The sequence below is a fragment of the Betta splendens genome, chromosome 17, assembly GCF_900634795.4.
Source record: "Betta splendens chromosome 17, fBetSpl5.4, whole genome shotgun sequence".
NCBI lineage: Eukaryota > Metazoa > Chordata > Actinopteri > Anabantiformes > Osphronemidae > Betta > Betta splendens.
Window position 1 is genome coordinate 13884321 of NC_040897.2, and position 139262 is coordinate 14023582.

At 45.1% G+C, this 139262-nt stretch overlaps 9 protein-coding genes and 2 long non-coding RNA genes across 21 annotated transcripts in view; 6 read left to right on the forward strand and 5 right to left on the reverse strand.

Annotated features, from left to right (window-relative positions):
- The first annotated feature begins 10040 nt into the window (after positions 1-10040).
- myo9b (myosin IXb) lies at positions 10041-25532 on the forward strand. 5 transcript variants are annotated; one of them, XM_041068123.2, is made up of 41 exons: positions 10041-10353; positions 10613-11384; positions 13564-13658; positions 13741-13803; positions 13877-13976; positions 14243-14343; positions 15141-15264; positions 15537-15626; positions 15852-15968; positions 16056-16190; positions 16451-16566; positions 16773-16914; positions 17116-17305; positions 17400-17475; positions 17691-17777; positions 17864-17903; positions 18051-18173; positions 18319-18399; positions 18507-18617; positions 18733-18855; positions 18991-19140; positions 19241-19371; positions 19447-19797; positions 19966-20047; positions 20208-20405; positions 20998-21104; positions 21194-21273; positions 21468-21649; positions 21732-21839; positions 21922-22092; positions 22177-22209; positions 22301-22409; positions 22521-22591; positions 22675-22867; positions 23014-23142; positions 23288-23393; positions 23461-23592; positions 23681-23804; positions 24003-24100; positions 24190-24317; positions 24407-25532. In XM_041068123.2, the coding sequence occupies exons 2-41, from the start codon at positions 10614-10616 to the stop codon at positions 24637-24639; spliced, it is 5601 nt and encodes a 1866-aa protein (XP_040924057.1). In that variant the 5' UTR covers positions 10041-10353; position 10613; the 3' UTR covers positions 24640-25532. The 5 variants fall into 5 exon arrangements, with proteins under 5 accessions (XP_040924057.1, XP_055359699.1, XP_055359697.1 ...); XM_055503724.1 differs by having other exon boundaries at positions 19450-19797; XM_055503722.1 differs by having other exon boundaries at positions 10041-10227.
- Positions 25533-25869: 337 nt separating this feature from the next.
- mfsd14a2 (major facilitator superfamily domain containing 14A2) lies at positions 25870-38277 on the forward strand. Its single transcript, XM_029132738.3, has 12 exons — positions 25870-26122; positions 28286-28381; positions 31107-31169; positions 31901-32028; positions 32369-32483; positions 32735-32953; positions 33248-33361; positions 34055-34126; positions 34320-34432; positions 35313-35410; positions 35519-35676; positions 35758-38277. The coding sequence occupies exons 1-12, from the start codon at positions 26039-26041 to the stop codon at positions 35968-35970; spliced, it is 1473 nt and encodes a 490-aa protein (XP_028988571.1). The 5' UTR covers positions 25870-26038; the 3' UTR covers positions 35971-38277.
- A 4511-nt stretch (positions 38278-42788) lies between these two features.
- insra (insulin receptor a) lies at positions 42789-74849 on the forward strand. Its single transcript, XM_029131023.3, has 21 exons — positions 42789-44011; positions 50883-51431; positions 61396-61732; positions 63963-64102; positions 64320-64464; positions 64763-64977; positions 66010-66136; positions 66526-66779; positions 68696-68863; positions 69531-69729; positions 69840-70126; positions 70201-70340; positions 70825-70984; positions 71102-71201; positions 71288-71355; positions 71451-71680; positions 71768-71878; positions 72232-72391; positions 72594-72723; positions 73140-73274; positions 73368-74849. The coding sequence occupies exons 1-21, from the start codon at positions 43906-43908 to the stop codon at positions 73723-73725; spliced, it is 4119 nt and encodes a 1372-aa protein (XP_028986856.1). The 5' UTR covers positions 42789-43905; the 3' UTR covers positions 73726-74849.
- On the reverse strand, positions 72237-76262 carry LOC129603343 (uncharacterized). The gene is made up of 3 exons (XR_008693123.1): positions 76081-76262; positions 73129-75766; positions 72237-72372 (listed from the first exon to the last, which is right to left on the reverse strand). It is a non-coding gene; the product is annotated as an uncharacterized LOC129603343 (long non-coding RNA).
- Positions 75640-86491, forward strand: arhgef18a (rho/rac guanine nucleotide exchange factor (GEF) 18a). 2 transcript variants are annotated; one of them, XM_029131024.3, is made up of 21 exons: positions 75640-75776; positions 78997-79056; positions 79289-79408; positions 79642-79748; positions 79993-80133; positions 80367-80614; positions 80973-81098; positions 81216-81333; positions 81414-81656; positions 82100-82176; positions 82341-82522; positions 82684-82739; positions 82968-83126; positions 83325-83393; positions 83769-83866; positions 83954-84019; positions 84153-84200; positions 84372-84851; positions 84997-85309; positions 85409-85516; positions 85738-86491. In XM_029131024.3, the coding sequence occupies exons 3-21, from the start codon at positions 79344-79346 to the stop codon at positions 85893-85895; spliced, it is 2862 nt and encodes a 953-aa protein (XP_028986857.1). In that variant the 5' UTR covers positions 75640-75776; positions 78997-79056; positions 79289-79343; the 3' UTR covers positions 85896-86491. The 2 variants fall into 2 exon arrangements, with proteins under 2 accessions (XP_028986857.1, XP_028986858.1); XM_029131025.1 differs by lacking the exons at positions 75640-75776; positions 78997-79056 and having other exon boundaries at positions 79632-79748.
- Positions 86492-86658: 167 nt separating this feature from the next.
- Positions 86659-88918, reverse strand: LOC114844769 (uncharacterized). Its single transcript, XM_029132357.2, has 4 exons — positions 88913-88918; positions 88643-88829; positions 87554-88482; positions 86659-87461 (listed from the first exon to the last, which is right to left on the reverse strand). Exons 1-4 carry the CDS (start codon positions 88916-88918, stop codon positions 86913-86915), a joined length of 1671 nt encoding a protein of 556 aa, XP_028988190.1. The 3' UTR covers positions 86659-86912.
- Positions 88919-95849: 6931 nt separating this feature from the next.
- Positions 95850-96241, reverse strand: LOC114844809 (uncharacterized). Its single transcript, XR_005896911.2, has 2 exons — positions 96034-96241; positions 95850-95937 (listed from the first exon to the last, which is right to left on the reverse strand). It is a non-coding gene; the product is annotated as an uncharacterized LOC114844809 (long non-coding RNA).
- Positions 96242-102199: 5958 nt separating this feature from the next.
- sppl2 (signal peptide peptidase-like 2) lies at positions 102200-108890 on the reverse strand. 2 transcript variants are annotated; one of them, XM_055504018.1, is made up of 16 exons: positions 108759-108890; positions 107862-107978; positions 107256-107438; positions 107080-107169; positions 106831-106970; positions 106098-106240; positions 105657-105753; positions 105462-105578; positions 105300-105381; positions 105142-105216; positions 104999-105061; positions 104822-104921; positions 104496-104573; positions 104257-104417; positions 103999-104039; positions 103574-103645 (listed from the first exon to the last, which is right to left on the reverse strand). In XM_055504018.1, exons 1-16 carry the CDS (start codon positions 108804-108806, stop codon positions 103636-103638), a joined length of 1545 nt encoding a protein of 514 aa, XP_055359993.1. In that variant the 5' UTR covers positions 108807-108890; the 3' UTR covers positions 103574-103635. The 2 variants fall into 2 exon arrangements, with proteins under 2 accessions (XP_028988396.1, XP_055359993.1); XM_029132563.3 differs by lacking the exon at positions 103999-104039 and having other exon boundaries at positions 102200-103645.
- An 854-nt stretch (positions 108891-109744) lies between these two features.
- Positions 109745-114899, forward strand: dapk3 (death-associated protein kinase 3). The gene is made up of 9 exons (XM_029132150.3): positions 109745-109874; positions 110615-110716; positions 111520-111880; positions 112154-112283; positions 112439-112487; positions 112573-112599; positions 112699-112851; positions 112930-112975; positions 113089-114899. Exons 2-9 carry the CDS (start codon positions 110655-110657, stop codon positions 113623-113625), a joined length of 1365 nt encoding a protein of 454 aa, XP_028987983.1. The 5' UTR covers positions 109745-109874; positions 110615-110654; the 3' UTR covers positions 113626-114899.
- Positions 114900-115138: 239 nt separating this feature from the next.
- Positions 115139-120593, reverse strand: phc3 (polyhomeotic homolog 3 (Drosophila)). Of its 5 annotated transcripts, none has more exons than XM_055504017.1 (15): positions 120414-120593; positions 119142-119350; positions 118930-119040; positions 118788-118850; positions 118556-118714; positions 118380-118469; positions 118097-118304; positions 117434-118008; positions 117238-117355; positions 116907-117154; positions 116643-116802; positions 116451-116562; positions 116240-116360; positions 115787-115994; positions 115139-115702 (listed from the first exon to the last, which is right to left on the reverse strand). In XM_055504017.1, the coding sequence occupies exons 2-15, from the start codon at positions 119316-119318 to the stop codon at positions 115548-115550; spliced, it is 2505 nt and encodes an 834-aa protein (XP_055359992.1). In that variant the 5' UTR covers positions 119319-119350; positions 120414-120593; the 3' UTR covers positions 115139-115547. The 5 variants fall into 5 exon arrangements, with proteins under 5 accessions (XP_055359992.1, XP_028987981.1, XP_028987979.1 ...); XM_029132148.3 differs by having other exon boundaries at positions 116907-117160; XM_029132146.3 differs by having other exon boundaries at positions 116907-117163; positions 120410-120593.
- Positions 120594-121539: 946 nt separating this feature from the next.
- The window catches only part of prkci (protein kinase C, iota), a 20270-nt gene continuing 2547 nt past the window's right edge, over positions 121540-139262 (forward strand). The window contains exons 1-16 of the mRNA XM_029132855.2: positions 121540-121892; positions 127076-127197; positions 129478-129567; positions 130852-130902; positions 131412-131497; positions 131615-131752; positions 131868-131910; positions 132520-132575; positions 133250-133426; positions 134854-134951; positions 135795-135881; positions 135970-136105; positions 136219-136306; positions 137518-137643; positions 138001-138080; positions 138269-138358. Of these exons, the coding sequence (XP_028988688.1) occupies positions 121810-121892; positions 127076-127197; positions 129478-129567; positions 130852-130902; positions 131412-131497; positions 131615-131752; positions 131868-131910; positions 132520-132575; positions 133250-133426; positions 134854-134951; positions 135795-135881; positions 135970-136105; positions 136219-136306; positions 137518-137643; positions 138001-138080; positions 138269-138358 (1551 nt within the window). The 5' untranslated portion in view covers positions 121540-121809. The remainder of the gene's footprint in view (positions 121893-127075; positions 127198-129477; positions 129568-130851; positions 130903-131411; positions 131498-131614; positions 131753-131867; positions 131911-132519; positions 132576-133249; positions 133427-134853; positions 134952-135794; positions 135882-135969; positions 136106-136218; positions 136307-137517; positions 137644-138000; positions 138081-138268; positions 138359-139262) is intronic.

Genomic DNA, 139262 nt, shown 5'->3' on the forward strand with positions numbered 1-139262 from the left:
GGAAGCACTGGGAATAACAGCAGAGGAGTGTGACGGGGATCCATCGGCCCCAGAGGCTGTGGGTTCAAACACAGCTGGGAACAACCTGTGAGCAGAACCTGCATGATGGAGGTGAGGGCAGCAACAGTGTTCGGCTCCGTTACTACGTCATGTGTAGAAACCAGAGCTGCATTCCAGACAGAGAGGAACACACAGGAGCATCGTTCTTCAAACAGCTGATTCGCTGCCTAATGAAACGGCATTTTTGGCAATATTTCCACCTGAGTCCGACGCGTCGGGATCTCTTCTAAACGTTCTATATGAAACCGCTGCACTCAGCTCCGCATGTCTCATACATATTCATGCTCTCAATCCAGTCTAAAGACAGAAAGTCGATGAGAGGAGACACACAGCACCGCGAGCTGCCGTCTTAAACTCGGCATTTCTCAGCAGGTGTTCCTCAGGCAAATCCTGAGCTACAAAAGCAATATGAAAGGTTGCGGCTGTCACACTGTCTGCGCTCATACATATAGATGGGTGTAGTAAGTTGCCTCAGAAAGTTCCCAGCCGAGACGCTCTTACATCACATTTCTTTGTGCCGACCTGCCCGGCTCTCGCTTCGCTGCACAACTTCGGGGCAACTGTGGAGCAGAGAATAGGAGCCACACTTCACTGCGCGCCGCCCGGTCCTCGCCGGGGTCAAGATGACCTAATTAGCACATATGGATACTTCTAAATGAGTGTATACCCAGTGCTCAGCGTGCTGGTGGGGGTTTGTCACATGGCGTGTGGCCCATTTACCCTCCAGCAAACGCAGGGGCCTAGAAACGGACTGATGCAGACGCCAGCGTGCCACATCGTGCAACTTCCAGGTTTAGACTGATTGGAGCGTTAGCTTGCAAGAGAGAAATCCCATGGTGATGTTTGTGACATCAACACGTCCATATGCACGATTTAACCTCATTAAACACAACAGCACTACAGCAAAAACCTGAGTGCATTTATTAAGTTTCAACATTTTGACGGGTGTGATACCTGCAGAGAACTGAATGTGCAGCTTTGTGGCACATTAGCGTGAAGATCAGCTCATTTGTGGGGATTCGCTGTGAATAGAACTGGACCCGCTCCACATCAAACGACCGACAGGCACAGTTTGCAGCTAGTCGGCGAAAGCAGCGAAGCGTTCAGCAGCCGCAGACGGATTCACCTCAGGGGCCGGCGGAGACGAACAGCTGACTGAATGCTGAGCCTCGCTTCGTGACTCCAGGTGAACGATTTTCATGTGTGTGTGTGTGTGTGTGTGTGTGTGTGTGTGTTTGCTGAATTTTTTCAGGCGACGGCGTCTCAGCTCGCAGCTTGTGTGAAGCTTGAATCTAGGTGCTGCAGGTTTTTTTATTTAATTCCATCAACTTTGCTTCGTCATGACTTGTTGCTGGGTTGATTTGACAGCGATGTGTCATTGGCGTCTGCGTCACATCCACAGATGGCTCCTCTGTAGCTGATGAAGCTCTCCACATGTGCTGACGCTGGCTCACAGGTAATAATTCACTGACCCCATGCTCTTTGTTCTGGGGGGGGTGTGAGTATTTTAAACTCCCAATCACCTACATTATAATTATAACAGAGCACAGTCAAGCTAAAAACAGCTTTTAGCTCCCACCGACCAGCCGTCTGTGCTACAGAGGCGCTTAATTGAAATCTGTAATTGTTTCAGAGTCCTGGGTTTGTTCAGGCGTCGGTGCTGCAGCAGCACAAATCTGCATCTTTTCCTCCGCGCCGCAGTCTCCTGAACAACAGCGACAGGTTTAATAAAGAAAATTGAGCACAGATAATGGCTTCTACCTGTTTTCCTGTTATTTGCCAAGTCTACAAAAAGAATGAGGATCCCAGATATAGTGCCCACTGAGTGGTGTGATGAGTATGAACAGTTCCTGCATCTGTGGATGAGGTCAATCTAATTCCACTCTCAAACGATCTCCTAATATGAGTAAATTATAGCATTTCCTGAGGAGCCGCTGCCTTCGCCAAATTGCAAGTAACATTTTCGTCTAAAAATTAGATTACATGTTACTTTATGTTACTTCACTGTCAGAAAGTAAGTAAGTGGCAAATTAGATGTTAAAAATACCCAGAACTGGCAGCAGAATCACACTGATTCTCCTCCGGTCGCATCTTAAAGGTGAAATAATGTCCAAAAGCCTTTGGAGCAGGATTAAACTCGTCGAGGCGAGACAAAGTGTCCTGCACTTTGAAGCAGCCGCAGTCGGCAGCTATTTTCTCTGCAGTGACAAGAAATAGCGCCGGGCCCACTCTGCATCTCAATCTCACACCCGGCGAGCTCATATCATATATCAGAGCTCAGTGTGTCTATACATGTCCTGCTCTCGCGGAGGACAATGGCTGCGTTGTTCCAGGCAATTATAAAGCGATTTGTATTTGTCGTAGCAACATGAAAACACTGGGACTTATGAGGTGACTTCTGTGGTAGGACAATGTGCATTTTGCTTTAGAATGTGAAAAACTCTCAAAAGGCATTCATCGCATGCAACTGAGAGGCTGGAGACATCGTCCAGGCGGTGCACGAGAGCGCCTGCGTCTCTATGAGGCCTTCAAGGACACCACGAGGGACTCAGCTAAAAAAAGGCCTCGACTCCGAATGACAATGGCAAAGAGCACTAATGGACGGGCTAATGGCGGCGAGCGGCAGCGTTGCCTTGGGACGCGCGGCTGAGACGGCTCGCGGAGCGCTGTTGCCACGGCCGCCAGCAGGAAATGGGAGCGAGATGATTCATTCCGTCCTGCCGGCGTGAGATGTGACAAAGACGCGGCGCTGAAAGCAAATGAAACAGAGCCCGCGTTCACCTGGTTTAGCTTCAGAAGGGAAGGGGTGGTGAGTGGGGGGGGGCGTTTGTCCCTGCATGACGGCGCATGGGACGTAGCACAGCCGCTGAACGGCCTCTGGCTTCATGAGGAAGGTGAAGCCCTGGACCTGCCTGGGTCGATGGACACATGATGGATGCTCTGCTCTGAGCTTCCTATGGAAATTATATTGTTTGTGGAGCCAGTGAATCCATTTTAAATTAAAAAAAACGGGAGAAACGTTGATAAAATAACATTTTATTACTACAAACATCCCAAATAAATAATTCCTGTTCTCTCTTTTTTCTAACAGCCTTCAGCAGCATCAGCGTTGGATTCAGACACAGCCTCCACAGGCTCAGGTTGTCTGTTCAAGGTCGCGCGTTACTTCAAAGTGATCGCTCATGTTTACTCACCACAAACAGCCCCGTCGTTTATTCGCTGCCTTTCACAGCGTTGCATCTTCAAACTTGGTGGAAACTCAACAAAGCCGGGGTTGGTGGTGAAAGAGTGAACTGTGGGAAGAGCTGCCTTTTAACACAAACAGCCCAGCCTCCAGCTTTCGTGCTGCGAGATGAATAGCGATGCACCGAGGGAGAAATCAAAGCTGTGCTCAACTTGGCAGCCGCTCGCCAGCTATTGTGTTTAATTTCACATCCACTATGATAACGTGTGAAGTCGTCCAAGGTAGCGGGTTAATGTCACAATCCTCATCTGCTCCTCAGCCTCAAACAAAAGCATTCGCTTAAAACAACGTAAATGTGGCTCTTGGATGTCTTTTATTGTGAAGAGAATGGAAATATAAAGAGATGGTGACAGTAAATCCTCCTCTGATGTCCTCAATTTACATCTTATCTAAAGGGAAACTTCCAGCAGGGAAAGGCTGTTGCTCTCCAGCAGAGGAGCTTTGTTAAGACGTCCTCAAGAGACTGAAAGCCTGATGGCCAGTGGAGGTGCTGAGAGGTTTCATGCTTCGTAAACAGCCTTTAAATAAAGGCGGCCGGTCCTGCAGGAGCCGGGCTGAACCGCTCCCTGGAGCGGCCAAGTCTGGGCGTGTGGTTTAACGCGCCGTGCTGACACAGAGCTCGGTCTTGGCTCCAGCTCCAGCCTATCTTATTTTCCTAAGTGGTAGTATCTCATTTAGTGCTGCAGCTTCCATATGGTATTGTCTGTGAGACCCGAGGCTGTTCGGCCCAGTAAATCACAGTGAGAGTCCTGAAACAATAGCATTCTGTAATGAGGCAACGCTAAAGCTGAAGGCCATAATCCTGGGGCTCTTATTCTAAAAAACGGCATCTTTATAAACATACATGAAGACTTTAAGAATCTTGATTTTTTTTTTTAAGCAGGAAATAAATTCTGCTGATCGATTTTTAAAGCTCAGTGACAGAAATGATCAACAGACTTGGAGAAGTTGCTCCAGTTGAAGTAGCTGCTGCCAGAAGTTGTAATAAAATAAAGACGGTGAACGAGGTTCAGACGATCTGTGCGATTATTTATTTGCTGTCGAGCCGTTCCGCTTTCACACACTGTAATTAACTCCCCAGCGTTTCCTGTGTGACACCGCTTGAACCAGAGAGACGAGCAGCGACAGCTCGGTCCCGCTCGCCTCGCAGCCGCTGCGTGGGTCAAAGGTCACGCAGTCGTTTGAGCGCATGCGCTCTCCTGCCTGTTGTTTTCTAGCGTTAAAGTCCGCTGATTCCGCTGCGCGTTCGCGATGAGTGAGCCGCTCGCGCCGCAGCTGCTCGCAAAGCAAATAATCCGGCTTGTAGAACATTGTTAAAATGCTCCTTCTACTCCATTTCCTGACCAAGTGGCCGTGAAATTGATTGAAATGATCTCTTGTTCCCCTGAAGTAGGTTGAAATTCCCCTCGCGGCCAGTAGGGGGCAGTCATGGTCCTCGACAGGTGTGCAAGGACGTCCACGGGCCAGGAGAACGCTCCGAGTCAGTCAAACATTAGTTTCCACGGTGCGCTGTCTGCTGTCTGCATCTCAACCCATTTTAAATAATGAATCATAAAAATAATCCCAGTTGCGAGACTCAGCTTTTGTTGACAGAAACAACCTTTTCTGCCACAAACACATTGCTCATCCTCGTCCTTCAGTCTCATTCTTGGCCGCTGAGAAGCGTATTCATGCATTTATCACCTCCACGTTTGATTAATGCAACAGCACCCTCTATAGCGCATCCTCCAAAGCCCTGCAGTGCATCCAGAGAACCTGCACTCTCTCTCTCTCTCATTCTCTCACTCTGTCGCTCTCTCTCTTTCTTTCTCACTCTCTCTCTCCCTCTTACTCTTACTCTCTCTCTCTCTCTCTCCTCTGTCTCTGTCTCTCTCCTACTTTATTCGCTCCCTCTGTAATGTTGGCTTTGCATGCACCGAGGCCTGCAGCCCCGTCATCTCTGTGGCGTATTTAACAATCGCGTCTCCCCCCAGAGCCGCCAGCGCCAGCGCCCTGAAGCCCAGAGCAGGAGACGGGAAACATACAAATCCCTCATTAACCGCGTTCAGTCTGACAGTCAGCGTCAGAGGCTTTTTCAGTGTCTGCTGATTTCTGCAGAATCACCAGGCTTTTATTTATAACTTCAAAAGTTTGACATGATCTTTTAAATCTGGTCTTCTATTATATTAAAGCTCATATATGTTAGTGAGTGTGAGGTAATTCTGTAAAACACAAAGATAATGTGTAGGCGGAGCAGGGAGACGGCTGGAATGCGTCCTCGCGGGGGCTCATTAGATGTTCAGTCATGCCCCCGGTGAAATGTGAAACACAAGAAGACGTGGCACAATTAGCAGCTTAGACGTATGGATCACTGGGGTTGACGCCTCTCCTGGATTAAAGGGTGCGCCGGTCAGAACCACAGATTCTAGTCCCACTGTTCCACAGACCATCATGCAGACGGAGGTTCAAACAATCTGCACGTTTGATAAAAAAAGCATCAGGTTATGATGAAACGTGAGCAGCCCGTCAAAGGCAGCTCACCTTTAAACTCCACGCTGTGCATAAAGGACAGTCGGGCCTCTCAGAGCCAGCGCGCCCATTAGCCCGGGCTAATGGGTCCAGGATTCCCAGCCAGGCGCTGCCCATCACTCCGTACCGGCTCTGGTTTCACACAGGAGCCGCCTCATCTCTTTGAGGTCGGGGCGGCGCCGCTCCAGAACAGCGACCCCTGAGAAGGCGCTCCGTCGCCCTCAGACCAGCGCGTGTGTGTTTAGAAACCAGAAAAGTCCAGTGAAGTCCAGGGAAGAGGACCTCCACCCCAACAACGTCTCTGGGGTTTCACTTTGTTAAAATAGCAAGTCCAACGTGTAGGAAACACCTTTAAATGTTGTGCGTGCTGTGTCAGCTTCCTGTTTCCTCTGAAATGTAAAGTGGATATTGGCTCAATCGCAGGGGGAAATTGTTTTGGGCCGTGCCTGTGATCTTGGGTTTCACGGCTCTGCTTCGCTAAATGGGCCGAGTGCATTAGGGCCGAGAGAGCAGCGGAGTGCTCTTAAAAGCGGGGAAGAGGAAAACAACCGGGCCCAAACGGCGTCCGCGGCTCTGCACGACCGGGACTGACCGGGGCGGTGACGTGGAGCGGCCGCACAGGGTGGGCGGGGGGAGAGGGGGGGGGCTCGGTAGCGCAGGGAGCTCTCCAACGTGTTTCCAAATGCACCTTGGTCATTATCGTTCCTATATCTTGATGTGGAATTGTATTTGCAGCACGGTTGATTTGTTTATGTGTCTCATTTTGAAAGTCAGCAATGACACGAACTTCCAGCTTTTATACAACACTCTTCGCTCGGCGCGTCTCCTCGTTCGCTCTCCTCCACCGTCCGGTGACTCATCGCGCTGGCGCAAACACGCCGCCGGTGTTCGCTACCGGCGGCGTGTGTAAATTCCACACCTGTCCCATCATCCTGCCTCCCTCCCTCCCTCCTTTGTGCCGCCGCTCTTTCACACATGCCCCCCGCTCCCTCCCCCGCGCCCACACGCTCACACACACCGGGCGGCTCGAGGAGCAGAAGGCAAAGCGGCGCTGCCTCGCTGAGAACACGCACCGGAGGAGCGCGAGCGGCGGCGGGGCGGCGGCGGAGCGGCAGCGGAGCGGCGGCCTGTCGTCGAGCCGCAGGTGAGTCTACAGTTCAGGCGCTTTTATGGCCTGAGAGGAGGAACGCTGCTGAGACGCTACTGGAGAGTGTGTTGGAATGACACTGGGTGCTCTCTTCTTCTTCTTCTTCTTCTTCTGTCCTCTTTACATCTTCCTCATCTCTGTGAGGTTTAACGGGATTCACCCTTTCATTAAGGAGGAAGGACAGAAGAAGCTGGGAAAAGTTGAGTGAAGCCATTTTTGCAGGTGAAAGAGGAGATGTTGGTATTCGGCTTATTTAGGCTTAAGATCATCACACTCCTTGGCCACAGGAGGAGGAGGAGGAAGAGGAGGGGGAGGAGGTGTCGCGATGACAAAAGCTGCAGCTGCCTTTTCTTCTCCTGAAGCGCGGTGAAAAATGACATAATGGCAGCGAGCTCAGGTAACGTCACCCAGAAACTTATACCCTTGAAACTAATCTAACTCCTGGGCCGAGTTCCCTGCGTTTGTGCATGAGTGTGAAATCCAAGGGTTTTTGGCTGTTTTCTCGAGAGCAGAGTTTCAAAGGGGAGGATGAAAAGTTGAATTGTCTCGTGAATACCTCCAGAGACGGAACCGGGGAGTGTGACGCTTGCATCAGAATGAGAAAAGACTATGAGGGTGAGAAGTGGACGCACGTGATGAAGGTGGTTCTGTTTCCCATGTGGGACACTTCTCCCTGATGGGCAAAGGTTTGGACCTACAGCAGGTTTGAACATGTGTTATTAACTCTCATTTGACTCCTTTCAAGCTCTGAGCACGCAGCAGGTAACGTAGTAATATACAGTAATGTGTTGCTGCCTCTCCTTCTCTTTTCTTTAAAGAGCTGTTGTTTGCAGGACGACTTGCGGGTTCGGATCCCGCCGCTCCGGGTCGACTTTTCTGAAGATGCAGAACTTAGCTCATTGGCGAGCATTGAACCGAACGAGACTTGTTCACAGTGGCTAAGTTCAGTGTCGGCCTAGAAAGCGCCAGCCGCCCGCACACCTGGAGCCAGAGAGGTGGGACCAGAACCCGGACGGACGGGCCCACCTGGGCCGTGGAGCCGGGAGGAATGCTGAGCATGCCTGGACACACGAGCAGCTGATTTATGGGCCTCCATGAAGGAGGAGAAGGAAGGGCAGCGAAGCGCAGATGCTGCCGTTAGGCTGAGACGTGACCCACGTGCAGTAATGAATCACTTCAACACGCCTTCTCTCAATGTTAGCGATAAGAATCACCCAAACGCATAAAGGTCATGGTTTCAGCCATTACAGTCTCAAATCCGAACCTCTCTTTGCTCTGCAGCTTTTAAAATAGATCCATAACTTCAGTTTTTGTGCTGTCACTCACTCTGACGGCGCGATAATGAGGCGTTTTGGGGGTTGTGCACTCGTGTGCCTACTGAACTGGATTCAGTGTGTCTCTGCAGAACTGGCTCAGTCCAGCAGGAACAAGAGTGGAACCTAATAAGACACCATTAGCGCTAACAAGCCCATCACCGTCATCATCATCATCATCATCATCGCCCCCTGTTAAAATGATACGAGGAGCCACCAGCGTGTTTATCACAGCCCTGCAGCCGCGGCCGTGTTTTACCAGGAGCGATGAATCTGTAGTTTGGACATTAAGCGGTGATGTGCGTCTGTGTGTGTGCGTGTGTGTGCGCGCGTGCGTGCGTGCGTGCGTGTGTGTGTGCGTGCGTGCGTGTGCATGTGTGTCCTCCTGTGTGGGCGACCGTGGCTGCTTCTGCACAGAGCCATTATCAGCAGCAGCTGATTTGTGCTGAGTAACACTTTACGGTGCCTCTCTTCATTCCTCACACCATAATAAGCTGTCAGTGTGTCGGCGAGCCTCCTCACCAAATTGGGACACGCCACCTCAACACCCCTGCAGTCATTACACACCTGAGCGGACAGGAGCTGCACAGCATACGCAAAGCCCGTCTTCATAGGACATGCTATTGATTTTGGATGTGCTCAGATGTTGGAAGAATCGCTTTTCTCTGTGTAGAATCATCATGTGGACGCAATAATTAAATAGCTGCAGACTTGTAGACTTCATACAAAACTTTATTAGTTGGAACACAATGAACATAACCATGGTATCATTTATCATTTGTTGTGCTGATTTCTGCAGTTTCATGCTTAAACCTGAATAATTTACATAATTTATCACGTAAGAGATTGATCTGCACATAAAGGCACAGTTCAACTTTTTCTACTGTTTGTCTTTTTTGAGCACAAACTCAAGTATGAACGAGACTCTGGTGTTTTTTTGCCGCTCTAAGCACTTTGTTGCTGTCTCACAGCGAACAAAGATAAACAAAGATGTTTGTTTGTGCAGGTGAGATGAAAAGCAACCAAACACTGAGACATGCTGCCAATTCAGCACATTGCGGGATAACAAATAAATGTTGTATTGTATCTAACAGCTCAAAAAACCCCAAAATAAAATAAAACATTCCGTGTGAAGACCCAATTATGATAATGTATAGTCAGGTAATGCAAACTCCCCCGTTACAGTACAACATGGTTACAGTTATTTACTGTAAACATGTAAAGGCCTATTTTATACGACTTTATTCTACTGTGTTCTGCACGTTCTGTTCTAAATCCAAAGCATTACACTGTTTCATTGTGTATTTAATGATCTTGGGGCATTGGGCCACATCTGCGTATTAGTGCCTTGATCCAGTTTTTATATTATATGACATGAGACATAGTGTCTTTGTTTTAATGTTTTTTTGTGTCTTCGTAGCTATATTTTTTATAACCGTTCTACTTCACACTGACTCGGTAACGGGTTGAAGTTCAGGCTCGGACGTCTATTGTATCTGCCTGAGTGAGTTGTTGTTAACGCACTAATCGTCCACACGAGGGCGCTCAAATTTCACAGAACAGCAATAACGAGGTCAATAAAAATGTTCAGTTGTGTCGCTTTCTGTTACGTTTTACTATTATTATTATTATTTTTTGTGTAAAAATTAATGTAGCGTTTGTTTGTTTTTTAAGCAGTTTCGTCTTATCTTGGTTAAACGGCTTTCGATCAGAGACCGAGTCTTCTAAGTCTTTATTTATTCCGGGCGCGTGGACGGGTGCGCGTGCAGCGCGCGTGGAGGAATCAAGGAAGTGAAGTCTGGCAAAGTTTTCGTCCGGGACGTCGCGGAGCACGCGCTAAGCGCTAACTCCAGTGCCACACAGTGATTTGACGGGGAGACGCCGACGCCGCGTCGCGTGGGGGTTCGAACCGGGGGCTGGAGCGGTTTCCGGGCGCACCTTGTCGCGTCGCTCAGGTGAATATTCACTTTTGGGGGGGGTTCCTGGAGTTCCTGGCCGCAGCCGCTCTCTCCGCCTCCGCTCCGCGCTGTCAGGAGCCTCTGGGCTTTTCACAGAGGACATGACTCGCTTTTTCTCCACAGGTGAGACCCGCACGGCCCGATGGGCGCTTTTTGGCCCCGTCGTTTGCTCCAGTTTGACATTCGTTGCTCGTGTGGGATTGAGGCTAAAGGAAATACGGGTTGTGGTTGTTACTGTTTTTACGTGTTGACGCTGTGAGTGGAAATAGGGGCATTGGCCGCTGGGACTTCTGATCTTCTATTCATAAGAGTCAGCTGTTTCTACACTTACCTGTGTGAAGGTAGAGCTGGAGCCGTGATCCAGGCTGTTCTCCTGTTCCAGGATGAGCAGCACCAGCGGAGCCCGGGACCCTGAGCAGGATGGACCGGCCTGCGTTGTGCAGATCTACTCCAGGCTCCTGCAGGACGCCTCTGCCAGCTGCCTCCTGCAGATCGGCGCCGCGGACTCGACGCGCACCGTCATCGGCAACGCCGTGTCCGCCATGGGCCTGGAGCCGGGCCGGGCGTACAGCCTGCTGGAGGTCCGGCGGAGCGGCCGGGACGCGAGGCCGCTGGAGGCCCGGGACCGCCCGCTGCAGCGGGTGCTGCTGTGGCCCGCGGAGCTGCAGCGGTGGCACCCGCCGAGCCGCGGCCACTACTTCGTCCTGCATGAGCAGCAGGTCAGCAGCGGAGACGAGGGCGCCCGCGAGCGGGACGACGACCTCTGCGACCTCGCGGCTGTGACCGAGGAGAACGTCCTGCAGGTTCTGCACCGGCGGTTCGACCGCCTCAAAATATACACCTACACCAGAAACATCCTGCTCGCCGTCAACCCCTACAAGTTCCTGCCCGACTACTACAACCCCAAGTACGTGAAGATGTACGAGAACCAGCCGCTGGGCAAACTGAGCCCCCACGTCTTCGCCGTCGCCGAGGCGGCCTATCGCGCCATGCTGAGCCGGCAGGCGGACCAGTGCATCGTCATGTCGGGAGAGAGCGGGTCCGGGAAGACGGAGAGCAGCGGTTTCCTCATCCACTGCCTGACCGCGCTCAGCCAGAAGACCTGCTCCAGTGGGCTGGAGCGGACCGTGCTCGGCGCCGGCCTGGTGCTCGAGGTGGGTCACCGGCAAGCGGACCTTCAGGGTTCCCACACACCGGCTCCACTGTGTTGTGTGCGCGTGCGCGCCTGAAAGCGATCAGAAACGAGCCGTCGCTCCGTGTCCTGGACCAACGGGCCCTCGGTGCCTGTGTGAAGCGGCCGCGATGAAACCATGAGCTCATAATCGTTATCAGCCATAAATGCTAGCTGTTAATCCTGGGAGGAAATGCTGCCCAGCTCTCTGGTTTCAACTCATTCTCAGGGGGAACTGAAAGACCAGTGCGTTCTGTGTTCAGATGAGCCCATGTTGCAGCATGGAAGGGTTGAGTCATGAACTTGGCATAGTTGGCAATAGTTCAGTGTTTGGGATGTTATAGCAAAGATGAATGAAGGTTCAAGCGACTTCAAATATCACACATTTCTAAAATACAGTAGAAACTTTTAAAAGGCTGCAACATTTGCTAAAATTGGATTTGCGCTATAATAATTGCTGAAGCTTCATTTTCGATGAGTTATTCATAGACTCTGGACCCGGCTTAAAAAGTGAACCGCTTCATAAAATCAGCGTTTTTATCCGCTCAGCATTTGGCTCATCTGATGATACTGTAGGATCAGATTTGACTCCGTGGCAGTAAATTAGACACAGTAACAGCTGTAAAGACTCCCACTCGGAACCAACACTTCATGCAGTAAATGGTTTGGAGGATGCTGGTGTCTCTGGATCATCGTCTCTCTGATATAAAAGGCCCATCATGTCCATCTGCTGCCGTTTGAACCAATCCTGACCTTGGATTCATGGCAAAATCATTGTTATACACATGAGACATCTTTAGAAATGCTAATGCGAATGATGTGAGGGGAATTTAGGTCAAATGGTTTTTATAGAAAGACCCAGTGTCAGTTTTCTGGGAAACATTTTACGCATGAGTGTTTTTCCTCTTAAGTGGGAAGTAAAACATTAGCTCGTTTCACTTCTGTCAAATCGCGGGGTTCCCGTCTCCCGTCGGTTTGCGTTGCCGCTCCCAGCGTCTGTGAAACGTCTGTGAAGGTGCCGATCCGTGTGCAAGTACGAGCACGAACGCGCCGACCCAGCCTTTGAGCAAAGCGTGTCGGCGGTCCCGCCTCCTCACGCGCTCCCTGGGGGGCCTCCCCCGCGTCACACAGCGCCCGACCCGCACCCTCCCTCCGTTCAGCCCAACGAGAGGCCTCGGGCCCAACCGGAGCAGCTCTATCTCCATTTACATGGAGCTCAGCCAGGAATCCCTGAGAAGTGGCCTCTCTAGAAACAACCCTGTTTATCTGGGTTTCGCCTTCTCACACCCAGTTTTCTTGTTTACTGGAAAACAAACGCACGACTTCCTTTTCTTTTCTCCTTCCTTGTCTTTAAATGTCTTCCTCAAAGTATGGAGTCTGTTTAAAATGAGAAAGGGGGGGGTCCTCGGAGGGAGGGAGGGTGCCGGCGCCGGGTGTCGAGGCTGGAACGCGCAGGGCGTTGTCTGTGAGGGAGCACCAGAGGGAGAAGAGCAGCAGGAACGCGTTGGAACAGGTTCAGGCAGGTGTGCAGGCGAGCCAGTTCATCACAGGGCCGTAAATCCACAGGCTCGCGCTTTCTTTCACTCCTCTTCTTTTGTTCAGGTGCGTTATTTCAGGAACCCACCCCCCGTTCAATAAAAGGCTCACACCTCATACAAAGTAGTGCCTCTGAGGTGGAGGAGTCTTGGAGTATATTATATTGTGGTCCATGTTTAGTTGGAAGTCATGTGAATGGCCAGATGCATGTTCATGGTGGGGGGAGCAGAGTGCATCATGGGAAACCTTGAAGGAAGGTCCCGCTCCCTGACGCTGGTCTTTCATTGACCCCGGTGAAACTGAAAGGCCGTGTTTGACAGATCCCTCTCTACCGCGTGCATTCCAGCCAGTAACTGTTGCAGCGCCGCTGCCAATGAGCGATAAACACACAGGACCTGCCGCGTGGGCTGAGCGGCGGCTTGTCAAGACACGACCCTCGGTGAAGCGCCCGTGGGAAACGGGCTGATGCGCAGCGATCATTCATTTCCTGCAACGCCTGAATTCTGTCAAAACTGCCGATGGCTCCGTTTGCATTAATCATTGACCATGTTTATGTCGCGTTGGTGCGAGTGCAGTCGAGGGGGACAAGCGTTTATTGAACAGTGGTTTGAACTCCTCTCGACCAGGCCTTCGGCAACGCCAGGACCGCCGAGAACAACAACTCCAGTCGCTTTGGGAGGTTCGTCCAGCTCAACTTCCTGGAGAGCGGCGTCATCAGAGGGTGAAGCCCCATTGTTCCTTGATCGCGTTTAGCTCATATCTTAACACTTGACTGGCATTTATAGCCCGTGTTTCTCCTGCAGGGCGGTTATTGAGAAGTACCTGCTGGAAAAGTGCCGCCTGGTGTCCAAGAATAAGAATGAAAGGTACGCGTTCTCGCATGGCGGCCTGTTTGCGCCGCCTCACCTGTGTAACGCCTCTGTGACCTCTGACCTGCAGGAACTTCCACGTGTTCTACTACCTGCTGGCTGGTGCGTCCATAGACGAGCAGGAGGACTTTCATCTCCTCAGGCCACAGGACTATCTCTACCTCAAGCAGGTACCGCGGATCCCTGCGCTTTCACAGCAGTGAAAGAGTCCAGGAACGGGAGGAAACCTGAGGATGAACAGACCCACTTGTAGGAAATAAACACACGCTTGCTGCTCTCAGGCTCTGAGTGCACCTGCTTTTCCTCGAAGTCACTGACAAGCTCCAGCATGTTCTGTCACATCAATACTGACCAGCTGCCAACAGATTCCACCTCCACGTGCCAGATTAGTTCATTAATGTGTAACCAGCTGTATTAACTCATTCTTCTGTTGCAGAAGGATCTTTGCTTCGACGATGAGGACAAACTGGGCCATGATTACAAACGGCTCCATCAGGCCATGGAGATGGTTGGATTCCTGCCTTCCACCAAGAAACAGTATGTCCTGCTGCAGTAATGACCATCACACACGCTGTACATGTCTCTGACCCAGACCCAGTGGTGGAGTCTGTGCTTGACTGAGTCTCCCGAGTCTAAAACATGCACGGATGTTAATTAGTCGCCCTATGTCTCCATGCGAAAGCCCTCAGACTGACTGACGTCTCAGCTCAAGGACGCATTGAGGAGTAGCCTGAGGCTCACGATGGTCTGACAACAAAGCTGTCTTTGTAGGAGTGTGAGGAAACGCTGAGACCAGCGTTTGTTGTCTCAGCGCCTCACAAAACGTCTGAGTCGCCGCGTTTAGAAACCCAAACTCACCGGCCGCTCGCGTAAGCAAAGTGGCGCGTCTCAGCTCGGAGCGGCGGCGGCGGTAACAGGTCGGAGCTTGTCAAGCGAGGCGGGAGAAAAATGCAGCAAACGCCTGGCAGCTCCCGCAGAACCGTGCTGGTGAATAAAGCCACAGAGAGCAGAGTCAAGAAGCAGGACCTTTAATTGACCACGTCACCGTTTTCACAGCGCTGTTGTGTTTATACAGTGGACGAACCTGACTGTGCTTGACCTGGGTGCACAGTTCACTTGGCTGATACTGAAATGTTACAGGAAACACTGTTACTATCAATGACACACTGTCATCCTCGTCAGTAAGACGTCGTTTCTAACGTCTGTCATCGTGTCCCAAACTCTGGTGAAACGGCTTATTTGGTTCAGTCCAAACCTGTTTTTCTTAAACCTGAGGTGCTCTAGTGTGTTATGACACTACACGCAGTTCTTGCATGTGACTTTGTGCCTTGCAGCATATTTTCCATCCTCTCCTCCATCCTGCTGCTGGGCAACGTGACCTACACGGCGTCAGAGCACAGTCAGGACCTGGAGGTTGGACCTGCAGACGTCCTGTCCACACTGTGTGACCTGCTCAAGGTACGGCCCGGAATGATGGATTCCACTACACAATGACAAAGCCTCACTGGAGTTCATCATCTACAGCAGGACGGCTCAGCTAAACCCTTCCACAAAGACCGCTGAGCTGCTAAAGAAAACACTCATCGCTCGACCTAAAATAACTTTGTATTGTTTCCCATCACACCTGTTTCAACCTGTTCTGTTTGTCAAGTGCACTCATTAGTATTTAATTAGTATTTATATATTACTGTAGTTGAGTTGTTCCAACGTGATTTTTTTTAAATCTGCAGGTGAAACAGGAAAATCTAGTGAAAGCTTTGACTAAGAGGACAACAGTGACCACCAAGGCCACCGTAGTTTCACCGTACACACTCCAGCAGGTACAATGTCCCTCAGGTTTAATCTTTAAACCAGTAAACCCCACATATTGACTGATCCTATCGAGTAGTTTGGGGGAAAAAAATATATAATTTTTGTGTTAAAGTCAAATTGTTGTTTTTAAGTTGTGTAAAATGCATTTGATTGTAATTATTTCTTTTATTTCCCATTGACCTAAATTGCATTTTTTCAGATTTGCTTTTCATTTAATGTTTCTCTGCAAACAGGCTTTCAAAATACGCGACTCCATGGCCAAGTCTCTGTACGGCGCGCTCTTTGACTGGATCGTCCTTCACATCAACCATACATTGCTCAATAGACGGGACATGGAGGAGTCTGTCTCTGTAAGTAGCTGTTGGGTTACAAAATAACGCTCAGTAATGAAATGAATTCATATCATACATTTTTATCATGAATGTTCTTGTTTGTAGTGTTTGTCCATTGGTGTCTTGGACTTATTTGGATTCGAGAACCTACAGACGAACAGCTTAGAGCAGCTCTGCATCAACTACGCCAATGAAAAGCTCCAGCATTACGTCACCCAGATCATCTTCAAGCTTGATCAGGTTCAGTACTTGCAGCCAAAAATGTCCCTTTTATCTCATTTACATTCATAACTGGCTCTTGTGTGCCCTGCCCTTATTTCCCTCGGTGCATGCAAAGTAGTTTACAGTGTGACCCTGGGACACAGCTTGTCTTTGTGTTTTGCTCTGCTGCTCTGTTTGCCGTGTCTGTACTATATACTGTACTATACATGTTACTGTTACTGTACGTCCACACACCGGTGGAATCTGATGATGGACTTGTGATTCTAAAACCACTCTAGGAGGAGTATGCGTCAGAGGGCATCACTTGGCAAAACATCAACTACACTGACAACAGTGGCTGCATAGAGCTGATCAGCGGGAAACCAACAGGACTGTTTGACCTGCTGGAGAGAAGGTAGACGCTGACGTGTGACCCAGTATGATTCACACCTCACCAGAGATTTAAGGTCACTTTATATGACTAAGAGCTTGTGAGAAATCCCTGGGTATGAACCAGCTTCCCCGTCTGTGATATAAATAAGATAATGAACACTTGCATCTACAGATAGCGGGGGAACAAAATGGTCTGATACATGTTTATCTCCCTTTGTGTCTCTTCAGTGTCTGTCAGACCACAGATGAAACCCTGTTGGACAAGTTGACACAGCACCATCAGGACAACAAATGCTTTGTACTCTCCCCCATCAGAAGGCTGACTTTTGGCATTCAGCACTTTGCTGGGAGGGTTTATTATGACATCAAGGTGGAGCATTCTCACAAAACCAGTTTAAAATCTGGAGTTTACCATGTTTGGTGCCATGTATGTGATTTGAAGTAGAATTCACAGCCAGCTACAGTAAAATATCTCTAATTTAATTTATGCAGTGTTTAAGCCCTCACACTGTTTATTTCGAGCTATAATGGAAAGTATCCCAGTCTTACACAGATTGCTCTTGTCCATCAGGATTTTAGAGAGAAAAACACGGAGCACATGCGCCCTGAGGTGGTCTCACTGCTGCGGAGCAGCGATCGAGCCTTCCTGCGTCACCTCATCGCATCCAATCCCATCATGCTGTTCAGATGGGGAATTCTGCGAGCCACCATCCGCATCGTCTCGGTTTTTAAGATGATGGGACGCCAGCGAGCGCAGTCACGTGTGTAGTTTTACTCATTAACAGCCACCACCAGAGGCGAAATAACACTTGTTTCTTTGTCAGTGCTCCGGTGGTTATTGTACTTTTGTTACAGTCGTTGTCAGGCGAAAATCCCTCAAATCCCTCAGCGAAACGAGACACAGAAGCAGCGCTGTAGACAGACTGTCCAGGTAAACACACCGCCAGCAGTCTTTGGCTTGATTTTGAGTTTTTTTATAAACAAAATGATGCAGGTGTTGCCCTTAAAGCACCTTCCTTAATGTAAAATTGCAATCGATAAAAAAAGGACTTACTTTCCTTTATGTAAAAAATAGGAACTGGAATTGGAATAGAAATTTTACTGCTTGTAAAGTTTGAATAAATATTCTGACTTTTACAATTACAGTGTAAATCTGGATTTTTCATTTGATAACGCTGATGAAAATCCACTGGAAGTGTTTGAAGACATCTTTGCCACTTTTGAAATGAGAAAGTAAGTAAGCATCATTTGTTATATAGAGCCTTGTTGTGTCTAATTAATTATTTGATTTACTTATGCATCTATATTTTTTTTTTCAGGAAAAACAGAGGCAGTCGAAAGAAGCAAGTCATTCCAAAGGTAAAATGTTAGTAATGAGCTCCTGTTTCAACTGTTTGTTAGATCAGACATTGACTTCATCTGTTTATCGTTCATCTGTTACTACAGGTCCTTTTTTAGTGTTGTCTGTCAGAAAAGTCATGGTCTTCTTCATTTTTTGTCAAACAGAACCTCATGAACGTGCGCTCACTCCAGCACGTTGTCAGTCTCACTGCACACGACCGAACCAGCAAATCCACCTTCCACCCTCACCTGAGGACAAAGCCCCTCACGATGAGCGCTCGCTTTCAGGTTCCTCTAATGAACTCTACTGCTTCTGTCTTTCCTGATATCCAACATAAACCCTGTGTCTTAGGAGGATTCATCCAGTTGCTGCTCGCTTTGATTTGCTGATAGAATAAAAGACCCTCACAGTTTCACATGATGTCTCACACAGGCCTCAGTGCAAATGCTGATGGAGACCATTGAAAAAGCAGAGCCTTTCCTCATTTTCTGTGTGCGCTCCAATTCTAAAAAGGTAAAACCACATTCAGATCTCTTCAATCAAGCTAGTAAACATACTTTATATTATATATAGGCTGGTCAGCACAGTTCATCACTTGGGGGAATATTTTGTTTTCATAGGAGGAGCTGCAGTTTGATGAAGATCTGGTGCTCCATCAAATCAGGTATATGGGCATAGTGCAGATGGTTGAAGTTCAGAAGTCTGGCTACAGTGCAAAGTACACATTTAAGGTAACATTAGAACTGTTTAGAGCTTCAACTTTGCTCTGAAATGGATTAATAATACATGACTTTTATCTGAAAACCAAATTAATTAGCAGTTTTGATACTTTTCTGTTGGGTACAGGAATTTGCTGAGAAATTCAGGATGCTGCTTCCTAAAGGATGCCCTGCAACCCAGGAAAGCATAACTTATCTACTTGAGGGGATGGAGCTGGATAAGAGCACCTATCAAATAGGCAAAAGCAAGGTACGAAGTTAAACCCACATTAATATGATGTTAATAACTGATGCTCATCATATATTATAATCTGAATGAAACTGGCAATAACGTCACCCATGCGTACTGCGTTACCCATGTGTCTGTCTGTTTCCGTCTGCTCAGGTGTTCCTCAAAGAAAAGGAAAGGCAGCTGCTTCAAGATACGCTTAACAGAGAAGTGATGCGACACATCATCACGCTGCAGCGCTGGATCCGCTCCGTTCTGTTGAGGATCCACTATCTGCAAAGCAGAGATGCCAGGAGGATCATGGAGGTGACGTCAAGTCACAAGACACAGGCTTTTCACCTTTAGCTTGTTTAATGTAGACTAGTCTGGAAGCAAAAAACTGATGTTAAGACTCCTGGCTTTTCAGAGAAACTGGCGTGAGTTTTACCTGTTTGAGAACCGAGCTGCTACAGTGATCCAGACGGCGTGGAGGAGCTCTCAGAAGAGGTTAAAGGAGCACCGTGAGCAGGAGGAGGCGGCCAAACTCGGACAAGACAGGTATCCAAACCCCTCTATTTACACTGATACTCTATTTATGTAAGTGAGTCCGGTCTGATTGTCTTCTTTTCAAAGCAGCTCGACTAAAACGCTACCAAAGCAGAACAAAGTGGAGCAGAGCCCCAACAGGACTCAGCAGCCAGACCCGGACGATGGCCAGTCCGTGCAGCCGCAGAGGGACGGGCAGGAGGGCAGAGCCCCCCTCGCTCTGCTCAATAGACCCTTCTCCGTCCCAGAGGACACCACGCTTGCCTCTGACAACCGCTCCTCCAGCCTCACAAAGAGCAGCTCCCTCCAGCGCTCCAGCAAAGACCCTGGGGACATGAAGGAGAAGCGCGAGAGGTGGAAGGAGCGGTACAGTGAGGACCAGAGAGGGGAATCAGTCCCCGAACTATTCAGGGGACGATACAGTGCAAAAGACATTTCGTAAGTTTCAGTTCTTAGACTCTTCATTAGGAAATTTTTAGAAATGTGTTTTAACTCCAATATGTGTCATCAACTTCTTCCTAAAATATACATTTGATGCTATTTCAGAGTTTTATTTTATCCCTACACTAATCGACAGCTCCTCTCATATTTCTCTCTGCAAAACAGCCTCAAAATGAAGTCGTTTTCAGTTGATGACATGTCCCACGTCCACTCCTCAGGTTCTGATATCTCCTCTTCTACCAGTGAGGTAATGTTGTTATCATTTAAAACCGCGCGTTTAGAACTACAGCGTTTAACCAGTCTGTCCCTTTGCATTTCACCTAGTCATTGCACAGTGCCGATGTTAGGTTTGGGTTTTCAGAGAGGCCTCCCAGTTTGTGCCTTATCACCTTTCCTGACCCAATTAGGTCACAGTGCGTCCGAGCAACCATCCCAAGCGCAAGCGCCACTTGGCCAACACCCGCAGCCATTTGATGTTTAACTGGAGGCTGTCTGAGGAGGATGAGTGGTGGAACTTTCCGCTGCCTCCAGACAGCCCCCTTGAGCCCAACCAGAAGATCTCGGCCAGTCTGGCCGCCGATCTGGACCTAGAATCCCGGGTCAAGGTACTGACCGAAGGGATATATTGGCGACAACTCTCCTCTGCATGCAAGCCTTGCATGTGTCCCAAATAAATCCCAGGTTGCATTGTGGTGGAACAAAAAGTACAGGTTCCCAAAGCTCATTGCTGCTTGTTAGTCCGCAGGTCTGGCGTGTGGTCATTGCTTTTGTTCTTGGTCACTAATGGGTTCGTCCGTTCAAAAGTAGATTTTGTTTAAATTATTAAATGTTGGCTTTGCGATTCTCCCTGGCAGCGTGTACTGGTCAAAACCATGTCCATCGTAACAACATCACAAATAATCACACATTAAATTACTATTTACTGTAGGAAATGTCAGGATTCTGTAGAAACAGTCACGAGTTTAAATGCAAAAGTATTAAAAGGCGGCAAGTTCAGCTTTGCATGATAAGCAAACCTGATGAACACTAGAACCGTGCTGACGGTTGGAGGGTCTGCTGGTGGGGGGGGCTGCGGGAAGCTTTGAGAAGACGGGTGTGGCCGCTGCAGGGGAGCGTGCTGGGAAAAGAGTCTTTGATTGACACATCAGAGAAGGCGTCTTTTCGGATGTTACAGTGTTCACGTTCATGCCGTCACAGATACAAATAGAACCCGATGGGATGGGCTTCTGCATTCCGAGCAGGTCCTCGTCTGAGGACCTGGGACAGCACGAGTCCAGCCACTCACCTTTGACCACGCCTGAGAGGTAACGCTCTCCTCCCTCCTCAATAATTAGAAAAGTATTTGAATTTTTGGGTGTTCAAAGCCAACATTTCTTAATCTTCTTCTGTGCAGGATTTGGTTTATCGGAAGGTTCCTGAAGAAACGAGCTGCCAAACACCAAACACCAAACAATGAGTCCTCGGATAAAACCGGTAAATCAAAACTGTGCATACTCAAGTTCACTAAAGAGTATGGCGTTGTTTACTGGATGCTGGTTGTAGAGGTCACAGTTTAGCAGTTGACTTGTTTCACTTACTGCCATCTAGAGGCTGTCAGTCAATGCAGATTGTAATATTAAAGACACTCCATGGTTGTGATTACAAGTCTCTCCTTGTGACACCTTCAGTCACGCTGCCCAGGTACAATACACACCCGTACTACGCACCAAACCAAAACCCCAAAGCCTCTCGAAACCCCACCATCCGGATCAGCCGAGCCACACGGGCGGTGGATATAAATGCGTCGCTGGACCGTGTGATCACAGACCCCAAGGAGCTGCGAATCCTGGACGAATTCCTCGGCAATCAGGTGAGAGAGGAGAGGGGCGGTTTTCTCACACGCTCGCCCAAAGTCCAGTATATGCAATATTTCAACTTGACTCTTTTTTTAGGTGAATGAGCTGCAGACAAGAATGAAAAAACTCTCGCCAACAGAGAACATCTTCTTCCAAGCCACCAAGGACTTCAGGGAGACCATCAAAGGCATGTACTCCCTGGAGGTGAGTTCAGCATCGGCACGGATGTCAAAGCAGAGGCACGGATAAGGAGACGTAAACATTTTGCGCCTTTTGTGGCAAACAGAAGCCCCAGATCGGCTACAAGGATCTGATGAAGGGCTACCACACCACCGTGTGCACGCTGGCAGGCGCTCAGCAGGAGGCGGAGGTCCCGATGGTGGTCAACCTGTTTCAGTCTGTGCTGGATGGCTTCATCAGGGGAGAGCTGAAACGAATGGAGTCTGAACCGTCCAAGGTAGATGTCGGAGTTTCAGTCAGCTCCTTAACTTATACAGCTCGACTCACTCAAACAGAATGTCTCACTTTTGGCTTTTCTCAGGCTACTAAGACGAAGAGGAAGGGCAGTAAATGCGTAAGCTGAATATCTTCCTCTGCACCATTATGGATGTCTAATGGATGTTGGTGGTGAAACGTGGTGTGATGCGTCCAACCTTTCTCTACAGCTCGATCTCCTGGATCATCCGTTCAGCACGTACCAGGTGAACGTGGTGCAGACGTGTGATATTTGTACGTCCCACATCAGGGGAATGGAGAAAGCCTGCATCTGCAGCGGTGGGTTCAGGGAGCGACAAGATGTTACCGTTCAAAAAGAAAGACCAAGAAGCTGCAAAAACACTGATCGTCTCTGTTTGTTTTTTTTTTGTTTTTTTGTTTCTGATTTAGCCTGTGATTTGGTGTGTCACAAGAAATGCCTGAACAGAATCGAAACGCACTGCTCTAAACGTGCAAAACAGGTAAAGGCTATTAAAAGAAAAAAAAACACATTGTGTGACTTCCACATGTGTAACTCTTGTGTACCTCCCCCTAATACGGACAGAATGGCAGCTTGTCGGGCTCCCTTTACTTTGGAGTGCAGGTGTCAGCGCTCATCAGTGACACCAACCCGGTGCCCAAGGTGATGGAGATGCTGCTGTTTCACGTGGAGCTCAACGGCCTCTACACCGAGGGGATCTATCGCAAATCGGGCTCTGCATGTCGCGCAAAGGAACTCCAGCACGTCCTGGATACTGGTAAGAAACTGGTTCAGACTCAATAATTTAAATAATTCTTTTTATCATCTATCTTTATATCAGCTTCTATGAATGAAGTTTGGGGGTTTTAAAAATCACTTTGCATTGTTCTTTTGCTGTGTTTCCTCTGTGTGCTGTGTGTTCAGATCCGGAGCATGTGTGTTTAGAAAACTATCCCATCCACACCATCACAGGCCTGGTTAAACGCTGGCTCAGGGAGCTCCCTGACCCGCTCATGACCTTTTCCCGCTACGGCGACTTCCTTCATGCTGTGGGTGAGTAAATGCTAAGTGCACAAAACGGTGTGGTTATTATGTAAAGTCTGTGCTTTTTTACATTTACACACTCAGGCAAAGTCAAACAGATAGAAAACGTATCTTGTCAGTGAAATCTGTGCTTTTTGTGTCGTGTCATTCCCAGAGCTGCCGGAGAAAGCGGAAAGAATAAAGGCTATTTACCAAAAAATTGATGAACTGCCACCTGCTAATTACGCCACATTGGAGCGGCTCATCTTTCACCTTGTCAGGTTGGAAGATTGCCTTTTTACTTGTGTGAGAAATGTCCTGCGGGAGCTTGACCGCTTTGCTTTTCAGGGTGGCGAAGGAAGAGGAGCACAACAAGATGTCCCCAGAGGCTCTTGCTATCGTGTTTGCTCCCTGCATCCTGCGGACTCCTGATTCCGACGATCCCTTCCTTTGCATGAAGGACGTGCCCAGGACAACACTGTGAGCTGTTATTCCTCTTTTACACAAATGAAGTGTGAATGCTTGACTCCAAATAGCTGAGTGTATTTAGCCCCGACTCTGTCTGCAGGTGTGTGGAAACCCTGATCTGTGAGCAGTTGAGACGCTACACAGAGAAGATGAAGAATATCAACGAGCTGGAGTTTGCAGAAGCTTTGGCTGTCAATCAGCTCAAACTGAGGAGACAGAATACGGTGAGCAACTCCTTTAGGCCTGTTTATGTAAAGCCTGCTGTAAGATTGCAAAGATGAATATTGCAATGCATCAGGGACTACTGTCACTTTTTATTGAAACAAATAGTTTTTAGAGAAGTAGCTCACATTCCATAGTTGCTGTTTTGATTCAGTAACCTGCTTTATTGCCTGACAATTACTGCTGTGATCCCTGTGCAGGTTGTTGAGAGGCCACCCGGGCTGCACGTCCCAGAGCCTGATGCCGACGAAATGGAGAAAACTCTGATTGAAAGAATCAAGTCCATCAAGCAAGAAAAGTGAGCTCATTGTCAAATTAGTGTTAAAGTGTCAGTGCGTCTGTAACATCCTGGTAGTCAGTATCAACGCTGTGTTCTGTTATTTCCAGGGTTGACTTGGTGATTGGATTACCTGATCTGGAGCAGGACAACTTTGACAACTTTGACAGCGATATCCTGATGTCATCATTAAACTCTGATAGTTTAGAGGACATTCTGAGGAGCATGGGATGGGAAGGTCAGTAGGGAGGTAAACTATTTTCACCTTGTATTACAAAGCTCGAATCAAATAACATTAACACTGTAAACTTACATTTCATGTACCAGGAAAGGCTGCCATGCAGCCAACAACCAAGGAACCTGAGCGCCAGGATAACGCTACTGGCACGATGCCGGCAGTCCGAAGTGTCAGGGCTCAGACAGATGTCCACATCACGCCAGATGTTGCACAGTCCAGGAACAGACAAGGTCTCTCTTCTCAAACCAACCAGGGCACTAGGGAGAGTTTCAGTGGGAGACTTGACCCTGACATTCCTTACATTGATGAGGATGAGGTTTAAAGCCGAACCTAACCCAAGCTTTAACAGTTTGAAAAGTTTGAATACTCTCAGAAGATTTGTGCCATGCAAAAAAAAAACTGTGAACTCTTTCATCATGTGAACTGTTCCTCTAAAGGCTTTTATGTCAAATTTGAAGAAACAATAATAATGTCTCAGACCTTCAGATACACTGTATGTGATGTTTTTATACATATTTCACATTTGTAAAATACACATTTTATAAACAAACATGATGCTGGGAGCAGTTGAGGATACTATTACATTAGTCATTAATGGATGCTACTCTGAACACTGGTACCAATGTGGGTTCATACTGTTTGTAGAAAAAAAAAACATTAAGAGTCTATTTTGTATAAAGTGGGTCTACATTACTGTATATTGTGTTGCTTGTTGGAACTTCATCCATATCTGTGCATATGAGGCTGTTAAGTTGCATTTTTCATGACAGGCCATAAATGTTCTGCGTTAATTGACTGAAAACATTTTCATTTCATTTTGTCGCTTATCTTTTATTTTGCAAATCTGCTCAGTTTAGTCCACTTCGTTTTAGCTGTACATGTAGGCTCTTCATCTTCATATTGCGTTGGGGTAAGAATCAAGCACACTGACGTTTGCTTGCTTGTCTCTCTAAGGCTACTGCCAATAACACATGTATTCACTTTCATAATACCAATAAAGCAAAAACTGTTACTGGGACAGTTTTTGTGAAAGATTCTGTTCAATACTTGTGTAAATACTTATCTTCTAGCGTTGCCTATTGGTGATAATAACATGTATATAACAGAAAGCTTATGAAAACTGTTGGGTTTATAGACATTGTACTGAAAAGATGCAATTGTTGGCTTCATTTAAAAATTTGTTACAAATTCAAATAAAAAAATGCTTTAACTTTATCAACTACAATATTAAAATCAATACATACGTAAAATCGTTTAGCCTGTGCATATTTGGTAGTGTTTATTTATATGAATATCATGCTATGCGTGACGTGTTTTTGTGAATTATGTTTGCAGAAGTATGAACCTTGTGGACGTTTTATAAACACAACGATTTACCTTATAAGGGATTTCCTTTTTGTTACCCGCGACGTGACGTCTTCGAATCACTATTTGAGGGTCAATAACGCCGTATGACTTTTTAAGCCAATAAGAGAGCAGCTTTTCCAACAGGCGACCAATCCTCGAGCCCCATTGATTGAAGGGGCGGGTCAATATTTTGTTGAGGAAGAGGGGTTGAAGTGAGGTGGGGAAAAGAAATCATCATTTGGTTAGCTAGCTGCTAGCTGCATGTAGCCGACTGTCGAGGTGTTATGAGCCTGGTGGTCGAAATCAATAGGTTGTTTTAGTTTTAATAGTCGCAACGATGACCCTCTAACAACAAGAATGGACATAAGTTAACAATGACGGGGGAGAAAAAGAAGAAGAAGCGGCTGAACCGCAGCATTCTTCTTGCAAAGAAAATTATAATAAAAGATGGAGGAAGTGTGAGTTAAATATTTATTTATCTTCGTTAGCTTAGCTTACCACTAATCTTAGATGGTCTTTATGCTCAGAGAATGTAGTACATGTGTTGAAGACGTATTCGTCGCCAAATCGTTGTTGCTTTCTGTCTTTGGTTGTTTGTCCTCGCTGATAATGTTCACCGTTAGCTGGTTGTGGAAGGGACCGCCTAGCGAAGTGGCTAACATAGCACCTGCTAATGTTAGCGGCCTACGGTAGCTAGCTAGTAATTTACACGTCAGCTCAGGTAACGTTAGCTAGCTGATTTCACGTTAGCACGAGCTTTCTTTTGTCGTCTGGTCCCCTGGAGTACTTCGTTTACTTAATGTATTAGCGTATTTGATTATGCAAGGTGAAAAGTACTTCGCGGTTATTTCAGACCCTTAAAAGAATTACGTGTGACACCATCAGTAACCTAGCGCCACAACAACCTGGGTAGCATTAGTCTGCTAGCAGATGGGTTTAATTGGGGTTTATTTATGTCCTGTTGCAATAACGGACACTCTTCAGCTAGTTTTAACCCTCTAACCACCTGGCTAAATAAATTGTGTTTCATTACGAACTCTGTCTAAAAGAGTCCTAGAGCCTAATGCGATTTTAACGCTTTAGACATTCTGGCAATAATGCTAACTGTAAACTAGCCTGTCAGCTTTGCACAAGCAAAAATATTTACTGTTGCTGCCAAAGGTGACATCCGCTGTCTAACGTACGTAACGAAGTTTCTAACTAGCTGCATGCTGGCTGTTTACCAGCGGGGGTAATGTTTGTTTGAATAGCAGACTTGGTCTGTTCATGTCCCCTATTTGTAGTCGTATAACTACTAACCTGAAACCGTTTCAATATCAGGAATTAGGATACTTTGGATAATCTATTAAGTGAATTTGGTTCTTGGCAAAAGTTTAATATGGTAGGACTGGTAGGAATGCAGTGCTGGTTATGTAATCAGTTAGAGAGCTATGCCAAAACTCCTGGATGGTCATATGAAGACACAGAAATGTATAACAGAACAAGTTACTATCATTTTCCTACATTAAGCTTTTTAGCTTGATGATAGACACGTGTCTACTTCCTATCTCTTTTCAATTAAGCCCTTTTATAATATTACTGTTTTTGCTTTACTCCATTGCTTCAGCTAGGTTTGACCATTCAGCCATTATAGTTTCACTTTAAGCATGCACCAATTGCTTCTAATAGGTTTAGATGCTCTCTAGTGAATTGTGAAATGCACCTTCTGAATTCTCAAATTGACGTCCTTTCAAAAGAAAGGAAGTTACAACATTGCTATAATAAGGCAGTTAAAGATTGTTCCTCCTTTCTTAGTAAAGCCCGAGGTGTTAGAATACACGTCATAAACCAGTGCAACTTCATGGTCGAATGAGGAGCTGTCGTACATGCCTCTTTAGGGTGTTTTACTGTGATGCTATCGCTTCCCACAGGGGAAATGGTGAACCACGTGCTCAAGCAAACTCAACTGGTACCTTTCTTGTTAAAGTGATCTTGGCCTAGTTTTCAATCTCCACAATTATAACACCTTGCTGTGTTTCCTCCCAGAGTGTGCTATGCATCCAAGCTCACTCACTCACATTTTTCTCTTTAGCTTATAGACTTCGTTTTATTCATAGATTTCATTTAAAGTCAAATCTTTAAATTCTCCAGGGAGTGGTTCATTAAGGAAAAAGGAACAATTTGCCTTGATGAAACACAGTACTGGTCATTGAAAATGCACACATTCACAGATTACATTGTCCTATACATAGTGATTGTCTAGGTGCAAATATTTTTTTCTTCCTTATTTTCATTGAAATAATGTTTGTATTTAGTTTATTATATTCTATTATACTTTTATTTACTTTTTCTGATCTTTCTAAACTATCAAGCTGTTTCAGCCAGTTTCCAGTAACATAATTCATGTAATAGACATGTCTGTTCATCAGGAACATCTGCTCTACTAACTCAAACTTTATTACTGTACTGATGGCTTTAAATTCCTGTGTGTGTGTGTGTGGCTCTAGTATCTGCAGGCAAATGCTGCCTTGCAATTCAAAGTTAATTTGTTACCATTAAAAGGCATTTGTGCAGGTTGACATGTTGTTTTGCTGCTTGTCAGCTAACAGCTTTTCTATTTGCCTTTCTTTGTCTCCATCCAGCCTCAGGGAATTGGTGAACCCAGTGTTTACCATGCTGTGGTGGTCATCTTCTTGGAGTTCTTTGCATGGGGTCTCCTTACCACCCCAATGCTCACGGTAAGCCCAGACACATACTGATTTTGTAAACCAACAACACAGATTGAACAAATTCATATCCCTACACCTCTCTCCTCTAAAACCTAGCCAACGAGTGCCCTTTCCCATTGACTGGAATCACACAAGGCCCATCAGTGTCTATGAATAATTGAATCCCTAATCACATGAGCCAGGCCCTCAGTGACACAGTCTTGTTTTTTGTTTGTGTGTTGGCAGATGTTTGGCCAGGCGCTAATAGGCTGAGAAATATGAAAAGGGCATCAAACAGTTTTATTGTCTGAGCACTGGTTCTTTGTTAAAAAGGCTTATCAGAGGTCAATGGTTTGTGTTGTAAGGCCACAGCACAGAGGCCCACTAGACAAACCATGCCACACATTTGCAGAGAGGGTTGGATCAAGTATTTACTACAGGCACCGCAAACAGCATCTGTTTTTAATTGTTGTTTTTATAAAAGCGCTACTAGAAATTCCACAATTTAAATAATAAAAAAAGTCATATAAATATAACACTGTTTTTGTTAAAGTTTCCTACTAGTCCTACTAGTTGGGAATGTATATTAAAAGATTTCCATTTTATGAAAGTAGCCAAACATTTATAGAAACCCTGTCTTTTTCTCCACTAGTCTGAATGGCTTTGTGTGGAAACTGGTATCGCAAACAAATGATGAGCAAACATCTGTGAGCCACATGAGGTGAACAAGCAGTGCATAGCTTTGTGCGGGTTCTTGTTTTAAGAGGAGGTTGTATGTGTAACTCTTAAGGATTAATTACTATAGGGATATTACTGTCGGGATTTGTGGGTGGGTGCAGGTTTTGCAAATCGAAGGGCGTTAAAGATGAGAGGGACTGGTTCACTGCTCCCAGTGAGCATAGTTCTTCATTAGTATCCAGCAGCAACAGTCTTTGCTGAGCTGTGTGTGTTTGGGTAACCACCTCCCAGAGGAACCCAGGGGATTCTTAGCCATGCCATGAGTTTTCCATCTGTACCCCTGAACAATAACATGATCCTTTTGTTCAGTCTCAGTCAAGCTCCATATATTATTCAAAAAAATATACAAACAAGAATTTGTGTTTCCACAGTGGGGTCATTAATGCTTGCAGTACTTTCTTCCCCCTCTCTTCTCTGCATTTTCAGTTAAGGTAGTTATACAATGACAGACCGTGACTCACAAACTATTATTTTCCTACATTTTTCATCTTTATACAGTGGGATTTAGGTTTGTGAGATATATGCAATGCTTTGAGAAACCTCTATAGACCGTATGCATATAGATGATTAGAGCGGAGTCTCAAAAATACATCGTCTACAAAACAGAAAAAAGATGTTGTAATAAGGTGTTGAAATGCAATCTGTATCAAGAACCATGCAATATGCTGTGAGACGTCTGGAGTTGCCCACATTCTAATGCTGGCTTCTTGTGTCAAGCTTTAAGTGACACTAAACTATACATGTTTACTAAAGAGTAAATGATCATCCTCAGCCGAACACTGTGTACCAGGTAAAGTGTCTGATGATTACTATGAAGGATGCCTGTAACCACAATAACACGTCATTCAGAGCAAAGCTGGCCAGTCAGTCAACTTCTGAGCTCAACTCATTCCTTATAAAAAAAAAAACTGAAAGTAAGATTATGGCTGTCAGACTCTACTGCTTTTGACGCTGAGAATATACAACAGGATGTTTGTGTGTCTGGGTTTTAGTCTAAATTTATCTTTTTGGACTAGTCGCAATTTGTAGGAGGTCTATTGTATCTCGGTTTCGTAGCCTATTTATATATGTGAAATAAAGATGTTTCAGCAGTCGTGTGGGGAAATTACACTGTTTATTACAGAGTGTAACTACTAAATAGGCAGTCAATGCCCCGTTTGAAAGGTCTTAGCAAAGAGCAAGAATCAATGAGATTACTAAATATCTATTCAAAATAACCCACATGTCTTGATGTAAAGTGATTTTTTTAGTTTTTTACGGTCAGAGCACTAATAACAATGGAGCAAAGCTTTATGACGGCCTACATACAAACTACAAACACCCCTCTTTTTTAGCTGCTTCGCTCTCTGGTTTACAGGCAGCCGTGCTGCGTCAGACCGGTTTCTCTACAGTGGCTGCACTGTCCTATAAGCATAGCAAGTTTGATTCTGCTCAGTCAGCAGGGAAAGCAATAGAATTAATGTTAGCATCAACTGATCTACACAACACCATGGAAGCTGCTGCATGTGAGCTTTGTGCACTTTACAAGTAAATCTGGAGTCACTGTTCTATGATATGTACCAAAACACTTCAAGGACAGCATGCCTTTAGAAGCCTAATGTGAACCATTAATATGCCTGAATAGAAATCTGTAAATACTCTGATCCAGGTTAGTTACAGCATTTATTCATCAACTATAAAAACAGCAACAGTGAGCTAAAAAGGACTTTGGCCATACAATGAGTGCATCATTTATTTTCTTATCGGTGAGATTGTTGTTGACAAAACTCAGTCACTTTTATTACTGTTGTTTTCTCCTCATCGTCGTGGTGGTGAAACAGGTTTCATTCAGGTTTTTATGTCTGCCCTATATGTATTTTTGCTGAACCTCCATCTGCAACATCGTCTTCCAAATACCTTTAACGAAACAAGGTCATGTGTTAGGGGGAAGCATGTGAACTATGCTAGCAGTTAGTCAAACAGCTGCAGACTGTAGATTAATTAAATGGTGCTGTGGTGTTCTCTGTTTGTTCTGCAGGTATTACATCAGACATTCCCCCAGCACACATTCCTGATGAATGGGTTAATTCATGGTGTCAAGGTAAGATACAAGAGTACACATCAACAGAAACGCAAGGATTCAGAAACTGTCCCATGTGGTGGCAGTGTAATGAGAATGTGTGCAAATGTGCGGTCCAGTAGCCAGTGTTGGAATTGGCTGGGTGTTTCTTTTTGTTTGTTTTTTTTCCTAAAACTAGTCTTTTGATAGTCTTAACATTAAACCAAAAACTCTGTTAGCTAGCATTCTTTTAGTGCTGCAAGTTTGTCTTGCATCTCTTTGCCTAAGGAAAATCTGGCAGGCATGTGTGCGCTTGTTCAGCAACGCCCTGCTCAGCACCACATCAGCTACATGTTCACATCTGCAAGTTGCCCAGTAAACATTGCTGGTTCCCCAGTTTGCTAGACTAGATCAGCTGAAGCACTTTTTTAGGGTGAAGTACCCCAGCTGCTGATTAGCAAGGAGGGACTGTGTCTAAGATAATTGGTGTGAACTTTATGTGCTGATCCATACCACAGCAAACATTATGCGATGAAGAAATGATGAGTCTGCAGTCCAGAAGACTCTTAATCAGTCAGAGTGCTTAAAGGATCAACTCACCAGCTGCATTCAAAATGTGTCTGGCTTTAGCTTTATATGGGAGACATCATGCATCGACTGCAGCTACTGAAGATTCATAGTTTCACATTCCCGGAGAGTCTTTTTCTAGCTCTAGCTTGCTGATCATTTTCTTTTATGTTTCTCATACATCCTCTCTCGTGTGTCCAATCAAGGGCCTGTTATCGTTTTTAAGTGCTCCACTGATTGGAGCCTTGTCAGACGTATGGGGGCGCAAGTCCTTTCTGCTGCTTACAGTCTTCTTCACATGTGCACCTATTCCCCTAATGAAGATCAGCCCATGGTGAGTACAAAATGGGTTGGGATTTCTGTCTGTCTGTCTGTGTCTGTCTGTCTAGTTGTGGTGTGTGTTGTACAGCCTGAATACATTCTTTTCCAAACACACTGTACATACAATACAACTGGGTGGGTTTTCTCTACAACTTGTGAATCAAAGTCGTAAAGCATCAACATAGGTTGTGTGTTCACACACACATAACTAAGGCGTCAGTATCTGGCCTTTCATTTTATGCGTAATTGTAAGGTTTACACAGCTGCTCGCCTGGTTCTGTTCACCTAGCTTTGTCCACTGCTCGCTGAAGTACCTTGTAATGCTGTCATAAATCACTGTTTTCTTCTTGCAGGTGGTACTTTGCAGTCATCTCCATGTCCGGAGTCTTTGCCGTCACCTTCTCTGTGATCTTTGCATATGTGGCTGATATCACACAGGAGCATGAGAGAAGCACAGCCTATGGTTTGGTAAGGAAATTAATGTCCTGTGAAATATATGCTCACAGTTTAGAACAGGGAGGAATAACCTATGTATCTGTAATGAAAGGTCTTCATCTAATCGGTGGTCAGCAGTTCTAAAAAGCTGATCTTATCGTGATCAGAATGTGTGAGAAAGACCTGAGAACAAATATTTTACGATGTTACCGGTGCAGTCTTGCATTAACCATCAGTCACCGCCACGCCTCCCTCACCTCAGCTCTGCTTTGCCCTTCATCCAGGTATCAGCTACCTTTGCGGCTAGTCTGGTTACCAGCCCGGCCATTGGCGCGTATCTGTCCACGCACTACAGTGACACCTTGGTGGTGATCCTGGCCACAGCCATCGCCCTACTTGACATCTGCTTCATCTTGGTGGCCGTACCAGAGTCGCTGCCTGAGAAGATGAGGCCGGCATCGTGGGGAGCGCCTATCTCCTGGGAACAGGCTGACCCATTCGCTGTAAGCAAAAATACTGCAGTTATTAGTTGTAGTTGAGTAGCACTTAACATATCAGTTTTATTCAGCCGTTTAAAATTGCACAGCTACTTTTTGATGAATAGCCACATTAACTTTATATAAACATTATGCTTGTGCCTTGAATGAGATTAGGAGTTTTTTTCTTCTCGGGCAGCACAGGCACATTTGTTGATAAAAGTTTTAAATTAAATATTAAAGTATGCTGAATATCAGAAACAATGCTTGTTAAGGTTAAATTCTTATAAACAATGAAGTTGTTGTTGTTTTATGTTACAGTCTCTGCGTAAAGTGGGTCAGGACTCCACGGTGCTCCTCATCTGCATCACAGTGTTTCTCTCCTTCCTCCCAGAGGCCGGCCAGTACTCTAGCTTCTTCCTCTATCTCAGACAGGTAAGACCCATAGACTGGAGCCACAGGTAATCACAGACATCATGAAGATTATTCTAAAATGTCTCTGCTGCTAAGACAGAGTGCACATGTAAAATGGATACATCCTGCCATTTAGTGTTGGTTAAGGGGAGAAGTGTAGTTCTGAAATTAACATGCGCCTGTAGAATCACAGCATTATTTGGTTTGCTGTTTGTGTTGCTAATGACATTTTCTTAGGGAATAAAGCTCTACTGGGTGAAATTTGCCGAGCACACGCTTTCACCATTTCTTTAAGATTAGAACTGTGGGTCTGCATGAATAAGTGGAGCAAATTCATGAGGTGCCCAGCAAAATGCAGACAACCCATTGTATTTCAAATGCTGGTAGCCAGAAACAGATGCTTATTTCTAGACTGGCCACAGCCAGCAGCTCTGCCGTGCCATGATCACCTCATTCTTCTAAACAGTGTCAAGTTTAGGATTGTAATGTCTGTGTACACTGTGCCAAATAAACAAGTCAGTCAAGCTAACAGCGTGTCATGCCTTACCGCTACCCTCCTAAGAGGATGGCAAACACGGGGGCTTGTGTTACTCCCCACGCCCGAATGCCCTCGTTATGCCAGCATTTCGTTATCATATGTCAGTCCTGTTAGAAGCCTTTGCCCTCCTCTTCCTTGTTGCTTGTGTTATGCTAATGTGACGCTGTCTCCCTCAGGTCATTCACTTCTCATTAGAGACTGTGGCTGCCTTTATTGCTGTCTTGGGGATCCTGTCCATTCTCGCTCAGGTAACCTGAGGAAAAATACGTAACATACCTATGTTGTACTGACCAACATTTACCTGCATCTACCTGCGTCCAGTCTGGCATCTCTTGATGCCAAGAGATGCCGCTTGTCCAGTCTGGCATCTCTTGATGCCAGACTTGACAGGCGATACAGAACACAACAAAAAACTCTCTAACGTCTGTGGTGTGTTTCTAGACGGTGGTGTTGGGAATCCTGATGCGTTCAATAGGGAATAAGAACACAATCTTGCTCGGCCTTGGCTTCCAGATCCTCCAGCTGGCGTGGTACGGCTTTGGCTCTCAGCCCTGGTGAGTAACTTTTTTTTCTTCACGACACTTGATGTGACTAAATGTAGCTGCACGATTAGGGAATGTGTTAAAAAATTAATATGCCACTAGTCTATTACCGGGTAGATGTAATTTACACTGAACCTGCTTGTTCAACCTCGGTCCAAAGCCAAATAGTCCAAACATAAACCCAATCTTGATATAGATGTCAAAGAAATGGAACAACTAGTTTATTAAAATTGCAGAGTAGAATCCTTTTTAAAGTAATTCTTTGACAAACCACCAGAGGGCAGCATAGACTTGGATAACTCTCGGCAATAATGACATTCACACAGGATTTTACTATGCTTAATCCAAAAGTAATAGCACAACAGTTATCTTGTGTGTTTCTCTGCTCCGGTCTAATACACAAACAAACACTTTTGCCCCAAACGCAGCTTGGTTTCATTTCTCCTGAGTTGAGATCATAACAGCTTTAGCAGGTCGACCTGTTGTTTTGGCCTGAAGGGGAAGGCAGGGCAGCCATAATACCTATTGATTCTGAGAGATGTCTAGCTGTTGTTCTTCTCTGCTTTGGTCAATACCCTGAAAATTAGGTTAAACAAAGGTTAAGTTGACTGTCTTTTAGATTAAGGTGAGAAATCTTTCCATGGCTTCCAGAGTGAACCTAAATGGAATACAAAATAAAACCTAATCTCAAAGTGCTTTTGACATTTTAAACTTTGCTTTTTGCTGTTGTTTGGTTTGACATTTTATTCTAATGAGATTTTTTGGGGAGATTTAAGGTTTTACCCGTAGTCGACGTATTGACCAGCTCCCAACCATGTGTATAAACAGAGATTTTGAAAGGTTAAGTAAAGTTTTGTTTCTATCCCTAATAAATGTGTGTTGCCACTGTCAGGATGATTTGGGCGGCTGGAGCCGTTGCAGCCATGTCCCACATCACTTTCCCTGCCATCAGCGCCATCGTGTCCCGTAACGCAGACCCAGACCAACAAGGTGAGTTTACACAGTGTCACCAAAACAAGACCCACTCTGGTCCGTTTGCATATCAGTATTATAGGTGTCTGTGTCCTTACGGTGCTTTGTTTCTGGCTCTTTCTGTAGGTGTTGTACAGGGGATGATTACAGGAATTCGGGGCCTCTGTAGCGGTTTGGGCCCTGCTCTTTATGGATTCGTCTTCTACCTGTTCCACGTGGAGCTCGCGGACACTGAAGGCTCGGAGAAAGGTCCCAAACCCAACATGGCCAACCCCACCGATGAGGTCAGCGTCCAGATCTGTAAAACAAAAATCACAGCATGTTCTGACTTCTGTGCTGTACATTGACAAACGCTTTCTCTTCAGAGTGCCATCATCCCCGGTCCTCCCTTCCTGTTCGGTGCGTGCTCAGTGCTGCTGTCTCTGCTGGTGGCCCTGTTTATCCCAGAGCACACGGGGCCTGGCATGAGGCCTGGTGCATACAAGAAGCACAGCAACGGAGCACAGAGTCACTCCCACAGCCCCCAGGGCAGTGGGGCCGAGGGCAAGGAGCCCCTGCTGGAGGACAGCAGCGTATAACCTCAGCCGAGGGGGGCACACACCCTCGCTCCACCCCTGAACCCCGGCACACATGAACTGATACACACGTTTGACCACATGGACACATGCACACTTCAGGCACAGTGTGTGCCTGAAATTCAGGCACAGGTCGCACTGTTGTGCCATGATGAGGCGTTGGTGTCCACAGTACAAAAGTGAGCACTCGCTCCTTAGCAGCCCTTTTGAGTTCTCTTTATGGAAAAACGTGTGTGTGTGTGTGTGTGTGTGTGTGTGTGTGTGTGTGTGTGTGTGTGTGTGTGTGTGTGTGTGTGTGTGTGTGTGTGTGTGTGTGTGTGTGTGTGTGTGTGTGTGTGTGTGTGTGTGTGTGTGTGTGTGTGTGTGTGTGTGTGTGTGTGTGTGTGTGTGTGTGTGTGTGTGTGTGGCTGAGCTGGACTTATTCTTGGTTTCTACAACGCAGTAATAGTGGAGCATACAGTTGCCGCCCCCCGCCCCCCTCCTGGTGCAAAACAACTCAAGAGATTTAGGAGTGAGAGTAATAGCAGATCTGAAATGTTTCTAAATCCCTGTGTGAACCCTGAAGCCAGTGAAGTGGCAACTTAGTCCAACGAGAGAATAACAGTTAGCTGAGCACTTGTCTAACGGTATTTCATAAGCTAACTTCTGTTCTCATGCCTGACGTTCTTCCTCTGGGATGCTCAGCATCTGAGAGACGAGTCTCTATCCAGTTTTGGAGATGTGTAACTGAGATGAAGCAGCAAAGGGGTTCATGTAAGAAGCTTCGTAAGACCAGATATCACACTTCTGTGAGAGGAGTGTTCAACAGAGACCACTTTATTAGCTAAAGCAGTTTTTCAATGTTTACTTGCCATTCTCTAGATACGTCGTACACTTTGGGCTGTATATTTTTCTCTGTCTGAACTAAAGTCAAGGTTTTTAAATCGAAAAACAAATGTTGCCTTGAAAAGACTTAATATAGACATTACGTAACCTGTATGAAGACCAAGGTCTGACGGAGGCTCTGTAATCTTGTGCTATCGCTCCCATCGGAGCACTTACACTCTTCTTTTGTTTTCATGTCCTTCCTGTGTCTTTGTTTCCATTTATTACCATCAGGGTTAAAACTGCAGAACCCGTGGTTTTATTTTGAAAGCTTTTGAGCTTTTGGAGGTAGAGCAGTGCTATCAGCATGTCGGTGTTGACACTGACCATTAGTATGAGGACGTTGAAATAATATCACTAGGTTAAACACAATATCAGTCATGCTGCTGCAGTATGTAAGTCAAAGGTGAGCAATGATTGGATTCTATTCCAATGAACTTAGTCCCTTAGTGCAGGTGGTTGGAAACCCCAAAAAGACATAAAAATGAATGAACAGATAAAAATTTTCCTGCGGCTTTTAATCCGTATCGTCACCTGCCATAGAAATCTGCTGCTGTTGCTCTCCCAGCCAACATGTGGCGCCGGTTGGACCTTTCCCTGTCACGGTTTTCAACATTTTAGTTTGAACTTGCCTCTTAAGTCCATTTAGACCAAATATGACGACAGCATATGTTTTGTGCCAATTTTGTTTCTTGTTTTTTCTGTTTGTGCGCTTGAGTGATTCAAATATTTTCTCTTTGTTTTTCTCTTGTCTTAATTTCTTTGACTTTAGGTTTTAATGCTATTAAATATAGCCTTTTAAAACTTTTTCCATAACGTGGCTAGATGGGAAATAACCGAATGTCCATCTATTTCTTTTCGATCTTGGTCTTCATTTAGAAACAAGCATTTCACTTTAAGTTCCATTTGATGCTCTTATTTTGCCCAGCTTTACTAGTGGATCATAACAAGGTGAATGTTCCGAGCCCGGCAGTAGATGTTGACCACACTAAGCTCAACATCGTCACCTCACCTGTCATTGTTTTATTGTATCAGAGGGGATGTTACCGAACAAGAGGCTGTTGACATAATCTCTGAATTTAAATATATATTTGCATTATCATTTATTGAACAAATTGGTTGGATTCTGCACCAGCTCCTTGTGCGCCCCCACAGCTTCCATGCAAACAAGCAATGTACAAACGTCACCTGTACGTAATGAAAATGTATATATTTATTGCTCAACGTGAGAGCCTCTTGGGTTGTTTGGTGCAGTTACTATATATTTCTCAACTTACCTGCTAGCCACTCCTGTTTTATTACGTGGTTTGTGGCCTGAATCCCCCTCTCTGTGTGCCTAAAATTAGCCAAGAAAGGAGAATGGCAACATAAGTAAACGGTGGTTATTATGTAAATATGGGAAACTAATGATAAACTTATTTATTAAAGGTTTATTGTACAATGAAATGTTTTGTCAGTCTCTGCACTGTGTAGTTCATGTTCCTGTCTCTGCCAGTCAGGGGTGTGTCTCAGCGATCATCGGAGATGTGATGGTTGCTAAATGCATTTAGATCCCAAAATAAACAGGAGGTGTTTATTTTAGCCTTCATTGGCTGCTCCTAATACCTGGAGTTTGGGGTAAAGCTCTTAACTTTGTTCCCAGGCACTTTAACGATCCGCCGTCGGGTTGCAGATCTTGAGTTTTTGCCCGCACACAGTTATTAATTCACAGAACTAAGCTTCTTTACTTTCTGCGGTCTGAGCCCTGCTTTATTAAAGCCACGTCAGTAGAAGGAAAATCTGTCCAAGGTATCAACAGGTTTGAAGTGTCTTAAAGTAAAGATTGGCGTTTTCTCAAAGACCTTAGTGCCGTAAGTAGTTTGACACGGACCATTAGTGTGTAAAGCATAAGCCTTCACTGTAGTGAAGTAAAAGTTAGTAAAACTAATGTACACCTGGTGTCTCCTCACAGTTGAAGACGGTGTTCAGATGAAAAACATGTGCTGATTCTTATTTCTCAGCTGCTAAAAGGTAGATGCTAACATTTCGCAGCATTTAGAGAACCGATCCTCCAGCCATGCCTGTGCACCCCCCCCCACCACACACACACACACACACACACACACACACACACACACTGGTGTTTCCTTCTGTCTGCTGGAATATGATGATGTACGCAAAAGTGTCCAAGTGGAGCAGCAGGTGTTATGTGGTCTTAACCTGGGATAGAGGAGATAATAATAAGACTCTTAACCATAATCCATGCCCACTGGTTCCCGACCAGCCTGCAAACAGCACTGGGCACTGTCGCATCCAGTTTGATGTAATCACCAACTCCTGCTGACGCTGTTTTATATCACTGTGTGAAGTTAGTTTCCTTTACACATGCAGACACGCGTCCGACATGTGGGTTTTGTTCCAGGGCACTAGGTGCAGGCTGCATCCACAGCACACGGCCCGGTCCGGATCCACCGCGTGCTAAAGCGGCGGGCGTGTTGGAACAACAGCGCTGCAGAGACGGCGGCTGCTCAGATCACGTCCAAGGCGTCGGTCGGTGCGAGTCCTCACGTGTTTGAGCACTGGCCTCCTGCACTTGGCCGGAGCCCAAACGGGCCCCAGCGCCACTGCTATAAATGTACGCGTCCGTTAACCTCCGAGAGCCACTGCATCCATCAAGGAGCCCTCAAAACGTACAGTATTGTCTTTGTGGGACTGGAAATGGCAACAGGAAATAGTTTTCCTCCAGCGCCGTGCGTCCCGAGCCCCAGCGACGCACTGGGAAAGGGGAAGCGGCCCCGTGCTGGACGTCCCGCTTGGCCCTGACACGCGGCACCATCTTTTCCTGCGGTGGACAAGTGTGGCTCGCTGGCGTCGAGGAAGAGCCCCGGGATGAATCATGTGTGAACTCCATTGTTCTTGCCGTCAGACAGGTCTGTGTGAACCTGGGCTTCCCGCTAACCTCTGCCACCACGCATGCTTTCCCATGTTCTATATGCAGACGCCCGTGTGTGGTCGCATGACGGAGCTGAAGGGCGGGTGTGGGGCTCTGGGCCCGACCCCAACCTCTGCACACGTCTTCCTTCAAGGCCGAGCTTGGAGAATGTTATCAGTGGCCAACGTCTCGTATTCACCTCTCAGACCTGCCTCGTCCCCTACACTGTAGATGGACAAAAATAACTCCACTACATACGACAGCGTCTTTATAGCAATAGACCACGTCGCCTCATTCTGAAATCTTTGGTGTGAATCACATCAAGCTTTAAAGCTTGTATAGTTTTCCAGTGTGTGGTTTTCAGTTTTCGTGTACTGGGTCAAATGTAAAATCACAGTTACGGAGCAATGTAAATATTAAAATCCTGCATATGAAGTGCATGTGATTAGCATTTAATAGCTTCACGCGCGTAAAACCCTGAGGAGCACAGACGACTGCACTTTAAAGAGTCTACATAAAAAACGTACTTTTAGTATTTTTATATCTGTAGTTGTTAATCTGCGAAATACCAAGTCTTTGCTTTGAGCCTATTATGGCTCGGTTTCCAGGTAAACACTGATTGACCCAGAGTCGTCTTGGGCCCAAGGCCGAATTCATAATCCAAAGCTTATTGTTCTATTTGATTCCAGGCCATTTACTCCAACTATGTCAGGCAACACGTAAATATCGGATGTACTGAAACTTCCTTCAAGGCACTACAACAGAGGAGATCAAAAAGAGGCGCACAATGGAAGTACGAGCCGCTCAGACAGGAAACCACGCGATGGGGAATGAGTCCAGGACTCACCACAGCAATTTCCATACGTCAGTAAACGATGGGAAAAGGAGTCTGCACTTCATTTACTGATTTGTTTCATCTGACATTTTACAAATAAAGGATTTGGCATTCGAGGACCTTCTAACAGTAAACATATGGTGAAACTGTTTTGAAGTCAACATTAAGGTAAACACTGACATTTAAAACTGGTGAGAGGCTGTAAATAGGACTCAAAGTTATAAACAACTATATGACATATTTTAGAGATTAATCACATTTCATGAAGTTGTAAAGCTGCTTTAAAATGTATTACAATAATAATGTCAATAATATTAAAGTATGGCCACGTTCTATGTGATAATAGTCAAGCACAGGAGAAAATATGTTGGAGCTTTTCACAAGTGGGACACGGCGTCATCCAGTCACTTTAATCCCATTATGGCTCCTCACGCCTTCAGACTGCACACTTAATACAGGATTATGTTTAAGGTATAGATTTCACAGTGGCACAGTGAACCTGAGCTGATGCACAGCTTCATTGATCTGCGAAGCTGCAGTTGAGCATCGTTCTGCCGTTTCCTCCTTGTTGCACTTTGTGATGAATTCTTCTGAAGACGCGCTGGTTTCACTTCCCTTTAAATCAGTGCCTGTTCGCCGCGTGCTGGAGCTGCAGACGGAGCGGTGCAGGACAGTGCTCCACCACGTGAGCGCGTCTGTCAGCGGCAGCAGCGCCGGTCATTTTCCACTGATCTCAATGAACAGGACTTCGTCTTGTACCAAACCCGGTTCCTGTGCCGGAGGATGTAATCAGGTGGTGGAGCGGCGGGAAGAGCGATCTGAGCCATTCCCAGCCTCTGCATCACAGTGTGAAACAGGCATTTGATGCGTTTCCATTAGTGCGTCTGAGTGTGAGAACATTTCAGGATCAAAAGCAGATTCCAGTTCTGTTTTTAAACAATGGTGAATCACACGCAGACGTTTCTTCCTCGTCTCGTTTCCTCAGCTTCCTAAGATAACAGGATCGTCTTCAATGTCAAATGTGCAGAAACACTGACTAACATTAAACACGTGGACCGAGGCCTCCATGTTCTGGCCCGTTTTGCTCTCCGGGCTTATGTCTCTGACCCGGTTCATGGCTCTGATCCAGGTCCACGTGGATCTATGATACAACTTGCAGATGCTAGTTTGAAGCAAGAATTTGACAGGAAATCAATCTTAAAGCTTTTTTCCTGTTTTGTTGTACAAGGAATTTGGTTTCCACAACACACCACGATGTTCTTACCAACAAAAAACAATACCTAGTGACTTGAATGCATCTTTATTGATGAGAACTTGGACTTAAGTTTGTCATTAATTTGATTTTACATTTCTTACTTTATCAGCCAGTAAACTACACCTTGTGACAAGTGCAGAAGCCACAGTAATCATTGTGTGTGATGATAGATGCTACTCTGTGTCTTATTACCATCTTATAGAGCTCTGACTGACTTTAATGAGGGTTCAGGTGCAGAAGAAGGAAATTTAGTAGAAACATGAATCACTTCAGTAAATTGTGGTGTCAGGAGTAGTAAAACCTCACACAAGATAATTTCTGTAGTTCACAGCTGTCCTGTGTGTTATGATTGTGTAAATGATCACTTCCGGTGCTTTAAGGCAGTTAAGTGAATCAGAGTTATGAGATTAGATAAATCCACGATAGGAGATTAACCCCGGACCATAAAACAGGTGAAATGATTCATTTCTACTCTTGATGTGTAATGAGCCTTTGTGGCGTTGCACTTACTGGCCACTCCCCAAACCACATATCTCCCTTTTTTACATTTTTTTTTACAAATATTACTCACATTCTGGACTATGCAATTATCTCAACTAGTTTATTTTTGAAGCAGTGTGAAATTCTAATAGGGCTGAAACTTGTCAATTAAGTAAAATTGGGAGTAAAAGGTTTAAAAACATGTTCTACAGCTTTTTGTTATTATTTTAATTGCAGCCTAGTGACACAATTGTCAGCTACAGATAGAACCACAGTGTCACAACAGCAAAACATGCAACATGCTGTCGTTATTATTATTATTATTATTATTATTATTATTATTATTATTATTATTATTATTATTATTATTATATTTGTAGTAGCAAGCAACAATAAAGCCGCTGATCTGGATCCTGTGAGGTGGGAGTAAGCGCGTTCGTTTTCAGCAGCCTTCACTTGGATCGGTGTGTTGTGTAATCCAATAAGCTCCAGTCCGTATTTCCCCTGGAGCCCATCTGGCTCGCTGGCAGGTTTGTTTACTGGCGGAGAGGCTGGGAGAAGGGGATCCTGCAGGACCTGGAGACGGCACCGACTCTGTCCTGTCTGTGCGAGGAGGACAAGCGAAATCGCACGAGTGCGCCCGCAGATTTTCTCCTCTCCACACTCACGCGCGCGCGCCTCGGTCGTTGTCTTTGCATCTGCGCCGGACACGAGCGCAACTTGGAGAATCTGATAATTTATTTTATTTTATTGTGCGCCTCCAAAACAAACACGCGCGGAGCGGAGCCACGACGGAGCGTCGTCTGTCAGCGTTCGGAGAATCTGTGCCCGGGCTGAGGACGAGGCGAGGCTGTGGAGCGGGTCCACGCTCCGCGTTTCACAACCCACGCGAGTCAACTGGGATGTTTTGCGCTCGCTGCGGGACTTGAGAGGATTTTACGAAAGACGCGCTAACGTTGCGCCACGCACGCCACAGTCCGCAGCGAACGGCTCCACAAAGCTAACGAATTAAGTTGAGGGGCGTTTTTAATGATGTGCACTCGCACGCCACGCTTTTGTTTTTTAAAAAGGAGGAAGAATTCCGTCTGAATGTGTTTGCATGACATTTGTCAGAGTTCAAGTGAGACGGGGCTGGCGAAAAGCAGCGCAAACTTCACTTGTGGCCTGGATTGTGGTGGCGGAGCACGGGCTAGCATGCTAGCTAGCTAATCGGATAGCAACAGCGTTAGCTTCTTCTCGGCTGCCACGTCGGGTTTGACTTTTTCCCCCCACATCCTCCTGCTCAACCGGGACTTCTAAATTATCTGATGCTGGACCGATGTTGAAAGACTCAAAGGGAGCGCTCGTGGGCCGCGTGGCGCCCGTGAACGGGGCTTCTCCATGAGGAGGCTAACGTTAGCCGCAGCAGCAGCGCTAGCTCACGAGCGTTTGAGTGAACACGTTGGACCCGTTCCTCCGCCCATCTTCCGGGATGTCTGATGTTTATTTTTGTTTACCTGTTGGCCCACGCCGCAAAACAAAACCAGTTTCCTGAGGCATTTCTCTCCAGTCTAGACTGTCCGCCTCGTCAAGGATTATTGCGTGTTGACCTGGATGGTGTCTCACACCGGCTCAGTTATGCGTCTCCGGACTTTGTGTTTGGGTTTTGCGCTGGCCGCTGTCTGCTTTGTGATGAGCTGTCATCCAGCGACAGGAGAGAGTAAGTCCTTCTACACAGTTTACGTTTACATTAAACCTTTAATTGACTTAAGTGACCACAGTAAATAATTTTTCCCGTCTATAATCCACTGCTTGCGAAAACTTTGCGATTTTAAGAGTCCAGAAATTTAACATTTAACATGTCTTACTTTGCGCTGCGTGGATTAACATGAATAATTTAACTGAACAAAAATGTATTTATATTTGGGAAATTTATTATAAAAATTAAACGCAGGGCTGTTATTGAGGTATAAACAATTATATGCCTAAATATAAAAATAACATAATGTAACACTGCGAAGCCGCAATGAGGACGCTGTGTTAATGGTGAGTTCAGTGGAGCTTTACTGTCATACTGATTTTTTTTTTTTTTTTTTTTTTAGTTTTGTTTTGTTGCTGCTGCTTGTTTGATCAAGGAACTTAGGCAGCAAGTTGTAGTTGGTTTCTGCATCAAAGGGACAAAGGTTAACTCTTATCAGCTATTTGAGTCTGCAAGAACTGTAAACAAAATGTTTTGTCCCAAATAAGTGAGTAATGAGCGAGTTTGGAAGGATTAATAGGCGGTTATTGTTCATGGTGAAGCCTGTGCTTGTTGCTGTGGGCACTACAGGAATGTAACAATAAGCCCTCTTTTCAGCTCCAAACAATCTGTTTTACATTTTCCAGCCAGCAAACCCCAGTGATAAGAATGAATGAACTATTTGAAATCACCCGGAGGCATTTTCACGTTTCTCTAAAGCCGCATAGATTGCATGTGCTCCCAGTTTTCCACCTTCTTTGAGCAAATATTGGCTGGACGCTACTGGACCCAACCTGTCAGATGATGTGCTGTGTTTTTAGATGTGTGTGTGTGTGTGTGTATGTGTGCGCACTCATAGATAACGCCAGCAGTGGCCAGTCGGGTAAATATTCACTCATCGTCCCACATACCAGGAGCTTTTGTAATTTTTATCTAGGCATATGATTCTGGTTTCAAATGTGAGATAAAGAAGTGTCCGGCTTCTTTGTTTATGAAAGAGCGATGGTTGTGGTTTCGGTGGAGCTGTGCAGGTTATAAGGTGCAGAACCACTGGTGTGTGTTCAGGCCATCTGTTATTAAATCAAGCCCACTTCTATCTATAAGTTGCAACTAACTTATGATTTAGTAGTTTTTCCATTTATTAAACATTAAAATAGGAGCAAACCCCTTTTTAAATTAACCTCTGGCACCAAGGTCCATGCACGTCTTTTTATTCCTGAACATGTGTCTTATGTCAAAATATTCAGTTTATTATAATTTAGGAGGAGAAACAGCAAAATCTAAAAACTGAACTCAACACGTTTGTTAGTTTGTGAACTAGAAATTGTTTGCAATTTATCACAGCTCTTAGCACCTTTTTAAAGACAGTTTTAATAATTTTTAATTGATTATAGTTGTTTGTTGTGAATGACATTTTTGAAAGAGGTTATTGTAATTATTGATTTAAAAACTATATTACTATAATTAAAAACTTTTACAGATGCTCAGCTTAACACAAATAATTTGTTTCAAAGTGTTAATCCATTTTTTTTCCGTTCTCTGCCAAAAATATGAGGGAAGTTTGTGTTGTTCTACCAATCCTGGCATCTACTGCGGCAGCTACTGCTTTGTGATGTGAAGGAAAACAATAGCTCTGGCTCTCACTCACCTTTCATCAGATTTTTGCAAGATGTCATCGAACCAGTTTGAGCGAGAATTTTATGACCGAAGTCAAAGAAGGTTGTGTAATTGCTGCCCCCCCTCCTCTTCTTCCTGCTGCTCTCGGAGTGAGCGTGAACCACAGAATGGAAGAGTGGAACCTGGGCCCCACACCCAGTGTCCGACTCTCTGAAGCTACTGGTTGGTTTCTGTCCAGCTCAGCTTCATGGAAACATTTGTTTAACGAGGAAAGAAAATCATATCATCATTAGATGTGTAGATTGACAATCACGCAAGGCCTCATGTTTCAAACTGCATCATTCATACCCCACCCTCGTGTACTTACTCTCTGGTTACACAGCATTTGTTTTTTTTTTAACAAATGACTTTGCTGCAGTTTTTCCAAAATCATCTAAATTTGGAGATAAAATATTTGATCTTTTTCACAATGAGAGATGAATGTAATCTGTTTTTAAGTTGTGTGTATTGTTTAGTGTTTTTTCATATTGTAATAGTTTATTTGAGCATTTCTGTGTTGAGTGTTGCTTGGTGTGTTCTTGTACTTAAGCAAATATCAGGAGGTTGTGTATGTTCATCTCACATATATTTTCAAAGAGTATGTTCATGTACGTTTCTCTTTTGACACTTCATTAAGACCGCCTAGAAAGGAAGCAGACACAATCTATTTTCTAAGTGTTGCTGCTGTTGTGGCTGAGCTGTATATTTGCATAAAGACCCTGTCGGTTGAATGTAAAGGCGAAGGGTAACGGGCACAAACTGGGGTCAATGTCCGGCTCCGGTTGCTCGTTGAAGTCTCTGCAGGCTCAGACGTCAGAGCGCAGCGTATTGTTGAGCCTGCTCGTTATATTAAGGCCGTCGGCCGGCGTGAGGGCTCGCTGTGTGGCCGCAGCAGGTGTCATGGCCGCCGTGATGCACGCCTCCTGTCTGCAGGAGCGCCGGTGGTGCCGACGCGTCCCCTCCCAACCACTTCACAAGATAAAAACACTGCCACTGCAGCCTTAAGCTCGGGAAGCCGCAAGTATTGTGTGTTTGACATGACTACGGTAGAATGGGTTTTACGCCTGTCATCCTCAACAATACGCTGGCGGACAGGTTAATGTTTGAAAGCTGTGTGCAGTCAGAGTGGAGTGACACACCTGCAGGCGCTGCATGGAGGCAGCCGTGTGTCAGGTCCTCACCCTTCACACCGAGCCTCGGCTGCTTGTTGTGGAGCTCCGCCGGTTTATAGGTAATAATTACCTCCCTTCCGGTTTTACCTGTAACGTCCACATGCATTTAAAAACCGGTGTGAGCCCTAATGCACCCAAATGAGGCCGTGTTTGACTCTTTGGCTTTCAACACGTGGCGTGTTGAAACGGATCGCAGGCTCCGCTTTTTACGTTTTAAAATAAAATGGATTGTCATGCTGGTCGGCAGAGAGAATAGAGTGAGCAGTGAGTGAGGTCTGAAGCGCCAAATGATCTTTGGTCCGGAGCCATCACACGGTCCCAGGAGGAAGCTCTGTGCTTTTAAAGGCTCTCTATTTAAAGACTGGGGCCTGAATTACTCTGCTTTAATTGTGTTCCCTGCTCTGTGGCATCGTTGATGCGCTGCGATCACAATTGTCACCTCCGCCGCACATCTGGCCACTTTCATGACATACTTCACCTGAACTACACCTGCTGATGAGACGGTTTTAGAAATAATGTAATATCTAATCGTGTGCAGGTGACTCTTAATTAACCTTAATTGCAGCTGCTGCTTCTTAACGAAGCCTTGAGGTGAAGCGAGTGTTGACCTTCCCTTTTAAAACCCCATGTTTTGGCTCATGTACGTATTTCTTCATTTAATAGGCGAGACGGGAGGACAAGTGAGTGAAAGTTCTCTTTGCTGTTTACACACGTGTCAGCGTGGAAAAATGTGTTTCTGTGACATTTTGTGGATCTGCGGTTACTAGCCCGAAACAAAACAGCAGCGAAACCTTGCAAAGGGAAGTGTTGCAATCACTGAGCGCTCGTGCTCCTGCACGCTGACTGGGGCCTCAGATATTGTTCCCCCGTCAGTCTAACCTGCCGCCCCCTCCTCCTCCACCGCCTCCACCCCGACCCCCAGACCCCGCGTCAGGAGAGGAGACGCTCCGGGGCCTGTTGATGCCTGCAGCTCTGGTGGGAAGAAGGTGGATTTTCCACGGTGGACGGAGGATGAAGCAGAGGAACTGCAGTGTTTGCGCGCTGCATTTTAAGGCAACAGTCCTGACATAGGTTTAGATTGAGCCCTGTCTTGTGACCTGGGCCCATTTTACGCCTTGCGCTCCCAGCGGCCTCTGGACGGTTTGTCGTCTGCGTTTAGCTCCGCTCACGTGGTCGTGTTGCAACTTATTTAGTGAACGGATCTGTGACAAGGAGCGTGTGTAAAGCTGTGTCACAGGAGTCCGCTGCCCTTTGACCCCCACGTTCTCCACATTGTATAGTGTATGTGTTTTCTTTCATGTTTAAGATTTTCTACCTACAAGCCTTGATTAATTAGTCACAACTCAAGTTTTGTCCACATCAAGTAAAACAGGCTCTTTTTAAACAATTGTTAGACTTAATAACTGTTTTTAAACATGAAAGCAAAAGCATTTGAAGCTTTTAAAACCTTTCAGAACGCTGTGAACTGGGTCCTGGTCTTCAGATCACGTCTTTAAAACATACTCAAGCTAATATTACAGTGACTGTAAAAAGTATTAACTTGCTGTTTCTCCATCCATTCTCTGTTAATCTCCCTGTTTAATAACTTCGGCTCCATCAGTGAGTTTTATTCCTTATAGAGGATGGTCCAGGTGGATTGTGTTTATGCTATGTTTAAGCTGGGATGAAAGTTAAAGGATAAAGTTATGATATTTTACCCTTTTATTAATAATTGAACTTTTAGCCAGAGTCCAAAACAGCAACAAATCTAGCTTCTTTCTGTTCATTTTCAGTCGTTGTTTTATTATAGGAAAACTATTACTATTGCTAATTCTGTTGTTTGTTTCATTTGTCTGTTCCTAATTTGGCACTTTTGCTCTTTGGTGTGTAGTTGAGATTCAGCTCTAATTAACAGACACCATGTTCCGTGGTTGAAAGTGGAGCCGGGGATGGGAATGAGTGTCTGTGAAGCAGCGTTCTGAGGAGAAAAGAGGCCAAATGAAACCAGGTGTCGGCTCTTCTGTCCTGTTGGCCTCCTTGTTTTTGCCAACATGTTTTTCATTTCTTGCAGCATTGAACCATTAGGTCACTCCTTTTTATTATATATTATATTTATTTGATCTAAGGCGAGAGCAGTGCTGGAAACGGTGGAAATCTGCCCCTCTAATGACTCTATTTAATGATTCAGTGCACTTTGTCTGTGTTTTCAGGCCGTCTGGCTCAAAGTAAGTGATGAATGGCAAGCTGGAGCCGTCACCATAGCAACCTTTGTGTTATCTCCCGTTTTTTTCCTTTACAACCAAACAGGGAGGATTTAAATTCTTGCATGCACCTGGTTTGTTTTGCTCCGGCCGTGGCGTCACCATCACAGACTTTCTCCTCCCGCCACAGTCCTGCTCCTAGACTAAGTGTTCACACATGGTGAAGTCAGCGCCGCCAGTCCTCTCCCTGCTGTCGCTCTAAAATTCCTCACTAACTCACCAGGGCGGCCATGTTCCAGTCGTCAATGAGCGCCACTATGGGTTCGGCCGCACTGTATTAGATTCTCTATTGGGAATGCAGGGCTAAAAATACTGGCCTGGCTGAAAGTGAACACTGATAGGAACCTGGACCCGCTCCTCTGTGATGAAGTGCCTTCACCGCAGGGTCACTCGGTACGGCGCTGGCCCGCTCCAGAACCACTGACCTCTCATATTGTGCACTTTGGCTGTTTTACGCTTTAAACACTTCTGTTTCAGTGTGTTTGTAGTTCTCTGTGAGGAAACGGGAGCTTCTTAGTGCTATCAGATGTCCCCATTGAGGCTGCGTTTGCTGTGCAGTCGTCTGGCAGTTAACCTCAGTCTGATAGGAAGCGTTTCATTTTGGGGGCGAGTGTGTTGAACATGCAGGTTTGCGGCGAGCTGTCCGTGCCCGGAACCGGGCGACGAGTCCAGTCCTTGAAGAGAGCTGCAGATGTAAAAGCAGTTTAAAAAGAGAAGTGTACTTTTGAGCGAGCCAGGCCTCGTTTAATAGCCTGCAATTTAAAGCCGTGTTGGTGGCGTTTGCATGTATTTTAAACAAGCCTCTAAGTTGTAGAGTGAGCTCTGGTTGAGGTCGGGGAGTGAAAGCGTCTGTCTGGACATCAGCCACTGGACGCTGCGCTTGTCGGCCGTCTCGCTCCGTTATGTAACTGAAAATGTAAAACGAGCCCCGGCCGTGAGGCGGTACGCGCCTCGCCGTGTTCCACCGCTTCCCCCCACAGTCCCACCGGGCGGCGCACCTCCAGCTGGAGCCAGGACCCGCCGGCTGTGGACAACGGGGCTGGAATGTCTCGACGTGATGATGCAAAGGAAAATCTCCTCTTCACCAGAATTTCTTGTGTTGTTTCGAAAGAGACGGGGCCCAAAAGCTGTGTATTTACAGTAGCTGCTGTAGGTCGGTACCGGAGGTGAACTGCCGGCAGGTCACAGGTCTTTATCGCAATTTTCACTTCATAATGCCGCTAATGCTTTAAGTGGGTGACAGGTCTGGACTGCAGGCCGTTCAGCTGCTGGGCTCTGGTAATAGGTGCAGAATGTGGTTTTGCCTCGCTCAAAATAAGCAAGGCCTTCCCCCCGTACAGCTGAGGTGGTTGAGACAAGTGACCCGTCTGTGGCTGAGGAATCTCTTATTGGCTCAGACCACGCGTCTGGGTGAGAACGGACAAAGTCACAAATCTGCTGCTGGTGCAATACACAACTATTAGTGCTTCAGTTCACCTCAAGACAAATATCTTCACTGAAGCAGTAGCATTTTTTTTTAAATATGTGGCTCCACAAATCAGCTCTGAGGGTGAGCACATCGTGTCATTCCTGTGCCAGTGCTCCTTATTTAACGCTCAGTCAAACATGTGGTTGCTTATAATGTAATCTTCTGTTCATAAAAGGCACTAATCAGTAATATCTAATTCCCAAATCATCAGTTTTTCACCTCTTGCTTCCAACTTTACTTTTATGTCCATAGGAATTTGTTTCACTTATACAGCAGTACTGTTTTAACAGAATCTGCATGTGTTCTCTACTTTTCAGTTTGTCCAAGTAAGGACATCCGGAACAATGTGACCAACCTGCAGACACTCGAGAACTGTACTGTGATCGAAGGTCACCTGAAGATCTTACTCATGTTCAAGACCAAGCCTGAGGATTTCCGCGGCCTCAGTTTCCCCAAGCTGAGAGTGGTGACCGACTACCTGCTGCTCTTCAGAATCTACGGTCTGGAGAGCCTCAGCGACCTTTTCCCCAACCTGACGGTCATCAGAGGCAACAACCTGTTCTTCAACTACGCCCTGGTGGTGTTCGAGATGCTCCAGCTGCGGGAGATCGGCCTCCACAGCCTGATGAACATCACCCGAGGAGCCGTGAGGATCGAGAAGAACCCCGACCTCTGCTACCTCTCCACCCTGGACTGGTCCAAGATCCTGGACTCGGTTGAAGACAACTACATCACGGTCAACAAGAACGACAGGGAGTGCGGAGACGTTTGCCCGAGGGCGGCCGACGGGAAGACCACCTGCCAGACGACCACCATCAACGGACTGTTCAGTGAACGCTGCTGGACGCAGAACCACTGTCAGAGAAGTAAGTGTTCCTGTTGTTGATGGAGAATGAAGCAGAGTAAAAAGCAGAACCATTAGCATCACGATGTCAGAAGGAACCCAGATGTTTCAGAACTCAATTTATGGCATTTGTTTGGAGCTTTTTCTCACAGACTCATAATTGTAAATTCACAGTTTAATAGAAACACAGCTAAAATAATGCAGTGTAATAAAAGGTTGTTTGGTGTTAAGAAGGTGAAGAGTAAGTGTTTGGGGAACCTGAACAGGTGTTGGCACCTGTAGCTTCTGTTACTTCAAATCCGAATCTAATTTAGGTCACGATTTATCATCTGTCGTTGTTATTTTAGCATTCAGCAAATAAAAACAAAATCATCCGAACGTCAAGCAACTGGTTTTCCTGAATGCTGGTAAAATACAAGTAAAAAATCAAATAAATAACCAAGGAATAACATGTGGTTGTGATTATATCAGAGTAAAGGTTGATTTTCTTGCTCATTAATCAGCCGTCACAGGCTTTTGTTGTTTTCATCCACATCTTGTCTTAGTTGAACAGGAGCCGTTTAAATTTAAACCCGTGCTGGAAACTGCATAATTTAGTTTCGCTGTACGATTTATTCTGTTCATAAAAGTCCCACCTGTGACTTCACCGTCTTATGATTAGACCAGTAGCAGCCCCTTTGTGCAGCTTTCGTAGCTACTTTCCCTCAGCACATCATTATTTCCATTTCTCCAGCGTAACGTTTCATCTCCTCATCTGGAGCCACAAAAGGCCGACATCATCAGCATCGATGACGAATGGCCGTTTCAGACTTGTTTTTCCAAATATTGGTCATGTGCCTGTTTAGTGTTGAAATGTCAGAGCGGTGTCATGTGCTCAGGTTTAGTTAAGAAGCCGAGTCCAAGTTGCCCTCGCTGTGATGTGACGCGAGGCCCGTTTGAATACGTGATGTCACTGGACCGCGGAGCTCCCACTGAAGGCGGCCGCCGACTCGGTGGCACATTTCTCATTGTCCCCCGTAAACACAGCTGCCGGGACAAAGTCCGTTCCCCCGGCGTTCCGGCTCCGACTGCAGAACACCAAGCCCACCCGTTTCACACTGTCAAAGGGTTCAAGTTCAAGTGCTGGGAAGAATTTTGCGCTTGGGTGCCGTCTGAACACCTTGGCTCACACCATTACGCAACACTGCGTGCATCAGGCCCTTTCTGCCTGTTTGATGTGGCAGAGAGACGCGCTGTAGAGCAGCACGGGGCCCGGACGTAAAACTTTTACACTGACGTTTCATTGTTTTTCCATCACCCGGAAGACCTATTGTCAAATAGTCGTGAATGTGGAGATGGAAATGTTGTATAAATGTCTCAGCGCTTATGATTTCTTAATTGTGCTCCCTGAATCAGAAGCAGATGACTGGCAAGTGCTGGTCTGCTCACATGGGCCGTGTTCTGCCGGGCTGTGGGCTGTGGTCTTGTGGTCTGGGACCTGCGTTCACTAAAGCTCGAAAAGACCTGTGAAACCCGGGCTTCAACCGCAGGACGGAGCGCGAGGCGTTCGCTGTCCTCCGCAGGTCTTACTGTCTTAATAAACAAACAGACCAATTGTGATTGCGTTACCTTTAAGAGCTCCTATTGTGACGACGGGGCAGTAGTTAAGTGGTGCAAGCGCCAAAGGTGATTACAGGTCAACCAACAAAACAAGGCCTGGCTCCGCTCCCACGTTGACCCATTTCCCTTCCCGGCTTTAATAAGCGGAACGCTCACAGGTTCTCCCAGCGCGCTCGCTGTTAATTACTCCTTTTGTTTTTGCACCAATGCTCGCATCCATTCAGCAAATTGTATTGTAAATGTCAAACACGCACACTGGGTCAGAGCTTTTTACCCAGTTTCGTGTAAAGTTTTTGTCGACAGTGGCTTGGAAAAAAATCATCATTAGGACGATAATTACTGTGTGAATAATAATCATTTAATCATCAGAAGTTGAATCGGACACAATTGGAAGCACGACTTGAAATGAATTTATCTTTTCAGAGGGTGAGTTTTCACAAGAGATACTTGATCTGAGGATTGAAGGACAGACAGTTTGGACACAACAACTGCCTTTGTCTAGTTGTATGTTTGAGCCTTGAAAGTAATAGACAAAATTGTGTTTTCATATGTGAAGCCTGAACAGTCCTTTTCAATCTGAGGCAAAGCATTTATTCCCTTTTTAGAAATGGAGTTGAAATTAGAAACTGACATAAAGGGAAATATTCCTGTGAACTGTTTCTGTAGGCGTGTTCTTCGCCAACACTCATTTGAGATAATGGGCATTTGATTATGTTTTGGTAATGGCTCTTATGCAGCACAGCTTGTTTGGCTGGGAGACGTCCGTCTGGCCTGAGCCCTGAAACAGGCTGAAAACATTGGCTGAGATTCAGTGGGAAATCAGGGACTTTCCCTCGGTTTCTTGCTTTTTCGCACAGCTGCACCGACGCCGTCTTTCAGTCTGTGCATTAGGTTAAAGGTGAATGTTGAACTGCTTGGTGGGGTTCTTGTGTTAACATGCCTGGTGCATCAATCCCATCCCATCACCAAGCCCAGAGCGGTACTGTGTGAGCCACATCTGTCACCTGCCCATCGCAGCCTCCGCCTGCGCAGATGTGACATCCTTCCACCGCCCGGACGCTCTCTGTCCTCGCAGGAAACGCGCGCCTCCGTCTCCTCTGGGAAACCGAGAACGCTGTCATGACGACCCCGTGCGAAACCTGCGATATGAGGAGTGTAAATTTATTTACAGCAGCAGACAGATGCCCGTCCAGCAATCACAAGATGAATGTGGAGATTCGTCAGGGTCAGTGTGTGTAACATGGGCTGTAAATCTGCCTCACAGGGACATAACCCCTGTGTGTGTGTGTGTGTGTGTGTGTGTGTGTGTGTGTGTGTGTGTGTGTGTGTGTGTGTGTGTGTGTGTGTGTGTGTGTGTGTGTGTGTGTGTGTGTGTGTGTGTGTGTGTGTGTGTGTGTGTGTGTGTGGCTATTGTTTAGTCTTGTTGCTAGGAAACAGGGCAGTAACATTGTGGTGTAATCGTGGACATGGACACATCAGTCATTTGCCCAGACCATATAAGAAGGAGAAGCCGGGTCACCGCTGGGCCGAGGGGCCGGGTCCCGCTGGCGCTGACCTCCGCTCCCGTCTCCGCTCGCTTTGTCACCGCTCCCACACGTATTGGTCGGCGCTGGCGCCACGATCCGTTTCCAGCCCAAACAGTGGCGCCCGTCAAGTTCACAGAGCGTCCTCCTCGATTGTTTCCTGTCTTTGTTGGTCCACTTCCTCTCGGAGGTTATGAATGGACGCGGAGGTCCGGAGCGCTGCCGCTGTGCCGACACTTTTATGGAGCCAGAATTCTGGTGTGTGACCCGTGGCAAGACAGGAGGAAGAACACACATAGCTGCTAGTAAAAGTGTGTGGGGACTGTTAGTGAGCTTCATCCTAACTTATGATGCTTTAGCTGATGAATCCATTAGGATATTTACCATTATTGTTCCATTCTTATTCATTTAATCAATGCAATGCATCATTATTTTAAGGTGGAATTGTTTGCGTTCCTATTATAAACACAGTAGCTGCTGTTGGGCTTGTTATCGCAGACCTGTGCCCTCCGACGTCCTTCTGACTTACAGAAACCTGGCCCAAACCAGTTGCAGCAGCTCAGCGCAGCTCATGGATTCATTGTCTGTGACGTTGCTACTAAAACATGAAGTGTGTTTGAGAGCAAACACGGCCTCGTTCTCCTCCCAGCACATTAATCATGCCTTAGTTTGTCATCTGCCTCTATTTTTGACTTGCCCTCTTTGATTCCCTACGCTCCACAATCACTCTTTTTATTTGGTTTCAATTTGACTTTAAATATTTAATAGTTTTAATGCAGTTTTTAAAATTTTGTCTATTACTTTTATTTTTAATACGTTTCAGTTTGTTTTTTATAGTCCTGTTTTTTTAAAATAAGTATTTTGTTTGATTAAAATCTAGTTTCAGTTGTTTTCTTCATAAAATCATCAGGACTCAATCATTACCACAAATATAAAATATATAACTTTGAGACGCTCTCTCACCTGTGGATTTCAGCTTGTTTTTCCTTTCACAGAGGCAGGAGTTTAATCAAATCTCCTTCACGCTGTTTCACTCTTGTTGTTCCAGCTGAGTTTACAGGAGTTTACGAAACCTCACTGTGCAAAAGTTTATTACTTTCTCGTTTCTGTCCAGAAGTAGTTTAAAAGCAAGTGATTTGGCCGCATTATCCCATTTTTGCTGCCGTTCCTGGGTCTGTCCACAGATGTTTAATGGATTATGAACTTGCTGTGATTGAGCGTCATCTGTCTGGAAATTAAGTCTCGCGTCTCAGTGGATGTTTAGAGTTGTGCAGTGCCACAGGAAAACATGGAGAATAAAGCGGCTGTGTTTAAACGGCTGTTAGTTTGAATTGGCCCCAGCAAAAGTTAAATACAAACCAGCTTTGTGTACTTAGTGCTTGTGTTCTGTGGTCAATAAAAAATGCGTGAAATTGAAGAAAATACTTGACTTGTCTTCCGGGCCATAAAACTTAATTGTAGACCTTCGTACTACAAATTGTGGCCCGTTTAGCCTGATCTCCAGTAGTTTGCTTCGTCATCAGGAAGGAGGAGGAAGGAACGGGAGCGAATGCTCGTCTGCAGCTTTAAACCCAGACCCCTCTCTGCGCGCACACACACACACACACACACACACACACCGTGGGCCCTTTTCCTTTGAGCTGACTTAACCGCTCTGGCACTCGCGCTGCAGAGCTGCACCCTGCGAACCCTCGGCGTTCAGCCGCTGGAGCCGTTCCCATGGAATCCCAGACATTTCAGGCATCCGTTAAAGCTGGGCTGAAAGGCGTTTCTTCCTCTGCGCCGTCCGCGCTCGCGCTCCCCTCAGCCCTCGCTGCCGCTTCAGTCCCACCAGAAGTTAACGCAGCTGTGGCCCAAGTGTTGTTTTCTTGTTTTATCAGGGAAGAACCTTTGTGAGTCGGGTAAACAGTCCTGGTGTCGTCATGGCGATGTGTTGTACCTGTACCGATCCGGTAATGAGATCATTTCATCATTAAATGGGAGTTGATCAATTTTGTGGCATTAAGGAATGAGGCAGAAAAAAAATAGGAAATATTTGGAAATATAAAATTTTATTGAAATTGAATTTTATTTTTTATTTCTCGTTAGGTTTCAACAGTTTTGTGCAGATGTTCTGATGACGCACAATCAGTGAACCTTTTATAATGAACTTTACCCCAGAGTCTGAATTTACTTCCAGAGTTTATTCTTTCTCAAGTCCAGGAGCTATCATGGTTTTTACTATCAAGTAATTATTTTTAAGAACTTTATAGAACCATACACCGACTGAGTCAGTCTATAATTAAATAGATGAGATTTTTTTGCACTTTTGATTCCTTACTTCGTTTAGGTGCTTTATCTTTCCAGGGGTTTGGCCCTGCTGGAAAAACAAGCCATTAAAAGGACTTTTACCCCAGTAGAGGTTCCTGGACTGTAGTTTCTAGGAAGAGAGGCCATAACGCACACCTTCAAACAGAAACGCAGCGAGGAGTTTTCCCGTCTTCTTTTAATGGTCATTTTGTTGTGTTCGTGCTACGTTGCTCACGTTGCTAGTAGAAGTACAAAGATCAGCGGCAGTGACTACATTTGAGTTTTAAAAAAGACAAAGGACGTTGTGGTGCAGCATTAATGCCAGACATGGGGTCGAGGTCATAACAGGTAGTAAAACTCTCAAAACGTAGTTGTGATTATTTCCGTCTGACACTAAGCCCTGGAAGGAAATGAAGATTCAAGGCTATGGTGTGCGTCATTTGCCTGTCAAGTAGGCAGTGTAATTACCCATCAATGAGAGCACAGTGTGCATCATTTCTATTCAAGTCACGGATAAACTGGATATCCTGCCTCAGATGACGGCGGCAGCAGGACCACATTAAAAACAAAAAGTGCTTTTTCATGTTGTTTGTGTGTTTTTGTTCTATTAACGGAGGCCGGGGGCCGTTAATGAAAGTGTTTATGGTTCCTGTTGCTGGTTACCAGGAAAAATGAGACAAATAAACCCAAAGCATTAGGAGCTGCTTTTTGAAATCACCCCACAGTGTTAAACTTAGAACATGTGATTTTACCTTAATTATATTGACTCTGTTTAAAGGTTTGTTATTCATCAGGTGCATGAACATGAAAGTCTTTGAGCTTCTGCTTCCAAACAGACTGAAGTTGAATTTAAAGTAAAGAAAATTTTAAAACACCAACATTTAATTGACCTATGGTGGAGCAGTAATTTCAGCTTTATTCCCACTACGTGGTCCTCACCTCTTAATAATATAATGACTCATTCCCTAATCGTCTAATTAAATGTCGTCGTCCAGTGCAATGAGTAATTGGAGGCGCTTGTATGTTGCTCCCATCCGCACTATCCTTATTTGCTCCCAGTGGGGAAACTACATCACATCTGCTCCACACAGATGTGCAAGGAATCCAGGCAATGTGCAAGTTCTCTCGGAGGTTTGTTTTTTAAAGGTGTTGCACACCGAGTTACATGAGTGTTATGAAGGAACAAAGGGAAAGCAGCTCGGAGGTCGGGCCCGTGTTTGCTTTGAGAACATTCTGTCTCCTCTTCTGCTACTGTACAGCTGTAACATGCCGCCTGCCAGGTGGATAAACCTGCATGTTGTGGTCCTGACTCAGCAAACCACTTTAAACCGCCCCTGACGTGAAATAAGCGTGAAATAGATCTGATTGGACCCTGATAAAGCACTGGTTCCTCATTACGGACTGTAGAGTTTACTCTACAGAGTTTTAATAAGCGTAGCCAGGTTATACTGTTCATTTGTTCCCTAAGGAACGTTTGTACCAGCTCTTTGATGCTTTGCCGCATGCACAGACTCAGCCCTTAACACCAAACTTGCTGCAGCAAGTCCAACCGAACCAGATCATTCTGTGCAGCCTTTGGAAACCACAAACATCAATATTTAGTCCTGTTATCAAAGAGTGAATTTCCAAAGTGTTGGGTATCAACAGGTCTGTGAGTAGTTGCCAACGGTTGGCAATACTCAGCAGCTATTTTTTTCAAGTTGATTTATTCACTTGCTCAGCAGAAGGTTAATTTGGGTTATATTAAATATGAAAAAAAAGTGGTTTGAAGAATTGTATATAGTGCATTCCCTGTGTTTATGGTCTTTAATGAAATGATGGATTCCTCTAAAATGAACATCGTGGATCAAATTCATTTAATGGCGAATAATCTTTTTCTCTGTTTCTTTTCTTGCTGCCTTTTCTATTTTTTGCATGACCTCACTCTCCCGAAATATTCAGTCAGCTGTTGTGCAGGCACTGAGCGCCAAGCAATCCATGTCAAATCTGAAACATGAATCAATCGTCAAAGTTCCGCTATGCATTTAGCGGTTTCGTTGCTGTAGTTCCTCCGTGTTTTTTTGTGTGGGACGTTCGAAAGATCGCTTTTCAAATCGCTCTCTGTCGGTTCTTCCGTGGGATTCTTCTCTTCTAGGCCTTGAGCGAAACTTTCTTTCATAAGAAACTAAATACCGGCCTTGTCATGGCCGTGGAATTTTAATTACCATCCAGCGCACCGCCACGTTCCCACTTTCCTGGGGTTTAATATGATCTTGCGTATGCTGCTGTTTTATCACAGTAACCCAGAAAGGTTCACAATTATATTAGGGAGGTTTGTGACTAATGAGAAATACAGAGGTTGTTAGCGTTGGGGGGGGACTCAGACTTTTAGTTCTCCTCGCGTTACTCGTATAACTTTAACGTATAACGTATTTTTGCTTACATGCAGAAAAGCGAGTGGCTCTTTTGCAGGAGACGTGGATCCTTTCAGCCGCTGTGTTGTTGAAACTTGGTGTTGGCTGGAAGGCTGCACGGATCGTTTCTTCACCTCCCCTTTCCTAGTTGGCATCGCTCTTACGGGGTGTTTTCATCTCTGCCTTAGCGCTGGTTTGTTGTATTCCATTTTAGGCTTTGGATTAAGCGTGTCGTCGAGCCTGAAATGAATGATGCAGGGCAACAGGAGAAATGGCTCGTGCCCTTTTTTTTTACTGGAATCACTGCAGGAATAAGTAAAGCAAATGGGAAAAAATCCCCAAATATTAGAATAATTTCATAATTATACAAAAGGTCAACCCCCCCCTCACGTCCCCCGTTTTAGTTTATTCGTTAATGCTTTAAATCACTGTAGAAAAATGGTTAATAGTCCTCTGAAACCAGTTTTTATTAGGCTGCTTTTCTAGAAGGACGGCAACAGAATATTTAGAATGACTTAAAAATGAGCTGGAGTCGTCTGATGTGCAGATTTGGATCTGGGTGGAAATTTTTCAGCCGTTGCGGGGCCTCTGAAGCCAGTAAGAACTCCTAATGAGCGGCGGTCATGATGAGGCATGATCCGTCTCCTCGGGCGCTGAGCTGCTCAGCACAACACTAACATAACATGATTGTCTCAGCGCGAGTTTGAACCCATTACCACGCGGAGGACCACGTTCCTCCCAGCGAAGGCCTGGGACCGAGGGGGCGGCGTGCGTCCCTTCAGTCCATCAAAGATTTAAGTGTAAGCTGAAAATGATTCCGATCATTACTTTTGGTGGCGGCGGCGCGGCTCACTTTAGTTCGGCCCGGGCCTGTTACTATGTGGCCCGCATGCCTCCCAGCGCTGCTGCTCTCTGACTGGCTGGGAGGCGGCGGGGACGCGAAGGGTTAAACCGCGCGCCTGTCATCTTTGGAGACGGGAGAGGCCGTTTGAATGGCTAGCCTCCACGGCTAGCCAACACATTGGCTAAAGCCGAGGGTGGATCAGCTGCTGGACCTGTGCTCTGGCGCGGAGCCCCGCTGCAGGATCGGGAGTCGGCCGGCGCGAACAGCCGGGCTTTTGTGTGGAAACGTGCGTGTGTGCGCGAGGCGTTGAAGGGCAGCTTTGAGAGCAAACTTTAAAGAGGCGGAGGGAGAGGGGGAATTTTGTGCGTCCCGACCTCGCTGCAGCGGAGTAGATTGTTTAGGCTGAGGCTGACGCAGGTAAAAGGTGGTTATATCATTTGTTTTTCCAGCTCTGGGCCCCTTCGGCCTCTCAGCGTTTGCCATTCTCATATTGCTGCTGCCCCCCCCCCCCCCCTCCCCAGGCACTCGTCATGTGCTTAAAGAGCTTACCTCCGTTAGTGTAGGAGGACAGGGGGTCCGTGTTGTTTTGTTCTCTTAAGGGCTGATCTCATGACGCTAATGAAGCCGAGCGGTTCTGGACACATGCTCCCTGGATCACACTCGGCCATAGCTGGTTAACAGGAAGCTGTTATAACGCGTGACGAGAGTCACCGCGTCCTCAGAGCCCAAGCGCGGCACAGAACGTTTTCCTTTGCTGTCGGCGTGATTGAATTTGACTTCAGACCTGAGACTCAGCTCTTCCTGCTCCGTCCACAGGCCGACGGCGGTCGGTCTGCTGCGTTTGCCTCCGCCTGGCCTTCGTCGTGTACTCGCGCCTACACAACAGCAGCACACCTGTCAGTCCACAGGACCAAGTGTTATGTAACCCACCGACCTACACGCAGAGAAATGTGCATAAACCGCCGCGCTGCAGACGCGAATGCTCAGCAGAGCAGCAAATCTAAATGACCGATCATCATCGTTCGCTTCGTTGCGAACCATAAATCTGTTTCATTTTGGGCAACAGCTCTCTTGCACAACTCTGTTTTCCCTCCAATGCCAGTTTTTCTTTTGCCCTCCGTCTCAGTTGGTCATTTTGTCAGCGAGTGCAGGACCCCCTGCTGTTTGTGTTCAGTGAGCCTGTTGACCAATGGCAGATGGTCCTCTGCGCTGCTGACTAAAGACATCTGACCGCACGTTCTGTGGCTTCTCCAATAGAAGGGCACCGATTTAACCCCCCTCTGCCACTCGTTACTGCTGATCTATAACATGTACCATTCTCCCTCTTCCCACCTGCAGTGTGTCCTGTTCAGTGCAAACATCGAGCCTGCACCAGGGACGACCAGTGCTGCCACGACCAGTGCCTGGGCGGCTGCCTGAGGCCCAGCTCGGCCAGCCACTGCGTGGCCTGCCGCGGCCTCCAGCACGAGGGCAGCTGCGTGGAGCGCTGCCCCGAAAGCCACTTGGTCTTCAAAGGCTGGCGCTGCGTCTCCTCCTCCTTCTGCCAGGACCTTCACAACAAATGCAAGCGGGAGAAGGAGCACAGCAAAGGCACCGACTGCCACGAGTACGTGAGCCACAACGGCGCCTGCGTCCCCGAGTGCCCGTCGGGCTACACCACCGTCAACTCCTCCTCGTAAGTGGACACTCGAGTCGCTCCGATGGGCTCTTGATCCGAGGTTCTCGATGCACAGTCGAACACACAGCCACCGATGTTGGAAGAGATTCCAGGCTCTGTACACGCTTTTGGGTGTTTGGAGATATTCTTAATCTGTGTGCGTGTGTAATTTTCCTTTGGAGAATGCATGCTGCTAAAAACAGGCAACACACGCTGCTGTAATTTAACAGCAGATTGGATTGTTAATAAAAATATTTGGTATTGTGCAGTGCTGTAATCAGCTACATTCTTAGAAAGAAGATTAGGCTAAAATGCTGCTCGTAAACATATTGCGCTTTGTATTTTGGGACACTCATTCCTTATTATTTTGGAGCAGAGTCGGTAGCGTTACAGTAACAACATCTCCACCTGATCATTAATGATGAAGTTGAGGTTTTGTTCATGTTGTGTTTGCGCGGCACCATCATGTGGATCCCTGGGTTGAACCCAAGCATTGCTCTGGGTACGTGCAGACACACACCTTTGTGTGTGTGTGACAAAGAGACTGCAAGCAGCTAGGTCAAAGTGTTGCAAGGGAGTAGGAAGGATGACGCATTTATGGGTCTGATTTTGGGTCAGGTTGTTTTTTCTCTTCTCTTGTTTTTCTTCTATCTCGTGCTGCATAAAGTTGATGGTTGCATTTATTAACTGCAGGCAAATGAGTGTGTTTCCCTTTTTTCTTGGTATCTTGCATAGTTACGTTCAAGTAGACTTCCCCTACTACGGGAGGTGCTGACCTGCCTTTGGCCTTCATTGACTGATTTGTGCGGGTGTGGCTGGGAGCCCAGAGCCTCCAGGCAGTCTTAATCACTCGGCTCGGGCTGTGGTGGAAATCACAGCCTCAGCAGTTGTCTTGTTCCACTTGTTACGGACTAGTTGATTGTTTGAACACCTCAGTTGAAGGCAGGTTGCACCGTCTCCACGTGGCTGGATGCAGAGTGAGGGTCTGTGTTGCGTTGAGCTGCAGCCATCTGTCAGACAGCTATGACGGTGGCTGTGCTGTTTGTCATTTATTCATCCACCAAGGATAAATAAAGATTCAAATCCTCCGTGGGATTTAAATCTAAAGCAATTGGCTGCCGCTGACCTTTGGTGAACCCAGCTGTACTAATATCTCTCCACCTTTTCACTTTGCCTCCCTTTCTGTTCCCCTTATTGCTCATCTGTTCCCTTTGGCATCTGTCTCCCCTCATTGGCTCGAAGCTAATCCTGTGGAAATGAAAGTGCCGTGAGGATAAGCAGTGTTATGAGTGTCATAACACCACAGAGGACGGTGGAAAGTGCACATGTGGCACTGGAGAGGGAAAAGGTCACGATAGATCAGGGAAGTTCAGAAAAACATTGCCTGGAACCATCTTTTATAATATATTAGCAGCACTTTTAAAGGAGTATTCTTAGAGGGTTGGTTTAATGTCTTACACAACAATGCACCCCTCTGTTTTATATTTACTGTCTGTTTATGCAGAGCAATACAATACTTCCACTCTTATTATTAAAAACTCAGCTCAGCACCTTGTCACCTCTAAACCAGCCATCACAACAATACAAACCCAACCTGCAGACAGACGTATGACTCAACCTGCCTCCTGTCTACAGTCTCCTCAATCTGAAACCCTCAAAAACCATCCTCCACACCGCGCACTCCCCTCAAAGTGTCTGTGTGAATATGAGAAGGTGACGATGGCTGTTTACTTTGGATTTGACCTCATCAGAGTTTGCACTTGCCTCATTCTGAGTGTGGAGACTGTACAGGCAGCTTTTCAGGAAATGGGTTGATATGATTGGTACACAAAGCCGCGACCATATACCTGTCAGGGACGTGTTACGAAAACATTATGTAAACCAGGACATTTAGCTCCGTTGATAATGTGAAGAATTGAGGTCACTTCATGTTTAATTAATTCAGACTATTGTCTGTGTTGTTACGCATGAACTGCAGCTAAAAGCTGGATTAAAGCAACTAGAATCTATATTTTCCTGTCGCAACAAATCACATAACTCATTGTTTGCCGTGTTGAATGACGTGAATCACCAGACTTTAGCGTCTTTCGGGTCATTATTTTTCTGATGGTAGCTTTGATGCTTCGCCTCAGTGTCACTGCTGTCTGTGTTTTCAGCCGTTCCAGGCAGTGCCCCATTCAGTGAATTGGGTTAATGCTGACGCATCCTGCTGAATGTTTTGTCTAATAAGTGTGTTTTCGTCGTCCAGGCTCCAGTGCACTCCCTGCGCCGGGCTCTGTCCGAAGGTGTGCATGGGTCTGAAAACCGTGGACTCGGTCACGGCCGCCCAGGCTTTAAGAGGCTGCACTGTTCTCAATGGGAGTCTGGTCATCAACCTCCGTGGAGGAAGTGAGTATCAGTGATTGTTCAGTTGTTTTTGTCTCTATGTCTGAACCAGATGCAAGAAAATTGTAAAAGTTTTTTTCAACAGGCCAAACATTGACTGTCTGTAGCTTTTGTTTGTCAAAGAACGTTCAAGTGTGAGGCGTAGCTGCCAAAGAACATCTGTCTGGAGCACTGTGCAGCTTCAGAAGTCACTTTTAGCGCGTCCTTTGGTTTTCTGTAGACAACATCGCAGCTGAACTGGAGGCCAGCCTGGGCCAGCTGGAAGAGATCACTGGCTCCCTAACAGTGCGACGTTCCTACGCCCTGGTGTCCCTCTCGTTTTTCCGCAAACTGCGTGTTATTCGTGGAGAGGAACAGGAAGCCGGGTGAGACTGTAGCTCCTGAGCTCCTCATCTTCGCCGTCTCAGAGCCGTCTCCTGTAATTATGAGTTAAAAGCAGAAGGAGTGACCTTTTCAAAATGGTTTTCTGTGGTATCTTTCTTTTTGGATAGAGTTTCCCAAATGACATATGAGGCTTCATTCAAATGAGGTGGAAAACAGTTGTAGCACAGTAGCATTTACAGTAACAGAGCTGCCAGATGATGCTAATTATACACGACTCATGCACATCTCTATTCACGTTACATGTTTCATTATTTAACACAAGCTCCTCTGCCTCTCTAGGAATTACTCATTTTACGCCCTGGACAACCAGAACCTCCGGCAGCTGTGGGACTGGTCCAAGCACAAGCTCAACATTCTGCAGGGACGCATGTTTTTCCACTACAACTCCAAGCTCTGCATGTCTGAGATCCGCAAGATGGAGGAGGTCACAGGAACCAAAGACCGGGAGGTGAAGAACTACATCGCCTCCAAGACCAACGGAGACCAGGCCTCATGTAAGAACCCAGTCTCTACACATGCGTCGGGGGTTCCTATAGCAACAGGACACAGTCCATCAGATCATAATTATTGCTATGATAGTCATATCCTGTTCTCATATGTTTGCAGATGTCCTCTGGACGCTCTTTTACTGACATGGTTAGTAGGAACAGTCAGCAGAGCAAAGCACACAAAGTTGTTGAGCGTCATGTACAAAATGTTAATGATTATAGCCACATCCAGATAAGAACAGCAGGGTGACTGTGGTACAACACGAGTCTAGGAATAAACCTAGAGACTCCAGGCTGCTCAGGAAGGCAGTCAGCCACTTCTTCCAAGTGTTATGATGTTTAACTTTACAGAAGCCGGTTTTCCCAATTTATCTGCCAAACGTCTGTTTCATCACACAAACATGTTCATCACAGCAGCGGGTAATTATGAACACGCTTTACAAAATGCACAGCAGCTTTGCTTCAGTCCAAACTGTGCCATTAATGTGCAAGAGTGGGAAAGCTCATCAGTACCCGTCATCTGCCGGTGTTGTTGTAAAGCAGCACTGATATGTGTTTTGTTTACGATGTGTCATACTTAACACTGGATGTCGTTTTAAGCTTCATATTTCTACTGTGTAAAAGCTGGCAGCTGGAAGAACACGTGCTAAGATGCGTCCGGCTGTGTTCTTCTCTTCTAAGGGGAAGTTTTTGTTTTACACGTGTCCTTTTACACATTGACACACGCGACAAAGAAGAGGAAGAACACTTACTCTGTGCCTCACATTTCCTGCCGTCAGCACATTGCGTAATAGTCCACGCGTCTCTCTTCGCCTGAGCTCTCTGATGCATCTTGAATTCAGCAGCCACTTGAAGCTAGCTGAGGTGTCATCACGAGGCCCAAATGCGACAAGTAAATAGTCCGTGGCCAGTTTGGGGTTCAGAGGGCGATGACGACCCTGTCTGTTCAGTCCCTGATGTTCATGAGTTTGCTCCAGCCGTCCATTCACTTCTTCTTCGTTGTAGTTTTTTAATTTAATTAGCTAATGTGTGTTTCAGGTGAGAACCACGTGTTGAAGTTCACTCAGGTCCGAACCATGAGCGATAAAATAATGGTGAAGTGGGAAGCGTTCTGGCCTCCAGACTTCAGAGACCTGCTGGGCTTCATGGTGCTTTACAAAGAAGCGTAAGTGTCAGTCAGTCACACCAGACTTCGATCTCGGCTGGGCTAAATTGTCATATGTACGGTGTAGTTAAGAAAATGCTGAATAGAAACACATTCAGTGAGTTTCAACTCCTGCCTCAAAGGCAAACACCTGCAGAGACTTTGTGACAGCAGCTCAAAACAGATCAGATACGTTCGGAGAGCATCAGGGCTTTGCTGTCAAAATGACGAGCACATCTTCGTTCCCTGCTTTGAACCTCCCGCAGCCTCAGTAGTTTAGCTTAGCATAGCTCTGCCCTCCTACAGGTGTGGTGTTTGTTCAAAAGGTATTTTATTATTTATAACAGAATGTACCACCACTACACCATTTTTTTAATGAACTATTTTTACTGCTTTTTTCCGCACAATAGTCCTTTTCAGAACGTGACCGAGTTTGACGGGCAGGACGCCTGCGGCTCCAACAGCTGGGTCATCGCTGACGTGGACCCTCCGCGCCGAGCGACGGAAGGCGACAAAGAGCAGTTCGAACCGGGCCATCTCATCATGCCGCTGAAGCCCTGGACGCAGTACGCCATCATGGTGAAAACCCAGCTGTCGGCCTCCGACGAGCACCAGGTCCATGGAGCCAAGAGCAACATCATCTACGTTCGCACCAATGCCACCAGTAAGACTGCATTTGTATTTGATAGAAAAAGACAAACCCCAGTGAAGGACCTGCTGCATGTCACACCCTCTATGTCCCCATTGTTTCCTGTCCACCTGCTTTCTGTTCAATAATAAAATAATACTAATTATTTTTCACCAAAGGTATATAATATAATTATAATTAGATATTCTATTGGAAGAAATGGAAAAAACAATACATAATTCTCATATATTTCCATGTGGCCTTAATTGAACCTTTACGTGTCCAAGTTTATAAACTTCCAGCTGTTGAAAGGCACTTTAGATTTGACCAGAGTATTTTTAGGGCTGTTTGTTTCCTGCGGCGCTGCTATCTTTGACGGGCGGCTTCAGTGTCGGGCTGCTGCCACAACGTCCTCGGCGCAGGAACAGTGACGAGACCGACAGACGGCGCGGTTCGCCTGGAGTGCGACGACCTGCCACCAGAGCAGCGCGTCTGCATCAGCGTCTGCATCAGCGTCTGCATCAGCGTCTGCATCAGCGTCTGCAAATCGCCTCCTTATTTGCGCTCTATCAGCCACAGCGCGTCACATGCGGTGCGGATCGGCCCGTCGAGCGGCTCGCTTTTAAACTGCCTGGATTTCCTTCTCCATGACGCCTGGCACGCATTGACGTCCAGCCGTCTGGGTCACGGTGTGTCTGTTCTACCCAGCGCACCTCATCAGAAGGGCACAGCTGTCATTACAAATAAGCTGCTGCTGCGCAAACGTAGTCTGACAATGCAGCCAGGCCAGTGTGTCACACCGATAAAACGCTGTGACAACAGGCCGCTCGCTGTGACTCCTCTGGGTCCAAATCCAACATCCTCCTCTATTTTTAATTCCCATAACTTCATGCGATGACAGCTTGATCGCTGTCTCCTCGGTGTTCCTTCTCAGAGTTGTTCTGAGGCCGGAGACTCTTAAGATGTGAAAAAGTTTTCCATTTTGCCTCCCACTCAACAACTGACTCATATCTCGACTTAAGAGTCGCTGATTCACAATCAGATATGAGGTGATGCCAGTCAGGGCTCAGCGCTAGCTGGTAACCTCTTTTTCCATTTTCTATAAGCAAAAAGCACTAAACATGTTTTGGTGTGTTACAGATAAAAGACGCTGTCCTGAAACAGAGTAGGTGCTGTGGCTGCTAGAGTCAGTCTGGGTTTATTAATTCTCACCAACAACAAAGACTCACGGCAGTCTCAGTCCTGCATGCAAATCTCAGAATGACTCATGTTTCTCATGCTGCGTGCATTAGTGCTTCAAATGTGCGCTCACTACGCAGCAACAAATTAAAAACATCCACACCAGCGCTTATGTCAAGTGCCACATGAAGCAACACTGAGCACATGTCGCCACATAGGATGCAGATCATTTACATGTTACCACAAGCTGATGAGAGCGAAAACTGGTGTTTTTACATGAACGAGACCCAGAACAACACATGAAACGGTGTCAGTAACCTACAAGTGAATTTAAAGAGCACATCATGACTATATCAGTGAAATGTATGTATGAACGTACAAGGGTGGGGTCTAGGAATTATTACCTTTTGTTTGTTCTTTTGCCGTCATTAACCTGCAGCACTTGAAAATGATTCAAGACCACAGATCTGAGGGGAAAACCCAGGTCAGACAGATGTTTGTCACAGAGCAACACTCTTCCAGTAAATGAGTTTCATGAGTTAAAATGTGTCAGGTAATGTAAATCAGACTGAAGCATCACTTCTCCTTTTGCTATTTTAGATAAGAACCTAGTGCAGCATCATTTCCCCATATTTACACTGAGCAATGTCGAGGATTAAACCACATTTCATCTCTGAATTTATTAAATGTCTTAAACACTATCAGTTGTTTCTGCCGGTTAAATGTTCCTCCCTATTAATCAGCTTCCTCTGTTTTTGGTGATGTCTCCCCAGAACCCTCGGTTCCGCTGGACCCCATTTCCTCATCCAACTCTTCCTCCCAGATCATCCTCAAGTGGAAACCTCCCAATGACCCCAATGGCAACATCACCCACTACCTGGTCTTCTGCCAGCGCCAGCCTGAAGCCAGCGAGCTCTACAAGTTTGACTACTGTCAGAAGGGTGAGCCACATTGTTGATGCTTGTACTTCTGTTTTAGTGGTTTTGTATGTGATGCCAGCTCTGCATTGGACAAACACTATTGACAGTTGCTCTAAGTAATGGCTGTGTGATCTAGTTCTCATATTAGCATTTTACTAGGATTTGTAAATGCATACAAACCAATTATTCAGGGATGGATAAAACAATGGAATCTTGATCAACCATAGACGCACATGTAAAACAGACAACCTCAACCTTATTGTGGATATATTTAAGCCATGAACTGTGCAGAAATAAGGTAAAAGTATCATAATGTCCACATCAGAGTTCAGTTGTGAAAATGGGATGATTTCTACAACAGTCTCAGTTGTTGTGGTGGTGCTCAGCTGTGTGAAAGAAGAACTGGCTCCTACCATCACTGCTCAAAGCGTCCTCTTATAACCCCCCATCATTCCCTCACATCCAGATGGGAGATGGAAGTCTGTGGGGAGGTCATGTCACTCCAAATGTATGTCCACTAGAGAGGGTGAGAACCTGGGCGTGACAAAAGACAGACCTGCCCCACGGCCACGTGTGTCTGTGGATATTTGTGCACACTGCTTGTTGCACCTGACATCCCTTTCTCTCTGACTGATTGATTTGCTTCTTTGTTTTCCTCCGGCTCCCGCGTCTGCTTTTATAACGTCAGGGATGAAGTTACCCTCGCGGGTGCCCACTCAGGTGGACAACGACGAGGAGCAGAAGTGGAACCAGACGGAGGAGCAGGGCCAGGGGACGCGGTGCTGCGCCTGCCCCAAGACGGAAAAGGAGCTCAAGAAGGAAAAAGAGGATTCAGAGTACCGCAAAACCTTTGAGGATTACCTCCACAACGAAGTCTTTGAGATAAAGTAAGACAGGAGTGTTTGTGCCGTAGGATTCATAGTTGTTGTTCTCAATTATTCTTCCCGTCTTCATTCTCGCATGATGTAAAACTCTTTTAAAACTCTCTCCTGTTCAGACACTCGAGACAGCGACGCTCCGTGATGGGCATCGCCAACCGAACGCACCCCTTCCTCACCACCGCCCCAAGCCCGCCCATGGGCATGCCGTCCCCCGAGGATGAGGACAAGGAAACCTTCGAGAGCACCAAGACTGTGGTCACGGTCCACTCCAAGGAGTCCACGGTCATCTCCCACCTCCGCCATTTCACCAGCTACCAGATAGAGATCCACGCCTGCAACCACCCCACCGACCCGGCCCGCTGCAGCATGGCGGCGTATGTCAGCGCCCGCACCATGCCTGAAGGTACACTCCTTCACCCCTCATCAGCCAATATATGATTCATATAATAATAAACGGTGTACCTTTGTTCTCTGCAGACAAAGCTGATAACATTATGGGCCCCATTAGTCACAACGTTGTAGAAAGTACGGTGCATATTACATGGCAGGAACCTGAAGCCCCTAATGGCATGATCATCCTTTACGAGGTCAACTACAAAAGGCTGGGGGACTCTGAGGTAAAGAACACACACTCAAGTGTAGCCGTAGTGGTTTGGGTCTTTGTGTCAACACACGAGTGCACCACATCTTTACTCAAGACATTGTTATTAACTTTCTCATTAAGCCCAGTAGCCGAGCGCGTAATGAAAGACAGTTTAAATGAATTAAAATGCATCCATCTTAAAACAAGCCACACAGCACAGACAAATAAAAACGCAATACTCATTACTTGACCTGCATTTTCAAGTCATTTTGCCCATTCTACTTTAATAAGTAATTAAAGTTTTAGTTTCTATGGAGACTGGTCAACAAAACTTTTGTCTGATGCTGCAGAAGACAATAAGCAGCAGCTGGGACACAGAAGCATACGTGTCTCAGTTAGGGGTTATTGAGTGAAAACTGATGTGATCTAATCAAACAGTTGAACCATAATCTGTTAAAACATATTTTAAAATGTGCATTTTGTCCTGTTGTTTACGCTTTCGTGTTTTTCTTCTGAAGGAGTTGCACTACTGTGTGTCAAGGAAACTGTACAAAAGCAACCGTGGCTGCAGTCTGAAGGTGATGCATCCTGGGAACTATACCGTCAGAATCCGGGCCACATCACTCGCTGGGAACGGATCCTGGACCGAGCCCACATACTTCTACGTGCAGGATCCAAGTAAGTGTTCCTCTGCAACAAAGGCAAACAAAACTAGAACTTGATCCACCAGCAATTTAGGAAAACTCAATGACCCCTTTATTTTCGATGTGGTTCACTAATAAATGTCTTCTACAGCTGATCCTCTCTACATCGTAAAGATCATCATTGGCCCAGTCATCTGTTTTGTCCTGCTGTTTTTTGTGGCCTTGACCGGATTCGTCATGTTCAAAAAGAAGTATGCATGTTTTTTTCACACTATCCACTTATTATGGAATAGATTATGTGAAAGTAAATCCCTCTATGTTTTTTTTCACCTATCAGTCAAACTCAAGGTCCCAGTGGTCCCATTTACGCCTCGTCAAACCCAGAATATCTCAGCGCTAACGATGGTAGGTGAAGTGTTTTGAAGCAACTTTTAAGATGAGTTTTTCACTCTATGGAGTTTACGTAATCAGATTATGTCTTTTTTCAAAATTTGTTCCAGTGTACGAGGAGGACGAGTGGGAGGTTCCCAGAGACAAGATCCTCATTCTGAGAGAACTGGGTCAGGGGTCGTTCGGCATGGTCTACGAAGGCATCGCCAAAGACATTATCAAGGGCGAGGCAGAAACACGTGTGGCAGTGAAGACGGTGAACGAGTCAGCCAGCCTGAGGGAGAGAATCGAGTTCCTGAATGAGGCCTCCGTCATGAAGGCCTTCACCTGCCATCACGTGGTGAGCAGCGGTGACACCTCTATGGTTCCTGCGGACACGTCATTTGATCAAATCAGCCTAGAATGAGCCCTTGTTCTTTTCACCCAGGTACGTCTGCTGGGTGTTGTGTCCAAAGGCCAGCCCACGCTGGTGGTAATGGAGCTGATGACCCACGGAGACCTGAAGAGCTTCCTGCGCTCTCTGCGGCCTGATGCGGAGGTAAAGCGATTACACTGTCTGATGCAGTCGCAGTGACTGTGCAGTGTTTCGGTTCCCTTAGCAGTGACAGAGTACATGAACTGCATCACTGTTTACTGGCCCACAGCCTGACGTTTCCCTCCATCTGCTGCTTTCTCCTCAGACAGATTGTTGTGGAGATGTGTTCATTAGATCATTGTCTGTCTGGTCTAGTATGGATATATTGGATATATACAGTTTTATTATTAAGGTTTAATTTTAAGTATGATGATTACCTTTTGAATGTATAAACCTGATTATGCAGTAATGTGTTCTTAAGATGAAGGCTGTGTGTTAGCAGGACGTGAGGTAAACGTCTGTGTTTTGTTCCTCAGAACAACCCAGGGCGTCCACCGCCCACCGTGAAGGAGATGATCCAAATGGCTGCTGAGATTGCAGATGGCATGGCTTACCTGAACGCCAAGAAGTATGTCCACAGAGATCTGGCGGCTAGGAACTGCATGGTAGCTCAGGATCTGACGGTCAAAATAGGAGGTATGGTATTAAACAACAAAGAATGTCATCAGTGTAAACTGCATGTATCTGAACACCCTAAACCCAGCTGAGACACAGCTGCATAGAAATACGTATTTATCCTGTGTCTGTGGCTGAAACGCACTCACCTCTTATTAAAGTATAAATTATAAAGCACTTTAGTGTCACTGAGGGAATGAAAAATTTCTTCTTTGCTTCCTAGACTTTGGCATGACGAGAGACATCTACGAGACCGACTACTACAGAAAAGGAGGGAAGGGCCTGCTGCCCGTCAGGTGGATGGCACCCGAGTCTCTGAAGGACGGAGTGTTCACTGCACATTCGGACTGCTGGTCAGTCACACCTCCAGCTTTAGTGTAGGAGCTGTACAGTTCATAACAGCAGCTATAAGTGAAAGTTTAGCAGCCCTCAAATAAAATGTTAAACAGTCAAGTAATATATTTATATTCTGTTCAATCAGATGCCACTTCCTCCTTTAAATCATTCTGTGGTGTTTTTTGATTGTTTTGTTTGGTCATTACATCAACTAATCTTCCAGGGCCAAATCATTTCCTGAGTTCAGACCAGAATAGCAAGTAGTAAACACATTACATATATTAACATGAGATGTGTCTACGTGTGTATGATGCTTTTCATCCACTGAAGCTGCTGCTGCTTGTGCCCTAGAGGCAGATTTCCTCTGTCTGGTGTCTAATTGGACCGTCCTCATTCTCCCCGTGTTGTTGTTGTCTCTCTACCTGTTTGCCAGGTCCTTTGGTGTGGTTCTGTGGGAGATCAGCACGCTGGCTGAGCAGCCGTACCAGGGCCTGTCCAACGAGCAGGTCCTGAAGTTCGTTATGGACGGAGGCTACCTGGACCGGCCAGACAACTGCGCTAACAGACTGTAAGAACAGACAGCACATCTATACAACATATAGGAGGACAAATCTGTGGCTAGGCAAGCGCTGTATTAAATGATGTAATGTTCTTCTTTCAGACACCACCTGATGCAGATGTGTTGGCAGTACAACCCCAAGATGCGTCCCACCTTCCAGGAGATCATCGAGATGCTGCGCGAGGACCTGCACCCTTCCTTCCAGGAGGTCTCCTTCTTCTACAGTGAGGAGAACAAGCCGCCCGAGAGCGACGACTTCGACCTGGACATGGAAAACATGGAGAGCATCCCGCTGGACCCGTCGTCGTACTCCCAGAGGGAGCAGTGCTCGGACAGAGACGAGGCCGCCTCCATGGGCCTGAGGGGCAGTTATGAGGAGCACCACATGCCGTTCACACACATGAACGGGGGAAAGACCAACGGACGGATACTGGCCCTACCACGGTCCAGCCCCTCCTAACAAACTATACGTACCCCGCTCAGAAACAGTGATACTTTAGGTTTAAATATATTTTTGTTGTCATTTTATACAGATCACACTTTTATCACACTCTTCAGATGCCCCTCAATGCATATCTCAGGACCTTATTTTTCTCCTCAGATGCCACAAACACACTACAGTAAGTCCACGCACAGATGGCAGAAGACACTTTTTGTATTTAAGGATGACTCTCCCACATCCCTCTGTTAATGATTGTAGTTTAGATACTGTACATACTGTATATTGCCAAGTTTGTGCTGGGCTGGGTGGATAATGGATTCAACTGTGAAACTAACTCTTGACACACAAGAAGGCTGCTAACTCCCCCCATCTCTCCCTAAAGTCCAGATGGACTCTCACTGCTAATTCAACTACAGTGTTCATCCCCGGGTAGCAACGTTTTGAAAAAAGTGCCCTTCTATTTTGTCTGTGGCCTACATCAGTTGTCATGGGACTGTATCTGAATCTTTGTAAGGAAATAGATGACGAACTGATAATTAAAGGCTTCGGGAACTTTGTGCTGGGACGGTCGAAGGCTGTCCATCCTCGAACAAACTCATATTCATTGGAGAAGCTGGTTGAAGTGGCTTACCTCCTCACACACGGCAGTATTCCAAAAAGGCTCACAGGATTAACACAGGACCTTTTTCCGGATTATATATTTTTTTAAGTTATTTACCAGTTCTCTTTTTTGAGTTTTCACATTTACAGCTGAAGGATATATAAACTGTATTCACGTTGGCAAACAAGTTCCTCAGATTGACCAATAGCTGCTTCTTTGGTATATTTTAGTGGGTATAGAGGATAAAATATATAAATATATTATTGATGTTTTGTACATAGCTGATCTGTTGTCATTCTTGAGGTATTTCTGGTCATAGAAAATGTTTTTACATGTTAGTCTCTTATGTTTATTTTTTTTCTAATCCAGAAAAATCATTAATTCGCTTTTTTGGACTCATGATCAACCAACAGCACTTGGCATTTTGCTACGCGATGCCCGGGGGGAGAAGTGTTCGGCGTCTTTGCTTAAGATGTCTGCCTGTCATATCTAGATCAAATAAAATAGTGCTGTAAATAATGCAGCAATGCGCATTGATGAAGAGGCTCTGGTTCTGTGTATTATTTCCATGTCTCAGTCCACGGCCTTACAGTGAACTCTGAGACGTGCGGTCATGTGGTTTCATCCCATTGAGTGGAACATGCCAAGGTATGTTGACACAGTGGCTCAGACCTGGGTTCAACAGGCCTGAAGCTGAGCGGTCTGTGGTGCTATGGCGCCACCTACTGGAGACTCCGCTGTCAGGTTTCACCTAAATCTGTTGCAGTCTAATTCAACCCCGGTGATATTTATCTGTTTTTGCTAAAGGTGCCTCCGTGATATTATTTTCAGTTAATAATTATTAAGCATTACAGAAGTTATACTGTGTATTAGAGTGCATATGTATTAGCTACTCTAACTAAACCTGATTTAAACGTGTGTGTATGTGTGTTAAAGTAAGTCTTTAAGAGCTTTAATATTCATTGTTTTCTAAAGCTAAAGTTATCTTATTGTAAATTGTACATACAAGTAGAAGAACCTCAAGTACTGACCAAAAGTAAACCTAAAACCTAAACCTAGTGTTTTTAGCATGAATGTACGTGTCATGTATGTAAGTATGTTAAACCCTTAACATTTACTCACGACAGTTTTCTGCACATGTGTATTTTGTGTTAAATGCCTAAACAGAACAAGACAATTTCATACAACAACCTGTCAATCAACGCTAAATATAAATGAACGTACCGTGTCGAGGCTACAGTCACCCGGGACGAACGTGTTACCAGAGGAAGGACTCACTCGGCTCCACTCGGCTCTACTCGGCCCCTCCCGGCTGCACTCGACTCCTCCCTCGGCTCCCGTTTTTTTTATCGGCGCACTTGTTCCTCCGCAGGCATCCTCGCTGTCTCTGCGGAGGGATGTCGTCTCACGCCCGATGCGTCGCATGGAAGTGAGCGCAGAGTTGCGGCTGCTTCATCACTTAACCAGGGTAAGAAGATAAAGCTGTTGTTAAAAGGTCCTTAATATGGATGAAGACATGCGTTAAACTGTTTACGCCGCATAACATTTATGAAACGCGTCGCGGCCATGGAAACAAAACGTTGCTTACAAAAATATTGACTTTGCGTGTTAATTTAGCGTTTACCACCTAAAAATGATTATCAATAATCAAAAAGCGGCATAAAGCCAGTGTCCTCTACTTTAGTTCGACTTGTGTTAGTTTGATGAAAGTTAGCTAAAGTTTTTAGCCAACTAGCTAACATTAGCCTTCAACCGGCGACGTTCTAAAGCACCTGTCTGTGCTTATGAAGTCTGCTTTCAGTGGGTCCACGTCCGCTAACGTGAGCATTCCTCGCATTCCCGTCCGGTTAATGCAATAACTGCGTGAAAGACGATGGGTTTGTTTTCTTAATGGGAACGTTGTACAGACGACGACCCTGAGATTCGTTTTTTGTGTTGCAATTTATAAGTAATGTAAAATCTTGCCAGGTGGTTCACCGCAAACTTTAAAGTCACGCGGAGTGATCTATAAGATGCAACGACATTTCGCCAAAAGTGAACGTTAGTTTACGCGGAAGGATACTGAATCTGGGATCTTAATTACAGCTCAAATTAAACGTGATTAAAATATTTGAACAAGAAGCTAGTGGCGTTTCTGGGGAAGTATTGACTGAAATGTGAGTCGTTGATGACACACTGTACTCAAGTCAAGTTTTTTCATGGCCAGTGTTTGAAATGACAGATGTACAAAGGAAACACAAAAGACCACAAATAGATGCAAAACAGCCACAAGGGTGAAAAATGACCACAAAGAGGCAGAAGATGGTTGGTTTGTGCCACAAAACAACACAACAACCTCAGGAAGTTATTTGACCAGAAGAGAAATGGAGGTTCCTTGTACTGTTGATGAGCAGGATCCCAGGTGAGCTCAGACGTCTGAGCGTGGCCCTACTTTATGAGCCAGCTTTTGGTGTTTATGGGCAGGAAGTGCAAACAGGCTTGGAATCGCCTCCTCACACAGGCCAATCCGAACCAGACTGGCATAAGACTGTGACGCACCACGCTCAAAATAGAAGCTACCGTCAGTATGTAGAAGTTAATGAGTAAACCGAGTAAACCAAAGCCATTAGTCCTCCTGTGTCTTCAGGTGAAACTGCTTCACGCTAACGCAGCATCTGGGTGTTTTGTCCCGTGTCTCGGCCTCTGCAGGATACTGGGAAGACTTGCTGGTCCAGTTTTGTCTGGAGGGAATGACCTGTATTTCATGCTGTTCTGTTACCTTCCCTTCCAGCCGCGGTGAATCATTTGAGGTGTGGTTGGTTCTGAAAACACTGCGGCTGAACCGTGCAAGCGCAGCATGGCTAATGACATACCATGAAGCTTAGAAACGGGTCTCAAAAGAAAGTAATAGCACACAGGGGCCTGGGAAAAGAGCTTAAACAACAGGTGCTACTCAGACGCTGTGTGTATAGGAGTTATGACATCATCCACTACCTTTGCTGATTGTCTGCATTGCATTTTGTGTTTTTTGTAGTTCAGGCTTTTATTATTGTATTCAGGCTGTTTACTTCTGGTCAAGGGACGACTATTAAGAATTCAATGTTGATTAATGTGAGAAGTAAATAAAACTAACTACTAAGTCATAATATACAAGCAGAGATCGCATTGCTTTCTAAAGACCAATGCCTACTTTTATTTGAACTTTTGAGAACAGATACAAACAATCTCAAACTCCGGACTGTACACCTTGACTCCTTGTTTCCGTCCCACACATGGTTTCTGGTGTCCTCTGCAAATCCCCCACTAGCTGTTGGCTCGGAGCAAGCCAGACTGGAAGGAAGGAGTTTGTTTTGGACACAGGTGTGTGTGCTTTAGGTGTGTCTCGCCCACTAACTGCTGACTTTTGGTCTTTTGTGACTTGCGTTGTTTATGCATCCTGTTTTGCAGTTGGTTTCTGTCAGGTTTGTTCCGTATGGTTGATGCTTATTCTATATCCTCAAGGGCCCATTATGAAGTGTCCCTCACTTTGTTTTATGGCAGTTTGTCAGTCAGGCTCCAAACCAAAAGCATGCAGTGTCTGTCTTTTCCTGCATGTTCCTCTTTTGTATCATCCACTGGTTTAACCGGGTTATTTTCCTCTTGCATTTTGTTCAGTGTCACGTGAAACTGGAATATCACGGAAAGCCAACGCAGGCAGACGTGTGCTGTATGTGAGCTCGGTTAGTCATTTTAACTTCCACTTTACTTCGTCTCATCAGGAGGTTAAGCTAAAGCCCACTGTCGGCCAGGAGTGAGTGCGTCTTTGCATGAACTAATGTTGAACAACACACCTGAGTGATTCCTTTTTGGTTTGGTCACGCTCCGAAACCTACCAGAACTGTCAGGCGCTCTTTCACACTGCACTTGTTATGCTAATACTGTGTTTGAGCCAGACAGCACTTAGATTTCACAAGCACCTGCCCCCTCCCTATTTCATGTACCTGAAACTTGATTTAGTGCTATTATCTTAGGTGTGACGTTTAGCTTTTGGAAGCCATCTCACAACAAAAGCAGAAACTGAGCAGGGGCATGTGTGTGTCTGTGTGTGTTTGTGAGAGAGTCTCAGGCATCTAGGTGAGGTTCTCTGGAAGTTGAATCATAGCTTCATAGCATAGTCTTCCAGTAGAAAACTTATTGAAATTAAAACTGGGACCTTGTTTCTAACCAAGAGAAGAAGCACAAAACATAATGAACAAGAAAATGGAACTGACCAAATATGTGCATTTTAGACCCCTGGTGCAGATGTTTCTTTAAATTACAAACGGAACGACCCTGCTGTCATTTTGATCAGACACAATTGATCTTGATTGATTTGATCTTTTAATGTTTGATTCCATTGCGCATTTTCCGCAAAAAATGTTTTTTCTTGCATCTTTGCCTGAGGTTGTTCCGATTCAAGCTGTGCTGACAGTTTGTCAAACCAGTTCTGTCTCTGCTGGGCTTGTCGTGGAACAGCCTGTTTTTTTAGTCTCCGCACTGAAAAGCATTACCTACACGGTATTACAGGATAGAGGTTTATAAGACCATGTGGAAAGGTAGGTGTAAGTGAGTATTGAACCCTTTTATTCTGGACCTGGTTGGTGATACCTGTTAATTCAAAATCAGTTGTGAGTATTTAACCATGCTCATTTAAAATTAAATAACTAAATTAAGATTGCTTTGTTTTGCAGGGAGCCTTTAAGCCTGGGCTGATGAATCATCCAAAGAGCCTTTAAGTGACAGATATCAAGGTTTGTTTGTTTACAAGCTTTTAATAGCTGTAATTCTTATTGCTGTAATTGTGGTTCACTAAGTTAATAGTTTGTTGTATACATTTGTATCCAGTTTAACTTTCTCTGTCCACTTCTCTCTCTCTCTCTCTCTCTCTCTCTTGTTTGCACTTGCTTGCTCACTCGCTCGCTCGCTCGCTCGCTCTCTTCCTATCTTGTTCCACGTCTTGGTGTATTTGCCTTGTCTCTACAGTGGTGCTTCTTTCCTGGCCTCCAATGGCCTTGCTGCTAGTTACAGTAGCCCAGGCATGACTGTAACGTCTAAGAAACACAGTGTCGAGCCCTCTTCATCTCACGAAGGCACGAGTCCCAGGTAGGCGATATGTTTTGTTTTAGGAATTTCTTACTAACATGCATCATTTGCGTCTAAATCAGCAGCTGAAATATGAAACTAGACATGCTTCCCCAGGTTCATTCTGGGCCTGACTGCTGACATTTCTCCTAAGCAGTAGCATGACAGGCTTGCAGCTTTGGTGTTTCAATGCTGGCGTCACATGTTTGTTTGCTTTTTTTGTTTGTTTTTTTTACCTGTTGAGCCTCGTCTAGATCTGGCACAGCACAGATGGATGAACCTGACGCTTTGCGAGGGAAGATACACTTTGAGGAATCTGTCTTATTGGCTTCCGTGTTGGCTGAGCCCATCAACCTAGAAGGTCAGTTGCGGGCCGTGACAGCAATCGGTACCCAGCTCTCGTCTGTTTGAGTGTCCTGTTGGAGGGCTTGATATTTATTGTTATGACATTTACTTCTGTCTTTTTAAATACATTTAATGAAAAAATAAACCTGACATGTTTCTGTCTTTAAAAATAGTCTGTGACTAGTAATAAATCACTAGGAAACTCTGCTCCTTGTTTGGGTGACACAGATCTTATTGTGACTGTCCTGTGTGTCATTCAGATTCCTATTATGTTCAGCTGCAAGCTGAACTCAACGCAGATGCTCAGAATCTGGAGGCAGAGTCCTGGAGCGTAGCTGTGGACCACAACTATGTGAAGGCCCTGAGCAAAGAGGCTGTTAAAAGACAGGATGTCATCTATGGTAGGCTGCAAGTTCAAAATCAAATGAATGAGTTTCAAAATAAAATGTGACGATTCAAATCCAAAATAATCTGTGTTCAACAAATTTATTTGTAATTCACATATTAAAAAGCATGAATTCTTGATAACACGCATTCGTTTGGGATGATGATGATAATGATGATGATAGAATTGTTCTTACAAGAAATGTCCTGACACTTTAAATAATTGATTTATTTTCTGTCGACTTCCTAGAATTGATGCAGACAGAGCTGAACCATGTTCGCACCTTAAAAGTCCTTGTTCACGTGTACATGCATGAGTTGAGAAGGTCGCTGACGATGGAGGAAGCCAAGCTGGAATGTCTCTTTCCTGGAGTGGAAGCTCTGCTCAGTCTTCACCAGAACTTTCTTAACCGCCTCAAAGAACACCAGAACCAGTGTCTGGAGGAAGGAGGCCCAAACTACCAGATCACAAACCTGGGTGAAATCCTAACCGATCAGGTAATATTAGCTGTAGTCACAGTTATTATGGCTAATGTTTAAAGCACCTGCTAAAAGCTACAGTATTGTCACAACATGTATGTCGTGGTGTGTTGTTGTCCTAATTATTTGTGCTTTTGGTTTCAAACCAGCATCTTAACTGCTTTGTCTGTCTTGGGTGTGTTCTTCAAAATTATTCAGATGATGAGCAGGAAGTGTTGTGCAACTTATGTATTAAAATCACCCTTAGGGCATTCATCACATTTTTCCTACTACTATCCTTAGCATAATATGAACATAGTGACATATGATGTTACTAAATTGTAGCTTTGTAAAAAAATAATATCTTTTTTAAAGTGTTGTGCATTTGCTGTCACAGTTTTCAGGTTCAGTGGGAGAATTAATGAGAAAGTACTACAGTTGGTTTTGCAGCCATCACATGGAAACCGTGAGCTTCTACAAAGAACAGTTACAGAGCAACAAGAAGTTTCAGTTTGTCATTAAGGTAAGCGGTCTAATGTCATTTGGTCGTACCCAAGAATGTTGCAACCACTGGTAAAACTGGCAGCTGCACCGTTCTTCCACGTTCTACAATGAAAGCCTCCTTGTATTTCTTTTACAGAAAATAGGCCAGTTGCCTGTAGTGCGACGATTAGGAATTCCTGAGTGTTTCCTGTTGGTGACACAACGCATCACAAAATATCCAGTCCTGGTGGAGCGGATCCTAGAGAACACTGAAGGTAGAAACCACTTCCTCTTAATGAGACAAATACTGATGGAATATATCTTTTTGTCATCAAATATTTCATGCTCTTTACAGCTGAAACAAGTGAGGGTCGGTTTCTGAAACATTCTCTGGAGTTGATAAAAAACACGATCTCAAAGGTAAATGATCAGGTCAGGGAATACGAGAAACTCGCTCGTCTGAGCCAGCGCCTGGACCCAAAGTCTCAAGGCCGGATGAAGGATGGGCGACTGTTCCGTAGAGAAGATCTGAACCTGAACGCGAGGAAGTTGCTGCATGAAGGCACTGTCACCTGGAAGTCCTCTGGCAAACAGAGAGGTAGGTGTGTGTGTGTGTGTGTGTGTGTGTGTGTGTGTGTGTGTGTGTGTGTGTGTGTGTGTGTGTGTGTGTGTGTGTGTGTGTGTGTGTGTGTGTGTGTGTGTGTGTGTGTGTGTGTGTGTGTGTGTGTGTGTGTGTGTAAACTAATTAAGGTAAAAATGCTAATGAAATTCTATATATTGTGCCTGCAGCCATTATAAAAGTAAGGTCCCTCTGCGCAAGGCTTCTCTCTATTAGTTAAGCCAACGAAGGTAGTTATTCCTCTTTTAAATTTTGGGACAAACCACTTATGTACTGGAGTATGACTCAGAGAACCAGTATAACAACAATGTTTTGTCATTACTCAGTAGTCATAGATTAACAGTTGCAAATGATGCAAGGTCGATATGTCAACATTAGCCTCCTGTGTTTTGTTGCTGAGCAGCTTTATTTGTCCCCTGCAGACGTCCACGCTGTGCTGCTGTCAGACGTGCTCCTCCTCCTACAGGAGAAAGACCAGAAGCTTGTGTTTGCTGCCATGGTATGTTCTGCCAGGACATGACTGTGTAGACGCAACAGAAGCATCACCCATCATCATTATTATTATTAATGTTATTGTTATTATGATTATTATTGCAGCTTTGTTCATAATTCATTAGTCTGTATGATATAAAGGTGACGAGTTTAATTTGGTGACTCGTGCAGGAAAACAACTCACCAGTGATCTCACTTCAAAGGCTGATCGTTAGAGAGGTGGCTCATGAAGACAAAGCCCTGTTTCTTATCTGTGCCTGCGAATCCAGCAATCCAACGATGTACGAGATCCACACAAGCTCCAAGGAGGAATGCATCACCTGGATGGAGCTCATACGGGGGGCCGTGGACCGGTAGGAATCCATCCAGGACTTTGTGCTAATGTTTGATGCCGGTGACTTAAAAGGGACCTGTTTAATGAGACTCTAATGGTTAGATCACAGAAAGGTTGTTTTGCAGGGTTGTGAAATGCGCCTTTTAAAATATTATTTGGTGTTTGTGTGTGTGATTCCAGCTGCCGAGAGGATGAGGAATACAGCGAACTGCTTGCTAGACTGCAGATATGTCAAGGTAAGCTGAGTTTGATCCTTCCCTAAGTTTATCAGAACATCCTGCCAGTACTTGAGCCCCTTTTCCTTCAACTTCGTTAATAATAAATGTTAATTACCACATTTTTCTTTGACTAGACAGTAGTGTTGTATACTAACAGTTTATATCAGCTGTAATAATTCTTTATTTTTCACCCTATTACTTGATCTAAACGTTGCATTTTCTTCTGTTACTCTATTACTTTGTTAGATATTCTTAAGGAGAAGGATGATCAGATATGGCAGCATCTGACAGAGAAGCAGCAGGTTTTTGCTGCTCTTTATGAGACTACGACAGAACAGGAATCCCCCTACAAAGACCTGCAGCTGGAGAACAGGGAGACGCTGCTGGAGGCAGCCATCACAGAGGGTGAGGGCTGAACACATCACATCTTAGTAATGTGGTTCCATTAACATTTCAGTAGTAGTAATTCAGTCATGTGTCATAATGAAACATGTATGTATTTTGTGGATTTGCTTACTGTAATGATCTAAAAGCCAATTATACAGTGTAATCATGACAGAGCATAAAAGATTACTAAATAATTTTCTGCTATTTGTTGTCTAGTGGAAAATCTGCAGAACCTGCTCCACTTGAGGTTAAAAGACCCCAACGTCACTGCAGACACATTGGAAGGTGAGTTGACTGGTATTTCAGTCAGCCCTGGGCTATTACAAAGAAAAGCCTGGGTCCTCATAGTCAAAATCCAATCTCGATAGAACAGGTTTTTGGAACGCTGACATGAGTTGTGTCATGTGCAGTGTGATGCTCATAAACCTTGATTTGGCTGTGAATTCATCCCTAAAGAATTTGGAGTCAACCAATCAACTACGAATTAAAAACATTTAGTTAGCCCATTCTTGACTGTCCTTTTAAACGAGAAACTTGGTTCCTATAATTAAGCTATGGGATTGGACAAACCTGAGTTTCTCTGGTATATTTCTCCCTGATGATGACTATAATAATGATGATAATAATAATAATAATCATCTTGTGTTCTGCTTTCCTCAGCTGGGATTGAGAGACCTGATGGAAGGAAGACAAGTTACATGTACAGTGACACTGCTACTGATTTACAGTTCCAGGACTATTTTGGCCCAGAGGAATCTGTGAGTGAGACAAAAGGATCTAAAACTTGTGACTTGGCGATTCCAGAACGGAAAGTATTTACATGATTTGTGCTATTTTGTTTTTAGGCTGATTACGACATGGTTCCGGTGCCAGACTACAATTTATCCTCCAGTCACTTCCCAGAGCCAGAGGTATTCTATTTTTTTTTTTTTCTATTGGGGTTCTGCATCTTGGCCAAGGTGATGGGGTGAAGTCTTGATTGTCAAGGTTCCTTTTAATTTCTAATTATTTAACATTGAAGACATTTTTTGCTCTTTTGTTTAGGTGTGTGATAGTGTAATGAAACTTGCACAGTTGCTTTACAGCTTAAAGGTAAGATCATGTCAATTTGTTGCAAATATGTCTTGGTTTTTTTTATAATGCTTTGGCTAAATATACAGTGTGTTTGATTTACCAGCCACAATCATTGGTTTTCCATTCATGTAAAGAGAAGAAACGGTGTCTTTGTTTCCACTCACCTGTAATTGATTGTTCGATATGCAGGCAGTCGCGGTCCAGCAGGACAGCCAGACGGAGCTGCAGCGTGCGTTTCAGTCAAAGATCCAGCAGCCCACACGGCATTACAGCAGTGTTCTGCTCGAGCAGGAGAAGCAGCGCAACCAGGAGAAGCAGAAGGAAGAACAGAGGAAGCTGCACAAGATGCAGGCTCAACATCAGGAGGAGCAGCAGAGATGGGAGGAGGTGAAAGAGAAGCAAATGGAACAGATTCTGATCCTGGAGGCCGAGCTGAGACAGAGGCAAGAGGACTGCATGACCTGGGAGAAAAAGCTTAAAGAGGAGAGTGCCGAGCTGGAGAGGCAGAAGGAAGAACACCAGCAGCACCTGGAGACCTTGAGGATTACTGTCAAAATGGTAGAAAAGGATAAGGAGCTTGTGACTCATGAGAAGGAACGATTGGAGAAAATTAAGAGAAAAATGAGCATGTCAAAGCCGGTGATCCCCAACTACGATGATCCTGCACAGGTAAGAGATGAGGAGGAAGGAAGGTGATCACTCGTAGATCTTTACTTTTAGCACACTGGTGAACAATGTTGGTCTAGGATGCACATTCTAAAAGCAATGCTTATTTATGATTCAGCCATGACCAAGTCTTCCCCTGTACCTCCAGATCTTGAATTTCTCGTTCAGGGGGAGCATGGTAAATGGAGGCAGGTATCTGACCTCGCCTATCCTTGAGGCCAACGTTCCCACCCCCATGGACCCCAGGGAAATCCCTCCAAAGGTTCCACCCCGCAAGGAGAGCATAAGGGTCCCCACAGTCAAACCTGAGCTGCCCATCCACCTGATCAGCACCACTAACCAGACTTCCACAGCAACAGTGCGCCAGCGGATCCCCACCAAGCTGCTGCAGGAGCCTCCGTCCAAAGGGAAGGAGAAGAGCCTGAAGAAAAACAAGTCCCATAAAAGAGCAAACAGCGCAGGTAAGGTCCTCATCTCCCAGTGATCCAGAGTTCTGAACATTTGGTTTTTTTAATACAGGTTATTTAGCACAGTTAATATCTAAGTGTTTTTGCATTCAGCTTCTATAGATGTGAACCAGGTGGTGCCCATCCGTGTGACAGGAAAAGAAGGAGGCAGTCTAAGGTCCACCAATAACAGGAGTCCTCCTCCAATAATCTACCAGCCAGGTAACTGATCCCAGCTGTGGCCAGTTTGGGTCTAAACTAAACAAGGCTTTTCAGTAAACTTGGATTTGTGACTTAACAGCTACCCCTAGTGAAGATTGTGCAAGTTGCCAAACATGAGTCAAGAAATTTATTTTTCACCCTATTTTGAGATTATTGTCACACAAAATACATTTATTACATTTTCTTACAAAAATTACATTTATTACTTTTTCTGCCTTTAGATATCTTCAAACCTCCGAGACCTTCCCCGAGTGTGAAGTCATCGGACTCTTTGAGCACAAAGTTGAGGAACAACAGCAGCGATGAGCCTCCACCGGTTCCACCTCCGTTCCCTATAGAGGTCTCGAAAAGCAACGGACAGAAGGTGATATTCCTCTGAACTGAAACTACACACGTCTTGGCTGAGGCCTCGTCCAGTGGTCAGACTTGGACTGACTGACTTCATCACACCGGATGAATCAGCTGAGGAAGCAACGTGACGATCATTTTATAAAGTTGTTGAAAAAATGTAAAGCACAAGGCTCCTATGTACATAGAGAGAATATTTTAAAGATGTTACTAAAACGATTATTGCCAAAGACCTTTTAGTATATTTAAATGATAGGTCTTTTAATGAGCGTATCAGTTTTACCTCTGTTTAAAGTGCCATGCATGACGTTATCTGGTAGCCTGAATTTATACCGTCAAAATTCAAGTTAAGCGTTTGTGAAAGACACTAGTGTCTATGGATGTAAACATGCGGTTTGTAAATATAAGAGCAGTCTCAGTTCCTCTGTGGAGGCTTAGTGCACAGACGGTGGGTGTGACATATTTATGAAGCTGGTTTCAGACAGCGATTATGTGTTGGATAGTTTAACATTGTTTTTTCTCAGTTAGAAACACGTTGGCCACTGTCACTGTCGTCTTTACATTAAACAAACAATTTGACATCTCCCTAAAACCAGTGGGTCATGGAATAAAAGATGACGGACTTTACATCTTTGTGTTCTTGTGGAGTGATTTTACAAACTAAAATCCGTCTTGAGTGACTGAAGGAATTAAACCAGGAATGTGTTGCAGGACTTTTCTAAGAAAGGACTCTTTCTCTCAATGAACATCATACAACAGACATGTGAAGACAGAAGCTCGATTAAATGAAACAGTTTCAGATTTTTCTGTCTGATTTATTGATGAAACCACTAACAAAACATTTTCACATTATGTTTGACAATATTATAACAAAAGGTGAATTAGAAACGTAAGATCAAGTACTGGGTCACAAAGGCATGTGCCACAACAAAAATCACAAATGCGCAAAGAAATGAAAGTTTTTTTTGGTCTTCATCAGAGATGTGTTGGCAAAAATACCAAAAAATGAATATCTAAACAAGCTTGTGAGCAGAGTTCCATTGTGTCGTCACTCGCAGTAATGGCACAGCCACGGCGTCTGCTTTATGCATCGGCCACATGAGTACTTGTAGCAGCCGACGCACCGCCTGGTCGTGCGGTTCTCCTTGCATCGGTGTTTCACCTGACACACGGCTCTTTTTCCGGGTTCAGGTGCGGGAGGCTGTTGCCGGAGCAACTGCTCCTTTCGCGCCCTCTTCTCACCCACGTGCGGGTTCGCCAACTCCGTGGCGAGCTCCGCCAGGAAGTCCGCGCGTCCCTCCTTCCTCCCGGTGCACGCTTCATACAGCGCATGCGCGTTCAGCGCTGCCATGTCGATCATGACGTAGAACACGGCCACTGGCCAGCGCCGCGTCGCTGCGCGGACGCTGTGGTTCCGCAGCATCTGCGCCATCGCGTCCACGCCGCTCCTCGTGCTGTCGTACAGGGCGACCGTGTTCGGCTTCCGTTTGGGGGCGTTCTCCGCGTGAACCACGCTGTGCATGCTGCTCAGGACGTGCACGCGCGTCCTCCGTGTGCGCGCGTACGCCGTCAGCGCGGCACCGCTGGTCGAGAACACCTGATACATGAGACAAGTTGTTATTTTCATGGCACGTTCACACACACTTTAGAAACACACACACACAGAACCGCAATAGACCCGCAACGCACCTGAGTGGTGAACGGTCTGCGGTCCGTCTGTTTAGCGGACTGAGGGATTTCCCAGTGATTCTCGTCGACTGCGCCGAGGATGGTGGTTTTGCGGCTACGCAGTCGTTGCGCAAGTGACAGCGACGTGAAGCGACTGTCCGTGGTGACGTTTCTGCCCGTGTCCAGGAACGGCTCCATCAGACGCATCACCACATCTGCACTGGGACCACTGGGATCTTTGCCGAGACACGGGAGGACGTTGCAAATGTACTTGGACTTCGCGTCGCAGGCGACCCAGAACTTGAGCCCAAACCTCTCGGGCTTCGACGCGACGTACTGCAGGAAACGGCAGCGGGTCTTTGTCGGGAAGAGCAGCGCGTCAACGGCGACGTGTGCGCCGGGGCTGTAGGAGGAGACGCAGTTGGAGACAAACGACCGCCACACGTGGGAAACTGCAGCGAACTCGTCGGTCTTCGCTCGCTCCACGCGCGTGGAGCTGTCGTCAAAGCGCAGGTGTCGCATGATGTCCTGGAAGCGGTCACGTGACATGGTGCCAGTGACCAGCGGTTGTCCCAGGGTCGCTGACCAGTAGTCACTTAGTGATGGAAGCTTGACGACCCCCCGGAAGAGGATTATTGAGATAAATGCCATAAGTTCCGGGATGTCCACGAACCAAGAATCGTGGTCCGTTCGCCGTGCGTGTTGAACGGTGCATTGTTGAATGCTGTGAAGCATGTCCAGAGTGATGAACCTCAGGAAGCTCTCGAGGCGACTGGAGACGCTTCTCTTGGCCGCAGCCGTCGGCTCTCCGTCCGCGGCGTACGCTTCTGTGGGCGTGAGAGGGAGACGCGCCCCCACGCGTTCTTCGCGCCACGCGGTTCCGTCCGTCGCTGTCTGCGACAGGTCAGAACCCAAACGAGCCCTTTTTGGTTGAGGACGGGTCTCATCATCTGCAGTGGGAACAAGTCAAACTGTGAGCACTGGGAAAGTCGAAATCACATATCACTAATAATGCCAGTGTCCTCCTCTGAACATTGTCTAAAATACAAAGGTATTTGCACATTTTAACTAAAAATCGGGGAAAAAAAGTAATATGAAATGAAATCTGACCTGAAGACAGGTCTGAGTCCGAATCCGGCTGGAGGTCAATGTCGTCCCCATCGGAGTCACAGGGGTTGACTTGGCTCAGGATCGTGTCCAGTGCTCGCTGAGTGAGGCTTTGCTGCATGTTGGTTCCTTGGAGAGGAGGTTCGTCCACCACAAAGTTCTGGAGGGCCCAGAGGTAGTAGGTGGTGTTCTGCCAGGTATTTATGCACCTCAGCGCAAAAGGAACCACGTCTCACCTGAGAGCAGGCTGCTTCTATGGATGTGTAAATGTACCTCCATTCACCACAACTGGGCGAGACCCTCCACGCATGTGAGAAATGGCCCATCAAGTCCTCCCGCTATGCGTGAACGACCCTCAGTCATCACCCCGCCCCCCATCCTCCTCCACACCAACAAACGAACCCCAGCACCCAACGTTTGCATGAAGACGTTGTCTTAATTAGTCTTTGTTCCCTGAAAAGTTAGAAACGTGTTTAAGAAAAATGAAGAGTATGTGCCCACGGCGTCGTATCTGCTCCAACATCTCACAATATATTGGCTTCACATATTTCTGTTGGTTATGGGTCACGATTTAATTCATTTAATTAATAATATAAATAATACCAACATAGTTTGAGCGCACATTGCGTCGTAAAAACGTGGAGCGGCCCTTTTTTCGTTTTTTTTCGGTTTTATAGAATAGATCGAACGACACTATTCTATGGAAAACTACAACGAAGAAAATATTACATATATAGAATAAATCTCTCGCTTAATACAGATCTCTGTACTTTTACTGGGTATTTTAAGATGTATTAGTTTAAACTGGCATCTAATGCTAAAAGCAATATTTGTTTGGGTTTGAATATAATGACTTTGGTCCTCAGACTCACACGAGTATGTCCTTGTACTACAGGTAGTACTATAACTTCACAAAGACCTGAGTACTTTTACTGTATAGTTTGGGATTAAGCAGCATTTCATAGAACTATGTCATATTGTAATACAGTCAACTTTGATGGTGAATAACAGGCCCAGATCACTTTGTTCTTGTTCTACAGGGTGTGTACTATCAGCCCACAGTAATTTTACTGTACAGTTTAGGATTTTGTACCATGTCATACTGTAATATGGGCCTTACAGTCATATTTGATGGTAATAACTTGACGTCGGTTTATATGCCAGACCCACACCACTCCTTTTTCTAGTGTACTATCATCCAGTATCACAGTATGACATGGTACTTTCAAGTACTACTAAATCCTAAACAATACAGCAAAAGTACTTAGATCTTTTTGGGGTAACAGTTGCATCCTATATTATAAACAGGGATGATTTGCGCCTCTTCCTCTAATAAAAACCAGCCATTAGTGCCGGTCACCAGCTGAGGAGATATTCATCAACAGCCAGATACGCTCATCCTCGTTGATCGCACACAAAAGAGGAGACACGAGTTGGGAATGCGCGCTATTGTTTCGTTCCAGCGATACGGGCCGTGGAGCAGCTGATTTACATGCTGATGACTTCGATCACGATGGGATTGTTTGGGTTCAATTACCGCATTGGTGGTGCCTTTCACAGTATGTGCTAATTCAGTGTGTGTGTGCGTGTGTGTGTGTGTGTGTGGCCCTGCTGCCCCGTCACCAGTCCGTGTACGTGAAAACAGTTTAAAACGACTCGTTGATACGTTTTCAGTTTTTCTCTCAAAACTAGAGAACAAGAAAATCCAATTCGATGTCTTGTTGTTTTTTTTAAATCAGATGTTTTAATGTTTTTTGACACGGTGCTTTAATTAAATTTCGTTTGTTACTTATGTGAAGAAAAACAAAAAACTGGTGTGTTTTTTTGCCTTAACCAGAAGACGGCTTGTTTTCAGTCAATATCTGTAAGTTCAGTCTGTAAAGAAAATATAGATCCATTACTTAATTTGCGCCTGAGCACCGCTTCCTGCCGTCGTTGTACTCAGTTTCAAAATAAGAGTTTCGTCAACTGTTACAGACTGGTCATTGTTATTCATCTGTTGCCCTGAGCTTCACCAATGCCAGAAAAACTCTTATTCTCTCCTGAAATTGACATGTTGTGATGAAACAATATTTGTAGGAGTGAGTGGTTACTCTGGTCGTTTTGGTTTATTATTGATGCATTATTTCATTCATTATTGCATTTATTATACTTCATTTCATTCAGTTCAAGCCAGATTGGCGTTTGACTTGTTCTTTGTTCTGAGGTATTAGTGAAGCACAGTGCTTGTTTGTACTGACAGAGTGCTGCTGTAAATAAAGGTAAGCATGAACAGTCACGAGTCATAAAACGTAAGGGACTGAATGCTGTTTCAACGAACGATGAACGATATGGCGCCGTGGAACTGCTTATTTACCCTTTATTTTGTTTGGTGTCAATTGTAGGACACTGTAAATATATATAGACATTTTCACAAAAGGAGTCATTGAAACAATAACAACTGGGTTTGTTTTTCTATAGCTTTAATACTAAATTTAAAAAGCAGCCTCTCGTTCATCCGGTCCCTAATCCCTTTCTACACTTTACGTTCAGTCTGAGCCTGTCGACTGTGGACCCGAGTGGGTCAACTCAACAACATGCATGAACATTCTGGTTGTCCGTCGTTGAGCGTGACCTCGTTAACAACCGTTTCTTCCACGTCCGGCTCCAGCGTCTGTTCTGAACCACGTCGGGAAGAGTTGCTCGTGCTGGCGCGAAAGTACGAATCCCGTGCGTCGGCGATCAGCTGATCCCGCCACGCCCCCGCGCCGCCACGCCCCCCACCCAGCTGCATAAATCCCGCAACAGTTCCGGCCGTCGTTCGTTGCAACTTTAGTGCGAAAGACAGAGCAAATGACCAAGATTTCCAAGACGCACTCCGAGGATGTCCGCGTCCTGCGTGGAACAGGGAAGAGTCTCCGTGAGATCAGGGCTCACCTTGCGTCCGCTGGAGTCAACGTGTCTGAGCGGACCATACGCAGGCACTATAAGGCGCGTGAGCCAAGGCGCGCGCGCCCGAGAAAGATGTTTAGGTAAGTCACGTGTGTGTTTGTGGGTTCTGTGCGCCGATTTTACATGTTATCGTTTAAAACTCTTCTTTTTGTTTTGATTGACACGCGTGCTCTCTGTCTTTCTAGCCACGTGTTGGCTGCTATTGACGACCTCACCAGGAAGAACACAGAATTAGTGTCCAGAGATGTGCAAGCGATCCTGCGATCCGACTACGGGGTGGACGTCAGCCGGACCTCCATCCGCTACGCCCGCAGGAAGCTGGGCTGGACGTTCACCAAAACGGAGTTTTGTCCGAAGATCAGCGAACACAACCAAGAAGCGCGGCTGCGACGGGCTCAGCAGTGGATCGAGACCAACGAACGGTTTCACGATGTGCTGTTCACCGATGAAACAACCGTGACAGTGGAGCGTTTTGCCCTGAAACTCCACGTTTGGGGCATGATTTCAAGGTGTGGACCGGGACCGATTATTATTTTTGAGGGGCCCGTGGATGCAGAGGTCTTCGTGGAGTCCATAATCAAGAGGACGGTGGGGCCCTTCATAAGGAAGCACTTTGGACCACGGCATCGGTTTTTCCAGAACGACGACCCGGCACACGTCGCTGCCAGCGCCTGTCTGGAGGAGGAGGGGATTAACTGGGAGCGCACACCGGACGAATCGCCGGATTTGAACCCATTGGAGAAAGTATGGCGTCTGGTGAAGGACTTTGTTCACAGAGAAGCCAAGCCCAGAACCAAGAACCAGCTCATAGAAGCGCTGCAGTTCTACTGGAGGAACAGACTGACGGCAAAGATATGCAACACTCTCATTTCTGATTTAGAGAAAGTCCTTCCATTAATTATAGAGAGACAGGGAAAACATAGTGGAAGATGATGTATGTTGTAATCTGTGCACCGAGACTAATTAAACAACATTTGGCTTCTAACAACAATGCTCCTTTTCTCCTCCGTCGATGCTTCAAACGGCTACACGTCACGATTGAGTCACAGACATTTTAATCTGGGAGCGAACTAAAATATCGACAGGGAAATGATATGAAGTATGTCTCAGCTCGGTCAGATGGTGTAAAATACAGTTCCTTTCACTTCACTACTTTCAAACACTGTTCTTCTGGTTGGTCACAAAATATCTGAAAGACGTAAAATCCAATGCTCACTTGTAGAGGATTTTGTTTAAAATAATAAATTATTCCGCCAGGATTCACCTTGTAGCGGATAGTAATAGCAAGCTTAAAGGAAAACTTCACAAATTTTCAATGTGGGTTTACCTGAACGACCTTGGGTAATATTTAAGAATGAAGGGACACTCCATAAGGATTGCTCCATATATTTTTTATTTTTTTTTTGCGAACTTCTCTTTTATTCCTGAATCTGACTCTTTGCTGTGAATTATTCTACAATCAGGCGAGCAGCTTCGGACGTTATCACGCTATTCAATGGTTCATTATCACTGGTTATCAGCACATATGTATGGGCCGGTAGGTACCAACCCACCTACTGGCAGCGGTGAGTAGGTGGAGTAGAGCGTTGTCATCTGTTCGTAAGGTAGATCACGGCTTGGATGATTAAACCAACGGAGTCAGTAGGGGGCGCTGTTGCGCTGTTTTTGATTTTGATAATAACCTAGCCACGAGCTAGCTGTATTGTGCTAGCTAACCCTAACCTTAACCGCAATAACATCCAACGCTGCTGAAGGTGGCAACTTAGCTAGCTGCTATCTGTTAGCGAGTAGGTAGAACAGGCACCTATGGGCTGATAAGTACTGATCGTGCCCATGTGTTAACGGTGATAACTTTCGAAGCGGGTGATCAGGCATGTATTCCAGAATCTTGAGTAACAATTTCTACATCCTTGTTTGAGGCACAGGGGCTCATTTGGCATATGACCCCCAAATGGACTTCTATAACTTCTACAATAGGTCCAGTGCACATAACTCTGGTCACAATGTCAAATATTGTAGGGGCTGCTTGCCGCGTCCACGACCTCAAAGACCACTTATGTTGCTAGGTTTTAATTTTTTTCTGGTCGTCCAAACACAAATCACCTTTGTGTAGCTTCACCTAAGAAGATAAGAAGATCCAAAGACAGTCTTTATGGTTGAAATAAAAAAATATATTGTCTATGACACAACCAGGTTCAATACAGTACAATATTCAATGCACAGATGCTTTCTGCTGCCAGGTGTTACACGTTACATCCAATTTGAGTATGGTCAAAAACTCGCATCACACACCAGCTCATGCTTCCCTTTACTCACCACAGCACTCTGTCGCTAATACCTCAGAACTGTTAAACAGTAATCTGGCTTGCACTGTATGAAACGAAGAATATAATAAATGCAATAATGAATAAAATAATGCATCAACAAACCAAAACAATCAGAGTAACCACTCAGTGGCTTGTACAAATATTGTTGCATCACCACATTTCAATTTCAGGAGAGAATAAGAGTTTTTGATTGATCATTGGTGAAGCTCAAGGCAACAGATGAATAACAATGACCAGTCCGTAACAGTTGATGAGACTCTTATTTTGAAATGGACTGTGTTGCTGTCAGTGAAGCTATGATCCAGGTAAAGACCAGGCTACATGCTGCTCATACAAATATTATTTCCACATTTGACTATGAAGCTGCTCAGACAACATGTGGCCACAAGATTGATAGAGGCTGATGGTGGAGCCATGAAATACACAGTTTCAAACAACAGCCTTTACATTTTTAAATAAAAAAAATATTAAAAGAAAAACAGCTTATGATGCTGCATGACAATAAAACACTAACTCACAATTTGCACAAACACGAGCAATCACACAATACATAAAGTGACGTTGTTTTCATAAATATTCTAAAAACTCAATGGGTGCAAACAAAGCCTCATGCAGGCTCCTCCATCCTGCATTTCAGCCACAGCTCAGTGCATAGTGTATACATTTACCTTTTTCTTTCTTACTTCCATTCGGGCATCATGGAGGCCCCATGTATGCAGCACGCTGCACACTACTGTGTGTAGTGGCCGCACTAACCTACATGGAGTAAGTATAACTTGGGACCAAGTCAAATCTACAGAAAGTAACACACTGTAACGTTTCTCAGCACCACATCCTCTAATGAATAAAACATTTGTAACAAACAATGCCCTGATGCCACTTTGACTGGCAAACACTGGTTCTGCCTCAATAAACTGTCAGACAAGTGCCGTAAATACTTGCTGTACATTTGTCTAAACTTCCCTTCTTTCATACACACATTATTTAAATTATTGACACAAACAATTATAGCTCTTAAAACAGTGTAAAAGCATCAAACAGCAGTCACAAATTCTATTGTATTGCATTATATTATTCACCTCTTAGCTTTTCTGATCAGGGGTCGCCCCAGTGAACCATCTTATTCCTGTTGACAATTCGAATGTTTGTTTTGGGCATGTTTTACGCTGGATCCACTTCCATTCTATTTTATTCTGTTTATATCCTATCTTCCACTCTGGATCAGTGGCCAACACGGACAAGCACTAACTCTCACATTCACACCTACAAACACTTTAGACTCCCCTACATTATATTTTACTATATTTATATATATATATATATATATTAAAAGTGCTACAGGGGCCTTTTTAAACCCGTCTTCTCTTGCCTCAACACATATTTAGACTGAAAGTTTTGTGACACTCTTTCGAGGATCATTAGTCTGTTAGTGAAAGAAATAACCAAAATTCAACATGCTGCAAAGTATAAAATCCTCTTTTCCAATTCTTCAGAATCCATGGTGTTTCTTTTCTCAATGTCTCATCCTGAAGATAGAAACATGTATATAAATATAGATATAAATAAATTATAAACTTAAACTGCATAGAAATGGTTAATACTGTAAATCTGTTATACATCATTGCAGTCACCATGCGAACAAACACTGATGTCTCACCTGCTGTAGATCACACTGTCCTCTCATCTTTAGGAGATGGATTTCCTACTATTAAAAAAACATCTTAATCAGCAAAGTAACAATTTCGCAAAATTGGTTTCATCATCAGTAATGTGTGGTGTCTACTGTATATTGAAATCTTACCTGGGTGGAGTTGGAAACATTCCTTCTTCTTTTTCAAACAGTAAAGGGCGTCAGGAGTGAGATGCACTAACAATTGTGCCGCACCTGTTATTATTAGCACAACAACTAAAACAACAGCCATTATGGCAATTATTCTAGTTGATGTCAGTAGTGATTTGTTGGTAGTGTGTTTTTCTTCACATTGAGAATCAGCTGAAGCTGTTCCTGCTTTTACCAGCTGATGATTTCTTGTCTTACATCTGAAATGATAGAGGTTTTGTATTTGTGGGATTCATGAATTTCCTGCTTTTGTTAGAAACCAGGTGTGAATGTGGCTGATGTGGAGCTTCACGTACTGTGTGTGGGGTCCACAAGATGTGAGTGGTCCATCTAAGGTTCCATTGCTGCAGTCAGAGCACTCAGTGTCAGAGGACACTGTTCCTGATCAGACATTCATACATTTAAATTAAAACAGGTCAAATTGATTCATAAAGAAGAATGTACCACTGAAGACAAACCACAGGAAAAAACAACCAACATGTATTTGTTCATAAATCCACACTTATAATAACATAAAACTGTGATGAACAAGGCACCAACCCTTTTTACTGATATATTGTCCTGGTTCACAGCTTCTGTGTCTCTTTGCTGCATAACAACTGTTATCTGAAGCCTGCACACAGTAAAATCCCTCCAGTGGTTCACAAACTGTGTCTGATGTTGTTGTACATGACGTCTTTGTTTTCAGACCAGAATCTGCGAAGACACAGATGTTACAGGTAAGAAAAATCAAACACATTCAATCTGAAAAAAAAAATCCTTTCTCATATGTAGGAAAATAGAATTTTAAATTTCATATATTTATGAACACATAGAAAGTGTCAGCAAAAATGCTGGTAGGCCAATAAAGCCACCAGCTCATTCTTCTTTCTCTTTCGGCTTTTCCCATTAGGGGTCGCCACAGTGAAGCTCCATCTCCAACATCCTTCTACCAATATGTTCACTCTCCCTCCTCTGCACACGTCCACGCGATCTCAGTCTGGCCTCTGACTTGGCTGCTAACAGGCTGGTTCCTGATTCTGTCCAAGCTGGTCACCACGAGGAGAACCTCAGCATCTTCTGTGTTCTCAGGGGGAAATGAAATCTATCAAATCTACACCTACTCCCTGAGCCTGGCTTCCACTTCTCTTTTCCACAGCTTTATTGTGTGACTGATCAGCTTTGTTCCTCTGTGGTTGCTGCAGTTCTGCGTGTCACCCTTGTTCTTGAAGATCGGCACCAGAACGCGTTTTCCTCCATTCCTGACGCATCTTCTCACTCTATTTTGAACAAACTAGTTAGAAACTCCACTGTTGTCTCTCCTAGACACTTCCGCACCTCCACAGGCACGTCATCAGGACCAGTGGCGTGTGGTGAGGTTCATGGCTGGTGAGGCACAAAGTCCTCTGGTGTCAGATTTTACAATCATAATACCTTAAAGTAGTGTTTTTTCACTATTTGCTCTCGTGCTGTTTCATATCGTCAACTTCAGCTACATGTCATGTCATATCAGCTGCTGCTGCATTGGACTTTTGGTCTTCACTGCCTTCAATGACGCCACCATTTCTTGTCACTACGGACCCATGAACCCACTATTGACGGGTTCATGGGTTGTTCATGCTGTGTTGCTAGCTCTCAGTTTGTTCATGCCATGTCTTAGTTCAGTGTTCAGCCTACGTTTTGCTAGTTCTTCCTAGTTTGCTGTGCTTATTCATTATTCAGTTCATTGAGTGTTTTCTGCCTCCTGATGTGTTTGGTTTAGTCTGGAAGGAGTGTTTTGTGTTTGGATTAAACAAACTGTTTTTTCTTTATTCTAAATGAGTTATAAATTTTATGACTCACCTTGGCTCTTTTCTGTCTGAATAGACTTCTGAGACTTCCCCTTTTTCCAATTTGTATTTCCTGTTCCACCATAAACACATCTTCCTCCTTTCTTGTCCTTTCACCCTCCTCATTCATCAGCCCCTTAGAATCCTGCTTTCATCTTCTCTGCACACTCTTCTGGGTTGTTAGCATCTTTCCATCTCTGTCTTTAATCACTCTTATCTTCCCATCTCTATCTGGCTGGCCGGGCTCTCCTTCCTTCGTGTCTAACCTGATATTCAGCTCATCGTAAGCTCTCTATTTCTTTCTTTGCCACCTCCCTTCAATCTGCACTACATTTGCTTGTGCTCCTTCCTTGTAAATGTACAACTAAAATGACAAAACCCTAAAAATGTCCAGCTCCAGAAAAAATAACTAAGAGTTCAGAATAAACAATAGATGTTTAATTAGACAGTTCTTTCATGAGGTTATGATGATGACTGATTCATGAAGATTATCTGATTGTTGGACTAAAGACTCTTAGACAACAATGTAAATCTACCTTGATCACAGTCTGCGCAGGGTGAACACTGTTTGAGCCCAGTGGAATGATTCATGAACGTTCCTTGTGAGCAGGGAAAACAGGACGTAGGTCTTGAAACGGCGCAATCAGTTTTAACTCGACTACCTGTTAAAAACATCATCAACATGATATAAATGACCATAACTTGTACCTTAGTGAAAGGTCCCATTAACCCTCAGCTGGATCTTACCAGGAGAACACATACGGCAGCATTTGTCTCCATTCTGGTACTCATGTATATCACATCTGAGTGTTTTTATACTGAAGACCTTCATCACTAACAGCTATGGGGAGAAAAACAGAGTTTGTCAGAATGGAGTCTGGTTAAAATGATAAAATAATATATGAGGATGCTACTTACTAAAATGAACAGGACAGTAGAGGTCACAGATTTCCTGCCTCTCAAAATCATCTTCAACAGCAAACTAAGTGTTCAGAAGACACCATCTCACTGAGGTTTGGTCTGAGACTTGTTGAGTTGTAACATCCAGAGCCAGAAACAAAGCATCTGTAAAAAAAATAGGCAATGAATGAAATAGGCAATAGACAAATGATAAGATTATAGATTTTTGTTAAAAAATGCATAACTTGCAGTTTTAAAGCAACGCAGTTTCCAACAATTAGTTTTTACTTTCTCTTATAAAACTAAGAGCAGCAGTTTTGTTCTGACTTGTCTCGTGTAGTACAGTACAAATTCTAACTCGCACCTTCTCCGCTCACTAATGAAATGAACCTCTCACCCAAGCTGCATGTTCTGCTGACTAAGCCTAATGGTCATGCATGCTACAGGACATGCTTCCTGTGCTGACTGCATGCCACCTCCTCTACGTGTGTGTGTGTGTGTGTGTGTGTGTGTGTGTGTGAGAGAGAGAGAGAGAGCAGAAAAGAGGTTTTTTTCTGATGTCTGAAGGGTTGGGTTTTTTTGCATCTTTCAAAAGGTGTTTGGGTAAATCATATATAATAAATCATCTCTTTACTTTGTTGTACACAAAAACAAACAAACAAAAAACACTTAACATGTTTATGCACGTTTACAGAGAAGGAGGAAAGTGCATCTGACTCTTCTGCTGAAAGTGGAGAAGACACTGAGGATCCTGCTTTCCCTCAAGAGTGGACAGAAAAAAATGGGCAAGTCTGGTCTCCATCTCCTTCTAGCACTTTGCGTTATATGCAAGCACCCACTGGCGTTATTCTAGGGCCCACAAAATGTGGACCCTGTGTGTTCTCTTTGTTGTTAAAGTTACAAATATGTTGCAGTCTTCAAGGGAGCAGGCAAGGCGAAGTAGGAAGTCGGAAAGTACCAAACTAAAACAGGAAATGTTCAACGAGAGTCCAGGTTGTGACACAATTTGCTTTTAAAGTTTTTTTTTTTTTAAATCTTTTCAGTTAAAATTACATTGCAGATGTTTGCATATTTGATAAATCCTTGTATGGTGCCTTTAAGGTTCCCTTGATATCTGTTCTATTTGGTCAAATTTTTATTTAGTCTGGTCCTTGCAATATGCATTAAAAGTGCAGACAAAAATAAAATGCATTGTTAAAACTGTCATTATAAGCTTCATTCAAATTGCATTATATTATGAATGCACACTTGATAATTAAAAATATAATGTTGAACTAAAGTAATTACATAATGGTATAAAATGAATTGGATTATGTTGGAATAAAGTGATTAAATATGTTTCAATAAATTGGTATCAGCAAAAAGCAATTGTTTTTATTGAAAAAAGCCAACTTCCCCCCAAAGTAAGCTTGATATAACCATAATCCAACAAGGCAGCCTGGAGTCACATGTTTGGCCTGCAGCCAGGAGATTTCAGTGCAATAAAGCAAAGGTGAAACTGTTTCAACTGTTTCCGCTTCAACTGGACTAGGTTCCGCCTGGTTCACATTCGTAACACACTGTGTAAACAGCAATAAGTAGCTGTTACTGTTGACAAGAGGAACTGTGTGTACAGCATCCCGCTTTCAGTTCCTTTAACCTAGAACGCTAAAGTCAATAACATAATGCGCCTTCCACAAAAGAGGCGTGTGTCAGTTTAACCATCGACGCAAGGAAAATCTGCTGGCTGCTACAAGTACTCATGTCGCCAATGCATAGAGCATCCAAAAAAGCCTGTTTTCGCTTTGACCAGTGACTTCAGTAGTGATGTTGTTCTTTCCATGACAGTGTCTTTTTTTTAGTTACATGTCATTCAGTCATGTATCTGAAAGTGTTTCTTTTGAAATCTCGTAATTTCCGCTTTTAAGACATAAAGCCTGTTTTCAGTGTTCTTTGGTCGCTTTGACCTGTAACGTATGCAGAGATTTTGTTTTTTCCATTTTGAAACCTAAAAGGATTTCATTTGATTTTTTGCAAGAAATCAAGAAAAACACATTGTGCTTTGTCTCCCACACAGACACCATGAGGCCAAAACCCATCGCTGATACAATATGAATAACTACTGCGGTGGCTGGCTGTTAAATTTGTAGCATACACAAAAAAACCCATAATAACCTTTAAGCAAACTGAAAAGGAAAAAAAGCTAATAAATGCTGTTAAATGTAAATTTGGGCTCAAACCACAACCATAATAACACCACATCTTACAGGGTATGAACTGTTGAGCCAACGCTGCTGGACTTATTCTGACTTTGGTGAGACGTGACCGACAATAAAGCTGTAAAACTAGCGCTTGCGTCAGACATCGATTAGCCAGCTGTTAACAACTGTTCTTATTATAGAGTAAAGTAGCAGTTACAGGACTCGTCTCTCACCATCTGTTGTGACTCCTCTACGTTCTTCAAACTGGTGCCACAAATCCAGGATTAACAAAGGATTTTCACACAGCAGTTCAATGATAAACAGTAACACCACACACTGATCTGTCAAGAGTTCGGACAGTTAAAGACTTACGTCTGTGATCACCACCCTCCAGCGCTCTGTTGCCTTGTTCGTGTTTCTTGTTCTGACCATCCCTCTGTTTCCTGTTTTCTGCTGCCCATCTATTTTTGGCTTGCCCATGTGTGACAGACCTGAGTGAGCCTCCTCCTTGCCTGTACCGCCACCTAGGACTTTTCCTTTGTATGATCTCCGCCCCTGGTTTCTGGACCTTGCCTAAGCCATTAAAGCGACACTGATCCTAGATCAGGCTTCTTTGTGGCTCTAGAAGAAGTACGGCCTCATTGTGTGTAACCTGCACCCAACAACACTCCTGCAGCGTGCTGCATACATGGGGTACAATGATGCATCCATGATGCCTAAATGGAAGTAGGAAAAAAGATATATACTGTACTAATCTGTGTACAATATGACTGATCTCACTGAGGTCAAACTCTTCACGTTTTGTTTGTAGAGTTATAATTAGTTTTATCAGAATCAGAATCCTTTTTATTGACCAGTTTTGCACAAAACATGAATTATTTGCATAAAAAGAAATAAAAAATAGACTAAAATAAATTAAAAATTAGCATCACAGATGTTTCACTTAGTTGATGTAGAGTGGTGTATTTTGCCAATGCATTACATTTGTGACAGACCAAAAAAACTTTCATTTCTTTGCGCATTTGTGGTTTTTGTTGTGGAACATGTCTTTGACCCAGGACTTGATTAGATCATAGGTTTCTGCCAAAATACAACGTATCTTTGTTTTTATACTGTCAAACATAATGTGAAAATGTTTTTAGTGTTTTCATCAATAAACATGACTAAAGAGATTAATTTTTTTTTACGGTTAGATTTTGTTCTTTCCATTTGGAAACTTAAAAGTGTTTCATTTGATTTTTTGCAAGAAATCAAGAAAACACATAAAGTAACTTTGGTGTTTTTACGGTTAAAGCCTGTTTTTAGTGTATTTCGGTCGCTTTCACCTGTGACACATACAGTGATTTTTGTCTGTTTTGAAACCTAAAAGTGTTTCATTTGATATTTTGCAAGAAATCAAGAAATGCCAGAAGCCACCTACCTTTTATTCTTTGCAAATGTTTATGGTACTATTTTTATGAATATATCTGTTGTAAAAAGAAAAATGCATGTGTGTGGATTGCTCCCTAAGACAGCACAGTGAAACACAGGTTCAGCGAGAAGTGCAACTAAGCCTTAAATGAAACGATGCAAAGTGAGGTATTAAATATGATGTTTGTTTATTATTTCTCCATCGGAGGCAATGAAACCAGCTGGAGAAAAACTGGTGCATGAATAATCTCATGTCCTGTAAAACACTGCTGCTTGTTCAAGTGCAGACATTCAATCAACTAAGCTGCTCTGATTTCATTTCTGATCATGATGAGTTCACAGCAAACTCTTAACAGGGTTTATAAATGCATGAGGATTGGAGTTCTGTCTATATGCAGTGAGTGCTGTTCTCCTTTAGAATGGAGGATGAAGATAATGTTGATTACCTTTTGTTATTTCTTTGACTACACATGAACATATTTACAGACATGAACCAAGCATTTCTGTCGGTCCATGAGTTAAAATTATTGTGCAAACGCCTCTGTACAAACAAATTCAACAACACTGGTATCACAACCCGTCACCGGCGCCTCCGTTTACTCAGCTCGGGCCCAGTACTTTTATACATGACACATTGTGCTTTATCTCGCACACAGACACCATAAGGCCAAAACCCATCGCTGATACAATATGAATAACTACTGCGGTGGCTGGCTGTTAAATTTGTAGCATACACAAAAAACCCCAAAATGACCTTTAAGCAAACTGAAAAGGAAAAAAGCTAATAAATGCTGTTAAATGTAATTTTGGGCTCAAACCACAACCATAATAGCACCACATCTTAAAGGGTATGAACTGTTGAGCCAACGCTGCTGGACTTATTCTAACTTTGGTGAGACGTGACCGACACTAAAGCGCGCGCACACACACACACACACACACACACACACACACACACACACACACACACACACACACACACACACACACACACACACACACACACACACACACAGGGCCGCTGAATCACAGCAGCGACAGGTGGTTCCAGAGGCTCACAGAGTGGATCCGTTGTTTCCCAGCGGCGCTCGGCTTTATTTGCACCGTGGCTTTTGGCCGTCGGGACTGAACACGTTCTGATTTCATGAAGCACGGAGACGTAAACTGATGCATGTGTCCTGTGAGCAAACTGACAAGGGGATGTTGCTGCAGACACTGGTTGTTTAGGCTTCAGATGGGATCACTTAGGGCTTAAAGAATCTTTCTGAGTTGGCCATTACAGGAGGAACAGTGCGTGTCCCTGAAACAGCTCGCGCTTCCCTTTGCACCAAGTGCAAATAAACATTTAACGTGTTCACTCATCAAGACACAAATTGGAAGAAGAAATGAAAGGATGTGAAATGGGAAATGCCGTGCTAAAGTCCAGCTCAGTCACACTTGTGGTCTCCCCCGTCTTTCTCGGCCGGAGGCTCTTCCTGAGGCGAGTGCTGGGGCCCGTTGTCGCTCTGACCTGCGGCTTCACTGGTTTGGGGTTCTGCTTTGGGGGAGGGTCCCTCTGTCTGCGGCGCGGCAGTTTGTGTACAGTTGATTGGGGCGAGGACTATGGGAGGCTGTTAGGGACATAAAGATATAGTCTGTGTGAGACGCCTGCAATGTATCGGGTCCAAAACTAATTTTGATGATGAACCACAAAAGTCGGTCAGTCCTTCCTCCACTGATTAAACACATCTGATCAGATGTATAAAGGAAATGAAAGCTCCACAATCTTATCATGTCATCATTAAAGCAGAGAGGCAACACATGAAATCCCCTACTTCATTAATGGGTGTTGTAATTACCCATGTTACTTCCTAATCACTACTGTCAGCAGATACACAACACAGGAAGAACTGAACAAATTAGGCCTTAAGTGGGATCGGGATGTGTTTAATGATGGAGTGAAGAGTAAGCGCAGATAAAGTACCTGCAGTGACATTCACAGACAGCTGAGCCCTCAGCAGCAGACTAGAGCACAGCCAAGTAAAATAAAGGGCAGGGGCAGCGATGGGGGGGAGGGGAGGACAGTGAAATAGAAAGAGGCAGGTTGAACTGATGGAATTATTTTAAGGGGTTACTCAAATTGAAATTCTATTTTACTCTGCACGTTATTAATCTGGTTTGTATTTTTTTTAAAGTCTTTTTGTTCCTCGGCAGAAGGCAGTCATGTCAAACTGGTATTCACCACAAATCCACTCCCGGTCCAGAACTGGGGCAGCTCCTTGCGCCACAGCGCCACGGCCAGGCTGGTGAGCAGAGTGCAAGGCACCAGGTAGAGCAGCGCCGGCTGGCCCTTCTGCATCACGGCCAGAGCCACGAACGTGATGAGCAGCCCCACGCCGTAGGCTGGAGGCGACAGCAAGAGAGACGTCAGCAAGCAAACGGACGGTGCCTCCACTCACAACAGAACGGACTGGAACGCACCGATGGTACAGGCCACAAAGTAGATCCTGGAGGACTGCGATAGGATGTCAAACCTGTGACAGTACACCACCAGCAGACCTGGAGGGAGGGACGACGGTCAGAACAAAGGAAGGATGAAAGAAAGACAGGAAGCCGTTATTGGTCATTATCACATCTGTTTACAATGTAATGACCAAACTGGTCTTGCTGATGACCAATGCTGACGCTCCGCCCACTGAGCCACCAGACCAAAGGTAGCTCCATTCCACAGCTCATCGCAGCCCAGTTTGGATGTTGATCACATCTCTATGTACCTCATTAAAAAAAGTGACGATGATGACGATTACCTGGCACTAAAACATCACCGAAGCCCAGGAGAGAGAAGGGCCGATCACAGAGAGCCAGGGGGGAGGAGTTTAACCTGGGCACTTTGAGAACCATGGGAAGCTGGAGGAACAGGAGGTTCTGTCATGACACAAAACGCAGCCACAGACGCAGACGAGGGATTTGGAGGAGGAGCTCACCTTTTCATGTGTGGTGGAGTTAGCGGGACCAGCTGCCACCTCCACCATGATGCTTTTTCCTCCCTGAGGAGAGAGAGCCTTTAGTAACATAAGCGCGAGGCGACACTTAAACAGCTCAGACTGGGAAACAGATACTGACGAACCTTCGTAAGGAACGGCGTAATAAACACAAAGAAGACGTCGTAGACGAAAAGGACGCTCAGTAGTAAAGTACAAGCCTGCAGAGAGAAACAGAGGCCACGGGGTGATTTAGTGCAGGCATGATTCAGTCTATCATAAACATACAGAAGTGCCGATCCACCTTAAATGTGGGCAGTCGGACTGTTTTCAGCATGTAGAGACAGAAGGCGATGCCCAGGGCGTCCTGCAACACCCACGCCCACCTGCAGCGCACAGTACACGCGTGAGCTGGAACATGTAAGAGCTGAACGCACGAGGAGCCACGGAAAGAGTCTCAACTCACTGGTCCTCGTTGCGGAAAACCATCCAGGTGACGCTGACGCCGACGCAGACGGCCGACAGCAGCAGCATGCGGATCTGCGGCCGCTTGTGCAGGTACGGCAGGTTGTTCTCCGGGATTCTGCGAGAGGAGAAGGAAGACGGGTCAGAGGCGGAGAAGGGTGGAACGCACGCAGGGCGGCGGCCGGAGGAGCCTCACCTGCACTTGCAGAAAGGAAGTCTCCTCACGAAAGGCCACAGACAGCTGTAGAGGCCGACGGAGGAGGCCACGCAGAAGATGACGATGACCCAAATGGCTGAAACAAACAATTAGAGCGTGTTGGTAGACATCCACTCAACCTGCTTCAGATTCACTCTGCCTGGACTCGCTGACAAGTTTGACAGCATTTGAACATCAAAATAAGAAAAATGATGACCAGTAAGGTTTGTGTGGTAGAAAGTCGAGAGGGCTGCATTCAGACTGTCCGTTAGAGAGGGAAACGTTGGTCAAGCCCTGCCAGACCATAATGAGTGAGGGAGGAAGTTAAGCACTGCTTGTGAGAGGCAAGCGATCCCCGGCGCAGCAGCAAATACCAGGGACGCACATGAGAGGGATCTGAGCAAGGAGCGTTAGCGTGAGGAGTGTGTAGCTGCGTCGTACCCAGGTGGTCGTAGAAGTAGTAGAGCAGCACCAACATGCTGCAACACATGACCACAAACACGCAAATCATGATGGGCGTCACGTCCACCGTCTCCTCGTCCTGCTTCTCTGCGCCGTCGTCCCGCTTGTGCTTCATGTAGCCTCTGCACAAGGAAGAAAGCGAGTCACGGCGTGGATGTGGGGCGCTGACGTCGCCTCGGCGCCCTCTCCAGGCTTTCAGCTGGTGAAATGCCAGTGCAGCCGGGGTGACATCCCGCCGGCGACAGTCAATATTTACCAGTTGGCATTTGCAGCATTTCTGACTTCAGCAAACAGACCTCGTTTTTTTTTTTTTTTTTTTTTTTTGCCTGAGGTCGTGTACATCACAGACCCCGTCTGACTGCACCCTCGTCACCTTGGCAACGCCGCAAAGGAAGAACAGTCTGACGGGCTTCAGTCTATGAGTCATTTAAATGGCCTCAAATAAACAACACTGGCTTCTGGCGGAGTTGCAGGACTACAATAGTGACTGCTGGATTTCAGACCATGAGGAAAAACTGACTAATCCTACACTCAACTTTCTCTGCCAAGAAAACTATAAATGATGTGATGACGCCTGTGATAAATTAAGTGTGATTTAAATTTAGAAGCAAGGTACGCTCATTTGTAATGCAGTGGAATGTCCTGCAGTAAAGCTGCAAACTAAACAGACTGTACGTGGAGTCCGTCCTCGGCTCCAGTCGTGTCCACTTACTTCTTACGGTCTCTGCTGCCAGCCCAGTAGCCTCCAACGGCCACCGTCCCTACGGCCATCAAGAAGATGATCACCATGTTGTAGTCCAGCACCGGCTCGTTGGGTGCGTACATGGCCACCAATCTGCCTTTACCGAAGGTCTGCAGGGGTCAGATTTGGACGGAAACACGGTGAAAATGCATTCTTCAGTTTCTTCGCATAGAAAAATCCATTTAATGTTTCTTCACTGGATAAAGGTCGTGGTCTCACCTTGCTTATGTCCAGCATATCAGAGTAACTGAGCAGAGCGACAGGAATGTCTATCTCCTCATAATGCGACTCGTCACCACCCGGTGGCGTCTAAAATGACAAAATAAGTATTTCTTTTTTTCCTGAAGTGCCCGAAGGATTTACGTTTGATTTACAACAAGTACATGCAAACGTACCAGCCGGTCCTTGCTGACGACGAGCAGCCCTTTGGCGCCATTCATCTGGGCCAGTCTGACCTTTTCGTAGAAGGTGCAGTTGCCCCTCATCACCATGGGGATGCGATTCGGGAACCCTCCCTCCGGGACCTCGGACGGTGAGCACAGGACTGATGTTGTCAGGTCATGGATCTGGAGCCGTGACTACAAGGCAAAGATATGCAAAGTGTAACGTGGGCCTGCGTTGGTCCTAAACATCACCAGCGCCTCCAGTCATTTTAAGAAACAGCCTAAAGATGCACTTTCAGATTTTGGAATTCTGTACAAGGTTTCCTCAAAGAAAAACATTCCACTGATCCACTGCATTAGCGTAAGCTGGGAGTTAAACCTGTTTTTCTGCTCAGCTGTAAAAGCCTTTGAATATTTAATATCGGAGTCATAATCGTCTGTGCAGGTTCTCGTTCATCCAGGTCATGTTTATCCTGAAGGCTCAACTCAGTGGTCTTCCACAGAGAAGGTGAACCGTTTTCAACATGAAAACAGGCCAAGAAGAGGAAAAGAGAGAAAAGCCAGTGTCATCAAGACAGAGCGTATGAAGTTGAAGGCTCTTGATCTGTCATGACTTACTGCCTTATTGAGGTCCTGAGGTAGATGTGCCCACTGTGGGTTAAAGAATATGCAGTAATCCTTTCCTTTGTTCTTGCCCTTGTCACTGAAATGGGCCATGCCGTACTCTGCCACCACCTGCCAACAAGACATCAAAACATTATAAAGTTTCCAAATGAGACAGTAGTTGTAACAAATAGTCCAGATAAACGTCCTAATGTCAGTGCTGTAAAGCAACACATCATGTTTACCAGAACTTTACCGATGCTGGAGTAATGTTATTACACGTTTACACCTGTGCTTGCACCAAAGGTGGCTTTGTGCGCAGATGAACCACTAGACTGTCTCATTGCGCAAGTTTAAATAGAACAATAAAAAGTGCAGCTGAACGAGGTTTTCCACATCCTTGCTCCAAATGCTGATCTTAAAGGCTGAATCCTGATTTGTTAAACATCAGGTTAAAGTGCAGATTCACTTGTGTCCAGACTCAGTTGTGTTGTTTTTAGCGTGAGAACAAACATTTGAACCGTGTCGAACCTTCCGACGCCTTCTCGCTGAAACAGGTCTTTTTTATTCCTATGTCAGCTGGAGGTTTTTTTTCGTTAGACGCGCTTTATCGTGTCTCCTGTCGGAACCGTCACCTTGGTTCATATTTCTCGATCTGCTAATCACAGAGTCTGTCAGACGCTCCGGGGATCCGCTGAATCAGCAACAATCATGCTCCGTTCACAACTAAAGGTGAGTGGTGTGTGGGCATCCAGGGCCTGCGGTGATCTCCGCAAGCTAACGGTCATAGCATCAGAGCTAACGCTGCCGGAGAACGGTTAAAAGAGCAGCTTGTTTTGTTTTGCTGTTGTGTTGTGTGGCGTAGACGCGCAAACAAAGTATTTCCGGATAATCGCAAGAGGTCTCGCTCACCTTCTGGATAAAAAGCGCGGCCCAGATCAGTGTTTCGGGGACCCTCATGATACCTAGCTTGCTGTTGTTTCTCCCATCAACCACCAACCAGCTCGCCTCTGCTCCCTCAGCGGAGCCCCCACCAGCTGTTCCACCGAGATACGCCCTTTTTTGGATTCCCGGCTTCTAATTGGTTCATTTTGTCCCGACGCGCCAAAGGATGTATCTGATTGGCTGTAGCTACGTTCGATCAAAATTATAAAACAAACAAACGCCGCAGCAAAGCCATTGAACTTTAAGTTTAATACTAGATGCGGGTTTTCCAACAATTTTTTCATGTTGAAATACTTAACAGATGTGAAGATTATATGGATTACTAGCAATATAAACAATATATATGGGTAATATTTACCTGTTACCTTTGTTAGATCAAATATCATTAATAAAAAGGCAACTCGTTTTAAATAGAAGGCCAATGAGTCTCAATTTGAAATAAAATGAAGAGGATGTGTGTCAAAAATATTAGGTCATTATTATTCTCGTGTTAATATATTAAAGGCAAGAATTAGGCAGTCTTGTGATTTCTGAATAGTATATGTTGTACCCAACATAATTTCACTTCGCTTGTGTTTTGTATGAATGAGCCTACATCCCAGACAGTGGGGAATACAAGGTTTAAGTGCTGTGGTGTGACTGATCTATCTGCAGGCTCAGTCTTGTTATTTACTGACGTGATGCAGCAGCTTGATTCCCTTATCATGAAGTCATTCCATATGTTCGTCCTTCTGCTGGTTATTTACCTGCAAAGAAGGACGCATCAAACACCGGATATGAATCCATTTAAGTCTTCAGAATAAAAGGTTAATTAGTTGATGCGGTTTAAATGGACTTTCTCTGTGTCTATTTAAAGTGTCTTTTGCTCATTAACAAAACACTGCAAGACTACTTCCTATGTGCAGCCGTATTGTCATTCAACGCCACACATTCATGTGATAAGAGCAGAAGGCACATTTGTTCATGCCTTTATTAAGAAATCCAGTACCGGAAGTTGCTGGTGTCGCTAGTTCGCCTCTTCTGAGAATTCATCCACCAGTGGTTACTTCAGAGGGGAATGCAGCACTCGTAGACAGCTACGCTGTAAGTATATGTTACTTCCACGTTGTTGGTCATATTTTAATGTTATTAACTACTTTTTTTTAGCGAAGTAACGATTACGTTTACCCAAACATCGACAGCCGGTGGTTTACGTTAGCCTGTTAACACGCTAAGCTAGCTGTGTCCTGTCGCCGGGATCCTCCTCAGTTTTTTTTCCGTAAATAATCATTTGATTACAAAAGTGTGAATATGTATGCCTTTGGCAAACTTCACAGCTGTCATTGTAGTGTTTATGCTTTTTCTTTATAGTCATTTCCGAAAGAGTCTTTTAACATACATTATGAAGTTCTTTAGTATCCGATGATGCGCATGGGTTTGTTGGTCTTTTCGGGTTTACCGTGTTTTATGGATCACATTAAATAAGGTGTAGTGGTGAAAAATGAAAGAGGCGCTTTCAGCCCAGACCCTTTAATTGAGCCAGATCGCTGGTTTGGGGAGGAGATGATGTAAGTAGGACTGGTATGCAGAGGTCTGACGTCAGCTAGAAAGTGTCTGAAAACTAAAGCGGTGTTTGCTCGGGCCAAATAAGGAGGAAAAGCCATGTTGTAAGAGACCAGTTCGATGTAGGTAAATACGGCAGTTCTGACTTCTAGCAAGGTCCTTTCTCACAGGCTGCTTTTAGTAATACATCACTGTCTAGGGCACTGTGTTCTCATTGTGGTGCATGTACACCAGTCACAGCCAGTCTTCTTCAACTTATACATTTGCCTTCTCTGCTGCAGTGAATCTCAAGGCTTCCCATCATTACTCCATTCACACACAATGGCTGCCTTCAGACAAGAGGATGTCGAGATGTACTATGAGATGGGAGAGGAGCTGGGCAGGTATGTTATGCAGATTTACTGTTGTTCATCTCAATCTCTAGCGTGTCTCTGTTAGTGGTGAACAGCTTTAGGGTTTATGTGTCCTCATACCCAATGTGATGAGACAATATAAGGTAAGGTGGTTGTTGTGATTGTGATTGAGTGTCAATCAGTCAAATTGTACCTGGCAAAGGCGCAAAATATGTTGTCGCTGTCAACAGCTAACTACTATCAACACTTTCTAATTCTACCCTGTCTAATAGTTTGTGTATGAGTCATCACTTTTTGTAGTAGCCTGCGCTACACTTTCTACCTATGCCATATTTTTCTGCAGTAATGCAGCAAGAACATGACATCACTGTCTCCCCCTGTGCCTTTGCTGTGGTGTAGTTTCTCTAAATTAGAGGGCAGTCTGTGCGTAGGTGAGTTGGGGCTGACAACAAAAGGTACAGACACATTAAATGGGGCATTCCTTCACGTTCTGCACAGACAAACCTTATGAAATGTTTTCACCTCCATGCATGTTGGTCTCCTTGCTCTTGTCAGTAGGGTTATTCAAACATCAACAATCTACTTCTATCTATTAGTGCTAAGTTGGATGAGTCTGTCAGTGCTGTCAGAATACTTTTTACTATAGATGCAAGCTTTGCTATTGGGGAAAAAAACACGATTTAATGCTTCATTTTATGTCTTTTGAATTTGTTTCAAGCCACCTGGTTTATGTGTCTATTCAGCTGACAAAAACGGCAAAAGAATTGAATAAAGGCAAACATTGTGTGTGTCTTCTTTATCATTTCCCTCATTTTCTTTTCTCCTCTCTGTAGCGGACAGTTTGCCATTGTTCGTAAGTGTAAGGAGAAGAGCACTGGCGTTGAGTACGCAGCCAAGTTTATAAAGAAGCGCCGGCTGTCGTCCAGTCGGCGAGGAGTAAGTCGGGAAGAGATCGAGCGCGAAGTCAACATCCTGCGCGAGATCCAGCACAGTAACATCATCACTCTGCACGACATCTTTGAAAACAAAACGGACGTGATCCTCATCCTGGAGCTGGTGTCTGGAGGAGAGCTGTTTGACTTCCTGGCTGAGAAGGAGTCTCTGACGGAGGAGGAAGCCACACAGTTCCTTAAACAGATCCTGGACGGCGTTCAGTATCTCCATTCAAAGCGCATCGCTCACTTTGACCTCAAGGTCAGCAGTTTGTTGAGAGTTGGCAACAGCGATTGAAGAGCATTAATATTGGACAACTTTGTTGATAGTGTATCTTTTCCTGGTTGATATATAACTGTTGTGTATTTGCCAACTCATTGTGTGAATTCTAACTGGATGTAATGTACAAGTGGATCTGTAACTTTCCCTAGAGTAGCCACATCATTAATCTACGACCAAGGGGAATGATGTAAAGTGTGCATACGTGTACTAAACTAAAACCTTCTCTCTTTCTCTGACCGTTTAATTCAACAGCCAGAGAATATCATGCTGCTGGACAAAAACGTCCCCAGCCCCAGGATTAAACTCATTGACTTTGGTATTGCTCATCAAATTAAAGCAGGAAATGAGTTCAAAAATATCTTTGGAACCCCAGAATTTGTTGGTGAGATTCTTTTCCTTCTTTTGGATAAACGTCGTTCACACAGTTAAAATGTTCCACTTTGGAAATCCCAAATCAGTCTTGGTGCCCACATAGCAGCAGTTTCAGATCTCTACATCTGTTTTGAATTAAAATGTTCATTCCTCTGTGTTTTACAGCACCAGAAATAGTCAACTATGAGCCGCTTGGACTGGAGGCAGACATGTGGTAAGATATAAACATGTTTTTATTCTTTGCCATACTGACTTATGTGGGGATTTTAGTTTATGTTTGGTTTCTCTGTTCTCTGCAGGAGCATTGGTGTAATCACATACATTCTGTGAGTAATGTTTCAGATCAAAACTGGCTGTTGCAAGTTGCTGAAAGATAAATTGCTGCTTGCCTGTATGTGGTCTAAAGCAGTTTGTCTTGATATTAGTTTGAGTGGTGCGTCACCGTTCCTGGGCGAGACCAAGCAGGAGACTCTGACCAACATCTCAGCTGTTAACTACGACTTTGATGAAGAGTATTTCAGTAACACCAGCGAACTGGCCAAAGACTTCATACGTCGGCTGCTGGTCAAGGATCCAAAGTATGAACTTCAGATTTTGTCCTGACACTAAACAAGTTAAGGAACAGGAACAGAACAGAAAATCATTTTCTTTTGCAGGAAGAGAATGACCATTGATGACAGTCTCGAGCACCCCTGGATCAAGGTGGGTACTACAGAAGAATTCATGTTTAAGTGGCTGAGCTGCCTATCCAACTCACCACAGTCTCATCCCTCATGTTACAGTTTATAAATACCATAAAAATGTCTTTTCTGCAGGTGATCAAGAGGCGAAACGTACGCCAGGAGGAACGAGACAACAAGCCAGAGCGTCGCCGCCTGAAGACCACCCGGCTCAAGGAATACACCATCAAGTCCCACTCCAGCATGCCACCCAACAACACCTATGTCAACTTTGAGCGCTTCTCCCAGGTGCTTGAGGAGATCGCTGCAGCGGAGGAAGGCCTGAGGGAGCTGGAGCGGAACCAGCGCTCGTGCAGAGAGGATGTGGCAGCGCTGCTGTCTATCTATGAGGAGAAGGAGGGCTGGTACAAGGAGGAGAACCAGAGCATCTCCAGTGACCTGAGCCACATCCGCCAAGAGCTGCAGCGCACTCAGACTCAGCGCAAGAAGTGTCAAGAGGAGGCCCGAGTCGTCACACAGGCAACCAACATCCTGAAGCGCAAGTTTGGGCGCATGGAGAACCGCTACGAGGTCCTGGCTGAGCAGGTGGCCTCGGAGGTGCGCTGGGTGGAGGAGCTGGTTAAGTCCATATCTGCAGAGAAGGACGGCCTTGGGTCTGGCAGCATGCCCTGATCTGGGCCGAGCTCCGGCAGTGACTCTTTCATTCTCCAGTATCCTCCTCCTCCTCCCGTTTCCTCTGCTTGAAGCTACACAGCAGAGGGCTACAGGTCAGCTGTCCTCATAAGCTACGCTGCTGCCGTAGGGAAGATGCTCCACCAGCAAGAAGAAGAGAGGCAAAGTACTGAATCCATTCCTCGCTAAAGATGTTCATTCCTGTGTTTTCAAGAATTAATTTATAATTTTAAAATGTTATGTACTGTAACAGCTGTAGCGCATCATAGTTAAAATGATTTGCAACCTATTAGCTTATTTGTAGTTGCTACATTGTTTTTATTAACGTGCTTGTCTTTTTAAAAACTTCAGTTTTATCATTTTTTTATTGCTTTAAAGGTCACAGACGTCCGCTCAGTTGTGCCTGACTCAGGTTACTGGCCAGTTAGAAAACCTAACAACAAACAGCTTTTAATGTCAGGTTTGCACATAATTCAGGGGTTTTCTTTTTCTAGTTATGCATTTCCAGATTGGACTTGAGCTGACATTAAACTTCCCTCCTATCTGGGAGCGCATGTGCATCAAGTATGCAATGAATCTGTCAGGCTTATGTTTTACAGTTCTGCTATTTGCTTATATATTCTTTAAAGGTTCATGTAGTTTGGTACTAACCACAGACAACATATCAGCATGGGAGGCCATTATTTGTCAGTTTAGCTGTGATTTGAATTTTCATTTTATTGGACATTTTAAAAGACCTCATTTCTGTACAAATTTGTTACATCAATCCAATTAATCCTCTAAATAATTGCCTAAAAGAGCACTTAAAGTGAAAGAGCTCCGGATCATTCACTGTTTCAACGATTAGTACCAGACTATGTGTAACCTTCTAGAAAATGGATCCGTGTTGATGGATGTGTGAAACGAAGCCGCGTTCAGAATGTATGAACCCATCCCTGCAGTGCCTGTTTGCCTCGGTGAGCACACTTCTGTCATCGACCTCCTCTCTCACCGACGTCGCTCTATGTCTTACGCGCACCGACTTGCACAGTAGCCTTGTAAACCAAATAGCATGCATGGAACCTGTGCATGGAGTCTGTCCCTGCACACCTGAAACATTCCATCAGTAGGTTCCACATCCAGACGGCACATTCCCCGTGTACATGGAACCGTAGTGAACCCTATTCATTTGCACTTAAACGATTAAAGCATTGTTCCAAAGTCTATTTTAATCTGAGGTGTAAGATAAACTGTCTGTGCTTGTTTGAAATAAACAAACTTATCATTGTAACTCACTTATATGTTGTTTTTGTATGAACTTGCAAAGCTGTCTTCATATAATGATAATTTTTGATCCAGATAATTTTAGTTTTAAGATATAAAAGGGAAAAACAGAAAAGCAGTCTTAATGGAACGCTGTTAATGACATGAATGGGCCTAGAAGCGTTTGTTGCTTCCATTCACACTGCACCGTGTGAGGACGGCCCTCTGGTGGCGGAACGACACCACACACGCTGTGATTAGGTTCCATGTCTGAACTGTGAAGCAGATTCACTTTATTTGCATATTATCACGAGTGTAACACATAAATAACAATAAATAACTTGTACGTTTTTATAACTCATTACAACTTTCTTACAACTTTAACCCCTCTGATAATCTGTTTTGACATTTACAGCACCTTCAATGTGAAATCGTTTAAAAGTTAAGTCGGTCTTTTTGTTTACAAATGATACAAACAAAGTTTAAAACCATTCTGAAACAAATGGATGAGCCAAATATTAAAAGTGGCCTCATGAAAAAACAGCATTCATGATTTCAGCTCAGTCCAAGGTCAAGTGAGACGAGTCAAAGATGAGCAGTGCTTCACTTGAACAGACCTGGGTTCTGCTTTTCCTGGCGCCACAGCAGCACAAACACGTCCTCTGACAGTGGAAGTGTTCTCAGGTGTCTTTCAAACAGTTGATGTGGGCGCAGAGTTTGAGTGCAGGTCCCAGTTTGAGGTTCATGGTGCTGACCAGGTGGTCCTCTGTGAGCAGCAGCAGGGCCTGTCCATCGATTTCCTGGGAGCGAAACCCGTCTGCCACTTCCTGTCCGCCTGGGACAAAGACAAGACACACACACACACATTCACATGTGCAGGGCTGAAACCGTCAAACACCAGAGGTTGAGGGTTCAATACCTGGCAGGGAGCTGATGTAAGCGAACACCTGCTCCACGTTCCACTGGGACGGACACCCGTCCGACACGCTGAACGTATCTGTGCTTCTCTGCTCCGTCGCCCTGTCCTGCTTCCCCTCCGCCTGCTTCCGCAGCCGCGTTGTCATGGGAACTCTAGGCTCATCTTCCTCATCCTCCTCTTCCTCCTCTCTCAGCAACGAGCCGTGAGCCTGTGGTGTCCCATTGGACAAAGGTGAAGCATTTAGACTGAACCTAACGTCGGTTTGAGTCTCAGTGAATATTTGGGCTTTTACAGGTGTAAAGTTGCATTCAATATATATTTAACGAAGCATAGCCTTTTTGAGCCATTATGCATAAGTTACCTGTTGATTGAAAGGTTCGTCATGACCTTGTGACCAATAAAAGGCCCCCACAGAGCGACCTGTCCTGCAGGTCAGGCATCTTATTCACTGACCTGGCTCAGAAACTGCTGTCTGCAGGCTCCATTGACTCTGCTGGGGGGCCGGCCCCTCCTGCCCGCCGGCCTGTGGCCCGCCCTCAGCATGGAGATACGCCTGGTGCAGCTGACGCTGAACCTGCACACACGCATCACAGGGGCCGCGCTGGTCAACCGAGCCGCCGCCCGACAACCAGGCACATGTGCAGGACGCGTGCCGTTCGCTCACCTTCTGACGCACGTCATGGAGCAGAAGCGCTTGGACCTGACGAACGTGTGAGCGAAGCCTCGTTTCCCGCAGAACTCACACTGCAGCACGGCCGCCGCGCTCCCCCCGAACCCTGCGAGGCACAGCTGTTAGTCCCACGTGCACGCGCGCCGCACGTGCACGCGCACGCGCACGCTCACGCACGGGCCTCACCGGCTGCCGCTGGCCCGTCGTCCTCCACCTCCGAGTCCGATGACGCGGACGGGTCGGCGCTCGGAGGACTGCGCTCCGCTGCCGCGCCTCCGCTCGTCTGCTGCTGCTGGGGCTGCGGGAGTGAAGCCTGCTGGTCCTCCAGCAGCGAGGAGGGTCCCACCTGCATCAGTGTGAGACAAATGAACCCCCACGCACTGACATGAATACGCGTGAGGATTATGACAGGGTGACATTTATGATGATTGATGACAGTTAGTTACGTACAGGAAAGGACTCCAGACCCTCTCGGATCACGAAGCCCTCTATGAGGTGAGTGAGGACGTGGGTCGTGCGGATCCTCTCGGGGCTTCCTGGGACACTGGGGGGAGCAGGTTCAGGCTGACTGGGGCCTCTGGCTGCCGCTGGGAGGCTGGGGGGAGGAGGGGGAGGAGGGGGGCTGGTGGTGGTGAGCTGACACGGCTCCTCCACCTGTGCAGACCTTATCACTGAGGGGATGGATGCGATGGAGGATCCTGTCACTACTGGACAATAAAAAGCAGACGTTTGACCAGAGCGACAGTGTTTTTACTCATTCAGATGGGAAACTGTGCGTCACCTGCTTCGTTCTGCTGAGGAGCTGCACTGAGAGACGTCTGGGACTTGTCTGTCTGTGGAGACTGTCCGTCTCCCCCGTCCTCCAAACTCTGTCTGTTCACTTTGCATGTTTGCCCCAACTGGAAACCGAAGCACAGCAAACCATGAGCCCAACCACGAACGCAGCCCTGAAGCCTCCCATCGAAGCGCGGACTCACCGGCGAAGCTGCGTCGCGTCTGCGCGGATGCACCTTCAGGTCGACGGCCGCCGTCTGAGGAGGCGGCAGGTTCTGGTAGGGCATCTGGATCAGAGCCTCCGCCACCGGCAGCTCCTGCTCCGTCAGCAGCGCTCGGCCCGAATGGACCGCCAGGGCCTGGACCGAGTGCAGGGACAGGCTGTGGGGGGAGGCGAGGGGGGTCCTCGGCAGCCTGGGCAGAACCAGCGGCGGCGGCGGCGTTTGGTTCCGCACCTGCGGCAGCGAGGTCCGACGCTGTGGCGCCGCCAGCAGAGGCGGAGGCTGAGGCTGCACGGAGGCGGCCGGGACCGCGGCGGAAGCAGAGGAAGCAGAGGCGTTGGTGCTGGAGGCCGTCAGACGTTTGACTGACAGCGAAAGCGGGCTGGCGTTGGCTTCCGGCGCCGCTACTCTGAGCGCGATGGGCTGCAGCTGTCGGGGGCCGGAGGGTCCTGCTGCGGCCGGCTGCTGGAGGAGGAGCTGGTGGTGCGTGAGCCGCTGGGCCGGAGGACAGGTGAGCTGCTGCTTGACCACGGTGTGGGTCTGCACCGGGCACAGGGCTGCAGAGGAGGGGGGGGGGGGGGGGGGGGGGGGGGCACCATGAAGCTGGGTGTGGACTAGAACCACTCTCTGAGATGCTCCTCTCACCTGGTGGCACAAGCTGAGGTCCAGAGGCCGGCGGGGGGGCGTCAGCCGGTCCCGCTTCTGCTGAGGCGTCGGCGCAGTGGTTCGTCTTAAGAGCGCAGAAAGAGGCAGCTGGAGACGAACCGCGGGCCTGAACGGGCTGTTTGAGGACGACGCTGTGGGCCGTGGCCAGCGCCCGGGGCAGGTGAGCACCTAGAGCCAGGCTCTGCACCTGGAGACACAGCATTCACTGTCGCTCAGACACATTTTAGCGGCGGCTGTGGCTCCTGCCAGGAAACATTTGTACCTGAGAGGAGGGAGGCAGAGAGGAGCAGGAGGTGACAGCGGGGAGGTCTGTCTGCACCGCCGCCACCGTGGCTGCAGGAGTTAGAATGAGCTGACAGAAGGGAAGTCTTTTAGTAAAAGTAGAAACGAGTGCTGAAGCAAAACTTTCGCTTGAGATGTTCGAAAAGTTTCCCTCACCATCTGAGTTCGAAGGTACATCTGAGCTTGGTTACAGTTATCTGGCCTGTTCCTCAGGAGCATGGCCTGCTGGGAAATGGTGGTCGCCGCCGCGGTGGAGTTGGACGTTTGGCACCGGCCGATCAACTGGGCCGTCACTGGAGATGCTGGCAGCGTGAGCTGACGTCGATGGAAACCAGTTAGCGGTTCATATGCGAGGCTCTCACTTTGGACAGTGGACACACATACTCACAGAGCTTTGGGAAACACCAGCAGCTTGACCCAAACCACCGGAGGATGAGGGACACGCTGAAGCCTGGAACGGGACGGGGACAGATTACTTATTTATTGCTCTGGTTGTGTTTGAACCATTCTGCTCCTCCACACAGTCTGACCTGCTGCAGGGCTGCTGTCTGCAGCATGAGGTGCTGCTGCTGAGCTGCATACATCTGATGCAGGTACTGAGCCGCCATGCTTTGAGGCCTGTGGATGGCGTGCTGGATCACCTGTGTTTGGCAAAAACACCAGGTAGCACTTTGCAGAACTTCAAGCTACTCATACTGGGTTATAATGAAGACTTGGAGCGTGACAGGCTACTGGCTGTTACCTGGACCGCCTGTCTGTCAGGGGGGATGACACCGAGGGAGGTGAAGGGGGCCAGGGTGCAGGTGGTGCAGGCGGATGGGAGCGTTGCCATGGTGACGGCTGCTGATGTAGGGGCTGAAGCGGCGGTGGGGGTGACCGTCCTGTTTGGGTCCGCCGGCTTCGCCCTCTGCCTGTCCATCTCGCAGCTCACACGGGTTCAGCGACGGGAAACTGCAGAGATGAATGAACAAGAGGCCGGTCAACGCCAGTTTCCTCTGAGCTGTGAATCTCACTCATCAGAGATGACAAATGCTTGCGTTAGATCACAGGATCAGACATGTGGCAGTTCTGCCTCCAGCCTTTAGATTATCTACATCTGCCATGAAGGACACTTGGTGGCAGAAACCCTCCTGAATCTATATTTTATACTTTATTTCAGCTATAATTGTAATTAGTTATCATATAACTAACAACTAGAGATATTGAGTTATTATTAGAGTTATTTTCTACATGTCATGACAAAGTTAAAGTATCAGAATGAACCATTCAATCATTTTGTTTATAAGCAGTCTGATCGAAATAATTTATTCATGCTTCATTAAGTAATTAATGTTAAATCAGTTTTAAACACTGTGCTCCGAGGAAACATCTAAACATACATGATAAACTACAGTAAAATAAAAAAATACGGTTCAATATTAAATCTGACGATTGTCCAACAATATTACGAATAAATAACTTTTCCTGATTTTATGTCACTTATTCTTAGTTTCGTGTTGGAAATAATATTAATAAACACAATAACCGAAAGCAGACATTGTAAACAAACCGACGTGTTTATTTCAGCTAGTACAAATGTTGTAGAACATCTAATGAATATGAAATAAGGTGACTCATGTCCATAATTGATTTTTTTATTGTCTCGCTCACAGAACCAAGCAAACACCAAACAAAGCCACTGCGTATGCAACAATCGCTGAGATAAATAAAATGTTTGGGTTCAATCTGCTCGAACTGCTAGCCTTAAATAATACAGGTATTATTATACTATACATATATTATACTTATTATAAAAGAATAACACTGATGGGTAAAACGTTTAGCAGCTGGAATCTTGGCTGATCTTCCTGCAGACCGTTTTATGCACAACTAAAAAGCGGGGACACATCCAGGTAAAATACAAACGACAATAAAATCCCTATTAATAAAAAAATGCCCATAATTTAGGACCCGTCGGAAAATACATTGAACAAACCAGATGCACAATCATCCGCCTCCTGTCGGTGTTACCTGCCTGGTACTGATAAACATGGGCCGTCAGGAACTGACCATAAACCGGCACATTGTCCAAGTCATGATGCCCACTGATGCGTCAGTGCTGTCTAAAATGGAGATAAAAAAAGCAAAGCGTGCGCAGCGGGCAGTAAAAAAAGCCCTGGCACAGCACCGCTCGCAGTGCGGGAGGACCTTGCGCAGCCCGGGGAGTCCTGCTGCGCAGCGCTCAGTGCGTGACAGAGGCTGGAAAGCAGCTTATTGGGTTCTCGTATGGTTGGAAATGTTTGGAAGAAAAATGCATAAACAAGGATTTTGCGCCAGAAGAGGACACTATGACATGACATGAGTTCAAAGAGTGAAGGCCTGAGTGTCTCATTAGAGTCCGGTGTTAATACAGCAAACATTTATAATGCTTATGGAAAAAGAAAATGGACCTTTTTATTTGTATTGCAGAACAATCTGCTCCAGCTCGAGCATATGTCGCATCCCTAAATGGGGCTGTTGTCTTTAATTGAGATGTTCAGGCTCATTGTTCTACTGCATCTTCCTTCTCTGAGCCACATTAATGGATGTCTCCTGTCAAAGCAGCTCCAGTTACGATTCACACTCAATCGTGCTTCACAGTTGGGGTCTTTTTTATGTTAGATTTGTTTCATGCACACAAAACATTGAAGCCTATGTAACAGGGCTGTCTGTGCTTTGGTTCTGTTTATTAGCCTAATAACACAGCTGTTCACACCAGAATTAGAGTTTTTTTTTGTTATATTTAACAAAAACAATCAAATAAACAACCATTTTGCTTTTTGACACTGGCTTAGAGTGTTGTATATATAGTAATTAATAAATTTAATATTATATAATATTTTCGAATCAAAGCACTTGAATGCGCCACAGGTCCTCAGGAGTTGTGTGATGTCCGAGCTCAGAGAGCTGAAATGAACGCAGCTCTAACCCGTAGAAAATCGTAAACTTGGTACAGTCGGGATGCTACCGTCTATAATTAGGTTTGTTCAGGTGTAAATGTATTTACGGTGATTTTTGTTTATATGTTAATTTAAAATGTATTTGAAAAACAGTGTTTGTCGTTTTATTTATTGATGATTGAATATAAATTTCTCTAAGCGGCTAAGTTCGCGCCTCCCCAGACATTCCGGGAATGGACTCGTCCGTCGCCAGGCCTTTGCAGTAGGGAGTTGTTCGGCGGTGCTCACAAGTTTTTCTTTACTTTACATGTTATTTTTGTTTGTTTGAGGGGCCGGAATTTCCTAGTTTTTGGTTTCCCCTGCTTTTTTCTTTACTCGACCGGTTGACGGAGTGCTAAATCACAGTGTTGGGGGTGTGGTGTACAACTACAGAGCTTAAGAAGAAAGGCAGGAAAGAAGGAAGGTAGAGTCGGACTGACCGCGGCGGAGCGTATGATGCCGACGTTGCGGGACAGCACCATGTCCCACCCCGGCGAGAATTCCCATCAAGTCCGGGTGAAGGCTTATTATAAAGGGTAAGAATGGACCGTTCTCTCAGCGTGTGGCCAGTGTTGTTGTTATTCTACCAAGTATCAGTTTAGAGTTGTGCGAGGCTAACCAGTTGCTAACATTAGCTAAGTTAGCTAGCGTCTCGCTAATGTTTGGTTCTTGGTTTAGGTGAGGAGGGCAGGCAGTCCGGTGAAACTCCCCAGACGCTCGGTGCGACGCCGCGCTCTCGGGCTTAGTTGAAACCTGTCTGTGAGACCCACGAGTTGTGTAGTGAACGAAATTCACCCTGGTTTAGTTGTTGTGCCCAATAAGATTATGACACTCTTATGAAAGCTTTCAAGCTATAAGCTCAGCTAATGTTAGCTAATAGTTGCTAGCAGAGAGTTCCACTGACTTAATGCAATCCACAACTCAGACAACGTGTTGTTATTTACGGAGTTCCTTATTTATTAAAACACAAACGTGAGTTTACAACATGATGGGGTATTTGGGAATGTGAACTCCATCAGGAAATATGTACAAATAGAGCAGAACAGTCAACCGTAGTTTGTAGCTGTCACTTTTCATCGTATTCCTAAGTAATAGTGGAAACTAATGTACTGTTCACCTTAGACAATAACCAGACCTGTAACCAGGGCTTCAAGCAGCTAACACGAGTATTAGTTCAATTAATAGTTCGGCCTGGGAGATCAAATACAATAGTAAAACACGGTCCAACTGTCTAGTTCTTTTCAATGTTTAGTTTACAATAACGTATGGAACATTGCTTGAAAATGACTTGACTTTAAAATTTATGTACGTGTATATTTTTACAGCTGATGGTGCTGCTCTGTATTCTACTGTATAATATCAAAACATTAGTTTGTGTTGTTTTGAATTACTGGTTTGAAACCAGTCTTGCTTCAGATAACGTTAGAATATTTTCTTTCATATTTGAGTATTCAATTTACTTTTTAAAATCTGGTGAATGTAACAAGTTGTGTAACTCATTAAAAAACAATTTTAGCACACACTTTCATGCGTTTATGAGTATGGAGACTTTGATTTTCTGTCATGCCATACTTGGTAAAAGCTGATCAGCTGGCAACTCATTTCCTTCCATATGACAATCCCTGCCCTGCTGTCTGTCTGATTGAACTGATTGGAGGCCAGCCAAAACTTGAAAAACATGTAGTGCAAGTCATCTCTGTCAGGCATGTTGCATTTCACCCTGGCTGTGACACACCTCGGGCACTGTGATTTGTGCTCGTCGTTGGGCGTCACAGAAATGTGTGAAGTATTTATGAGGTTACTGCTGAGGAATGTTGGGTATGTTACCAAAGAGGGAATGAAGTCTGCTGGTTTTTATGAATTGCCTGTTAGGGTCAATAGAGCCAGGATGTCATCAGTGTTGTTACTACTGTAATTAAGGAAATAGGTTCAGTCATATGAGTTTGCTAATGTGAAGATCTGACTGCAGAGTTAGAAATTGACTTACTATGTAAAACAACGTCCTCTGTGCTAGTGTATTTTAGCAGTTTAGTATTGGTTGTTGTATTTGAGCTTATTCTTTTCTACTTGCATGTCTGCTGTCGTTCAGCAGACTGGTGTCAGCCTGTAGCAGTCACTGACTCAACTCATTCAGAGTCCATACAGACACTGTAAATGCACCGATCCAATGGAGAACTGATAGAGTGTGGATCAGGGGTGGGTAACTTCAGTTCTTCAGGGCCTCAGCCCCTATTTCAAGTTGAGGAAAATATTCTTTGTTGTTCTCTGACATTTTGCTGATAAAACAGTTGGGAAAATACATTGTCAGTCAATTGGTAATAAAAATGTGGTGTATAATTTTCTTTTGTCCTCTTGTGTCTGTGTGTGTGTTTTAAGCAGCTCACAACAAAAGAGAGAAAATGGAAAGGCCTTTAAGGTTATTTTTGGTTTTGTCAGATTATAGCCGTCCTTCCTCAAACTTTAGTGAACAGGACACAAACAGCTGTTTAATGTGGGTTGACGAGATAACATTTGGAAAGAAAACTTCTTGGTGAGGAGTCACTTTATGGCTTTACTTTGAAGCCTTTTTCAGTTTTATCAGTCATCTTCACTTGCAGCTCAGAATTATATTTTGCACAATGTTACGGATTTCTCCACAATGTCTGTATATGACTGTCAATGTGTCATCATGTCAGTACAGAAAAGCAGTTTTGCAGCGTTTCCATCAGCGACTATTACAAGGCTTCGTAATGTGCCAGTCAGACCAGGGTCAGGATTGTTGAGTGAGGCATGTTGTTTGGCAGGAACCTGGGATTATGCCAGCTCAATGGAGCACTTTGTTTATTTTCTCTTTCTGAAAGAAGATGTCTTCCCTTTCGAGGTCTGCCTTCTGCATCAGTGCTTCGAAAAGATGGGAAGCTTTCCATGTGTGGTGGTTTACTTTGAAAGCCCCTCAAGCACTCAGCCATGGTCTTGCACCCCCACCAGCTACACACCGACCCACCCACCGAAACACATCTCAACTCGTGACTCTGTTTACAAAGTGGGAGTATTACTTTCTGCCGGCTGCCACTCTCGTGCATGTGATACCTGTGTTGCAGCGTCTTCACATCTTGCCCATTGTGACACGGCTCCAGTGCTTGCGTGCATGTGTCAGTTTGTTGTTACTACTGACCTTGTTGCTAAGCTCAGCAGGAGTATGTTTGGATTGTATTATTGTGCAGTAAGGAGTGAGTCTGTTTCACACTTAGCATCACGTGTGGGCTCATTTCCTGGACAGCACAGCATTCTGCAGACCAGAACAGGAGTGAGGTCCTGTGGCCTTGGTCTGAGTGGAGATGGGGTGGTGAAGGTGCAGTCTAGTGGATGTGTGGCGTGCACATGGGTGTTTGAGGAAACCTCCCCTTTTGGGCGAGTTTGGTAGCATGTATTTTACATTCTCTGAGCTTGTGCATGTGGGTTGTTGGGTGCACATCGATGCGAAGCAGCTCTGACAGAGTAATGGATGGTCCTAGGTGCTCATGGAAGACCACCCTGACCCAACTGCCTGCGTGAATGCTGTCCAGATGGGCTTGTGTTGCCCTACTCGTGGCAGTTTAGATGTCAGGGGCACAGGCCGACACTCCCCTTCTCCTCCTCCGCCTCATTTAATTTATCTGGGGTGTACTGTGAAGCAGAGGAATGCCAGGTCTGTGAGGAATGCTACTTCCTCCCCGTTACTCACCAGTGATGAGCTCCCAGTCTCTGCGCACAATCTTTCTGCCTTAATCACCCTAAGGAATCCCACAGCTCACATTCCTTTGCCTGCTTCATGTGGATGTGTTTGCTTAACATTCTTTTAATGGTTAAAATGAAACCGAACAATATTATTGCTTTCCTTAAGATTGTTTGTTAATATTTATTGGTTTAATCTCTAAAATGATAGTAAGCTTTAAAAATGTTCAGTTCAACAATTATCTGCCTGTTTACAATAGCGTTGAACCTAAATACCTTGTTTAAAATGATATGAAAACCTAATCAACTAACTGGGACTGCATCATAAATTATATAATTCTGCAAGTTAATTTGGTGATAGAGTTTGTCAAGTTTATTGATGATGCCTGTTACTGCCACTGAAGCTGAATTTACAAATCTGAAAACAGCAGGTTTGCTTTCCGTTGATATATTTGTATATGTCTAGTCTCTGCCAGTTTGCTGTTAATGTGCAATTAGCGTATTCTGCCTCTGTGTCACAGGAGGTTGTTTGAGGTACTTGAGACGTGGCTCAACTTTGACTACGACCTGTGTTTAATGAACACCCACAGTTCAGGTCTGATTACACGTGACACAGTTAAAGTCACCCGCTGGCTTAAAACTCTGCCCTCGATACTTCACAGGCACAGTGTGGGAACAGCGCTGTAGTGTTGGTCCATGTGTGTTCGTGTACTCTCTATCTTGTGCTGTTATCAGGGCCGTAGCAGGAAGTGGAGCTGCTGTGCTTGTCCTGGAGGAGAGATTAGACTCTAGGAGTTTAGTTGCCCCCCCCCCCCCTCCTCGCAGGCAATGATTAACACCAGCAGGATGGAATACGAGGGTGAGAAAATAAAAGGAGAGCGGAATCAATCTGAGCTTTGCCTCAGTTTATTCTAGCTCAGGGTGCTTTATTCATTTTTGATGTTCGCTTCTGGTCCGCACTGTTTAATACCTGCTGTGCAAAAGCAGCACGATCACGGGCCACGCTCTTCAGCTGCTCAGCTTTAATGTGAAACTCAAAGACCATCCGGTAAATCACAGCCTGGCGTGTGTGTTTGTGTGTGTTTGCAGCTGGCAAGGACTGACCCCGCCGTGGCCTTATACGCTTTACATTGTCCTTGGGCAGTTACAGTAGGTGTCCCTGGAAGTGTGCGTTGTTTACTCCATGTGTTGGGTTTTTATCATCCTCCTATAAAGCTCTCAAGTTGATGAAAATCTTAAGAGGTACTTGTCCTTGTGGGTCACTTCCTGGCGGCTGTGACAGCTTTTACGCATCACCCCTTTTTTATATTAACACTTTACTCCTGTGTTTAACCCACACCTCTCGTTTTAGCCCATTCCTTCCTCCCAACTTGCTCGTTATCCAACATATGGAGACGCCACAAGTCAGACTCCTGCCGCTTTCAGACCTGTAAAAGCGCTCGTGTAGACCTCCTCCATCTCCCGTCTTTGTGCTGTAAACACCTAAGGCTGACCAGAGGGCTGAAAGCAGGCGACAACAGTTGTTATGAAAAGATGAAGGCACATGATCGCATCTATAGCAGTAATACTCTCTGTGGTCCTTTTGACGTGTGCCCCGTGTCCCAACATTCCTCTGTGCTTGTCTGTGTGAAATGAAGGAGGAGGATGCTTTGTACAGTGTTACAGGTGCTCTTCAGGAAGTAATAGAGTGCAGTGAGCTGCGATATAGCTACAGCCATCAGGCTTGTGATTCCCTCCTCCTCTCCCTCTGCTTTTCACTCTTTTGCACTCTTTCTTCTCGTCTTTTTCCTCCATTTCTCGCCCCACATCCATGCTGTACTGATGAATGCACACACCAGTGTGACAGACGGCTAGACTGTGACGCAAACCCACTGGCGTTTGGGGGGATTCCCAGTCATGGTGAGGGGAGTGAGGGCCTTTACTTCATGTCTGGAAGTAGCGATGGAAAAAAAAATATTTAGTTGGTTTTGGATATGTCTACAAATTGTCCAGTGAAACTAAAAAAACCCGTTTGTCCTTTCTGCAGGGACATCATGATCACCCATTTTGAACCATCCATCTCATATGAGGGTCTGTACGGGGAAGTGAGAGACATGTGCTCCATGGACAACGACCAGCTCTTCACCATGAAGTGGATTGATGAGGAAGGTATGACTGCGTTACCCTCCTCCTGGCTTTAGTCCTTTTTACTCGGGTCACTTCCAGGTGGGATCGCAAAAAAGCCTGAAACGGAGGGGAAACGTGGAAGGCGGGTGGAGGAAAGCAGTCAAAGAATGTTGTTGTCTAGGCCAACCAGTTGTTTCATGCCTAACCCTGCCTACTCCTGCATGTCATAGCGGTGGATTCCTCTAGTTTTCCTCCAATGTTAGCACATGCTCAAGTTCTGATTTTCCTACACAATTCATCAATTTCGCTTGATTGCTAGTAAAAAATTTCAGCAGAGAAAAAAATCTAAACTCCTGGAAGTACTGGAGTCCAGACTTTGAGTATTCTGTATTGAGAAAGGCCGCCTGTCTACGAAGGGGAGTGTTCCTGTCAGTAGAGAATCAGATGTGCTGGTGTTTTTACAATATTCATATTACCAGAACATTATGCACAGAAAATCAGAACAAATTGTAACTTCATATAAATATAGAAGCTATAGTGCGTGTGCTCATGTCTGCCATTACACTTGACTGCAGGCTCAGTGTTGTGGTGTCAGTCAATAAAGCACACAGCCCCCTCACCCACTTCCTTGTCGTCAGCCAGTTAGTCATGCAGCAGTAATACTGTCAGAGGAAAGATGGAGCCGTCGGATTGCTCTGCTCAGGGTAAGGTCATCCTGCCCAACCTCATTAGACTCAGATCAGCTCCCACTAGTAGCCACCTACCTACAATCACTGCACTCAATTGCCCGTCTAAGAAAGTCAAGCTGCTTGATAGTCGTAATAAGGTGCTTCAGTGCCCTCCCTCTGCTCCATCCTCAGGAAGCACACACATACCGCTATGCAGTCAACTCTAATTACTACAATAATTATAAAGGACATGGAATTAATTAATACCTTCTATATCCCACTGTACTGTGTATGTGAAGTATACAAGTAGGTACATGTAATCTGATGCATCATAGAGATGTCAAAAATAATTGTCAAATTTACTCTGAACTTATTATAATTAGTGATCCAATGAAAGCTGTTCAGTAACAGTCATGAATCTGGAGCGCCTCCTGTAAGGTGTCTGCTTATGGAATAATTATCTGGCCTGTCATGAAGCATCCACACTCGACGACAGTGTGGCTCACGAGTGAAATTAACACAGAAGATGTCCACACCACTTTTAAATAGTTTGTGTGGCGGTATGTTGGTAACCAGGGAGAAATGATAGCGACACAGTGACAGACAGGACCAGTGCACAAACACTAAAGAATCAGCTTTTTACTGACATTCATTACAAGTGTATATTTTTTCAATAGGTTATTAATAAATGATCAATTGATGCTCTTACACACCTATTGACACTTAAAGTAAAGCTTAGTAAATATTAAGTGACTGCAGCAAATTGTATTGTTTTCACTCTACACTGTCACAGTTTCACTTCTTGGGTTATTTATAAAGCCAGTGGTTTGTCCTAGTAATTAGTTTAGTAAAGCACTAAGAATAGAATCCACGGCCTCTGTTTTTCTTACACTGCTTTTCCATGTGTCATAATGACACCTAACGTTCTTCCTGTCAATGGTAAGAACCTAATTAGATCTGTGACTCTGTTATGTTAATTATTGACTTGGATTAATCACTATAGAAAGAATGTACAGTTAAAGGATAGTTTTTGAAACGGTAACTTCCTCCACAACAATCTCGTTCACACCCACACTTTTCTGAGTCTTTAAAGTTCACATATTGTAATTTAGACTTCGCCCACAATGGATAAACAGAAATGTATTTTTTTATTTAAATGTCAAGCAGCCCTACTTTATACCTCACCTTTTACTTTAGCTCTGGGAAATGAAAATAGAGTTCATGCCCCATTTAATTCTCCCAGTTTTATTATTACATGACCTGTTGTGTGTTGCTGTTATTTTTATTTAAATGCCACCTGTTCATTGTTGACTTTCAACAGTAACCCGATCTTTTAAATGTCATGTAAATGAGAAATTGGGTTTCGCTACTAGGTTCTCAACAGGTGTTAGTTTCAACATAAGGACAAGAATGAAGTGCAAAGTGTGATATGCTAAATATATGTGCATACATAAGCAGCTAAAAGCTTGGGCAGCCATATTTGTTCATATCGGAATCAGAAATATTTGAAACGTTATCCCTGTGGCAAAATTAGTTTTATCCCAGATGCTCCAAAAGAAAAATGAAAAGAGTTTCTATGTACAGTTCCACCACAGGTTTAATTCAGACATTACAAGCACATGCTTTCTTCCCTAACATCTCGCCTCCACTGCAGGTGACCCCTGCACTGTGTCCTCTCAGCTGGAGTTGGAGGAAGCGCTGCGTCTCTACGAGCTCAACAAAGACTCGGAGCTCATTATCCACGGTGGGCCTTGATTCACACTTTATTTATAACCTAACGTGTTGTTCACAGATGTTGATTCTTGGACAGTAGGACTTGTTGCTCGTTCCGTGATGTCTGCTGCAATGCTGTTTGTTTTTTATGCTCAGTGAACTAATAAATGTTATCCAAACAGCTGTATTAAGTATGCTTTTAATTAGTTTACAGCCAGTCATTGCTCAGGCAAATGTGGATAATGTATGTAGATCAAATGTGTTACAGTGTGGTTGTGAAAATATTTTCTGTTTTTCTTGAGGCTTTTTTGAATCCATTATAACAATATTTTCTGTGCATTATGCTGCTTTAAAATAAAATACAATACGTCCTTAAACTAGATGGTGAGCTGAAACCGTTGCCATGAGAGACCATGAGCATCCATGTCCTATACATAAGAAGGAATCATGCAAATACGTCTTTCTGCATCGATGATCTGTGAAAGCAACATTGGGGCTGCTGTCAATTTCTGTGTAAGGCCACCTGAAGTACATGTCTAGCAATATGTAACATGTGATTCAAAGAGCAGTGACTGATGGGAACACGGATTCACTTAAGACGTGCTCAGATGATTCTTATAAAATCAGGTGTTTGTGTCACTTTGCATCCCATCAACGCTAAGTGAGCGCTTTGCTTACTCGGACGAGTTTGAGTTGGATTTAATTGGGTGACCTGTTTTTCATGTTGTGTATGTTATCGTTATGGCAGGTTCATATGCATTCAGAGTTGGAGGTAATTCTGGCGTGTGGGGGTTCCAGTGTTAGACCCATGCACAGCTGTTCCGTGTGTACGCATGCAGCAGGAACAGGTGCTCTGTGCTTAATATTAGGTTCTAATCAAATCTGAGGTGAGAGGTCAAGAGTACAGTGGACGTGAGTGTGGCGCAGGAGATGAATGGAGGAGGGGGTCGAAGAGAGGATGTGACGGTGCTGCGGGGGGTCGCAGGTCTGCTCGTTAACAAGCTTGTCAGCTGTAGCCCACACCTCGCCTGTGACTCACAGTACCTTCAGTCTCACTCGAGCCGCCTCTATCTCGCACATACATACATACATAAGCAAACCTTGCGAGTCTTAGGGTTGTGTTTTTCTCTCCTCTCTGTCTGCAAAAACACAATTGCTCCAATAAAAAAAACGTGAAGGAGTTTCATCTCGATTCCCTGAAGGTGACAGGATCTCTACAGGTCGTCACGATGAGAGGAGTTAAAATGTTGTCAGCAGCGTGCAGACTGTCGGACAAAATATCACTTTATTCAACATTCTGTTTTTGTCTTCCCAGTCTTTCCATGTGTACCAGAAAAGCCAGGCATGCCCTGTCCAGGAGAAGACAGTAAGCTGAACCCCTTTCTCCTTTCTTGTTTTTCAAACTGGCCTCCCAGATACATGTAAATAGCTATTTCATTTACTGTCTCAAATTGAGGCACCTAAAGAAAATCCGCTTATTGTAGTCACATCAGACAGGCAGTTGTTTATATGTATTCACTGTAAAGAGGAGGAATTTAAGTTTAGAAAATCGCATAAAAGGATAAATAATATGTATTCGCAAATTATGTAAATAGTGTTTGTATAGTCAATGAGGAAAAAAAAGTGTTAAAGTAGATGCTTTAAACTCCCACACTGCATATGTCATTGAAGTTACACATTTACACATTTTGAAAGCAAAACATTTGTATTTGTAGCTTAAATGTACTAAAGATGTCCCTGATCAAACGTGATATTTGTATCTCCGGTGTAACTTGCTTATGTGTGTCCATTTAGCCCACACATCGCTTGAATCCCTTGCAAATAGTAAAATGAAACCACACAGATAACGCCAGTGTTTCGTCTTCATTATTTCAGAGTCGATATATCGGCGTGGGGCCCGGCGCTGGAGGAAGCTTTACTACGCCAGTGGTCACGGCTTTCAGGCCAAGCGCTTTAACAGGGTGAGACTGAGTCTGAGTGAGACAGAACAATCAGCAGGAGCGTGTTTCTAAAAGGATCACAGCTTTGTTAAAGGGCTCGTGTTTGTGAGTTAAATGTGGCCCTCTTTTTCCGAGCAGAGAGCCCACTGTGCCATCTGTACGGACCGCATCTGGGGTCTGGGGAGGCAAGGATACAAATGCATCAACTGCAAACTGCTGGTGCACAAGAAGTGCCATAAACTGGTCACAGTGGAGTGTGGTCGACCAATGTATCATGTGAGGACTGAGTATTGGTCTGATGCTGTGAAGTGCATTGTTGACATCCGTGACTCATAAGTGCTCTGCAAAATGTGTGTCTCTATTGATTATTATATTTATTGGTGTTGTTTAGGATCCAATCATCCCAGGCCAACCAGACCATACTGAACCAACAGGTAATGCTCTCACACAAAACAACGATAACTGAATTTAATCAACAGCTTCCATATATTGTTTAGTCATATTAATTTGTTGTGGACTGGTCTCCTCCTTTAAACTGAACCGAATTCGAGGTGCATCAGTGTGTCTTCAGCCGACAGCACTAGACTTAAGGTCAATCAGGTGGTTGAGAGGCTGAATGCAATGAGGCGCCTTAGGATCATTGCTGCTGTTGTTAGTGAAGCAGCCACAAAAGCCTAGATGCTCACAGGTCAGCAGGGTCTGATGAGGCGCTGTCATGGTAACTGTAGGATGGAAGAATCTGTGTTTTTCAGCCAACTGTTCTATGACAGTTTTATGCATTTTATTTCCAAATGTTTACTTCAATTTTGTTGTTTTAAATGTTGTGGTTCTGCTCTAGCGTCGAGATAAAAAGGTATTTTCTTTTCTAACTGAGCAGAGAGAAATTATTCTGGCACTGCAGGGCTGTGAACAAAGCGTGTGACTGTCTCTCACCTACTTTGTTTTCTTCTTCTCTCATCTCTCCTATTTTTTCCCGCGCTGCCTCCCCCTCTCCTTCTGTCTGTCTGTCACTCTGTCTGTCACTTTATCCTCCTCTCTCACAGCCCCACAGAATAAAGACTCCAGAGAAAGCTTGAATTACGACGGAGAAGAGAAAGAGGTGAGAGAGACATCCGTTGATGTTTGACTCCCAGTCTGTCAACCTGTCATGTGGGCTCAGCGTGTTTGTGTATATGTATATTTAGTCAGAGAATTTGGCAGGTTTTATGAGAAGAGAGAACGAATACGAACACCTGTAATTAGGAGATAGAGTTGCACTTTCTTAGCTAGAACCTACATTCAGGTCATCTGCTTTCAACCTGCTGTGACCGAATCATTTAGAGGGCATGCAGATGTACCCTCACAGTGCTGCTTCATTAATTTCCTTTTACTGAATGTAAAGCCTTTGGACAATAAACCTTTTAATCACTGCTTTTAACTCCAGAGGCTGATGAATGGCTCAGGATGTAGTTTGGTACTGGATGGGTTGGTTGTACAGAGATGGACATGAATAGGTTGGTTGGATAGAGAGATGAGGCAGAAAGCTGGATGATCTTATCTACTGTTACGCTGATGATGTAGCAGTGGGATTAGAAAGCTAGCGATTCACTACAGATTACAGGACAGTGGATAAAACTGTTTGAATGATAGAGTTCAGATTATGTAGGAAATAGTCTTTGCTAAGCTTTACTTTAAAATAGAGCTGTTTGAAGCAACTGTTCTCTATAGTTTGATACTTTGACGAAGACTTGTAATTCTTTTATAATTTATTAATTTATTTCTACTTCCTCTCAGGCACGGAACAGTAGAGACACAGGGAAGTCACCTTCTAGCCTTGGCCTCGCAGACTTTGACCTGCTAAGGGTGATCGGCAGAGGCAGCTACGCCAAGGTGCTGCTGGTGCAGCTGAAAAAGACGGAGCGCATATATGCCATGAAGGTGGTGAAGAAGGAGCTGGTCAATGACGACGAGGTAAGCATCACTAATGACTAACCTGCATCAGAGTCAAGCTTTTCTGTTCTAACGAGAGCCGCTGACTGACATATGGGTATGGATGCCTTGCCTAAACAGAACAGTAGATGGAAAGGCACGAATCGAAGACAGGTGATTTTCCACGGTTGGTGTTGTTAACAAAGCATTTACAGACTAAAGACTTAATATGAACCTCCAGATCCTAATTTAGCACTACAGACATATTTCTTTATTAAAAATATCTATAAATGACTACAGCAACTAATTATAGCCTTGAAAATCATCTACCTTATCCTTGGCTGTGGCAAAAAGGGCATCTAACCAGTAATATGCCAAGTCTGTAACACAACACTTCACATGTTGATCAACTTACTTTAAAAAAAGGCCTTCTGCCGGTTTTGTATCATTGTTGGTGTCTTGGTATAAAAATGTGCAACCCTTCTCATCTGTTTCCTACAAAGAGTAAAAACACACACACATAATGTAATTCAATTAATTAGAATATAAGAATCTTAAGGTCTCTCAGAACCCACAATGATACTTTCCAAACAGTCTAAAAATTAAAGCTAATAAATTTATATTTTATGGTAAGAGAGAACTTCCTGGACTTGGTATGAGAGAACATTAGGAATAAATTATTGATGTTTTATTTAGCAAAAAAGTAGTTGCAGGTTATTATATAATCAATGGTCATTTTTTAAAAATATTTCACATTATGTAATTGTTATTATTAAATCAGGTGGTGACATATTAAAGGCGCAATATTTCAATAATTCTGCTAAAGTAGGAAATATGTAAAGTATTTAATAAGTGAAACTGTCCCTTCAAGTCTGTACAATGTGACAGTAACACAACACCTCCGCCCCTTCAGATGTGAGAACGTTAGTTAATTGTGAAGTCATCAGTCTTCTGTCACTGTCATGTATAATTAATGTAATTAGCACAATCACTGTGAGCTGTTTTTCATGGCACCATGATTTCTACATGTGATTAAAACCCAGCGTGTGTGTTTTTCCTCTGCAACATCGAGTTGTGTTGACAGACCTCTTCGAAGACACGAGTCTTTGAGAGGGTGTAGCTAAAGCATCATGTCATCAGAAATTGATCCCAGTGAACACGTGTAGCAGCAAAGCTAGTGGCAACGGGAGTAGTTAGTCTTGATTAGACCTACTTAGCGTGATTGACAAATTGACCAAAGTGCCTCTCGATCAATGCTGAAGTGTCGCTGCACTGACGGCGTGAACGGCAACTGTGTCGAGCCCTGTTCTCACCCGAGCACCAGTAAAGCCCTGCTGATGCTGCTTTGACTGGATCAGCTTCTACCCCGCTGCTCCCTAACGTACACACATCAAACCTCAAGCCTAACCTAGGTTCAAGGGTACTATTTTAAAATGACACTGTTGTGGCTGTTTGTGTTCTTCTTTTAGGACATTGACTGGGTCCAGACGGAAAAACACGTCTTTGAGCAGGCCTCTAATCATCCCTTCCTGGTCGGCCTCCACTCCTGTTTCCAGACAGAGAGCAGGTAGTGTTCCCTGTTTCACACAACTCTGCAGAGTTAAGGCGATGCAGCAAGAGTGAATATTGGTGCTTCGACCGTTGTTGGTTTGCTTAAATACAACCAAAGTGTGGAAAGGTTGAGAGTTAAGAGTGTTCATGTCTGCCTACACATACATCTCCTGCATTTTCAGATCAGGAGGAGGAAAAGTGTTAGGTTTGACCACAACCGCGTTCTCACAAATGTCAAAGTTTTGCCACCAGAAATCCAGAGGTGTGGTGGTTGTATATGACCTGTACTTTAGCTGCGTGGCCTAAAATCCTGTGACTGAATGCATTTAGGTCAAATTCACGTAACTATATGCATGAGTTTTTAAAATGGCACGTCGCCTACTGCTCCTGTGGTCGGGTTACGTTTAGGTAAAGAGAGCACCGTTAATGTCAGGAGAGAGTGTGGTCATGGTTAAGGTTATGGGAAGATCCCCACCTAAAAACCCCTGAAGCATGGTTTACAACAACCTCAATAAATATTAATGACACTTAACATTTATCAAAGAAAATACTAATAGTCCACTGTACAGTTGAGGTGCTCTCTAAGGCGTGTGGATGTTCTCCTTCCTGTTTCGTATGAACTTGCTAGTGAAATTTGATGGATTCAGATATCATCCCAGTACATGTTGCTTTTTCCCCCCTCATCCTTTTTGTGTCCAAAAGGTTAAGTTGGGTGTGTATGTGGTTACAGTGTGACATGAGCAGATCTTCTGTTATACACCCACCCAGCCACACCTCCAGCCCCTAAACAGGACTGAACGCGCATCAAGCCAATGTTGTCATGTTAAAAAAAAATGAATACATTTCTGTCTTTTTCCAGACTGTTTTTTGTTATTGAATACGTGAACGGCGGCGATCTCATGTTCCATATGCAGAGACAAAGGAAACTCCCAGAAGAACACGCCAGGTACCTGCATCAAAGAACACGGACTCATTCTGGGTTTCACGTAACCTTATAGACCTGTAAGAATCTGCCTCCGCTTTGGCTTTTACAGATTTTACTCAGCAGAGATCAGTCTGGCGCTGAACTACCTTCACGAGCGAGGAATCATCTACAGGGATCTCAAGCTGGACAATGTGCTGCTGGACTCTGAAGGACACATCAAACTCACAGACTATGGCATGTGCAAGGTGTGGTTTCCGTTTACTGGAGGCTCTCGTGATCACGCTCTGGATAAAAGCGCCTGCAGAGCTGCAGGGGTGTTGGATTTCAGCCCGCTGAGATGATCTTTTCTTGTTTGCAGGAGGGCTTGAGACCAGGTGATACAACAAGCACTTTCTGCGGTACCCCCAATTACATCGCCCCCGAAATACTTAGAGGAGAGGATTACGGTGAGAATTGCCGCTCACAGGCACTTACTTGAAATGCTATCCGAAGATTTGGATTTCATGTAGAGCATGAGGTAGTAATATGAGGTTTTATGCAGTAATATATGTGATTTTGCTCTCAATCACTGTGATAGATGTGCAGCGGTGCCATTTGTGGGTCAGCGTCTACATTCACTGGTTTAAATTGTGTTTAGATTCGTTGGAGTTGTGCGTTTAACACGCCAAGCTGGCAGTCAGCCACCGGTGAGCGTGTGCTGCTCAGGTGTTTGTAGTGTTACATGCTAGACTAGCAGTAACCCACTCTACAGCTTGTCACCCAGTGTAGCAGGTAAGGCCCAGGTACAGGATAGTACTGAGGAGGAAACCGAAGTATGGCTTTAATGCTGAAGCACACGGCTCAATGAACACCTCACAAATTAAACTATAAAACTATTTTGTTAGGGTTGTGATTATTGGCGAAAATGAATTACAAACTAAATTACCATAAATGTGGGAAATATTTTGAAAAATCAATAAATCACAGAAGCCATTGACAGATGGTGCTTTGTCGCTGAGTGTATGGGTTGAGAAGGTGATTTATGAACGAGTAAGTACGACTCAAGTGTCGTAGCCGCGAAGAACCGAGGTTCAAGTGTTGGTGTAATATCAGCTTTGTCACTGTAATTGACTGGAGCACATAGAAGTATCTATAAACATAAGTGTCTCTGAACATAAAACAGTAGACACAGAAAAGAGCTCCTTGGTTACCAGACGAGGTATCTTAGCAACACGTTTCATTAGTAAATGATCTGATCAGTGTTGTTCTGTTATAACAGACCCTCTTTGTAGAAAGTGTGTTGATGTGTCTCAGTAGAAAAGGCAAAGGTTTGGAGAATGAAAGCTAAATGATGGCTGAATGTCACTTAACCTCGCGTAATAACTGTAACTGTTTAAAATCACTAGGGGGCAGGTTTATGAACTCATTTCACATTAGTAATTTTAGTGTTTCTTTAACATGGGGAAAAAAAACACAGACAATTTTTAAAAATCAATATTTGATGCCTGTCAGGGTCTTAATAATTCACTGTCCATAGGCATTACTACCATATGGAAGATTATGATAAAATATTCTGGCCTTAGATTTAAAAAAGGTTGACTTTTTATTGCTGTATGTTAAACGGTCTGTTGAGATGGATGATCAGTGGCGCTCACTCGTCGTGTGCCCTGTGTTTCAGGTTTCAGCGTGGACTGGTGGGCGCTGGGGGTGCTTATGTTCGAGATGATGGCGGGCCGGTCCCCCTTCGACATCGTCGGGAGCTCTGACAACCCAGACCAGAACACAGAAGACTACCTCTTCCAAGGTGAGGCACACATTACTGAGGTCTGTCAGGCGGTAACGGCTCCGTGGAAGCTTCTAACACCTTTGTATTAACACCTCTATAATGGACGCTTCTCTAAGACTCGGGGACACGCCATCTGTTTAATGCAAATGTGTGAATATAAGTGTGTTTTTGTCTACAGCTACTTCATTGTCAATATGGTTTTAAACCTGTTACATTCAGACAGACGGGGAAGATGTTACTGCTCAGTAAAGTCACATCAAAGTCATGTCTCTCATTGTGTCTGCAATCATCTGCCATTTTAGCCAGAGACCATCTTTCTGACCCTCTCTCCTTCTTGTGCGCTCACCACCTCCATCTTTTCCTCACTTTCTGCAGTAATATTGGAAAAACAAATCCGAATTCCTCGCTCGTTGTCAGTCAAAGCCGCCAGCGTCCTCAAAGGCTTCCTCAACAAGGTAAGAGTGAGTCAGGTGGGCCTGGGTTAAACAGTGTAGGCTCTAACCCCTGTGCATGGATTTATTATGGCCTCACAGTCAAACTCAAGCTTTTCTCCTCTTCTTGTTTTTCATTTTCTGGCAACTCCTTCTCTTGGCTTTTGTCTGTCTCCACACTCATCTGCTGTGTCTCGCCCTCTTTCCTACAGGATCCTAAGGAGCGTCTAGGCTGCCACCCTCAAACAGGCTTTGCCGACATCATGGGCCATCCATTCTTTCGAAATGTCGACTGGGACCTTGTGAGTAATTTAAGTTACGTAATGACAAAAATTTGATTTACTGTAATTAAGTTAATGTGTGCGTCTGCTATCTATGGTTGCGATAAAGAAACGACAATGTCTGTCTCTGGTTGAGCAGTGGAGAGTTTGTCACATTATTTCCTGTTGCGCAGATTATAGACCAGGTGGAAAAAGTACAATTTCCATTATGTAGGATTCAAGTTCATCGGCACTGAGCAAAGCGAAGCTACATTACACAGGAGGCAACAGATTTAAAGTAAAATATTAAATGTAGCTGTGTAAGTGTGATGCATGTATGTAGGAGGGGGGATGACGAGCAAAACAACAGCTGACAAACACAACGCTAGGGAGACAACAGCAGAGGCTGAGTAACAGAGGAAAGAAGACAGGAAGCCAGCGATGGGGAGGAAATGAGCATGACTCTCACAAAGACAGACGAGCTGACATCTGGAGATCTGGAGTTATACATGTTAATCTGCAGTCTTATCTCACATGGTGAAACAAGTAGAACTCGTTTCAGTTTCTTGCTTTAACTGAGTTAAACAATATTAGTAACGATAATGAACACAGAAACTTTATTGGTTGGGCAGCGGTGGCTGAAAAACGAGGCAGCGGCCCCTGAGGACCACAATATCCCACCCTCGATTCAGATCAATAACAAACCCTTTAATCGCAAACAGATTTACCCTTTAAAATTCAAATGACGACGTCCTGTGGAGTTTTCTGAAGCAATGTTTATATTCAGTGTTTCTCAGTATAACACGCTGTGTATCCTAAAGGTCTAACGCACATTAAATTAGTTTCCTTCCTCGTTAATGGTATGACGTGTAGCCTGTACCGTTATCATAACATTTCTGACCATCATACATAAACCATAAAACAGAGCCCTAGTTTCAATTCATTA

Coding starts and splice junctions, on each gene's coding strand:
- myo9b (XM_041068123.2), top strand. CDS start 10,614: ATGAGCAGCACCAGCGGAGCCCGGGACCCTGAGCAGGATGGACCGGCC. Junction 15,969..16,055: donor ACATGGAGGAGTCTGTCTCT/GTAAGTAGCTGT, acceptor TCTTGTTTGTAG/TGTTTGTCCATTGGTGTCTT. Junction 23,593..23,680: donor GACGTGCCCAGGACAACACT/GTGAGCTGTTAT, acceptor CTCTGTCTGCAG/GTGTGTGGAAACCCTGATCT.
- mfsd14a2 (XM_029132738.3), top strand. CDS start 26,039: ATGACGGGGGAGAAAAAGAAGAAGAAGCGGCTGAACCGCAGCATTCTT. Junction 28,382..31,106: donor TTACCACCCCAATGCTCACG/GTAAGCCCAGAC, acceptor TTTGTTCTGCAG/GTATTACATCAGACATTCCC. Junction 35,677..35,757: donor TGGCCAACCCCACCGATGAG/GTCAGCGTCCAG, acceptor CTTTCTCTTCAG/AGTGCCATCATCCCCGGTCC.
- insra (XM_029131023.3), top strand. CDS start 43,906: ATGGTGTCTCACACCGGCTCAGTTATGCGTCTCCGGACTTTGTGTTTG. Junction 61,733..63,962: donor ACCACCGTCAACTCCTCCTC/GTAAGTGGACAC, acceptor TTCGTCGTCCAG/GCTCCAGTGCACTCCCTGCG. Junction 66,137..66,525: donor ATGGTGCTTTACAAAGAAGC/GTAAGTGTCAGT, acceptor TCCGCACAATAG/TCCTTTTCAGAACGTGACCG.
- arhgef18a (XM_029131024.3), top strand. CDS start 79,344: ATGACTGTAACGTCTAAGAAACACAGTGTCGAGCCCTCTTCATCTCAC. Junction 81,099..81,215: donor AGTTTCAGTTTGTCATTAAG/GTAAGCGGTCTA, acceptor TTTCTTTTACAG/AAAATAGGCCAGTTGCCTGT. Junction 84,201..84,371: donor AGTTGCTTTACAGCTTAAAG/GTAAGATCATGT, acceptor TTCGATATGCAG/GCAGTCGCGGTCCAGCAGGA.
- LOC114844769 (XM_029132357.2), bottom strand. Junction 88,483..88,642: donor GGACTCAGACCTGTCTTCAG/GTCAGATTTCAT, acceptor TTCCCACTGCAG/ATGATGAGACCCGTCCTCAA. Junction 87,462..87,553: donor GCAGACCGTTCACCACTCAG/GTGCGTTGCGGG, acceptor CTCATGTATCAG/GTGTTCTCGACCAGCGGTGC.
- sppl2 (XM_029132563.3), bottom strand. CDS start 108,806: ATGAGGGTCCCCGAAACACTGATCTGGGCCGCGCTTTTTATCCAGAAG. Junction 106,971..107,079: donor ATATGCTGGACATAAGCAAG/GTGAGACCACGA, acceptor TGACCCCTGCAG/ACCTTCGGTAAAGGCAGATT. Junction 106,241..106,830: donor GGCAGCAGAGACCGTAAGAA/GTAAGTGGACAC, acceptor TTCCTTGTGCAG/AGGCTACATGAAGCACAAGC.
- dapk3 (XM_029132150.3), top strand. CDS start 110,655: ATGGCTGCCTTCAGACAAGAGGATGTCGAGATGTACTATGAGATGGGA. Junction 110,717..111,519: donor ATGGGAGAGGAGCTGGGCAG/GTATGTTATGCA, acceptor TCCTCTCTGTAG/CGGACAGTTTGCCATTGTTC. Junction 112,600..112,698: donor GGTGTAATCACATACATTCT/GTGAGTAATGTT, acceptor TCTTGATATTAG/TTTGAGTGGTGCGTCACCGT.
- phc3 (XM_029132146.3), bottom strand. CDS start 119,318: ATGGACAGGCAGAGGGCGAAGCCGGCGGACCCAAACAGGACGGTCACC. Junction 115,995..116,239: donor GACAGCAGTTTCTGAGCCAG/GTCAGTGAATAA, acceptor GGGACACCACAG/GCTCACGGCTCGTTGCTGAG. Junction 115,703..115,786: donor TTACATCAGCTCCCTGCCAG/GTATTGAACCCT, acceptor TCTTTGTCCCAG/GCGGACAGGAAGTGGCAGAC.